This window comes from Balaenoptera physalus, assembly GCF_965194825.1.
Source record: "Balaenoptera physalus genome assembly, chromosome: 16".
NCBI classification, from domain to species: Eukaryota; Metazoa; Chordata; class Mammalia; order Artiodactyla; family Balaenopteridae; genus Balaenoptera; species Balaenoptera physalus.
Window position 1 is genome coordinate 34530267 of NC_138898.1, and position 144179 is coordinate 34674445.

Below are 144179 nucleotides of genomic sequence, written 5' to 3' on the forward strand. Positions count from 1 at the left end.
TGAATAACTATGGTATAAATAATAGCCAATTCAATTTTTAGGTCGATTTTTCCCCCTGATGTATCTTCCTGTTGACATTTAGCTCAATCTTATATTACCCTGAACACCTACCAGCTAACAGAGAGTACAAGGGCCTAGAAGCCAGACTGGTGTTTCTACATTTCATAACATAGAGAACCTATCACCATCAACTCATCGAGAACTTTCTAACCACTGCTCATCCTGCTCACAAGTTGTTCCTGCCTCGTTGCAAATATTTCCCTGCATACATAAAATTTTGTTACAAAAAATAAAATGTTGGGTAAGAGCCTTTTGAATTCAACCAGCCATGTCACCCCAGCTGAAGAAAGCCATTCCCTCTGCATTAGGCCAACTGGTGAATAAGCAGTTCTCCTGTCCAGACCCTTAGCACAGAGCTTTCTGCACAGTAATTAACCAAGAGCATACACAAGAGAAAGAAAGAGAGAGAGAGAAAGAGAGTGAGGGAGGGAGAGAGGGAGGGAAGGAGGGAGGGAGGGGGGGAGGGAGGAAGGGAGGGAGGGAAAGAAAAGCAAAAAAGAGGGACATTGCATCAGATGAATCTGTCTTCCCTTTTGTGGCTCCTTGGTTAGCTGAACCAAAACACAAACTTGATTTTCACCACTTAACCCTGGGTTGGTTCTGCATTCCTCTTTCCTCTGGAACCTCCCTCCCCTTCCCAAACAACCTGTACTATGGATGCCTCCCATCATGGACATAAATGGGAAGGCATTTTAAAAGTGCCTTCCAAGTCGAAGAGAGGATAAAGAACCACAGAGGTCAGACTGCAAGATTGTCATTTTGATTAATCGATTTGCTGATAAGGAGACTGAAGCTTAAAACTGGTGGTGACAGAATCAGAACTAGAACCCTTACCCCTTTTCTGCCTCCTTTTTAAGCTTCTTGTTGCAGAAAATTACAAACACATACAAAAGTAGACAGAATACTATAATGATTCCGTATATACCCATCATTCAGCTACAAAAATTATCACCATTATCAACATTTTGCCATTATTGTTTTATCCATTCCCCCTTCTATTTTCACTGAATTGTTTTAAATAAAATCCAAGATACTATGTCATTTCTCTTCTACTCTGGCATGCTTCTCTAACTGATAAAAATATTTATAAAAAGAAAAACACATGCCATTAAACATTCAATAAAGTTAATAACAACTCCTTTAGTATCATCTAATATCTGTCAATATTCATTTTCCTGATTATAAAAGGTGTCTTTGTAGTTGGGTTGTTGGAATCAGGATTAAAAAATTTATGCATTGCATTTGGTTGTATGTCTCTTAAGTCCCTTGTAGTCTATGGCAATCTTATCTCTCTTTTTGATTTAATACCATTGATTTCTTCAAGAGGGTGGATCAAATGGCTCCCAGAATGTTCCTTGCTCTGAGTTTGACTTTTTGCTTCCTGTGGTGTCATCTGTGTCCCATGGTTCTTTCTTGTTACCTGTATTTCCCGAACACCAGAAGTCAGGTCTAGAGCCTTACTCAGATTCAGATTCAACTTTTTAGGCAAGAAGACAGGAGGTATTGTGCATTTGTTATGGCTATCCATCAGGGGCATATCATAGCTCCTGGCTATTTCTGGTGATGCTAAAGCTGCTCACCAGGTCCAGGTGGTATTGGCCTGATCCTTCATTATAAAGCTTCCTATGAATTTTCACATTGTGGTTCTAGCATCTCTTGAAGATCACTGCCTACATTCACTGTTTCATTAATGCTTGCAAGATGACGATTTTTCTAATTCTGTAATTCCTTTTGCTTCTATTAGCTGGAATTCTTCTATAAAGGAAAAATTTTCCTTATTAACTACTTGGTTTTCCTGAAATACAGCTGATCTGGTCAAGGATAAATGCTTAATTCTGTCCCTTTATTTATCAATTGTCAGAGTACTGAGTTGAGCCCTGGAAACTTCTAGTGGTGACAAATGCAGGGTTTTTGTTTTTTCATTTTGTTCTTGTATCATTATGATACGTTTCAGTCTATTATCTATTTTGGTGCTAAAACTGTTCAAACTTAGGTGAGTGAAAGTCCCTTCAGATTGGCTCGTGTGTTCTTTGACTTCATTCCATTCTTTGATACCTTCCTTTCTTTGGGCATAATAAGGTATCCCATGACTTCTCCTTCAAGCCCTGCTCTACACCTGCTAAAATCTATTTTCTGCTGGTCCAGTGTGACTCATGTGACATTCCACAGCCTTTCCTGATACTGGCTGTTCCTTAGGGCGTATCTGGGCCTTTCCTTTAGCTAGCAGTTGTGGTCATTAGAATCTGGTCTTCATCACCTCTTCACTTGGCAATAAACCTTGGAAATTTTACTCTGTGAGTTTATATAGCCCCTTTCTTTTAAGGCCTCTGAAGCTCTTTGTATGTCCAGATCTCATGCTTTGCTTTTTGTTTTGTTTTTCCTCTTAACATGGCTGCGTCATAGTCACTTAGGCAGACACAGAGGTAAAGGGGGAGAAAGCAGAACATTCTGGAGGTTCAGGTTAGCCCTTGGAAGAATCCAGTTTTGATTCAGGCACTGTCTTCCCCCTTTCCTCTCCAAACACTGCTTCCCTTGACCAGAGTGGATGGCTTAGCTGAGGCAGGTTCTGGAATGAGCATTTTGACATCCAACATCCAAAGAACAAATTCCCACTTGCCATTACCCACTTCTGACTCTTCCTCTCTCTGAGAGTCAGAGATAAAGCGGGATTCGGGGAAAGGAAGCAGTGGGAGGAGCCGGAGGAGCAGGGACGGGCTGAAGCTCCAGGTGGGAGTGGAGGCCCAGGGCAGGAGTGGTCTCACTGTTGGGTGCGGCTCAGGGATGTGGGGCATCAGGAAGGCTGGGGAAGAGGAGGGGAGGCAGAGCGGAGCAGAGTGAGACTCAAGGGTGGAGTGAACTTACCTACTGTCCATATACCAGCTGAAAGTTCAATTGAACAAATGGGAAGTTCAATGCTTTGTTTATTTAGCATGATGAAGTGGTTGTGAAACCATTTTGGCCTGAGATTGCTCAGGACTCAGATTACATCCGTTGTCATTTGCATATCAAAATATCTACATCTCCAAATGGCACCAGACCATCACACTACCAGTTCAGTATAACTGAGGGAGCCACGACACGCCCACTGATGGAGGGATGGCAGGCTCAGCTTGAAAAGATGGGTAGTACTTGGAGTTAGGCAGAGGCTGTGGGGCTGTGGCCCATGAGAGGCCAGCAGCCAGGACTGGGACATCCCAGTGGTGACTCACCTCAGGGCTGGGTCATTAGTGAGGCCTGAAGTAGGGACATGGGTGATGCCACCAGACCATCTAGGAAGTCACTGACCCAGACTAAGTTCCTTCCTCACTCCCTCCTACTGCTCACTCAACTTTGGAGGGAAGCCCAGAACTTGTCGTGACACCATGGAAGAAGTTGCCTAGACTCTGAGGTCAGAACAAAGCCAATGGGTGTTTACAACAAACACTCATTAAATTTCAATGTTAGCTTTGAAGGTCATCTCATCTAAAAAGACAGTTGGTGAAGCATCCCACCTCATGAAAGGGAAAGGGCCCTCACTACCCCTAAGGCACCTCAACTTTACACTGTTCCAATGGTCAAGGACCCTCAAACTATAGATGAAATGTGTTTACTCTGTGGCACCTGGCACATATTAAGAACTCAGTAAAGGTTTGTGGAATAAATGGATGAATGGATAAACAATGTCTTCTAAGGGCTTCCCTGGTGGTGCAGTTGTTAAGAATCCGCCTGCCAATGCAGGCGACACAGGTTTGAGCCCTGGTCCGGGAAGAACCCACATGCCGTGGAGCAATTAAGCCCCTGAGCCACAACTACTAAGCCTGCGCTCTACAGCCCATGAGCCACAACTACTGAGCCTGCGTGCTGCAACTACTGAAGCCTGCGTGCCTAGAGCCCATGCTTCGCAACAAGAGAAGCCACCGTAATGACAAGCCCGCGCGCCACAACAAAGGGTAGTCCCCGCTCGCCGCAACTAGAGAAAGCCCACATGCAGCAATGAAGACCCAACGCAGCCAAAAATAAATAAATAAAATAAATAAATTTATTTTAAAAAATGTCTTCTTGGTAGAATCAGGAGCTGGAGACAGCCCTCCGGGTACAAGCAGCACGAAAGTGTCCCTGGACCTTTAAGTTTATCCTAAGGATCTCACCTCCCCATCACCTCCTCCGTGTTTTAGGAGAATCCAAACAGAACTGCTTCCCCCACCCACGTGGCCTCTAACTGCCTGCAGCCTAGACACAGGCTCTCAGGGGTTTCAGACAAAGTAGATGAAGAGAAGCAGTCTGTCAGTCCCTCCCCTGAGGCCACCTTCCCAGAGCTTGCTTGTTTCTCACGGAGAATCACAAGCCCAGTGCTGGGAGGGAGATGAAGAAAGAGCCGTGACCTTCATACACTGGGGCAACATCCCCGCTCTGAATGGAGATCTCTCACAGCTGCAGAGCACCATCCTCCCTGCTCCCAAGAAGGGAGGTCCTTCATTCTGGGTTACAGAGTCATGGAGTGACTTAGCGGGTCCCAGGCTGACTCTGCAGCTGTCTTGGAGCAGAAGGCAGCTGGGGCAGCACATCATCCCTTCCTGCTCTTCACATCTCCCAGTGTGGTCTCCCAGGGCCATGGCCACATGGTCAGCTCCCCAAGGGCAGCAAAGCCTTTGTCCCTGATTTTAGCCCAGGTCCTCAGCAGGCCTTCGTGAGAAGCAGCAACAAAGACCAAGTGCCAAGTGGCCTTTTTAAATGATGCTGAAAAGACTACTAAAGCAGTTCAGTTATTATTATTCCCAAGATGTACAATTCAATGGAAATAGGCAAATTACAAGCAATAATATACTGTGTGAGCATACACACTCTTCTGTTCAGAGAAAGGTCTGAAATAGCCTAACCAAATCAGTGTCATTTCTCAGGGATAATGTGTGGCCTTTACTTTTATTTTGTAGATTTTTGCTTATTTATATTCTAAATTTCCTTAAAGTTTCAAATCAAAAAGACATTTTTAAGAGGAAGAAGAAAATGAGATTGTATCTCACAATGTACCATTCATTCATTCATTCAATGAATTCATTCATTCATTCACCAGCGCTCAGAGGTGTTTTTCTGAGAAGCCTGGAAAAGAGCCGACCCCGTCACTCAGCCTTGCCAGGTTCTCTGGAGCCCACTCCAGGCATTCAGGAGCATGGGGACCCTGGCCTGAGCCCACCTACAGGGGACAGACCTGAGGTGTTATACTTTGGTCATTTTTATTTATTTGTCCATGTATCACCTGGGGCCTAGTGAGTGCCAGGCTCTGAACCAAGTGTTGGGGTTAAATTCTGTCCTGGTGAAGAGAAGGGTGCTAGGTATTGAATTGTGTCCCTCCAAATCACATTGAAGCCCTAGCCCTCAATGTGATGGTATTTAGAGATGGGACCTTTGGGAAGTACTTAAATTTAGATGAGGTCATGAGGGTGAGATGTCCGCTATGGGATCAGTGCCCTTATAAGAAGAGGAAGAGAAGCTCATTCTCTCTCCAAGAGCACACACCAAGGAAAGAAAGGCCATTTGAGGACCCAAAGAGAAGGTGGCCATCTGCAAGCCAGGAAGAGAGTCTTCACCAGGAACTAATCGTGCTGGCACCCTGATCTTGGAATTCCAGCCTCCAGAACTGTGAGAAATCAATTTCTGTTATTTATGCCACCTCTGTCTGTGGTGTTTTGTCATGTCAGCCCAAGCAGACTAAGAACAAAGGGCACATAAATCAGAAGTACAAAGCAATGTGCTAAGTGCTGTAGGTGGGGTGATGATGCCAGAAAGTTCTAGATAAACCCCTGCTCTTTTGCAAACTGCTCAGTGCCCTGGAGCAGGGACATAGCTGGCCATATGGTACAGGGAAGGCTGCCCAGAGACTGGATGCAGATGCAGGTGGAAAGGAAGGGAGCTTTATGTGCAGGGTCCCAGGCTAGCCCAGCATGCGTGCATGCTGCTGAACTGCGGAACACATACTCTTAGTCTGAGTTTCTTGTCAAGGGGACGAGAGAGCAGAGGAAGCCAAAAGACTTGTCCTTTACTGGTACGGGGCCAAGCTAGGAAAAGTGCTGTTTATTAGTTTCTCTTCTCTTTGGCATCCTCTCAACCCTCCTTTAAATCCTGTAACTGTTTCCCTGGGCTCTTGTCCCCCATATTGTCTTGCTGTATAGAGGGCAGGATAAGACCCACTTGTGCTCCAAAATTATCTGCCTGTCCTCCTAGCCAATCAGAACATCCACTCCCTCAGCACCTGCATCAGAAATTAATCCACACTGAGATGCAAATGACTGATTGGATCAAAATCTTACTAGAGTGTTTCCCAGAAAGAGTATGTAGACAAGCGATATTTTGAAGTTGGACAGTCTTCTTTATTACTAATTCCCCAGAGCTTCTGATATGCTGTCGGTCAGAATTTCCAAAGGTGTGGAGTGGGACTGTCTCCCTAACCTTTTACCTAGAGAACGCTTTTTTTGTATAACACCTCTTACATCTTACCTTTGTCTCCAGAATTCCATAGTAGGCACTATAAAACTTTCTCCCAAAGTTTTTGCATTTTTAAAATAAGTCTATGACTCTAATAAACTGCTGTTGGAATTTCTGACTGTGTAACAAAGAGTAAAGGAACTTTCCTGGCTTGTGTGTGTGTGTAGCAGTCAGATCTACGTGATGATGACTCTGAATTGTCTACCTGACATCCTGCTCAGTTCCAGACCAATATATCCAGACGCTCTTGGGATTTTCCTCTTGGGTGTGCCCAGACACTTTAGACCAGAGAGGCCCAAAGGGGAAATCACTACATACCCTCACGTCAGCACATGGCAGGATTATCCACCCAACTGCTCAAGACAGAAACCTAGGAGTCATGATCGACACCTCCCTTTCCCTCACACCATGCAGCCACACCAAGGTCTGCAGGTTCTGTTGCTCAGTATCTTCCAGATCTGAACCTCCCCTCCTCCCCCATAACTCCTGCCAGCGCTCATGCTGAGGACCTCATTACTTCTCTCCTGATTGACCAGCAGTCTCTTCTCTGGACAATTGGCGTAATAATGGTATCGGCCTCACTGGGTGGCTGTAAAGAATAAAACACTTAATAAACATAAAGCAACAATCTTTTCACTCCTCGGCTAAACACCCACCCATTCAGTAAATATTACATGTGTGCATTACTTCTGGATCAGTGCTTGGTGCTAATGTTACAGAGTAGATATTTTCTGTTCACTCAAAGATCTAAGAGAAGAAACACACGAAAAGTAACTGAGGTAAAGTGTCCCAGGTGATGAAGACACAAAGGAGGAAGCAAGTGGCCAATTCAATCCCAGGGAATTGGGAAAGAGTCCACGGAGGACAGATGGGGACCTAATGGGTCAGAGTCGTAAAGCAATCAATGTCATGGTCTTGCGCATAAAATTCACTTGACGTGGCACACAACTCCTTCAACGAAGCAAGCGAGTCAGACACTGACCTGTCAGCCCCAACTAGTTTCTGGCTTCTGCCATCTCTACCTCCTCATCTAGACCTTCTCCACTTCCAACCAGGAGAGTCTGGGGTCCTTGGGGGTCCAAATATGCTATTTGACATTTCTGCTGACTCACTCATGATGGCTTGCTTGCATGTTTGGCAACTTTTTCGTGTACCAATATTTGGCTTGCCTTAATTTGAAGGATGAGAGTGACTTCTTCCAAGTGAAATTTGCATTTACTTCTGCAAGGTATCCCAGGGTACGACCAACCAGGAAGTATTTGAAAATCATTTCTCAGTCTGGGTTTTCTTCTGATCATGTGGTAGTGTAAATTCAAACCTGGAAACAGTGTGAGGATAGACCTGTTCTAGGAAGGGGGACCCCTTCCAGGGCCCGAGAGTGGGCTCTTGTCTAACACTCTGAAATGAATTGTCCAGAGATACACACATTCTGACAAAGCAAGAGACTTTATTGGGAAGGGGTGCCCGGGAGGAGAGCAGCAGGGGAAGGGAACCCAGGAGGACTGCTCTGCCATGTGGTTCGCAGTCTCAGGTTTTATGGTGGTGGGGTTAGTTTCTGGGTTGTCTCTGGCCAATCACTCTGACTCAGGGTCCTTCTGGTGGTGTGCACATCGCTCAGCCAAGATGGATTCCAACGAGGAGGATTCTGGGGGGTTGTTAGGACATATGGACTGACGTCCCCTTTCTCCTTTTGCCCTTTCCCTAATTCTTCAGGTTGGTGGTAGTTTGTTAGTTCTGTGTTCCTTACCAGGACCTCCTGTTCTAAGATAACTCATGTAAGTGGCTACTATCTTGCCTGGCCAGGGCAGGCGGTTTCAGTCAGTGTTTCCCCTAACAGACCTATGATTTGAAATTTTAGGGAACACTTTTCTCCCACTTAACCCTGAGCAGAGTCCTGAGAAACACTGACAGTGATTTGCTGGGAGTCATTAATTTTCTAGATCACCCTTTCACCCAAACTGTAGCCTTTTGGCATCCCTGGCATTTGGAGAGTCTCAGTTCTGTCCTCCATCTTGCATGGGCCAAAAACATTATGACCTGTCCCTCCCCGGGGTCTTTGAAATCCACTCTCTAGCTTTCTGGAACAGCAGACTCTTCAGGGTAGCCATAGTTTCAATTTTGGTTTTGTCTTTTGTGGGGTTTTCTTGCTTTCTGGAGCATTTATTATTTTAAATAAGTTTATGTTTTGTGGTGAGAAGCTGTTCAATGTATCTAATCTGCCATATTGCTGGACATGGAAGTTTCCCTCTGATAATAGATAGATAGATAGATAGATAGATAGATAGATAGATAGATACATAAATAGATAGATAGATGAATGATAGATAGATAGGTGACTGATAGATAATAGATAGATAAACCAAACCACACCTTGATCTTGGACTTCTAGCCTCCAGAACTGTGAGAAAATAAATTTCCATTGTTTAGACTACCGAGTCTATGGTATTTCGTTATGACACCCCTAGCAAATGAATATAGTAGCCATCAGTCAACTTCAACAATTATTAACATTCTACCATTCTTGTTTCATATCACCACCTCCCCAACTTTCACTTAATTTTTGACCGGATTATTACTTTAAAGCAAATCTATGCCATAGTATTATTTTACCTTTAATTGCATCAGTGTTTCCAACAGGCAAGAATTTTTAAACATAGCCACAGTATCCACATGGCTTTTGACTAAGAATTCCAGTTCCAGGAATTTATCCTAGGTACAGTTGCATGCGTGCTCCACTTGGCCTTTGGGAGGGAATAGCGTTCGTGTTGTGGCTTGTTCACAAGATCCCCTCTGTCACTGACCACCTTCTAACAGGCCAGGCTTCTGCTGCTCCCAGGAGCTCGTTATGCCCTCAGCAGCCAGCAGCGTAGCTCAGGCTGTCTACTGAAGCCCCTTCTTTCACCAAGTCTCCTGCACTGGAGCTGTGCAACCTGCCCCAATCCCATGTGTGTGCAGCGATGGAGCCACTAGTATTCCACAATCCTCCCTACTTATCTGGCGGCTGGTTCGGCAGCCCTCCCTACTCTGCCTCAAGGGGAGGAAGTGAGATGCAAGGACCCTGGAATCTCACCTGCTCACTCTCCCTCTCTCTTTTTTCCCCACACATGGCTGGCTTGGAAATGCTTTCTCTTACTTTCCTTTCTTGTTGGGAAGGGATGTCCCCTGCTTCCTCTTTCCCAGTGTCCTTGACTCACACCTTGCGTAAGGCCACATGGCAGAACAGTTGCCAGGGAAGATCATTTGAGGCAAAGAAAAATATCTGGAAGTATAATTCCAAACTGTCATCCTATTACAAACTTTCGTATGTTTGAATTTTCTGTTGCATGTGAATATTGTTTAAAAAAAGAAAAAACCTCAGAAGAAAAAAGAAAATTCAGGTAAAACTCAAGCTTCTGTATTCATTGTGATGTTGTGATGTGTATAGTCTTCTATAGGAAAATTCTGTATCTTAAGCCTACTTATTTGATGCTAGCAAATTAATGCATGCTTACTTCTTTTTGATCCAGTTATTTATTGTTTTTATTATTATTTTGTGTATGTGAACCCAGTTTGCCTTAAATCAGTCAAACAAACAAGAACAATTATTTTTCATGGCATCGGGCATCTCTGATATCTACCAGACTGCTTCATTCCAAAGCAGTGCACTGGGCTAGTAGCAGTCCTTACCACAGGTGACCCGAAATGTGCTGAGCAGAGGCTGGCTCATGTCCACCATTAGTCCTCAGCATGACATGGGATCTGATGTGGAACAGAGCTGGGAAGATGTTTGTGGAATGCTGGTGAAATGCAGCCAGCTCTTTTCTGCTCTACAAAAGACAATGGTACCTGCTAAGCTGCACAGAATCCCCCTTTCCTGGAACTGGCTTCCAGGAAGAGAGACAGCGGCCTCCAGCTAGTTCACTTGGAGCCACTGGGGACAGAGACAGCCCTGATGAGCAGTGCTGAGAGGCCACTCTCTCTAGCAGCAAAAGCAGCAGAAACCACCTCGACTCAGAGATCTGGGTCCCTTCGAGAGAAGCAGGTTTGACTCAGTGACAGCTGGTCAGCTGCCATGACATCTGACATTAATTCAAAGAATAAGGAGGAGGTAAAGTACTAAGAGACAAGAGAGAGGCAAAGACAGGACTTCCCTGGCGGCGCAGTGGTTAAGAATCCGCCTGCCAATGCAGGGGCCCTGGGTTCAATCCCTGGTCCAGGAAGATCCCACATGCCGTGGAGCAACTAAGCCCATGCTCTAGAGCCCGCGAGCCACAACTACTGAGCCCACATTCTGCAACTACTGAAGCCCATGTGCCTAGAGCCAGTGCTCCACAACAAAAGAAGCCACCACAATGAGAAGCCCGTGCACTGCAACAAAGAGTAGCCCCCACTCACCACAACTAGAGAAAGCCTGCACACAGGAAAGAAGACCCAAGACAGCCCTAAATAAATAAATAAATAAATTTATTTTAAAAAGAGAGAGACAAAGATACGTTTTCCTCCATACTTCTAGAATTACTGGTGTTTTGGTAACTGACATCAACAAAGACTGAAAAAGAATGCATTACCAGGTAGAAGGAGGCAGTCCCAAAATTTTGTCCTTTCCCACTTATTCAACATTTTTGGAAAAGGGATCCCATGACCAGTGTGGCAGGAATAAAGCCTGGCCTGAGCCTTTCAGAGACCCCAAGTGCAGTACTGAGGAGACGGGGAGCCCCTCTCCTAGCTCTCAGAATTTAGGACTTGGGGGATAGACTTCTCCTTACAGGCTCCCTCATAGCCCCTTTTTCCAAGATGAATTGCTGGCTACTGCTACTGCCACTGCCAAGCCATTTAAAAGGTAGTAGCGGGGCTTCCCCAGTGGTGCAGTGGTTGAGAATCCTCCTGCCAATGCAGGGAACACGGGTTTGAGCCCTGGTCCGGGAAGATCCCACATGCTGTGGAGCAACTAAACCTGTGCGCAACAACTACTGAGGCTGCGCTCTAGAGCCCGTGAACCACAACTACTGAGCCCACGAGCCACAACTACTGAAGCCTGTGCACCTAGAGCCTGTGCTCCGCAACAAGAGAAGCCACCGCAATGAGAAGCCCACGCACAGCAACAAAGAGTAGCCCCCGCTCGCCGCAACTAGAGAAAACCTGCACACAGTAACAAAGACCCAACGTAGCCAAAAATAAATAAATAAATAAATAAATAAATTTAAATTTAAAATAAATAAATAAATAAAAGGTACTAGAACATTGAAAATGTTTTAAATAATGATCAGAAGTGGCAGGGTCCCCAGGAAACCATCAAAAATGAAGCTGTAAAATATAGAGTGGCATGGGAATTTTTCATTTTATACATGTACAGTTTTAAACTTTTAAATTTGAAATAATTATAGTTTCACAGGACTTTGCAAAGAAAATAAAGTCCCTCATACCTTTCACCTAGTTTCCCCCAATGATTATGTCTTATGTAATTATCATTACTGTATAAATATCAAAACCAGGAAATTGACATTGGTACAGTGTGTATGTATAGTTCAGTGCATCACATATTTAGATTCATGTAACCACCACTGCAGTAAAGATAAAGAACCACTCCATCACTATGAAGATCTCTCCCTATCCCTACTACTTGGCAACCACTAATCTGTTTTCTACCTTTCTAATTTTATCATCTCGAGAATGTTGTACAAATGGAATCATACAGTATATGACCTTTTGATACTGGCCTTTTTTCACTCAGCATAATGCCCCTATGATCCATCCAAACTATTGCTTATGCCGATAGTTGGTTCTTTTTTACTACTAAATAGTTTTCCATGATGTGATTGTATCACAGATTGTTTAACCATTCACCTATTGAGGAACATTTTGGTTGTTTCCAGTTTGGGGCTATTACAAATAAAGCTACTATAAACAATTGTGTATAGGTTTCTGTGTGAACAAAAGTTTTCAGTTCTCTAGGATAAAAACCTAGAAGTGTATTGCTGGGTCATATGTTAAGTATATGTTTAGTTTTAAAGACACTGTCAAACTATTTTCTAGAATGGATGTACCATTTTACATTCCCACCAGTATGAGAAATCCACTTTCTCCATGTCCTCACCAGCACTTGGTATTGCACTATTTTGTATTGTATCTATTCTAGTAGGTATGTAGTGATATCTCATTTTACTTTGCCTTTCCCTAATGGCTAGTGATGTTGAATATTTTTGCATGTGTTTATTTAATACCCGTATATCCTCTTCAATGTAATGTCTCTTCATGTCTTTTGTCTGTTTTCTAATTGAATTGTATTTAATATTGAGTTTTGCGAGTCCTTTGCCAGATACGTGGTTTGCATATACTTTCTCCCAGTCTATCATCTCTTTTTCGATCCTCTTAACAGGGTCTTTGCAGAGCAGTACTTTTTTTGTTTTTGTTTTTTTTTAAAACATCTTTATTGGAGTATAATTACTTTACAATGGTGTGTTAGTTTCTGCTTTATAACAAAGTGAATCAGTTATACATATACATATGTTCCCATATCTCTTCCCTCTTGCATCTCCCTCCCTCCCACCCTCCCTATCCCACCCCTCTAGGTGGACACAAAGCACCCAGCTGATCTCCCTGTGCTTTGCAGTTGCTTCCCACTAGCTATCTATTTTACATTTGGTAGTGTATATATGTCTATGCCACTCTCTCACCCTGTCACATCTTACTCCTCCCCCTCCCCATATCCTCAAGTCCATTCTCTAGTAGGTCTGTGTCTTTATTCCCGTCTTACCACTAGGTACTTCATGACTTTTATTTTCCCTTAGATTCCATATATATGTGTTAGCATACTGTATTTGTTTTTCTCTTTCTGACTTACTTCACTCTGTATGACAGACTCTAACTCCATCCACCTCACTACAAATAACTCCATTTCATTTCTTTTTATGGCTGACTAATATTCCATTGTATATATGTGCCACATATTCTTTATCCATTCATCCGATGATGGACACTTAGGTTGCTTCCATGTCCTGGCTATTGTAAATAGAGCTGCAATGAACATTTTGGTACATGACTCTTTAAATTATGGTTTTCTCAGGGTATATGCCCAGCAGTGGGATTGCTGGGTCGTATGGTAGTTCTATTTTTAGTTTTTTAAGGAACCTCCATACTGTTCTCCATAGTGGCTGTATCAATTTACATTCCCACCAACACTGCAAGAGGGTTCCCTTTTCTCCACACCCTCTCCAGCATTTATTGTTTCTAGATTTTTTGATGATGGCCATTCTGACCGGTGTGAGATGATATCTCATTGTACTTTTGATTTGCATTTCTTTAATGATTAATGATGTTGAGCATTCTTTCATGTGTCTGTTGGCAATCTGTATATCTTCTTTGGAGAAATGTCTATTTAGGTCTTCTGCCCATTTTTGGATTGGGTTGTTTGTTTTTTTGTTATTGAGCTGCAAGAGCTGCTTGTAAATCTTGGAGATTAATCCTTTGTCAGTTGCTTCATTTGCAAATATTTTCTCCCATTCTGAGGGTTGTCTTTTGGTCTTGTTTCTGCTTTCCTTTGTTGTCCAAAAGCTTTGAAGTTTCAATAGGTCCCATTAGTTTATTTGTGTTTTTATTTCCATTTCTCTAGGAGGTGGGTCAAAAAGGATCTTGCTGTATTTATGTCATAAAGTGTTCTGCCTACGTTTTCCTCTAAGAGTTTGATAGTGTCTGGCTTTACACTTAGGTCTTTAATCCATTTTCTGTTTATTTTTGTGTATGGTGTCAGGGAGTGTTCTAAATTCATACTTTTACATGTATCTGTCCAATTTTCCCAGCACCACTTACTGAAGAGGCTGTCTTTTCTCCACTGTATATGCTTGCCTCCTTTATCAAAGATAAGGTGACCATATGTGCGTGGGTTTATCTCTGGGCTTTCTATCCTGTTCCATTGACCTATATTTCTGTTTTTGTGCCAGTACCATATTGTCTTGATGACTGTAGCTTTGTAGTGTAGTCTGAAGTCAGGGAGCCTGATTCCTCCAGCTCCATTTTTCATTCTCAAGATTGCTTTGGCTATTCGGGGTCTTTTGTGTTTCCATACAAATTGTGAAATTTTTTGTTCTAGTTCTGTGAAAAATGCCATTAGTAATTTGATAGGGATTGCATTGAATCTGTAGATTGCTTTGGGTAGTAGAGTCATTTTCACAATGTTGATTCTTCCAATCCAAGAACATGATATATCTCTCCGTCTATTTGTATCATCTTTAATTTCTTTCATCAGTGTCTTATACTTTTCTGCATACAGGTCTTTTGTCTCCTTAGGTAGGTTTATTCCTAGATATTTTATTCTTTTTGTTGCAATGGTAAACGGGAGTGTTTTCTTAATTTCACTTTCAGATTTTTCATCATTAGTGTATAGAAAGGCAAGAGATTTCTGTGCATTAATTTTGTATCCTGCTACTTTACCAAATTCATTGATTACCTCTAGTAGTTTTCTGGTAGCATCTTTAGGATTCTCTATGTATAGTATCATGTCATCTGCAAACAGTGACAGCTTTACTTCTTCTTTTCCGATTTGGATTCCTTTTATTTCTTTTTCTTCTCTGATTGCTGTGGCTAACACTTCCAAAACTATGTGGAATAATAGTGGTGAGAGTGGGCAACCTTGTCTTGTTCCTCATCCTAGTGGAAATGGTTTCAGTTTTTCACCATTGAGGACAATGTTGGCTGTGGGTTTGTCATATATGGCCTTTATTATGTTGAAGAAAGTTCCCTCTATGCCTACTTTCTGCAGGGCTTTTATCATAAATGGGTGTTGAATTTTGTCGAAAGCTTTCTTCGCATCTATTGAGATGATCACATGGTTTTTCTCCTTCAATTTGTTAATATGATGTATCACGTTGATTGATTTGTGTATATTGAAGAATCCTTGCATTCCTGGAATAAACCCCACTTGATCATGGTGTATGATCCTTTTAATGTGCTGTTGGATTCCGTTTGCTAGTATTTTGTTGAGGATTTTTGCATCTATGTTCATCAGTAATATTGGCCTGTAGTTTTCTTTCTTTGTGACGTCTTTGTCTGGTTTTGGTATCAGGGTGATGGTGGCCTCATAGAATGAGTTTGGGAGTGTTCCTCCCCCTGCAATATTTTGGAAGAGTTTGAGAAGGATAGGTGTTAGCTCTTCTCTAAATGTTTGATAGAATTCGCCTGTGAAACCATCTGGTCCTGGGCTTTTGTTTGTTGGAAGGTTTTTAATGACAGTTTCAATTTCAGGGCTTGTGATTGGTCTGTTCATATTTTCTATTTCTTCCTGGTTCATTCTCAGCAGGTTGTGCATTTCTAAGAATCTGTCCATTTCTTCCAGGTTGTCCATTTTATTGGCATAGAGTTGCTTGTAGTAATCTCTCATGATCGTTTGTATTTCTGCAGTGTCAGTGGTTACTTCTCCTTTTTCATTTCTAATTCTATTGATTTGAGTCTTCTCCCTTTTTCTCTTGATGAGTCTGGCTAATGGTTTATCAATTTTATTTATCTTCTCAAAGAACCAGCTTTTAGTTTTATTGATCTTCGTTATTGTCTCCTTCATTTCTTTTTCATTTATTTCTGATCTGATCTTTATGATTTCTTTCCTTCTGCTAGCTTTGGGGTTTTTTTGTTCTTCTTTCTCTAATTGCTTCAGGTGCAAGGTTAGGTTGTTTATTCGAGATGTTTCCTGTTTCTTGATGTAGGCTTGTATTGCTATAAACTTCCCTCTTAGCACTGCTTTTGCTGCATCCCATAGGTTTTGGGTCATCGTGTCGCCATTGTCATTTGTTTCTAGGTACTTTTTGATTTCCCCTTTGATTTCTTCAGTGATCACTTCGTTATTAAGTAGTGTATTGTGTAGCCTCCATGTGTTTCTATCTTTTACAGATCTTTTCCTGTAATTGATATCTAGTCTCATAGCGTTGTGGTCGGAAAAGATACTTGATATGATTTCAATTTTCTTAAATTTACCAAGGCTTGATTTGTGACCCAAGATATGATCTATCCTGGAAAATGTTCCATGAGCACTTGAGAAAAATGTGTATTCTGTTGTTTTTGGGTGGAATGTCCTACAAATATCAATTAAGTCCATCTTGTTTAATGTATCATTTAAAGCTTGTGTTTCCTTATTTATTTTCATTTTGGATGATCTGTCCATTGGTGAAAGTGGGGTGTTAAAGTCCCCTACTATGATTGGGTTGCTGTCAATTTCCCCTTTTATGGCTGTTAGTATTTGCCTTACGTATTGAGGTGCTCCTATGTTGGGTGCATAAATATTTACAATTGTTTTACCTTCCTCTTGGATCGATCCCTTGATCATTATATAGTGTCCTTCTTTGTCTCTTGTAATAGTCTTTATTTTAAAGTCTATTTTGTCTGATACGAGAATTGCTACTCCAGCTTTCTTTTGATTTCCATTTTCATGGAATATCTTTTTCCATCCCCTCACTTTCAGTCTGTATGTGTCTCTAGGTCTGAAGTGGGTCTCTTGTAGACAGCATATATATGGGTCTTGTTTTTGTATCCATTCAGCCAGCCTGTGTCTTTTGGTGGGAGCATTTAATCCATTAACATTCAAGGTAATTATCGATATGTATGTTCCTATTCCCATTTTCTTAAATGTTTTGGGTTTGTTATTGTAGGTGTTTTCCTTCTCTTGTGTTTCTTGCCTAGAGAAGTTCCTTTAGCATTTGTTGTAAAGCTGGTTTGGTGGTGCTTAACCCTCTCAGCTTTTGCTTGTCTGTAAAGGTTTTAATTTCTCCATCAAATCTGAATGAGATCCTTGCTGGGTAGAGTAATCTTGGTTGTAGGTTTTTCTCCTTCATGACTTTAAGTATATCCTGCCACTCCCTTCTGGCTTGCAGAGTTTCTGCTGAAAGGTCAGCTGTTAACCTTATGGGGATTCCCTTGTGTGTTATTTGCTGTTTTTCCCTTGCTGCTTTTAATATGTTTTCTTTATATTTAATTTTTGACAGTTTGATTAATATGTGTCTTGGCATGTTTCTCCTTGGATTTATCCTGTATGGGACTCTCTGTGCTTCCAGGACTTGATTAACTATTTCCTTTCCCATATTAGGGAAGTTTTCAACTATAATCTCTTCAAATATTTTCTCAGTCCCTTTCTTTTTCTCTTCTTCTTCTGGGACCCCTATAATTCGAATGTTGGTGCGTTTAATGTTGTCCCAGTGGTCTCTGAGACTGTCCTCAGTTATTTTCATTCTTTTTTCTTTATTCTGCTCTGCAGTAGTTATTTCCACCATTTTATCTTCCAGATCACTTATCCTTTCTTCTGCCTCAGTTATTCTGCTATTGATCCTGTCTAGAGTATTTTTAATTTCATTTATTGTGTTTTTCATCATTGCTTGGTTCCTCTTTAGTTCTTCTACGTCCTTGTTAAATGTTTCTTGCATTTTGTCTATTCTATTTCCAAGATTTTGGATCATCCTTACTATCATTATTCTGAATTCTTTTTCAGGTAGACTACCTATTTCCTCTTCATTTGTTAGGTCTGTTGTGTTTTGACCCTGCTCCTTCATCTGCTGTGTGTTTTTCTGTCTTCTCATTTTGCTTATCTTACTGTGTTTGGGGTCTCCTTTTCGCAGGCTGCAGGTTCGTAGTTCCCGTTGTTTTTGGTATCTGTCCCCAGTGGCTAAGGTTGGTTCAGTGGGTTGTTTAGGCTTCCTGGTGGAGGGAATTAGTGCCTGTGTTCTGGTGGATGAGGCTGGATCTTGTCTTTCTGGTGGGCACGTCCACGTCTGGTGGTGTGTTTTGGGGTGTCTGTGGCCTTATTATGATTTTAGGCAGCCTCTCTGCTAATGGATGGGGCTGTGTTCCTGTCTTGCTAGTTGTTTGGCAAAGGGTGCCCAGCACTGTAGCTTGCTGGTCGTTGAGTGAAGCTGGGTCTTGATGTTGAGATGGAGATCTCTGAGAGATTTTCGCCATTTGGTATTATGTGGAGCTGGGAGGTCTCTTGTGGGCCAGTGTCCTGAAGTTGGCTCTCCCACCTCAGAGGCACAGACCTGATACCTGGCTGGAGCACCAAGAGCCTTTCATCCACACGGCTCAGAGTAAAAGGGAGAAAAAATAGAAAGAAAGAAGGAAAGAGGATAAAATATAATGAAATAAAATAAAGCTATTATAAAGCAAAGCTATACAGACAAAATCTCACCCAGAAGCATACACATATACACTCACAAAAAAAAGGAAAAGGGGAAAAATTAATATATCCTGCTCCCAAAGTCCACCTCCTGAATTTGGGATGATTCGTTGTCTATTCAGGTATTCAACAGATGCAGGCACATCAAGTTGTTTGTGGAGTTTTAATCCGTTGCTTCTGAGGCTGCTGGGAGAGATTTCCCTTTCTCATCTTTGTTCGCACAGCTCCCGGGGTTCAGCTTTGGATTTGGACCCACCTGTGCGTGTAGGTCGCCTGAGGGCGTCCGTTCCCTGCCCAGACAGAACAGGGTTAAAGGAGCAGCTGATTCGGGGGCTCTGGCTCACTCGGGCGGGGGGGAGGGAAGGATACGGATGTGGGGCGAGCCTGCGGTGGCAGAGGCCAGCGTGACATTGCACCAGCCCGAGGTGCACCGTGAGTTCTTCCAGGGAAGTTGTCCCTGGATCACGGGAGCCTGGCCGTGGCGGGCTGCACCGGCTCCCGGGAGGGGCGGTGTGGAGAGTGACCTGTGCTTGCACACAGGCTTTTTGGTGGCGGCAGCAGCAGTCTTAGCGTCTCATGCCCGTCTCTGGGGTCCGCACTGATAGCCGCGGCTCGAGCCCGTCTCTGGAGCTCGTTTAGGCGGCACTCTGAATCCCCTCTCCTTGTGTGCCATGAAACAAAGAGGCAAGAAAAAGTCTCTTGCCTCTTCGGCAGCTCCAGACATTTTCCCGGACTCCCTCCCGGCTAGCTGTGGTGCACTAACCCCTTCAGGCTGTGTTCACACTGCCAACCCCAGTCCTCTCCCTGCGATCCGACCGAAGCCCGAGCTTCAGCTCTTAGCCCCCGCCCACCCCGGCGGGTGAGCAGACAAGCCTCTCGGGCTGGTGAGTGCTGTTTGGCACCGATCCTCCGTGCGGGAATCTCTCCGCTTTGCCCTCTGCACCCCTGTGGCTGCGCTCTCCTCCGTGGCTCCGAAGCTTCCCCCCTCTGCCACCCACAGTCTCCGCCCGTGAAGGGGCTTCCTAGTGTGTGGAAACCTTTCCTCCTTCACGGCTCCCTCCCACTGGTGCAGGTCCCGTCCCTATTCTTTTGTCTCTGTTATTTCTTTTTTCTTTTGCCCTACCCAGGTACATGGGGAGTTTCTTGCCTTTTGGGACATCTGACGTCTTCTGCCAGCGTTCAGTGGGTGTTCTGTAGGAGCAGTTCCACGTGTAGATGTATTTCTAATGTATCTGTGGGAAGGAAGGTGATCTCCGCGTCTTACTCTTCTGCCATCTTGCCCTCATTGAGCAGTAGTTTTTAATTTTTGATAAAATCCCACTTAGCAATTTTTAAAAAAAATTATGGATTGTGTTTTGATGTTATGCTCTATGATCTCTTCACCACGTCCTAAGATCTGAAGATTTTCTCCAAAGTTATCTTTTAAAAGATAGAATTTGCATTTCAATCTATGATCCATTTTGAGTTACTTTTTGTATAAGATATGAAATTTAGATCAAGGTTTTCCTTTTTTTTTGCAAATGGATGTCCAATTGCTCCTGCATCATTTGTTGAAGACAATCCTTCATTGATTTGCTTTTGCACCCCTGTCAAAAATCAGTCAGCTGTACTTGTGTGGATTCTCTACTGTTTCATTGATGTGTGTTTCTATCCTTTCACAGTACCACACAGTCTTGATTCCTGAAACTACATTAAGTTTTGAACTCAGGTAGAGTGATTCCCCCCACTTCATTATTTTTCAAAATTGTTTTTAGCTACTCTAGGCCCTTTGCCTTTCCATATAAATTTTAGAATAATCTTGTGTATATCTACAAAATGTTTTGCTGGGAGTACCATAGGACTTGCATTAAAACTGTATATCAGTGTGGGGAAAATCAACACCTTTACTAGAATGAGTCTCCCAATCCATAAACCTGGAATACCCCTCCATTTATTTAGATCTTTTATTCTTGTGTCAGTGTTGAATAGCCTTCAGCATACATGCCCTACCTTTTGTTATATTTGTACCTAAGTATTTTTCTTTTTTTAGCAATTGTAAATGGTACTGTATTTAAAATTTTGGTGTCCACATGTACATTGCTCGTATACAGAAGTAGTGGTTTTCGTATGTTGATTTAAAAATTTTTTTTTGATTTTTGTATGTTGATCCTCTGACCTTGCTGAACTCATTTACTAGTTCTAGTAGTTTGTTTGTTTGTAGATTCCTTGGGATTTTTCTGTGTAGACTATCATGTCATCTGCAAATAGGGACACTTTGATTTCTTCCTTTCCAATCTGTATGCCTTTACTTTCTTTTTTCCTTTTTTAATCTATTGCACTGGTTAGAACTTCCAGTACTATGTTGAATAGCACTGGATGGTGGGCATTGTTGTCCTGTTCCCAATCTTGGGGGAAAGCATTCAATCTTTCACCGTGAGTATGATTTCAGTTGTATGTTTTTGTAGATATTCTTTATCAGTTTGAAGAAGTTCTCTATTCCTTTTCTTTTGAGAGTTTTTATCATAAATGGTGTTGAATTCTGTCAAATGCTTTTTTCTGCATCCATTAATATGCTCATGTCACTTTTCTTTCTTTTTCTTTTTTTTTTTTTTTTTTGCTGTGTTGGGTCTTTGTTGCTGTGTGCGGGCTTTCTCTAGTTGTGGCAAGCAGGGGTTACTCTTCATTGCAGTGCACGGGCTTAGTAGTTGTGGCTCGCAGGCTCTAGAGCACACGTTCAGTAGTTGTGGTGCACGGGCTTAGTTGCTCTGTGGAATGTGGGATCTTCCTGGACCAGGAATCAGACCCACGTCCCCTGCATTGGCAGGCAGATTCTTAACCACTGTGCCACCAGGGAAGTCCCGCTCATGTCATTTTTCTAATTTAGCCTGTTAATATGGTGAATTATGTTGTTTGATTTTCAAATATTATATCAGTTTTGCATCCTTAAAACAAGTTCCACTTGTTCATGGTATATAATTCTATTTATATATTGCTGAATTCTATTTGCTAACATTTCAAAAGGATTTTTGCATCTACATTCATAAGGAATGTTGGTCTGTAGTTTTTCTTCTTTTCTTGCTTTCTGTTGTAAAAAATTACTGTCTTTTTAGTACTCTCTTCATTTGGTTTTGGTTTTGGTATCAGGGTAATAACTAATAACTAGCTTCCAAGAATGAGATGGAAAAACTTCTGTTTTCTAGAAGAGATTTTGTAAAGTTTGTCCTAATTCTTATTTAAACATTTGGTAGAACTCTCTGTCTGAGCCTGGAGATTTCTTTTTCAGGTTTTTAAAATTCAATTTCCTTAATAGTTATAGGGCTATTTAATATACACCTCATTTTGGGTGAGTTGTGGTAGTTTGCGTCTTTCAAGAAATTGGCCCATTTCATCGAAGTTGTCAATTTTATGTGTAGAGTTTTTCATAGTATTACCTGATTATCCTTCTGATGTCTGTTAACAGGACCTGTTTTATTCCTGATATTAATAATTTGTCTTATCTCTTTTTTTTTTTTGCCAGTCTTGCTAGAGGTCTGTCAGTGTTATTGATCTTTTAAAATAATTAGTGTTCTATATCATTGATTTTTCTCTATTCTTTTTCTGTTTCCAAATTTACTCATTTATACTCTTATTATTTCCTTTTTTTGCTTGCTTCGGGCATATTTTGATCTTTTCTTTCTAGTTTCTTGAGATGCAAGCTTAGGTTATTGATTTGAGATGTTTCCTCTTTTCTAACATACACATTTAGGTGCTATAAATTTCCTTCTCAGCCCTGCTTTTGTTGTATCCCACAAATTTTGGAACATCAGCTAGATCCTGTTGGTTGACGTTGTTGAGTTCTTCATATGCTTGCTGTTTTCTGTTTAGTTGTTCTATCAGTTTTTGAGAGGATATTGCAGTCTCCAACTATGATTGTGTATCTGTTTCAGTTCTAGCAGTTTTTGCTTCACATAGTTTGCAACTCTGTTGTTTTTTTGTTTTTTGTGGGTTTTTTTTTTGCATATACACCATTAAGATTGCTCTTTTCTTGGTGTATTGACCCTTTTATCATTATGTGATGTCTCTTTTTGTCTCTGGTAACTTTTGCTCTGATGCCTACCTTATTTGATATTAATAGTTGTTGTACTTGTCTTCGATTTTTTGCATGGCATATCTTTTTCCGTCCTTTTACTTTCAACCTGCCTTTATCATTATACTTGAGTTTCTTGTCAACAGCATATTCACTCTACCAATCTGTCTTTTAACTGGTATGTTTAGTTACATTTAATGTAATTACTGATGTTAAGGCTTAAATGTGCTGTTTTATTTTTTGTTTCTTACTTGTTCTGATTTTTTTCTTTGCTTTCTTTTCCCCAACATCCTATGGGTTACTTGATCATTTTTTACAATTGCTTTTTTATTTGCTTATAGTATTTTGAATGTATTTCCTTGTATAGCTTTTTTAGTGGTTACTCAATTTATTACCTTTTATATATACAACTTATCAAAGTGTACTGGTGCCATGATTTTACCAATTTGAGTGTAGAAACATCTCCTTTACATGCTTTTCCCTCACCCAAATACTTCCCCTATATACACTGAGAACCACATTAGGCAGTGTTATAATTTTTGCCTCAAGCATCAAACATAATTTAGAAGACTCAATAGGATAAGGAAATTCTATTGCATTGGCCTGTGTTTTTGCATTTCATCTTACCATTTTCTTTTTAGAGACCTCCCCCTCAGCTCTTCTTTCAGGGTAGGTCTGATGGCAAGAAATACTCTTAGTTCTCCTTTATCTGATACCTTGATTTCCCCTTCATTTCCAGGGGATATTATTTCTGCTGGATATCGAATTCTGGGTTGGCAGTACTTTCAACACTTGAAAAATGTCATATACTTCTAGTCTCCATAATTTCTGAAGAGAAACGTGCTGTTTGAATTGTTTTTCCCCTATAGGTAATGGGCCATTTCTCTCTAGCTGCTTTCAAGATTTTGTCTTTAATTTTCGGAAGTTGACCTACCGTGTGTCTTGGTGTGGATTTCATTGGGTTTATTTTGTTTGTGGTTTGCTCAGCTTCTTAAATCTCTAGGTTTACAAGTTAGTTTCCCCCCTAAATTTGGGAAATTTACAGCCATTTTTTCTTCAATTTTTCAGCCCCACCTTATTTTTCCTCTTCTTCTGGGACTCTGATGACATGTCAAGATTTTTGTTTTAGTCCCACATGTTCCTGAGGTCATGCTCATTTTTTCCCCCAGTCTACTTTCTCTCTGTTTAGATTAGGTAATTTTTTTTCTATCTACAAGTTCTCTTATTTTCCTCTGTCCTCTTCATTCTGTTGAGCCCATTCACTGACTTTTAAAATTTGTTCATTTTCATTCTAAAATTTTTGTGTGGTTCTTCCTTATATCTTCTATTTCTTCACTGAGACCATTTTTCATTTGTTTCAAGTATGTTTCTAATTGCTTGTCAAAGCATTTTCTGACAGCTGCTTTAAAATCCTTGTCAGATAATTCTAACATCTATGTCATCTGTGCTGTCTTTTCTCACATGGTTTGACATCTTCCTGGTTCTTGGTATGACAAGTGATTATTAATTGAAACCTGGACATTTTTGGTATTATAAGACTCTGAATCTTATTTAAGTCTTGTATTTTTAACAGGCTCCCTCTACCACAGCACTGCCTCATTACTGCCAGGTAGGAGAAGGTTCCTGTTGACACCTGGGGACAGGAAGGGCTGGGAGTTCAGGCTTCACCCTGGACCTCCTCTGACGCCACCCAGTGGGCAGGGGGAGAGGCACCTTGTTACTGCAGGATGGGGATGAAGTCTAGCCTCCCTGTGCAGTCTCCACTGACACTGTGCAGTGCAGGCAGCTTTGTTACCTCTGTGCAGTGGTGAAAACCCTGATTCTCCATGGGGTCTCCTCTGCTTCCATCCCAGAAAGCAAGGAGGATGGAGTCCAGTCTCCTCACTAGACCTTCTCTGACATCATCCTCGTAGAGGGTTGAGGTGCTAAGTTTAAGCCTGCTGGAGTGGAATCTAGGCTCTCCCCTTAGCCTTAACTGGTGGGGGTGATGATACGGTTGCAGTCTTTCCTGAGGTATTTGATTGGAATAGAGCAGTTACTGTCTAATGGATTTCTGCCTTCTTAGGCTGCCTTTTTCCTGGTCCTTTAGCTGGAGAGAGCAGGCTTTTGCTGTTTTTTTGTTTTGTTTTGGTTTGGTTTTTGCCTACATCTACTGGTGTTTCCTGGTTGCCAACTTCACCAGTATTGTCTGGGATAGATGAGGCAGATAAGAAAACCCAGGGAACTCACATGTTGTTCCTTGAGTCCTGAGGTCCCTAGTTAGTCTGTCTTCTCTTCATCTTTGAGTCTTCTTATGCTTGTTTTGCATATAATTGTTCATATAATGTTCAGGGGTTTTAGCTGTATTGACAGGAGGAATACGGGAAGTATGTATATTCCATCTTTCCTGAAGAAGTTCAATTTTTCATCATATACATTTTAGTCAAAAAATGAAAAAAACAGTAAGATCCACAATTTTGTTAAAAATAAAACATATCTGCCTAGAAAAAATACCAAATTATAATAATGGTAATATGTGGGTAGTAGACTTCTGGATAATATTTATGTTCCTTTAGCTTATCTTTATTTTCCATGTTTAAAATAATGAACATGTGTCACTTTGGAAATAATAAAAAGTCATGTACCTACAAGTTGATTTCTACTACTGTCTTCCCTTCATATGACACACCCCAGGTTATGTTCACTTTTGCAACGGGAGTATGGGTTCCATTCAACTAACACCGAATAGCATTTGAATCCTTATTTTAGTGTGCTTTTTAAAACTCTCGATAAGCTGATACTTTACAGATTTGTGTCCTGGCCCCTACTTTCCAGGTATGGATCCCCTGGGCTCTTTCTGCCCAAGGGAATCAATGGAACCAGAGGGGAGAAAAGTTGGTATCTTGGACAAAGGTGTAGGCCCTCTGTGATTGCCACCACCGACAAATGACACTTGTAAGTGGGCTAGTCAGCCCGACAAACATGAGTAACCCCCATCTCCCTGTATGGACACGATGGATACTCTTAAGAGTCAGAGTGTTGAGAGAGAGAGAGAGAGAGATATATCCATATACATATATTTCCCACCCTACAGCAACATGTTCCAGTCTGGGGATCAGTTCTAACAACCTTTCTTGTGAGATCTGGCTTATCTTCCAAACACCACATCTGGTTTGTTTTATTCAGATGGAGCTGCAGTACGAAGAGTAAACAATTTTTCAAATAAGCATTTTCAATCAAGATACTAAACATATCCATCACTCCCCCAAATTTCCTCATGCCTTTATAATTCATTCCTCCCTCCCCACTTCACCCCCATTCCTCGGCAAGCACTGATCTGCTATTACTGTAGATTAGTTTTCATTTTCTACAATTTTTTATAAATGAACTCATATGGCATTAAATCCTTTTTTGTCTTGCCTTTTATACTAAGTAAAATTATTGTTGAGATTCTTCTGCACTGTTGTATTGATAGTTTGTTCCTTTTTTTGTAACCATTCAATTGTTAATGGACATATAGGTTGTTTCCAGTTTGGGGCTCTTACCAATGTGCTGCTATGAACATTCACATGCAAGTCTTTATACAGACATTGGCTTTCATTTCTTGTGCGTAAACAATTAGGAGCAGAATGGCTGGTTGTATGGTAGATGTATATTTAAATTAAAAACTGAAAGCGGCTCACACATAAGGTCAAAATAAAGCCATTGTTCATTCTCTTACAGGTCATAAGAGATTTTTTTCCATTTCAGCCCAGAGTAGCACACTAATTAAAAAAACAAAAAACAAAAAACTGCTACCTGTTCAGATCCAGTAACTTACAACAGGAAACCTTCCTAACTGCCGATATAAACCCTACCTCCAAATCTTTACATCTTTTCTTCTTAGTCTTTAGTAGAAGCAGCCATTTACCATTGTCACCTTCAGATTAGTAACTCTTCCCAGAGACTTCATACATTCAGCTCATTTCCTATGGATATTAACTAGGTGAGATTATTATGAAACTATTTCACCTGTTATAAAAAGTATTAAATATTTAAATATGGACATATTGGTGGGCCCCTGACCATTTGAGAAATCTATATTCTATTTTCAGGAGACTATTATGGGGGAGGAGGGAGGGATAAATGAAGAATTTTGGATTAAAATATACATACTACTATATCTAAAATAGATAACCAACAAGTACCTACTGTATAGCACAGGGAACTATACTCAGTATCTTTTAATAACTTATAATGGAAAAAAATCTTTAAAAGTACCATATATATAACTGAATCACTTTGCTGTACACCTGAAACTAACACAACATTGTAAATCAACTATATTTCAATGCAAATTTAAAAAATAATTTAGTTAATTTAAAAAAGAGAGACTGTTACCACCTCTAATTGATGTAGGCTGATTTTGGCTTTTATTAGTTCTCAGAAATTAGAGTATCTGAATTTCCTCACTACCAAAGCAAGAAATTGGATTTAAAAAGTTCTCTATATACATGTAAACAAAGCATTTCTAGGAGCCACCCATAGGGTGTCGCTATGATCAGAGGTCCAGGTTCCAGGAGTTGAGGACATGCAGGACCTCAGTCTCTCCAACTGCAACTCTCAAGAAAGTTTCTGACAGCTCAAGAACTAGAATCAGCCATAGAAAAAATCAGCCATTGGTTGTTACTCATTGGCTAACCCAAGTTAGATGATGCTGTCCCCTCTCTAATCATCAGCTGCTAGAGGGGCAACAAAGATTCTCAGTACCAGGGAGAGGTGGGAAGACAGGATAAATTAGCATAGAAAGGGAGGGGCCATAAGGGAGGAATGGGTTAGAGATGCTGGGAAGGAAGTTACATGCTACAAGTTTCAATAAGCAGGTTTCTGAGGTGAGAGTGGAGTCAAATCCTTTTGGCGGCAGCTGGTTTCTATCTTTGGCACTAGGTAATAAATTTCCTGTGTGCGTGTGGGATCTGCTTACTTAATGGATCGAGCAGCACAGATATAATTCCCTGATGGGCACTCAAAAGACAGAAGGCAAGTATATGTGTATAAAGCACTGGGACAAGCTTCTCTGACAAGCCATCAAAGCAACGTCTTGTTCTTTATATCCTGGACTCATAGACACATAAGTATACAAGGCAAGCAACTAGAAAAGAGAAAATTAAAAAAAAATATATATAAATCTCCTTGGACCAGAAATCAAAACGATGCTGCTGGGTGACTCTAGGGTGGGGTACAATGTCCCCAGTGTCCTTCCAGGCATTAATTGCCAAGTGCCATGATATACCTGGATCTAGACTGAGGTCTTGGAGGCCCTAAGGGAGGCAGCCACAAGACCAGCAGAGAGACTGGAAGAAGGAAGGAAAGACACAGAAACATGATCTTGCATACCAAAACTCCAAAACACGAGGCATGAGGAAACTCAAAGCCGAAAAAGAAAAAGAAAAGAAAAAGAGATAAAGAAAGAAAAAGAAAAAGACGATAAAATCAAAATCAGAACAAGAGTTCATTCCAGAACAGCCAGAAAAGGATAAAATAATCAAATAGATTGAAAACGTTCAAAGAGCTAAATGGAAGTTACACTTCCATTTAAAAAAGAACTATAAATTATTTAATAAAAATGGAAGGGAATGAAATAAAATCAGATGGACATAAAGAATCAATTAGAAATCTTGCAAATGAAAAATATGTTTTAATATTTAAAATGCAATTAACTGAGTAAGCTGGATATAGTGAAAGGATGAATGAGTGAATTGGAAGACAACACTGAGGAAATCACCCAAAATGCAACATACACACTTCTAAGATTACACGTATAATAGGCGTCTTAAATATTTTTAGCCAAATCACATCTTCAAATCACATCTCTACTAGAAGAAATAAAATTTGTCAAAGCAGAGCCATTCCAGTTAAAGTAGAGGTGGTAGGACTGATTTATGCCGCTAAATGAGCATTAGGATATAGCTTGGAGACTTTCCTTCTATTGCGCTCTTGGACAACTACTACAATTTTGCATTTTTAAAAATATATATTACCTCAACTAAATAATTAGCATACTGAAAACAGAAGTTAACTTTATTCTACTACCCAAGCCCGCAACAAATATTTGATTTTGGTTATGTTTTAATGAATATAAGGAAATTCAATGCAAGCAGACTAGTTAGAAACTAAAAAACAAGATTTGCACTTTATATAGTGTATACGATATAGAGTGCATAGTTTCATTATTATAGAAACATCAGGTCTTAGGAGTACATATTTTTCCTTCTTTTTTTAAAAATTGAAGTTCTTGGGACTTCCCTGGTGGTGCAGTGGTTAAGAATCCACCTGCCAATGCAGGGGACACGGGTTTGAGCCCTGGTCTGGGAAGATCCCACATGCCGTGGAGCAACTAAGCCCATGCACAACTACTGAACCTGTGCTCTAGAGCCCGTGAGCCACAACTACTGAAGCCTGCGTGCCTAGAACCCGTGCTCTGCAACAAGAGAAGCCACCACAATGAGAAGCCCACACACAGCAACAAAGACGCAACGCAGCCATAAGTAAATAAATAAATAAATAAAATTAAAAAATAAAGTTCTTGTTCCATTTCCATTAAAACAATATTTGTCTAAGATCAGTTCTATTATTCCATTGTATTTAATATTGAAGTAGATTCAACTCGAGAAGGTACAAATAAATCAAAATTAGGTAGAATTTTTAAAACTAAATTTAAGAGCAGTAATGAACAGGCAATAACTAAAGAAGAAACTGTAAGGGCAGTAAAAAAACACTTGAAAATATGCACATAGTTTTATAGGAGAGTTCATCTAAACTTTCAATGAATGACTCTCACAACATATAAACTGTTCGGCGAAATAGAAAAACCTGAAGAGCTTACTCATTTTATAAGGCTATCCCAAAGGTCTCTTAAACTAGACATAATAGCGTAAGAAAACTAAGTCAATCTCATTTATGAGTGTAGATAATAAATCCTAAACAAACTAGCAAATCAGAACTTCATAAATACATTTATACCAGTTGCTGAGGGTAATCCAAATTCAGAAAATATATTAGCATCATTCACTACATTAAAATTCACAAATAACTAGAATTATATTCTAAATCTTCAAAAACCTACTGGATAAATTCAAAACGTATCCCTTGGGGGGCAAGGTGGGGGGGAAGAGATCTTTTAGCAAACTAAGAAGAAAAGGAAAATTTCTTAACTTGATAAAGGTCACCTACTAGAAACTTCAGCAGCCATCATACTTACTTCCTATGATAGGCAGGAAAAAAACAAGGATGCCTACAACTGTTATTAGCTAATGAAACAAGGCAAGATAAAGAGCTGTTACTTAAAATCAGAAAAACACATTTGCAGAAAAAATTTATTTATCTATTTAAAAAATCCCAGAGACCCAATACCTATTTTGACTAATTGAATTCAGCAAAGTAGCTAGGTAAGAAAAACAAAAATTAACTGCTAATTATTGGTGAAGAACATATTTAAGGAAAGTAGTGTTTAAAATAAACTTTAAAAAGTATACAACACCTAAATGAAAAAACTCATTTTACAGGAGGACATAAAAATTCTGAATGGAAACACACCTGTGCTGTAAATATTTAGATGTCATATTTTTAAATGCTAATCCTTCCCACACATTAATCCAGAAAATCAATCCAACACTGATCAAGATCTCAAGGGGACTTTGTTGGCTTGAAAAGGTGATTCTTGTGTTATTAAACAAAATATGTGAATTTTTTAAAAATTGAAAAAGGATAAATGGACCACTGACCTATCACATATCATAGTTAAAAGTTATACTAATCACAAGAAAATAGGAAAATCATGGAAGACTCCTAGGTGCCACTTACTGAGATACAGAACACTAGAGGAGGTGGGATGGGAGCAGGTTTGGTGAAAGGAGGGAAAAAGAGCTTTGTTGAGGTACATTAAATGTGAGATGCCCATTAGACCTCCAAGTGGAGAAGCGGTGACAGCTGGATATACGAATCTGGAGCTTAGGAGAGCTCTGGGCTGCAGAGAGACACATTTGAAATCATGGGAGGCCATGGAACTTTTACTAGGTTTTAGTTTTCTTTCTGTGAAATTATATAATTTGGCTTTGCAAGTAAGTTTCAGAAGTTCACCCATCCCACCTGTGTTTCTGTTTTCTATCTGAGGAAACAGGTAGACGTATGTTTGGATCAATTTAGTAGAGGACTAGACAAATTAATCTCTGTACTTCTTTTATTATTATTCCTGTACTAATATTACTTTCTTCATTATTTGAAAACACATTTCATCTTAATGTCATTTTCCTTTAAAACCACCAATAAAATTTTATCTCCTGCAAGGATGCAAAGCCTCTGACATCCCAAAATCCTTTCCACTGTTGGGATGGCCCCTTGACCCTCTCTGAACACAATAATACTCTGGCCTCTGAATTTACAAAGGCTGTGCCCAAACTGGTTTCACAACTCCTGACCTCCACCCCATTCTGCAAGGGCTTGAGAGCCTAATGAAGTCTTTGTTCCAATCCATGAGCTCTCTTTCTTACCTCCAACACATACTCGTGTGATCTTAATCATATGCTCTTACTTTTTAAACATTTCACATTCATTTCTCAAACTATATAAACCCACTAAGAGATATTTCAACAAATTTTCACTCATGAACACCAAATACAGTATTTCTAATATTCATACTTTGCTTTCTACCCCAAAAGCACATGATCCAAACCTAAAACATAAAGGAGTAAATCACTTGTATCCAAATCTCAATTAACAGGACTCCACTGTCAACCTAGCGTACCAAACCAGGAATAATGTGAAAAACAAAATGCAGTCAAGATGTGAAGAGAGAGTCAAGGCACAAAGGACAATGATGGTCCCTCAGGACTCATGAAACAGCACCCCCCACAGGTCACGCAAGTTCTATCCGAGGCAGTACCTGCTTCACTTAAGGGCCACCAGCTGCAGGATTTAGGTGTATTGCCCTAGAAAGGGACAAGGCCTGGGGGAAAACTGTACCTTATCTGCCACCTATTCCTGTGACTGTCCCCATTCAGCATGGAGTAGAAAATTGGTTGTGGTAACCCCTTAACTATGTGACCCCAAGAAACGGGTGGAGTGAGAACTCCATGTGTAAACATGCCAACATACATGCACATGCAAGCACACACACTCCAGACAACACGGCCATGTACACCGTACGAAAACGTATGTATGTTGTGAAACAATCTGAGTTAGGAAACTAGGATTGTATTCACCACCATTTATTTATCTAGTTCATAACTAAGTATAGAACACTATGGTAGTGCTAGAAATGCAAAGAAGTCCTTGCCCTTAAGGGGCTTACAATCTTATTAGGGAAATATAACAGGCACATAAAAAGTGGGACTACAAGAAAGCATATGCTAAAGAATGCCACAAAAATTCAGAAGGCAGCGTCGTATAAGAACACGGGTTTAGGAGTCACAAAGCCCAGTTCTAGTCCCAACCCGGTAAGTCAGTTAATTTGTCTGGGTTTATAACCCAGGCTGAAAAAAAAAAGTGGTAAGATTTAGAAGCTGTCTGTACTTGTTTGCATCATGAGCTGAGGAATGTTTTTTGGAAGAGGTGGCACCTGAGCTGAATGCAGAAGGAAGACAAGGAAAGCGGTGCTGAGGTAGGCCTAAGCATGGGCTTCAGAGGGAAGAAAGACGAGTGTCACAAGGAGCAATGGGAGTGAGGTCACGGGTGGCTGTGGCTGCCCTCAGGCACCACTGACACAGCAATGAGCTGTATTCCTCACATTTACATCCAGTCGGTTACAGTACGTAATTCCAGACAGTGGAAAATATCAGAGAACAATGGCAGCATTTTATCAAACATTTCACTCAGTTTCCAGAAAATATAAAATAATTTAACATTATACCTCTACATTTAAAACTGACATCAATAAACTGTTCCAACTGCCAAATGTAAACCAATTCAAACTTTACATTCTTGGTAAACATAACTAAATCTCTTAATTCAAAAAGACATTTGATACAAATTATCCCCCAAATTCCAAAGTTTAGTTTCTACTATGTTCCATGCACTGTGGAAATAAAAATTTGTAAGACAAAGTCCCTGCCCCTGAAGAGCCTGCAGCCTGGTGAGACAAACCTCAACTATGTCTACCTAAAATGTACTATGGTACATGGCATGATCAAGGAATGAACATTGGGCCATGGAGTAGAAAAGGTGGATTCATCCCTTCTTAAGTTTTGGCAAGGGTGCAGCGGAGAGAGGTCAATGAATGGCTTAAGGAGAAATGAGTTTGGCAGGGAGAAAGTATCAAGGAAAAAGAAGGCTTCCAGGCAGAGGTCACATGGCTACAGACAGGAAGTAGTGTAGGAATATGGCGTGGCTAGGGCCTAGCACAGGTACAGTGTAGCTGGAGCAGAGTACACGGGGCAATAGCTAGTGATATGGAAGCCAGGACCTAGTCCTATAAAAACGAGAGCCACTGCTTGCTATGAGTTAATCATCCACTAACCCTGGTGTTTATAAGGTCAGGAAGAGACAGGAAAGAAACTGAGCAGTGAGGTTTTGTCCTTGTCATAAGCAATGGTTGTAAGCTCTTCTCAGCAAATTACACAGTTCAGGAAACTGACCCCCACATCACTTCCTTTCCTGTTCTTTCATGATCTGCAGGTCTTCAAAATGGAGCTGGAACTGGAAAGGCACAGGGGAGGAGCAAACAAATAGGACTTGAAATACACATATGGCTAATCAAGTTACGGTAAGGTAATGGTAATTGTACTGTACCAGGTCTGCAAATCAAGAAAAGTAATTCTTTTTCAGGAGTTTTCTAAAAGTGCCTAATTCACACCAAGTGTTGGAAAATCTCGTTCAACATGAGAAAAGTATATAAAACCCCTGCAGAAGACTCCATTTCCTAAACTATTTTCCATTAAATATCAGTGTTACAAACACAATACCATAGGCTTTTAAAGCCTATCTTCACACAATTAAGATCTGACCAAAGCTGCATTGCTTGGCTTAAAAAAATAAAAAGATACAAATATATAATCCAAGTTTCAGGTTCTCAGCTACTACCAAATCATGTCAATACATGAATAAACTGCCTAGTGAGGAACATGCAATAAAAGGTAAATGCAAATAAGCCATCCTTTCATGGTAGACACTAAATTCCAATTTCTCGTAATAATATAGAACCAATGCTACAAAAGTAACACCTTCTTGAAATTTCATTTTATAATGAAGAAAATAAATCTGTGTATTTTATTCAACATTCATTCATAAGTTACAGTTATGCCAAAACAATCTGCTTCTAATGAAAGAAACCTTGGTATAATCCTAACAACATGCATATACATTTAATAGAATGTTCTGCATTTCTAAATAAATTACATGCATGATATTCATAAACCAATAAAGAATACCAATATAAGAATTCAGGACATTTATTTCTCTGCACAGAGATTTAACTACTGTACAACACACACACAAAACAAACCCACAAAGCAACGGTGTGTAATAGGTAGTGAGAGACACTTAAGCATATTTAAAATGCCTACAAATAGGCTTTTTTTTTCTTTTTTTTTTTAGGCAACAAATTATTTTTCAGTCCTTGACACCTTCTCACACTCACCTAGCACCACAGATGCAAGGACTTACAGTAAACGTGTACTATCTCATGCTTAAAACAAAAAGCATGCATTCAACAGAATTTATACATTATCATCTACTGTACTAAGTCCTCAATCCATACTTCTAATATTTTATACATTAAGTTACCCTGCAGCTTTTTGAAATTTTAATATTTATGCAAAACAACTTTTGAAAGATTTATGAAACAAGTTTTCAAGGATCACCTCTAGGCTATTTACACAGGCATTGGTTTGGTTAAGTGGGGAAATGGCAGCGGCCTCAAGGTTCATACTGAATGAAAATGGTGTGAATGTCAATTCATGTGAAAAATACACAGATGGCACAAAGGTTTGTGCAGTTGGAATCACCAGTGCAAATGCATGCATTTGAGGTACTTATTTTTCCCATGGTCAGGTATAATTATGCATAGTCATATTCCTTGAGTGCTAAATATTTCAGACCTGATCAAATGAAAAGCTGTAATAAGTGTAAATATGAGATATTTGTATAGTTAATTTCAAAGTGTTATGTTTTTAATGAATATTTGTTTAACATTATAACTTACATATTTAGTTTAAAATATTTACCAACCAATAAATTTTTTCATTGTAAAGAGACTGACTGGTAATTATACCTGGCCAAGTGATTTAAATAGAATACTTGAAATTCTAGTAAGAACTGTAGTGAAATATTAAAATACTTCATTATTGCTTCACTGGACTGAAAACCTAAAAGGCATAGATAAACAATGCTCAGTGATGAAAAGTGAATACCCAGAACAGCGATGCATGCCCCGAATGGTCTCCGTCCAATAAACACTAAGCATTCTCCACATTATCTATGCCGTTGGCATCCACATGGATGTCAGGCTCCCCACAAAAAGACGAGGGGACAAAGCGGCTAACAGTGGGACACAAACAGCTCTTAAGCTCTGGCAATTCTTGCTTCAGACGTTCCAACTGCTCCACTTGGAATATATTTGGCTGTTCAGGCATCCAATCATATATCCTGTGATTGAAAAAAACACAAAACATAAAATAGGGTAATTTTATGGTTTACTTAGGACATGTCTGACTTAACCTTTTCAGGAGAATTTGCTTACCGAATGCCTAGAACACCTATACTACAGAGTCCTTTTATTTTTTTCTTTAAAAGATATAAGCATCAGTTCTATTCAAAAATATTTCTCTTCTCCCAGTCTTTCCAATAATCCTGAATAGCAGCACTGCCTTTTGTACCCCTGAAGCAAAAGAGCTGATTATAAATTGATAGAATATGAAATCTGTAGCTTATTAGTGATTCTTCAAGTATCTTCTCTCCAAGTTAACCAATCAGCAATGCCTCATTTGACAGATGGAAAGTTACTACACGGTAGAGCTGGAATTCATACCCAGTTCTGACTTCAAAGCACTAAAGATCAAGATGAAAAGGACTGCTCGGGACTTCCCCGGAAGTCCCAGTGGTTAACATTCCAAGCTTCCGGATTGGTTCAACATGGTGGAGTAGAAGGACATGCGCTCACTCTCTCTTGCGACAGCACCAGAAGCACAACTAACTGCTGAACAATTCTCAACAGGAAGACACTGGAACTCACCAAAAAAGACACCCCAAAGCAAAGGAGAAGCTGCAATGAGATGGTAGGAAGGGCTCAATCACAATGAAATCAAATCCCATAATCGCTGGGTGGGCGACTCACAAACTGAACAGTTACACCACAGAAGTCCACCCACTGGAGTGAAGGTTCTGAGCCCCACGTCAGGCTTCCCAACCTGGGGGTCTGGCAACAGGAGAAGGAATCCCCTGAGAATCAGAATTTGAAGGTCAGCGGGATTTGACTGTAGGACTTCAACATGACTGGGGGAAACAGAGACTCCACTCTTGGAGGGCACACACAAAGTAGTGTGCGCACAAGGACCCAGGGGAAACTAGCAGTGACCCCACAGGAGACTGAATCAGACCCACCTGCTAGAGTTGGAGGGTCTCCTGCAGAGGCGGGGGGGCAGCTGTGGCTCACCACGGGGACAGGATACTGGCAGCAGAAGTTCTGGGAAGTACTCATTGGTGTGAGCCCTCACGGAGCCCACGATTAGCCGCACCAAAGAGCCTGTAGGCTCCAGTGCTGGGTTGACTCAGGCCGAACAACCAACAGAGAGGGAACTCAGCCTCACCCATCAGCAAACAAGCGGATTAAAGTTTTACTGAGCTCTGCCCACCAGAGCAAAACCCAGCTCACCAGTCCCTCCCATCAGGAAGCTTGCACAAGCCTCTTAGACAGCCTCACCCACAAGAGGGCAGACAGCAGAAGCAAGAAGAACTACAATCCTGCAGCCTGCGGAAGGAAAACCACTGTCAAAGAAAGACAGACAAAATGAAAAGGCAGAGGACTATGTCCCAGTTGAAGGAACAAGATAAAACCCCCGAAAAACAATTAATCGAAGTGGAGATAGGCAACTGTCCAGAAAAAGAATTCAGAATAATGATAGTGAAGATGATCCAGGACCTCGGAAAAAGAATGGAGGCAAAGATTGAGAAGATGCAAGAAATGTTTAACAAAGACCTAGAAGAATTAAAGAACAAACAAACAGAGATGAATACAGTAACTGAAATGAAAAATACACTAGAAGGAATCAATAGCAGAATAACTGAGGCAGAAGAACGGATAAGTGACCTAGAAGACAGAAGGGTGGAATTCACTGCCGCGGAACAGAATAAAGAAAAAAAGAATGAGAAGAAATGAAGACAGCCTAAGAGATTTCTGGGACAACATTAAATGCACCAACATTCTTATTATAGGGGTCCCAGAAGGAGAAGAGAGAGAGAAAGGACCCAAGAAAATACTTGAAGAGATTAGAGTCGAAAACTTCCCTAACATGGGAAAGGAAATAGCCTCCCAAGTCCAGGAAGCAAAGAGAGTCCCAGGCAGGATAAACCTAAGGAGAAACATGCCAAGACACATAGTAATCAAATTGACAAAAATTAAAGACAAAGAAAAATTATTAAAAGCAACAAGGGAAAACTGACAAATAACATACAAGGGAACTCCCATAAGGTTAACAGCTGATTTCTCAGCAGAAACTCTGGAAGCCAGAAGGGAGTGCCACGATATGTTTCAAGTGATAAAAGGGAAGAACCTACAAGCAAGATTACCCAGCAAGGATCTAATTCAGATTCAACAGAGAAATCAAAAGCTTTACAGACAAGCAAAAGCTAAGAGAATTCAGCACCACCAAACCAGATCTACAAAAAAGGCTAAAGGAACTTCTCTAAGTGGGAAACACAAGAGAAGAAAAGGACCTACAAAAACAAACCCATAACAATTAAGAAAATGGTAATAGGAACATACATATCGATAATTACCTTAAATGTAAATGGATTAAATGCTCCAAGCAAAAGACACAGGCTTGCTGGATGGATACAAAAACAAGACCCATATATATGCTGCCTACAAGAGACGCACTTCAGACCTAGGGACACATACAGACTGAAAGTGAGGGGATGGAAAAAGATATTCCTTGCAAATGGAAATCAAAAGAAAGGTGGAGTAGCAATACTCATATCAGATAAAATAGACTTTAAAATAAAGAATGTTACAAGAGAAAAGGAAGGACACTACATAATGATCAAGGGATCAATCCAAGAAGAAGATATAACAATTATAAATATATATGCACCCAACATAGGAGCACCTCAATACATAAGGCAACTGCTAACAGCTATAAAAGAGGAAATCGACAGTAACACAGTAATAGTGGGGGACTTTAACACCTCACTTACACCAATGGATACATCATCCAGACAGAAAATTAATAAAGAAACACAACAGACCAGACAGATTTAACTGATATTTATAGGACATTCCATCTGAAAACAGCAGATTACACTTTCACTTCAAGTGCACATGGAACATTCTAAAGGATAGATCACATCTTCGGTCACAAATCACGCCTTGGTAAATTTAAGAAAATTGAAATCATATCAAGCATCTTTTCTGACCACAACGCTGAGATTAGAAATCAATTAGAGGGAAAAATATGTAAAAACCATAAACACACAGAGGCTAAATACTAGTAAATAACCAAGAGATCACTGAAGAAATCAAAGAGGAAATCAAAAAATACTTAGAGACAAATGAAAACGAAAACACGACGATCCAAAACCTACGGGACGCAGCAAAAGCAGTTCTAAGAGGGAAGTTTATAGCAATACATTCTACCTCAAGAAACAAGAAAAATCTCAAATAAACAATCTAACAGGACTCAAATCAATAAAATAAGAAATGAAAAAGGAGAAGTTACAACGGACACCACAGAAATACAAAGCACCATGAGACTACTTACTACAAACAACTATATGCCAATAAAACTGACAACCTGGAAGAAATGGACAAATTCTTAGAAAGGTATAACCTTCTAAGACTGAACCAGGAAGAAATAGAAAATATGAACAGACCAATCACAAGTAATGAAATTCAAACCGTGATTTAAAATCTTCCAAGAAACACAAGTCGAGGACCACACAGCTTCACCAGTGAATTCTATCAAACATTTAGAGAAGAGCTAACACCCATCCTTCTCAAACTCTTCCAAAAAACTGCAGAGGAAGGAACACTCCCAAACTCATTCTACGAGGCCACCATCACCCTGATACCAAAACCAGACAAAGGTACTACAAAAAAAGAAAATTACAGACCAATATCACTGATGAATATAGATGCAAAAATCCTCAACAAAATACTAGCAAACAGAATCCAACAACACATTAAAAGGATCATACACCATGACCAAATGGGATTTATCCCAGGGATGCAAGGATTCTTCAATATATGCAAATCAATCAATGTGATACACCATATTAACAAATTGAAGGAGAAAAACCATATGATCATCTCAATAGATGCAGAAAAAGCTTTTGACAAAATTCAACACCCATTTATGATAAAAACTCTCCAGAAAGTGGGCATAGAGGGAACCTACCTCAACATAATAAAGGCCATATATGACAAACCCACAGCAAACATCATTCTCAATGGTGAAAAACTGAAAGCATCTCCTCTAAGATCAGGAAGAAGACAAGGATGTCCACTCTTGTTACTTTTATTCAACATAGTTTGGGAATCCCTAGCCATGGAAATCAGAGAAGAAAACGAAATAAAAGGAATACAAATTGGAAAAGAAGTAAAACCGTCACTGTTTGCAGGTGACATGATACTATACAGAGAAAATCCTAAAGATGTCACCAGAAAACTATCGGGGCTAATCAATGAATTTGTTAAAGTAGCAGGATCCAAAATTAATGTACAGAAATCTGTTGCATTCCTATACACCAATGATGAAAAATCAGAAAGAGAAATTAAGGAAACAATCCTGTTCACCACTGCAACAAAAAGAATAAAATACCTAGGAATAAATCTACCTAAGGAGGCAAAAGACCTATACTCAGAGAATTATATGACACTGATGAAAGAAATCAAAGACAACACAAACAGATGGAGAGATATACAATGTTCTTGGATTGGAAGAATAAATATTGTGAGAATGAGTATACTACCCAAAGAAATCCACAGATTCAGTACAATCCCTACAAAATTACCAATGGCATTTTCTACAGAACTAGAACCAAAAATCTTAAAATCTGTATGGAGACACAAAAGACCCCGAATAGCCAAAGCAACCTTGAGGGAAAAAAATGGAGCTGGAGGAATCAGACACCCTGACTTCAGACTATACTACAAAGCTACAGTAATCAAGACAAAATGGTACTGGCACAAAAACAGAAATATAGATCAATGGAACAGGATAGAAAGCCCAGAGATAAACCCACACACCTATGGTCAACTAATCTATGACAAAGGAGGCAAGGATATACAATGGAGAAAAGACAGTCCTTTCAATAAGTGGTGCTGGTAAAACTGGACAGCTGCATGTAAAAGAATGAAATTAGAACAGTCCCTAACACCATACACAAAAATAAACTGAAAATGGAATAAAGACCTAAATGTAAGGCCAGACACTATCAAACTCTTAAAGGAAAACATAGGCAGAACACTCTATGACATAAATCACAGCAAGACCCTTTCTGACCCACCTCCTAGAGAAATGGAAATAAAAACAAAATAAACAAACGGGACTTAATGAAACTGCAAAGCTTTTGCACAGCAAAGGAAACCAGAAACAAGACAAAGAAACAACCCCCAGAATGGGAGAAAATATTTGCAAATGAAGCAACTGACAAAGGATTAATCTCCAAAATTTACAAGCAGCTCATGCAGCTCAATATCAAAAAAACAAACAACCCAATCCAAAAATGGGCAGAAGACCTAAATAGACACTTCTCCAAAGAAGATATACAGATTGCCAACAAACACACGAAAGGATGCGCAACGTGACTAATAATTAGAGAAATGCAAATCAAAACTACAATGAGGTATCACCTCACACAGTCAGAATGGTCATCATCAAAAAATCTACAAACAATAAATGCTGGAGAGGGTGTGGAGAAAAGGGAACCCTCTTGCACTGTTGGTGGGAATGTAAATTGATACAGCCACTATGGAGAACAGTATGGAGGTTCCTTAAAAAAACTAAAAATAGAATTACCATATGACCCAGCAATCCCACTACTGGGCATATACCCAGAGAAAACCATAATTCAAAAAGAAACATGTACCCCAATGTTCACTGCAGCTCTATGTACAATAGCCAGGACATGGAAGCAACCTAAGTGTCCATCAACAGATAAATGGGTAAAGAAGATGTGGCACAGATATACAATGGAATATTAATCAGACATAAAAAGGAACGAAATTGGGTCATTTGTAGAGACGTGGATGGACCTTGAGACTGTCATACAGAGTGAAGTTAAGTCAGAAAGAGAAAAACAAATATCGTATATTAATGCATATATGTGAAATCTAGAAAAATGGTACAGATGAACCTGTTTGCAGGGCAGAAATAGAGACACAGATGTAGAGGACAAACGTATGGACACCAAGGGGGGAAAGCGGGGTGGAGGGGGGTGAATTGGTAGATTGGGATTTACATATATTCACTAATATGTATAAAATAGATAACTAATAAGGAAATAAATAAATAAAATACCTACCCACCCCCCAAAAAAGACTCCAAGCTTCCACTGCAGTGGGCACGGGTTTCATCCTTGGTCAGGCAACTAAGACCCTGCATGCCATGCGGCGCCACCAAAAAAGTAATAATAAAATAAAGTAAAATAAAATAAAGGACTGCTCACCAGTGTGAAAATTATCCTAAAGCTATGCAGTACTGGCAGATGTACCTAGAGTTGAGAGTCCAGAAAAAGCCCCAAGTGACAATGGCAGCACTAGCACTGCCTATCAGCAGAGAAAGGAAGGTCTTTCATGCTTTAAATGTGAAAGCCAGACAATTTATGTGAGGCACTAACTCTTTATGACCTCACAGTAAGGAAGAATTTCTTAAACAAGAGTTTTAAAGTATTGATTCTATTAAGTATTTGACTATTCTAACATAAAGACTTTCTGTTAAAGACATACATAAGAGAATGAAAAGTGACCTCTGGGTCAAGGTATCAGACGGAACAAAAGCATCTACGTTCACCCCCTATATTCTGTTAAAAATAAAATGAAGGTATTAAAAGAAAATTCACTGAACATGAGAAGAACCAAAGAGACAGTACAACAGAATTTTGGAAGCTAGAAAACGGATTAAGTAATAACAAAGTGTTTCAGTTAGCAGAATGGATAGGCCAAACCACAAGCCAGTAGTTGACAAAATGAAAAGGGTGAGTTAAAAGCAGCCCCAAACTTCTGTAGAACCTGGGGGAGAAGGAAGGGGCTCAAAGAGGGAGGACAGGATGAAGGCTTGAGCAGCAGCAAGTGGTTCCCTTCCTCTTACTCCCTGCTGCGGAGGCTGCTCTTACCCCACTTGGTCGAGGTTTATTTCCAGAATTAAACAGGAAATCTGGAATGGAGGACAAGACCAGGTTAGAGAGTTTGGGGCATTTTATAAAATGGCCATCAGCATCAGGGATATTAGAGATGGTACAAATACAACACATGCTAAATACAGAGACATGCCCTCCTTCCCCCATCTCTCTTCTCACACTTGACTCCAAGAAACCAGACCTGTATCCTCTAAGCAGAATTTATTAAAGCATCTTCTACAAGGAATCTGACCAGTCAAAAAGCAAAGTTCTTTAATCTACTGACAGATGTATGACCAAACAGGTCACCCAGATCACCCCATAGTAAAATCCCATAAGCCCTATTCACACGCTCAGAGCTTCCAACAAGCTTTTTAGATCTTAATTCCTTATCGTAAGAAGCAGCCAAGAATTTCTAAATATCTGAGGAAAGCTTCTAACAGGTAAAATAGTAAGCAAAAGAAATTTTTTTTTAAAAAAGTTCCTTAATGCCTTCAGACAAATAGTACTTTCATCAAATGAGAACAGGATTTTTTAACTATATATAGAAAAAAAGAGAATCCAGAGGAAAAAAGACAGTTCTTGAAAATTAAAAACACAATAGCAGATATGAAAAACTCAATAGGAAGAGTGAAAGATAAGGTTGAGGAAATCTTTGAAAGTGGAAAAGACAAAGATAGAAAATATGAGAAAAGATAAGAATTTTAAGTCTTGTCCAAGAGTGTATAATATACAACAAAAGGATTCTATAAAGAAAAAAAAACAAACTCAGAAAAATGGAAGAAATAAAAATCAAAGAAATAATTCACTAACTATTTCACATCTTCAAGGACATGTATCAATAGACTAAAAGGGCTGCCAAGTGTCCAGCACGATGTGTAAAACCAGACCCACAAGGCCATCTCTATGAAAGTTTAGAACACTGGGGACAAAAGAGAAAACTCTCCAAACTTCCAGAGAAGAAACAAAGAAATCACATGTGAGGGAGTAAGAATCAACATAGTTTCACATTCCTTAACAGCACAATGGAATTGTGAAGACGATGGAGAAATGCTTTTAAAAGTCTAAAGGAAATGATTTCTAACATGGAATTTTATGCCTGGCCACAATACTTCCAGACATGCAAGACCTCAAAAACATTTACTCTCCATCCTTTCTCAAGAAGATACTGAAGGATGTGTTCCATAAAAATGACAGTAAAGCAAGAGAGAAAAAGATTTGGACTAAAGGAAACAGAAGGTCTGACACAAGAACTGTAGCTCAGCATGGCAGCTGTGCCCAAAGAAGTCAAACAATATGTACTGGAGGAGCCTGCATGGGTGGGCACGTATGCTCAGGGCTATCACTCCAGGAGGGCCCCTGCCCATCCTACCAGCTATGAAACCTACGGACAGAGTGCCCTGAGCCATTTAACATGTGTTGATTCAGTGTCCACTCTACCTGACAGGTTTACTATGGGTGGCCTACTGCTGAGAACTGGTAGGAGGCTCCAATGAGCACAGAACAGCCCACTCCATGTACCCATATTCCTGCTGTACTTCCAATGCCTGACCCACGGATGGATGCCTTGTCATGCTGAACTAGAGACCTAGTGGGTCACAAAATCAGTTCAGAAAGTTAAGAAAAGCATTGAAATAGGTGTGAGCCAGTGGCACAATCATTTAAAAAGCACACACATATAAATAAAATATTCAAGGGGCATTATCTTTTTAATTTAGTTTCAGGTACACACTTGTAGATATACATATCTATGTGTGCACTGGGCTACAATGTGAAATGCATTTCTAACTGGTTTTGGGGTCAAAAGGTTTAAGTCATTGTCCTAAAGAAACTTATACACATACCATAGGAGACCTGGTCAACGATGTTTACAGCAAACACTGTAATAGCAAAAACCTGGCAACCACCTCAGTGTTCTCCAATAGTAGAATAAATTGTGGTAGAATCATACAGCCATGAAGATGAATAAATTACAGCTAAACATAAATGGATTGATTTTAAGGATATAACAAGTAGGAAAAGAGTACAAATAAAGCTTAAAGCCATGAAAAACTAAATGTTACATTGTTTAGCAATAGATATAAGAATTTAAAAGCTTTTAAAAAAGAGTAATTGCTTGCTTATCAGTTATTATCTGAGGGAGGAGGTAGGGGCATAGAATTAGAGAGGAGAACACAGAGGAGTTCAAATCTAATAATAATGTTCTTTAAATGTGGGTGTCTGTTACGGAATTTTTAAAAATAATTTGAGCAGACACAGTATAAAAAGAGGAAACATTGCTCAATTTACTCTACGAGGCAAGTATTATCCTCATGCCAAAATTAGACAACAACCATTTGATAAAGGTAAATTAAAGGCCACCTTACTCATTACTACAAATGCAGAAATTCCAAATATCAGCAAATCAAGCATAGCAGCTTATAATATATCACAAAACCATGATTAAATGTAAAATCTGTGTTAATGCCTTTGTAAAAGAGAACAAATTGGTTTTTGATAAACTAAAACACATCACAATGCTCCTACATGTAAAATGAAGCAAAGGCTCTGAATCACTATCATTCAAACCTTCTATAGGTCTAAATTTGATAATGAAAAAATAACAGCATAAGCACCTTAAGTACCAAGAAATAGTTCCAAAAAAAATTAGGGCACAGGAATTCAGCTAGAGACAATGAAAGGGATAGGTGTAAGGACTGCTATTTTGTTTTAATTTTTATTTTGGCTGCACCTCGCGGCTTGTGGGGTCTTAGCTTCCCGACCAGGGACTGAACCTGGGCCCTCGGCAGTGAAAGCTCCCGAGTCCTAACCACAGACCGCCAGGGAATTCCCAGGACTGTTGGTTCTAATTGTTAGTCTTGTAGAACTATTTGAAGAATATACACACACACACAACACACATATATGTAGTTCATATATATATAAGTGTGGTTGATTATATATACATATGTAGTTCTTTGACTAAAATTGAAAAAAGAAGAAAAAACTTCCAAGGATAATAAAGACTGACTTGACTCTAACACGGTCCACCTCTCCTTTCATCAGGTCTGAACAGGAGGCCAGTGCTGGGCTGCCTCCTCAACATCCTCCACACCCTCAACACAGTCCTGCCCTGGTGGCTGCTTGCACCTCTGCCTAAAATGCAAATCCTGTCAAAGCTAATTTAACCACCACCTCCGCCCAAATCCATCTCAATCCTTCCTCTTTAAAATTATTCTTGTTGACCGTGAGCCAGGAAGAACTCACTTTCTTTAAGGCCTTTTGTATCACATAGTATCTTCCTGTTCTCCTTGCAAGGTCAGTGTTTGGCTACAACCAAGTAAGGCCCTTTAAGTGAATGATCTAACTAAAATTTGTATACCCTACAACCGCCGTACCTAGTATAATCTCACAATATACTTTTCTTGCCTGAAAATATTTGCAATCATCCCTTCCTCCTCCTCAAAGAAATATTCCCCCAAAATTTGCTAAATAAAGCACTTCCATCAAATTGTAATTTAAAAATTTTAATTTTCCTTTAATAAGTTGGAAATGTCTATTAAAAAGAGCTATGAATCATGCCACTTAAAGCAGTATTAACCAAACACTTTAAAAGGCAGGCATTATCCTGGTGGCAGTTTTAAAACCAGACTAATTCAGACAAAATAGTTGGGGTGGGGAAAAGCTTTATTAAGAAAGTGATATAACTTTATAGAACAAACAGTAATATAAACTAAATCCAACGACTGTATTTTTAAAGCAGGCCTGGTAACAATTTCATCACTTACTCTTTCTATGATGCTGCTCAAGTATTAGCAAGCCCACTAATCCCCTCAGCAGAACAAATGACATTCCCTCTAACCCAAAATTTCTTTACACTGAGCAACCTTTTCATCTCTCAGAGATCTCAGACTTACATCCTAAACACCCAGGGAGTTTATTTAAAAAGAAAAGATTAGTTCAACAAATATCTGAGCTTCTACATCTAACCTCTGGTGATACAGCAGTGAACAAAACAGGCAAAGTCTTGCCCTCACGGAGCTTCTGCTTGTGTGGGTGTGTTGAGGGTGGGGTGGGAAAGGAGGTTGGGGAGAAAATAAGTAAAATATAGTATGTATATGGATATATCAGGTGGTGGTAAATGTATGGAGAAAAGTCAGGAAGTGCACTGTGAGTAGAGGTTTTGATTTGAATTAGGATGTTCGGGGAAGGCCCTACTAAGAAGGTGACATTTTAGTCTTTCCTGAAATCTTTATCAGAAGAGAAACAGCAGGCGGCCAACTGGGGGCAGGGGCGGGGATCACCTCACATAGGGCCTTGTAAGGATGTGGGATTTTACACTAGGAGACACAGAATAGGGGGGGAAGGTTAAGCAGTAACATGATCTGACTTCAGTTTTCAGTCCTGCCCGCCCCCATAATGGACAGCAGGGTGCATGGGTGGACGCAGCCCCAGTGAGCAGGTTACTTCCATAATCTGCCTGAGAAATGATGTGGCTTAGTGGAGAGTGACAACAGTAAAGGATTCAGGATATATTTCGAAGATAGAATCAACATGATTTTGATTTTGTCTGACTGGATTTGGGTATGATAAAGAACAGAATCATGAAAGACTCCAGGGATTTGGCCTCAGAAACTGGAAAGAAAGTTGTCATTTATACCGAAATCAGGAAGTCTATAGGAAGAATAGGCGTTGATAGATGGATATAAAAGTTTAGAGGTCAGGGGAAAGGCTTGAGTTGGGGATATACAAAGGTATGAAAAGGCACAGAACTGGATGAGATCACCAAGAAAGCTGGTGTAGACAGAGAAGAGGTCTAAGGCAGCCACCTTCACCCGTAAGATGACTCAATACATCTGGGTTAGGGCCCAGTCATCTGAATTTTTAAATAAGCTTCCCAAGTGACTGTGGTATAACTTCAAAATTTGAAAAATTCCACTGACAAATGTTAAGATAATTCTACTACTTTTTTTCTAACAATCCACGAAAATTTTTCATTAAAAACAAATACCTATCATAAATTAGACCATTAACTCCAAATTCCTTTAATTTCTTTCTGTTTTCAGGATCATTGGTATCATCACCCCAGCAGAATATGACCAGTCCCTTAGCTTTTGCCTCATGAATATAGGACGGGTTTCTGAGAAGGTCTTCAGTATGTGCATTTATCCCCTAAAAGAAGAAAGATAAGTTACTCATGAAAAAGAAACTTATTATATGTATAAAATAGATAATAAGAACCTGCTGCAAAGCAGAATGGACAGGGAAAGAAAATGTTAGAATTTTTTCTTACAATTTATGCGATCAAACAAGTTTACAATCTAACCGTTTTAGATGATTCATAAAACCCACTCAGAAAACTAAACTACATAACTTACTTAACCTAGGCCTGCAAGAAAATTTTTGTTGGTGGTGGTCATTTAACTGTTTTTCAGAGTCTGAGATTTAATATCCTCATTTTAAGTAGAGCTACCTGCTCATTGTACATAGGTCAAAACTAACCAATTAGATGTTAAATTAATATATAACTTTATTTACTAGTGCTCTAAAACATTTTTAAAAAATAAATATTAAAATATTCAACCATAGCTTACCAGTAGATTTTCAAACTGTGCAAAGCTCATTGCAATGGGGGTTGTCCGAGATCTGAGGTCCATGAGTTCAGGGTAAATATCAGATTTCCCCTGAGTCAAAAATAATATGGGATATTTGTTCTGCTTTTGCCGAACCCTAAAAAAGACAGTTTAAAAAATACTTTTCATTGGGGAGATAACCATAACATATTGTTTTGAAATTTTAGAAAATACTAAAAATATAAAGAAACAAAATTTTAAAAGCATACTCATTACTGAGATATAACCCCATTAACGTGTATTGCCTTTTAGTCAAAAAAAGAAAAATTTAGATTATTCTATACAAGAGTTAAAATATTCTCAGAAATGGGCAAAAAGAAATCCCTTGAGGGCTTATAATTTGTTAAGGAGGATATTATACATCTGTAAAATGAAATACAAGGCATGAGGTGCTACAACCCAGCGGGTGTGGAGGGCATCCCAGTAGAGAATATATATAATGGGACTGAGAAAAATCAGGGGTGAAGTCTGGGAACTTCCCCACCTCCAACTACAATCTCTGTACCCTTAGTCCTAGCTACAGTCTAAGCGTATAGGAGAAAAAAACTGAATTACTCACATTGTGCAAATATCTGCATCAAATGAAGAAAATACTATTCTCCTCTTCCCAGAATTTTCTAAGACAGTTTTTAAAATTATATCCAAAAACAGATTCATGTCAAAATATGTTGATAAGTTACCATCCCATATTCCATCCTATATGGAAGAATAGGAAAACAAAAGTCATTAAATACCTTAGAATCACAGTGCTAGGAAAAATTCTCGAGAACACCTAGTCCAACTCTTATTTTACAGATGAGGAAAGCAAAGGCCTGTGTGAATTATTATCATAATTAGGTATAGAGACACTTATATACAAAGCAATTATAACATCAAAAGACTTTTGCTTTAATAAGGTTAACAAAATAAAAACTAAAACTCTGGAAATTTGAAACCTACCATGACTTTAAAATATTTTTATACAATCTTCATAAACTGTAAGTGGACAAAAAGACTCCACTTCGTTTGCTAACTCACTACCCAAAAAACCCTGGTAATTAAGAATTACCAGTTAAAAATCTCATTCTTTGAGTCTTAGGCATATCAAGTGCCCTCAATAAATAATAAAAATAATTTTCTAATTATAGTTAAGATACCAAGAGCCCTGTTGATATTCAAATATTAAAAATTTTAAGTATTAGTCATTACAATAATTCTAAAAGTTCTGAAAACTAAAAATCACCTACTAGAAAAACCATGGTTGTGCACTTACATGTTACATGTTAGCCAGGACCGGCTTATCATAAATAGCTACAGAGAAGACATGCTTTAAGGGCAGTTATAGATTATTCTGACCAGAACAAATACCAGGATTGCCCAATCATGATGCCTGGATTAATTACTTCCAATGTCCCCCCACCCCAATCAGCCCTCTTACCATGCAGCCTTATCCATTTACACATATCCCCATCTGATACATCCAAGAGTTAGTTGTTTTCCTCGACTAGAAGACTGTTAAGTTTCAGGAAGGCAAGGCTTTATTCTGTTTTCTTCACTACTTAAGCACAGAACTCAGAAAATGCCTGGCCCATAGCAGCTTTTCAATAATAATTGAACAAAAGAATGACTAAATTTCAGAGTGATTTAAAACATGTCTGCAGAAATTTCTTTTCCTGATTATTTCTAGCTACTGCCACTTAACAGAAAACTGCTTAGGCAATTATTTAAGGTATATATTGAGACAGGGAGTTAAAAAAACCAAAAACTAATCAGAGTTATAAGGTTCTGACTGGCCAGAGTTCTCATTGTTCACTTTATAAGTGTGCCCAGAAACCATCCATATTAATGTGCACGAGACACATGTAAATTAGAATTTCTGCTATAATACATTCATCACTACTTTTAAGAACTCAGATATTAGTGTAAGTGTAAGATATGCCTTACTTAAAAGTTGCAACAAGCACTGTGCTTGCTGGAAGAAGCCACGATTTCAGTTTCATTTATTCCATTAAAACAAAGAGATAGGAATGAATGCATTTCAAGAAACGGGGAGGGAGGAACGAAGAATGTGCCACATGGAAAATGACTTACCCTTTGTTGGCAGATCCATTTTATTTCTATGTTAAACCCTACATCTTCTGGCAAAGACTCTAAAACCTAGAGTTGTGTTTGTTGGTGGTAAATTTTGTTTCATTTTTGGTGAGATGAATGGTAGAATAAGAAGGAAAAAAGAAAAACGGATTAATTACAAAAAGCAAACTATAAGAAAACATATCACTAGTAAGGATAAAGTGTTTTGTGCCTTCAGCAAAAACCACTATCTTTTCTTATACTCAAACTGACAACCTGGTTGATGATTAAGTTGAATAAGAAAGTCAAAAGAAATTAAATAGCAAAGGCAGTAGTCTTTAGCAATATCTGTGATAATCGATCACTACTAACCGCAAAGATGATCCTAACCTAAAATCCTTTTCACCATCACTACTGAACAGCTAAAGTGAGCAGTAATAAGATAGGCAGCCTCATGAATTTAAAGACATTTGTCATGTTCTCTGAATTGCATTCAGGTATGTCAGTCTACTTTACTAAGATATGGTTATATGAAAAACCATGATTTCTAGCTTGTTGTGAAGGTGGTGAAGCTTAACTAACACCACAGTGATAACCTCCTGGAAAGATGTTAACTCCAAATTAAAGAGGCTCATAAATAAATAAGTCTATATCTATATAAATTAACAAATAATATAGTGTCAATATATCTAAATTATCTAGACACTTTGGACTTCCCTGGTGGCACAGTGGTTAAGAATCCGCCTGCCAATGCTGGGGACACGGGTTCAAATCCTGGTCCAGGAAGATCTCACATGCCACGGAGCAACTAAGCCTGTGCACCACAACTACTGAGCCTGCGCTCTAGAGCCCGTGAGCCACAACTACTGAGGCCCATGCGCCTAGAGCCCATGGTCTGCAACAAGAGAAGCCACCTCAATGAGAAGCCCGTGCATCGCAGTGAAGAGTAGACCCCGCTCGCCGCAACTAGAGAAAGCCCACGTGCAGCAACAAAGACCCAATGCAGCCAAAAATAAATAAAATAAATTTATTAAAAAATTAAAAACTAAATTATCTACACACTTTGCAATAACACCACTTGGGCAGCATAACTAGAAAATCCAATCTAAAATATGAAGCTTGGTTATTAACTTACAAGCAGCTGGTTTGTTTAGTCAGTATTTCAAAGTGTAGAAATCACTTAACATGTATAATATATATGGTACTTAATTTTATAATAGCAAATAAAAGAATGCTAACAGAGTAAGAACACAGCCTGGGACTCTGGTGACCTGGGATCTAGCCCCTGCTGCATGAAAAGTACAGTACCTAAAACAGGTTGTATTCAATCTCCTGTGGGGCTTTTTGACTTTGTTCTCTGATATGTTTAGCCTTATTTAGTTAACGTACCTGCCACAATTTTACTGGACTAATGCAAAATCAGAAAAATAGGACAATAGTGTATATTAGTTTTGAGATTGGTATACATCAAATTTGCAGAAGGATTCCCCTTTATACTAAGATTGCGTTTGGCCTTTCTTTGGATTTAAACTTTCTGATTAAATTATAGTGATGGCAAAGTGAATGAATAAATGTGTGCTTAACTTATTTGGCTAAACGAAAGTTGTCAAACCTTTGATAAACAATTTTTTAAAAACCTGTTTTTCTGTTCTATGAAATCACAAGTCTAGAAATCATGGAATTTCTAAGAACCAAACGATTTCAGAATTTTGGACTAGAAGGAATGACTTAGCTGGGCTTCATAAATATCTGAAAATTTATACAAATCATGCTCTAAATGCACTAAGACAATGTCTATTTTAGGGGCTCTCTTGTAGCATCCTTTTTTGGAGGGTGGATAATCATGATAAACTGAAATTACCTATTTTTGCCTAAGAAGTCTATTGTACCTGACACATCACCAGAAAAAGACAGTGGAGAAGAGAAAAAATTAGGAAATGGAGCCAGCAAGAAAAGGAGACTCAGCATGGCCAAAGAAGGTATCTGGTATCCACGCAGGCTTGCCTGACGCTGTCAAAGGAATTCCTCTATGAATTGGGTCTAGTTTTTAAATTTTCATGCCAGTTTTTGTTACACATTTTCAGAATGAATACTTGAAATCTGTATTTCATTTTAAGTAACCAGGGTACTTATTTTCTTTGGTTGGGGAATTTCTCTCTAAAAGCTAAGGACCAGCCTTACATATTGTAAAAATGCCTCTCCCATCGTCACACTCCCCAACCCCTTTTCTGTGCCCTTTCCTTCCTGTTTATATACAGAAATATGTGAATTTCCTATTCTTACCAAATTAACCCAATGAGGTAGGAATTTTATTCATTTGAGCATATAAGTTTCTCAGAAAAAAAAAAAAGGCACCATAGGCACACTTCACAAGAATGTATCTTCTCTAAAAAGCATCAAACATAAGTTTACATTAATGTTGTCTTTTACACAGCCTTTTTAGTGCCCATTTAAAAGATCAAAATAAATTATTCAGATATAACAGAATAATGATAGCCTGCCCTAGTTTTCCTAAGGAACTTACCATCTTAAGAGAAGGAAATGGTTGATTTTCAGAAAAGGAATTTTCCTCCTCAACCACAGATTCTGAAAATTTAAATTACAAAAACTCAGTAGATAAATGCCATTTTATCACTAAGACCTTTTCCTAAATTCTGAAGGCAAAAAAAAGGATGAAGTAGTTATGAGATCCTTTCATATACAGTATTTTTGAAGGCTCCTGTATTTATTAATTTTAACCATTAAAACCCCCATTTTCAAAATAAGCATCCTTTATGAAGACTGGTTTACAACATTTAGTAGGAACATCACAGTTTATGACCTCAACAGTGATTATTTTCTTATAAAAACTGTAATATACTTTTAAGAAAGAAGTCACAAGCAGTGATTTGTTATTTCTCAATGGAATTAATAAGGGCTGTGTAATCTTGCTAATACTTCTACTTGAGATACCAAGTTAGAAATTAAGAGAATCTATAGGTACCATTGTGTCTTTGGTACCATTACCATTTAATCCAAAATTGATTATGTCTCAAGGCACACAAGAATTTTTTTCCAAAAGAGAAAAATTTTTATATCGAGATTAAAAAAAAAAAATCACCCAGGAACAAACAAAAAGCAAAACAAAAAAGACAACAAAAATAACCAACCCTAGTGCATTACAAATTCAAAAACTAAATCATGTAAAATTTTCCAGTCAAATAAATTAAAGGTAAAATTGATTTTACTATTAATAGTTATGAACTATTTACAAGCTTGTAAAGTCATATTTATGCTCTGAAAATAATCTTTGGAGTCTTTGGCACCTCACTAATTTCTTCATAAAGGCATTCCAACTATCCTGTTATCCTAAATGCAGATTAACATCTAATTAGTACCTACTATAACCAGAGTACTGTAAATGTTTCAGGGAATATAAAAACATTTCCCCCACCCTTGAGAGGTTTACATCCTGGCGGAAGAGGCAGGACATATAGAAAAATAAAGTGTTAAAAAAAGGACACACCAGGCTAAAGTGAATGTCACAGACTACTAAATTCTGTGGAAGTAGAAAGTAAAGTGGAATTACAAAGGGATTTTGTGGGTAGGACAAGCTTTGAGGAAACTGAGGCACAGAGTGGTTAAATAAAGTAACCGAGGTCACAGTTGGTAAATGCTAGAGCTGGTTTCAAACTCCTGGCTCTGGAGCCAGATTCTATACTTGATACATTCTGTACTTTGTAATGCTTAAGAATGTCTGGAAAGAGGGATCTCCCTGGTGGCACAGTGGTTAACACTCCGTGCTCCCAATGCAGGGGGTCCAGGTTCAATCCCTGGTCAGGGAACTAGATCCCACATGCACACTGCAACTAAGAGTTTGCATGCCACACTAAGGAACCTGCGTGCCACAACTAAGGAGCCCACCTGCCACAACTTAGGAGCCCACATGCCACAACTAAGGAGCCCACCTGCCGCAACTAAGACCCAAATTAATTAATTTTTTAAAAAAAGAATGAATACGTACAAAATTATAAAGAATTTTTGATCATCAAGCTAAGAAAATTCATAAAAGTGAAAAATCATGCTTACTATACACATGATGTGTATGCATTTGACAATTAATACATATAAAGCCTTCATGTATATAAAATTACATTTATATAACCCAGTATTATATTCATTAAGGTCATCAAGAGTAAGTTAAAATGATAAGGAAATTCATAATGCTAATTATGAAATGAAAACAGTGTTTTCACATTGGTACATACCTTTCAGTTCTTTAGATTTTAGTGCAGTCACATGAGTGAGCTAGAAAACACACACACACACAAAATGTAATCAGAATAGAACTATAACTTGAAAAGCTAGCAAGTTAGGAGAAATTATAAAATGTAGAATCATCAGTTTAATAAGAATAAGCACTTACCACTGTACATATTCTATATTTACATACATATGCATAAGATCATGATCAAATACCCAAGTAGGGGAGAATATAAAAATTATTAGGTTAGGAAACTGTTTATACTCAATCAACCAATTATTTAGGTATCTAATGAGAATAAGAAGAGGGATCATGTAAAATTACATAGTAAAATACAGGAGGATCTTAGATAGTAGCATAGTTATAAAAATCAACAATAGCACAGAAGGCCAAGTATAAAATAAAACAGAGCTAAAGCAGACCAGAGACAACCTAAGATTATGGCTAGCCCCTATGGCCTATAAAGACTTATAGCCCATCTCCTTCAAAAAAGCAAAAAAAAGATGGGGTCCACAGAAACTGTTAAAGAAGACAGATAGATGAGCACAAACCCATTCTTCCTAACAGAACAGAAAACCAAAGCACAGACTCAATACATGCTGTATATATCTAGTCATCCCCATGCACAAAGAGAACATTACTATATACAAACAAGTACAAATAGTCCTAAAACTGAAAGATAATTTACATTTTACACTATTATTACTACCTTTAACAACTGGAGTTGGTCAAAGGTTAATTCTTTTACTGGAATTTCAAATAATTCAACTGGATCAGCATCAAATTTCTAAAAGAGAGAGAGAAAATTGGGCCCCACGTTATTACTGAATGTTTACTCTAAACTGACCTAATATCTCAATTCACTGATGAGAATAACAGTTTGGAGGCCACAGTGAGCCCACGCAGGGTAGCCCTTGCTACTGAACACCACCTCCCAGCTCTTAAATTCTGGCTTTTGTTTTTAATGTAGGTGGGAGTGCCTGGAAGAAAACAGCTGGGAAGAAGCTGTAGCACTAAAGACACACTGAGAACCAAGCCACAAGTCAGTCATTTCCCCTACTTCCTGTCATGCTGTATATATTTTATTTGACATATATCCATGCTACATGACTAGGAAATCAACAGGCATGCAGGATCTAAGTAAGGATTAGTTTCTATCAGTAAGTTTCTAAACTTTTCTAAACCTTTTAAACTGAAGTTTGGTTAAAAATAGCCACAGAAATCAACTGTCATGAAAAAATCATCTGGTTAGCTGTAAGTAGTAATATTTAATAGGAACCCTAATCTATTATAAATGCTTTCCCAAGGAGCAAATCTGTTTTATTAGATTTTAATATCATATCAATTGTCACACTGTTTAGGCACTTCTATCTTAAGAAAATGAGTTAATGTACCACCAATAAATCATTGATCTAACAAATATATTAAAATCGTTACATTTATATTCATTCATGTATATATAGTATGAGGCTATATACGTATAAATTTCCTCTGGAAGGACACGCAAGAAACTATTAAGAGAAGGGAGTACGGCCAAGGAGAAAAAGTAAAGGAAGATTTACTTTTCATTTCATAATCTTCTGAACTACTTATAATTTTATAAATGAACATAAATTGATTTTTTAAGGAAAATACCAACTTAAAAATTAATACTAAAAAATATATAATTCATTGCTTTCATTCCGCAATTAACTGTACCAGGTTCAACTTAAGAGCAGGACAAAGTCTGGCGAAAACTGGGGATCAGTTATACTACTCTTCAATTAGCCCTCATGGATTTTTAGAAATTACAGCTAGAGTCATTAATCTCAATCTTGGTTAGTGAGTTCCTTCACCACTCCATTCCTTCTCATTTCGCTTTGCATTAACATTTCCCCACAGCAAAAACCTGCCCCAATTCTATTAAGTAATTCTACTTCTGTCATCTAAATAGGTGCATCTCGGGAATTCCCGGGAGGTCCAGTGGTTAGGACTCAGTGCTCTCCACTGCCAAGGGCCCAGGTTGAATCCCTGGTCGGGGAACTAAGATCCCACAAGCCACACAGCGTGGCCCCCCAAAAATAAATAAATTTAAACAAATAAATAAATAAATTTAAACAAATAGGCACATCACCTTCCTTCCTTCTCCTAATACCATTTCACAGAAAGGGAAGGGTCCTTTTCTATAAATGATAATCCAAACTGATATGACTGTTTAGAATCCACTAGCAGGCAGAGTTAGGTGCCTTGTCATAGGTGCCTTGCATACTATACCATGCAGTGTCTGGTACATGTTAGCAAATCAAACTTTATTTATCTTGAAGTATACTTAATTTACAATATTGTGTTACTTTCAGGTGTACAGCAAAGTGATTCAGTTATACTTTTATATATGTGTGTATATATATATATATATAAGTAATTATATATCTATTCTTTTTCAGATTCTTTTCCATACAGGTTATAAGATATTGAATATTGTTCCCTATGCTGTACAATAGGACCTTGTTGTTTATCTATTTTATATATAGTAGTTTGTATCTGCTAATTCCAAACTCTTGATTTATACCTCAACCACCCCTTTTCCCCTTTGGTAACCATAACTTTGTTTTCTAAGTCTGTTTCTGTTTTGTAAATAAGTTCATTTGTGTCATATTTTAGATTCCACATGTGATATCATATGGTATTTGTCTTTCTTTTTCTAACTTACTTCAATTAGTATGATAATCTCTAGGTCCATTCATGTCACTATAAATGGCATTATTTTATTCTTTTTTATGGCTGAGTAGTATTCCATTGTACGTGTGCATATCTTTACACATTCATCTGTATCCATTCATCTGTCAATGGACATTTAGCCATGTCTTGGCTATTGTGAAGACTGCTGCAATGAACACTGGGGTGCATGTATTTTTTCAAATTATAGTTTTCTCCAGAAATCCCAGGAGTGGGATTTCAGGATCATACAGTAACTCAATTTTTTAGTTTTTTGAGGAACCTCCATACTGGCTGCACCAATTTACTTCCCACCAACAGTGTAGGAAGGTTCCCTTTTCTCCATACCCCCTCCAGCATTTATTATTTTTAGACTTTTTGATGATGGCCATTCTGATTGGTGTGAGGTGATACCTCATTGTAGTTCTGATTTGCGTTTCTCTAACAATTAGAGATACTAAGCATCTTTTCATGTGCCTGTTGGCCATCTGTATGTCTTCTTTGGAGAAATGTCTATTTAGTTCTTCTGCCCACTTTTTTTTTTTTTTTTAAGGGTCTCACCTTTTTTTTTAATTTATTTATCACTTATTTTTGGCTGTGTTGGGTCCTCATCTCTGTGCAAGGGCTTTCTCCAGCTGTGGCAAGCGGGGGCCACCCCCTATCGCGATGCACGGGCCCCTCACTATCGCGGCCTCTCTTGTTGTGGAGCACAGGCTCCAGACGCACAGGCTCAGCAGTTGCGGCCCACGGGCCCAGCCGCTCCGCGGTATGTGGGATCCCCCCAGACCAGGGCCCAAACCCGCATCCCCCGCACCGGCAGGCAGACCCCCAACCACTGCGCCACCAGGGAAGCCCCTGCCCACTTTTTGATCGGGATTTTTTTTTTTGATATTAAGTTGTATGAGCTCTTTGTATATTTTGGAAATTAATCCCTTGTCAGTAGCATCATTTGCAAATATTTTCTCCCAGTCAGTAGGTTGTCTTTTTGTTTTGTTTATGGTTTCCTTTACTGTGCAAGAGCTTTAAAGTTTAATTAGGTCCCATTTGTTTATTTTTGTTTTTATTTCCATTACTCTAGGATATAGATCCAAAAAAATATTGCTGCAATTTATGTCAAACATTCTGCCTATGTTTTCCTCTAAGAGTTTTATAGTATCTGGTCTTACATTTAGGTCTTTAATCCAATTTGAGTTTATTCTTATATATGGTGTTAGAGAATGTTCTAATTCATTCTTCTACATGTAGCTGTAGAGTTTTCCCAGCCTTAACTTTAGATCAACACAATGGAAAATGATACCCAACACAGTTTTAAAGAAAATGCCAAAGAAAAGGGTTTTAAAGAACCTTCCTAGTTTAAGTCCCTCAGAAATCACTTGGTTAACTTGTATACTGAAGTCCAGATACTATATAATTATTACAATTATTTCTGTACAACAGTAATTATAATTTTAAAGAAATTATGTGCTTTTCAAATCTCCTTCTGGATTTTCTCCTCTATCATGTCCTCTTTTCCATTCTCACCGTCTCTACTCCAGTTCAGGCTTGTCTTAAGTTTTGGCCCACATTTCCACTCCCCTTGTCTCTAGTCTCTGTCCTCTTAAGTTGTCCTTACATCAGGTACCAAAATATTCATCTGGAAGTTTACTTCTAAACATTTCCCTACTTGGTTCAGAAGTCTTTCAAAAAAAGTCCCTAGCTCCTAAGTCTAAACCCGTGAGGCTCTCCACTATCTGGCTCCGAAGCACTTCTCCAATTTTATTTTTCACTGTGGCTCTTCCCACTAGTCAAATCATATAAGCCTATTAACTTGAGAAAAAGCTTGAAGCAAAAAGAGAAAGGAGCCTGAAAACAAACACTCCGATAGCTTCCTTTCCTACCTCAACAGAGGGACAGTGGCAGAATGATACAGAAACCACGTGTAATATCCTTTTTTCTAAATAACATAAAAAAAGGAAAGTTCAGCAATACAGAGAAAATACTCTAGAAAATTAATTCCTGACTCTTCCCTCTCTCTCGATGTTGTAGGAAGGAGCTTGAGAGAGGAAAGAATTGGCAGTAATTCCCCAAGAAAGTGAACTAACCAACTCTATTAAATAAATAATTAAATATATAGTCATCCATCAGTATCTGCAGGGGATTTGTTCCAGGACTCCTCACAGATACCAAAATCTACAGATGCTCATGTCCCTTATGTAAAATGGCATAGTATGTGTATACAAAACTTCCTAGTTTTAAAACCTATTGTCTAACTGTAAGAGTTTAAAATAAAGGAATTTCTACATACCTTTTTCATAGTCAAACAACAGGTCAGATCATGATACACTACAGGCACAAAATCTTTTGAAAGATGTACATCAAATTCTACAAAGGCTGCACCCTGACAGAAATAAAAGAAACAAGTATTTGAAAAATATTATCTGGCCCACGATACATCTAAAACTATAAGAACATGAGAAATTTACTGTTCACCATAAAATTACAGACTTGTACACACAAAACTTCTTCATGAATTATTTAATGCTATACTTCAAGCTTTTCCTAAAAGGTAATTTCTTCTTTTAAAACAATTATAATTTCTTTTTTGCAATAGCACAGCAATTTTTTCCTGGCAAAATAATGGGTTCTGATCCTACTCGAACACACCCTGGGGCCCTTCTGTAGCAGTGGATAGCCTCCACCAGTGTCACCTCTGCTAATGCTATTAGCAGAAATGGCGCCTGGAGCATGGCCACCTCGCACCTCGTTGCCCCTACACACCTCAGATGGACAGGGGAACCTCAACGGTGAGGTGGGAACAAGAATAAGCTTCAGTCTCTTAGCTCTGCTCCTTGGTGCACTTGAGCAGTATACTTTACAACCTTTCTTAATAAAACCTCAATAATCATATTGAAGAGGAAACTATAACTTCTGCTGAAAAGAAAGAGAAAGCAGAAATGGGCAACAAGAATGATGCATATGCCAAATTTCCTAATAGAAGCCTAAACAGAAGAAAGGTGGACACAAATTAGACTTAAGTCAGATCCATCATGACATATGAATTAATCCAAATAAAGGCTGAGAACATAAACTGACATACAAATTTGTGCATTCACTAAAAGAAAGCCAGCTGGGATCAAAGAATACAAGGTTTGAGGATTCTGTAATGTGTCTATGGCCCAGAGAAGTGCTGTGTAAGAATGGATGGACACGTTTCCATCCCTTACCCTAGCTTTAGGTCAAGGAAGATGCTCAACTTTTCAGTACATATGGATCAGAGACTAGAACCAAAGGAGCCTACTTCCTCAATGACTTCTGAAGCAGGAAATAAGCTTAGCTCCTTCTGTTGTCAACAAGACGATGACACAAATCATTTTTACCAAAGAGAACAAACCCTATGTCCCCTAAATAGTTACAACGATTAAAAGAAATTATAGCTTCCCAGTTTAAAAGTTTTGTTTTTTTTTTTTAAAAAGATTATTTATTTTATTGATTGATTGATTGCTATGTTGGGTCTTCGTTTCTGTGCTAGGGCTTTCTCTAGTTGCGGCAAGCGGGGGCCACTCTTCATCGTGGTGCGCGGGCCTCTCACTATCGCGGCCTCTCTTGTTGCAGAGCACAGGCTCCAGATGCGCAGGCTCAGTAGTTGTGGCCCACGGGCCCAGTTGCTCCGCGACATGTGGGATCTTCCCAGACCAGGGCTCGAACCCATGTCCCCTGCATTAGCAGGCAGAATCTCAACCACTGCGCCACCAGGGAAGCCCTAAAAGTTTAATTTTACATGATCACCATCCTTTAGAAAGATAAATTTACTAAGACATAAAACTTGATCTCAAAATTCATGTGTAAAGGACTTCCCTGGCAGTCCAGTGGTTAAGACTCCGCGCGTCCATTGCAGGGGTGCGGGTTCAATCCCTGGTCAGGGAACTAATCCCGCATGCTGTGCAGTGCAGCCGAAAATTTTAAAAAAAGAAAAAATTTATGTGTGAGCAAGCTTTAAGAAATAAGCCAATAATAACCAAAATCTCTTCAAAGATGTCTTTAACATTAAATCAAACCAGCCTTTCATAACTAACATAAGATCCATAAGAGTACAAAGGGTTTCAACAGAAGAAAAGGGCTTAATGAAATCCTCTCTCAAAAAGCAGAGACCCTAAAAATTCTTTATTAGGGATCTTCATGTGTTGACAGCTAATAAAACCACGTTTAGATTACTTAGCTACAATGAACTAAAACTGGTTCCAAATAATGACCTACAGCACAACATACTCACAGATTTAATATCCTTTCAATACAAAGACAGAACTATTCACTATTAACATTTTTAAACATTAAAATAAATAATTATGATAATCAATCTAATATGTCATGAAATACAAAATGCATCATTATTTTATATACCACTAAGAGGGAGAAAAAACAACGCCAATCAAACCATGACAAGCTAAAACAGCTGTAAAACTATCTCAATTTTAGAGAGATTAAAATATGAAAAAAGTATGTCTTAGAATAGATGTTTGCTCATATAAGTGATAAAGTTAAACATCTGACAAATCAAATTTATTTGGTGAACTATTTTAAAAAAGGCTAAGTTTAAGGCATGTGGAGGACACTGGAAAAAAACCAAAATAAAATGAGATGTTCCTCCATTTTCCCCTTAGTTTAACTTGAGAACATGAGGCTTAACTTGAGGTATAGTGGAATGCAGGGGGAAATACGCAGGTTCTTGATTAAAAATGTCAAGTTTCAGGTGCTGAAAAAACTAAAAGCTAAAAAAAAAAAGGACTCACTCTGAATAATTATATAAAAGGAGTTAAGAAATTCAACATAATCAAGTTGGTATACAGGATGCAAACTGACAGACTTTAAAAAGTGTTACATAAAATCATATCAAATCCTTCTGTAAACATTATTTCCAAAGTGAGTATCTAAATGAGCATAGTAATTCAATTGATGAAATGCAGTGCTTAATGGGGAATGTTTTTCATGCCTCAAACACTTAAAATGATATCTCAAAAAAAAAAGGATGCTTAAAAAACAAATGGGACAAAATTAAACTTAAAAGCTTTTGTAAAGCAAAGCAAACCATCAACAAAATGAAAAGACAACCTACTGAATGGAAGAAAATATTTGCATGTGATTATGACTCATGAGGAGTTAATATCCAACATATATAAAAAGCTCATGCAACTCAACATCAAAAAAACAAACTACCCAAGTAAAAAACTGGCAGAAGAAATGAACTGACATTTTTCCAAAGAGGAAATGCAGATGGTCAACAGGCAGATGAAAAGATGCTCAGGGACTTCCCTGGTGATGCAGTGGATGAGACTCCGTGCTCCCAATGCAGGGGGCCCAGGTTCGATCCCTGGTCAGAGAACTAGATCCCACATGCATGCCACAACTAAGGAGCCTGCCTACTGCAACTAAGACCTGGTGCAACCAAATAAATAAATAAATAAATAAATAAATATTTTTTTTAAAAAAAAAGATGCTCAGCATCGCTAATCATTAGGGAAATGCAAATCAAAACTACAATGAGTTATTACCTCACAACTGTCAGAATGGCTATCATCAAAAAGAACACAAATACAAATGTTGGAAAGGATGTAAAGAAAAGGGAGCCCTCCTACACTGTTGATGGGAATGTAAACTGGTATAGCCACTGTGGCAAACAGTATGGAGGTTTTTCAAAAAATTAAAAAGAGAACTACTATATGATCCAGCAATTCCGCTCTGGAGTGTACAAAGAAAACAAAAACACTAATTCGAAAAGGCATATGCACTCCAATGTTCACAGCACATTAGTTACAACTACCAAGATATGGGAGCAACCTAAGTGAATGGATAAAGAAGGTATGTGTGTGCGTGTGTATACACACACACACACACACACACGATGGAATACTGCTCAACCATAAAAAAAGGATGACATTTTGCCATTTGTGATAACATGGATGGAGTTGGAGGGTATTATGCTAAGTGAAATAAGTCAGAGAAAGACAAATACTCTATGACATCACTTAGGTGGAATCTAAAGAACATAACAACTAGTGAATATAACAAAAAAGAAAGACTCACAGATACAGAGAACAAATTAGTGGTTACCAGTGGGGAGAGGGAAGGCGGGAGGAGGGGCAATAAAGGGGTAGGGGGTTAAGTGGTACAAACTATTACGCTTAAAATAAGCTAAAGGATATACTGTACAACACGGGGAATACAGCAAATATTTTATAATAACTATAAATGGAGAATAATCCTTAAAAATTGTGAATTACTATACTGTAGAGCTGTAATTTATATAATATACATCAACTATACTTCAAATTAATTAATTAATTAATTTTTAAGAGGATGCTTAGGATTCCATTGTTTTAACTCCAATCTTCACCATGAATCTAAATAAAAATGCCTAGAAATACTTTATCTTCTCTTAGGAATATATTCAGAAAAAGCATAAATATTCTCCCTTTTAACGTATTAATGCAGACTGAAGGAGGCTCTCCAGACCCACATTTCTCTACTTTTCTACCTTTGGACCACCAGTCCAAAGTTGTTTAAAGAAAGAGAGATTCACTTACATGACTAGCAGCATTTCTTAAAGAAGCGATAGTATTTTCTTGAACTTTAGCAAGCCTGAAAGAAAAGAAATATATAGAAATATAGTTATCATTACTATAGAAAAGATAAATTTAGTAAAGAAGTCAACTACATTTTCAACAATGGACATAGTACTTATTCTCTATTTTGAGGCTAACTTTGCCATCCCCAAAATAAGACTGTGACCATCACTTGGTTGGTGTGTGCATTCATTCCATAAATCAAGCTCTAACAATTTTAGGTATTTACAAGCTGAATACAGACATATCCTATACCACCCTATACCTCCCCAAGTGAGGTGACCGGTTAAGGAAAACAATCCTTTGCAATGGGCATGAAGTAGTGGAGAAACTTGCTCCCTGCATTGAAGCCTCAGGTGACTTGATACTGGCAGACCAGGGAAGGGTGGAAAAAGGCAGACACACCAACAGGGTGAAAGTATGGAAACTGTACTGAGAACAGGTGAGGAAACTAAGACCCTGAGAGAACAACATGCTGAAAGTCAGGACCACAACACAGACACACTGATGTCATCAGGCTGACTGCATCAAGCTCTCCCCTCCTGGCTTTCTAATTTTAATGTCTCTCATCAATTCAGCAGAATACTAAAAAGACTGACCAGAATCTTACAAGAGAGTTAGTCTCTAATTAATTTGAACTGGAAACCCCAATTACCAAATTACATTTAAATCCCAGGGTAAGAATTAAAAGGATCATTTGACCTTTTAGTTGGTCAAACCTATTTAACTTTATCAAGCATGAGCTACCAAATGCTAGTACTACTCAAATATTCAACCTACTGAGCCGTTGTTGTAGAATTCCCTGCACCTCGATGTCCAACATCCAATGGTATTCTTGGCTTCCAATACTTGGAAAATGAAGATTTCATGTCACAATTGTATCCTGGTAACGGCTTAATAATTATATAGTCAACTTTCATATGAAAAAAAGGGGGGAAGGGAAATAAAGACAATTAAAAAAAGGCTATGACGAGCTCAATTACACTTAAAACCCACTCAAAACAGCTTTATCAATCGATCAAATAGAAAGAAATCAAGTCAAAACGCATTCAAATTAAAGCTTCCAGAAAATTAGATATGACCTTATTGTTACTGTATTTGTCAATATTCTAAAACAACTTATTAATTTAATTCTTTACCATTCTCAAAAGCTCAATTTGAAACTAATTAAAATCCTAACTTAATCTGCTTATTTGTAAAGGGTCACCCTGCTTCTACAGGCTTACCTCTCACTTTGCCTATTGTTTTTCTGGAATTTCTGCTCATGATGGGAAGAGTAAGGATTCCAGCACTCTTCCCACTCTCTGCAATGGTGGATGATAAGAGGCATGCTGCACCCACATGTCCAGGAAGAGCATCGCCCTGAACTATGTGTTCACTGAGATCTTCCTGAAAAATGAGGTTAAGAATAACCCAAATTCTTTTACTTCAATATTTTCCATTTAAAGATCAAAAGACACCCTTTAAAATCAACTCAATCTATGGAGGAAGATCAGTAAGAAATACAACCAAATTTATATTCAGGTAATTTAGATAGCTTTGTTGTAATGAGTAACACATTTTCTTTTAGCATATAAAGATATTTAGTATATAGTATATTTAAGATTTTATGTGTTACTTTATTGATCAAAACTGTTGATTTGCACTTCTGATCCTCTAACATGTATTAGGTGAATATAAAGCTCAGACTGAAAGTTTTTAAGTACTTTTACATTCCAATACTAAGATACACCTGTAGTGACTTTTAATGTATACTTTATTCGTTAAAAATGCATCTACACAGATGACACAGAGGGGTAGGACACTGAATACTCAACTTCGAGATTATACAGCATATTTTATCCGCCTAGTCTATGAATAAATTTGTATTTCCAAAATTGCTAACCAAATGAAAGGGAAGTTAGGCTGCTCGAGAGATTATTAAGAGGTAGGTACTAAAAGAACAAGGAAATGTTCAACCAAAACCTCATATTTTTAGAATAAAAGTCTCACAGATCTTATTAATTAGGCAAGATCTAATTATAAGGTTATAACTTTATTATAAGTGTTACGTACTGGATTCTAATCCATCCTGAATTTTGCTATTTTAAGAAACAGTGGCTAGGTGCTACTGTTGGGCAAGGAATATTCCCTACTCTCAAAAAGCTAAACTCTAATCTAGTGGAAATGAGAGTGGAAACACCAAAGAGCCAGGACCTTAGGGGAGGACCCAGTGTTATTCGTGAGGAGCAGCTGAACAGCCCATAAGCAGAGAGCTCTAGTGTGAAGTGGCACAAGCAGCTCTGGAAAGTTGGCAGCACAGATTCTGAATAACCTGGCACAATTTTCATAGCAACTATTTTTTCCTACATATTTATAATATCAAGTAAAGTTGCAAAAATGGGTCCACTGTTAAAATGAATTCTTATAAAATGCTTCAATAAACCACAGACATCAGTCATAAAGGACTCAATCATGCTAGTTACATCAGTTTGCCACCAAGAGTTACACAGCCTGCCCTTACTTCTATCCTTGGAAGCTCCTCTGGATACAATTCATTTATATTTAGAATAGACACAGACATCAAGACATCTGGTCTTGATTTAAAACATCAATTCTGAATTCTGCAGCCTGTGGAATGAAAACCCCATTCACAGAAAGATAGACAAAATGAAAAGGCAGAGGACTACGTACCAGATGAAGGAACAAGATAAAAACCCCAGAAAAACAACTAAATGAAGTGGAGACAGGCAACCTTCCAGAAAAAGAATTCAGAAAAATGATAGTGAAGATGATCCAGGACCTCGGAAAAAGAATGGAGGCAAAGATCGAGAAGATGCAAGAAATGTTTAATAAAGACCTAGAGGAATTAAAGAGCAAACACCTAGAAGATTAAAGAACAAACAAACTGAGATGAACAATACAATAATTGAAATGAAAAATACACTAGAAGGAATCAATAGCAGAATAACTGAGGCAGAAGAATGGATAAGTGACCTGGAAGACAGAATGGTGGAATTCACTGCCACGGAACAAAATAAAGAAAAAAGAATGAAAAGAAATGAAGACAGCCTAAGAGTCCTCTGGGACAACATTAAATGCACCACCATTCGCATTATAGGGGTCCCAGAAAGGGAAGAGAGAAAGAAGGGACCCGAGAAAATATCTGAAGAGATTATAGTCGAAAATTATTGAAAACATCAATTCTGAAGTTCTCAATTATATTTTTAATAGTACCTGAATCTGTCAACTCTTGCGTTTTTAAAATCTGCTAACATGTATAGAGGAGTAAGCATCTAAAAAGTTGTATGAATGATGCATTTACACAAATTAAACTATGATAAAAATCAAAACATATGTAAAAATAAGCTCGTCTGCATTGTCTCTCACCCCCCTCAGTGAAATATACTCACCTCAAAAAAATCAAATATTAGTTCCAGGTTATCTGGTTCCATTGTCTGTATACTATACTCTGTCCAACGATCAGGCTGTAAACCATACCCACACTCTGGCTGTGAATGCCTGCACTTGAACTCATTGTCGCTTATTAAGGATATCTCCAGAGTATTGGACATTTTGTGAAGAACAGTGGGAGATACCCTATCATCGTCATCTTCCTCCAGACCCTCTAGTGTCAGCTTTACCCTACATAAAAGGAAAAAATAATGAAATGCAAAAAGTGAAAAAGAGGGAAAATCCATATAAATGTTACCAAAGCATTAAATTTAAAAATGCTCCTTGTATATGCTAAACCCTCAAATAAAAATATTACACAGACTACACATACTACAGGTTAAGGCATTAGTTATACTTTATAAAATAGTGATGTTTTATCTCCACACATTTCTGCAAAGTATTAAAATGAGATAAATGCTCATTATGCCTAAGGCTGTTTTCATTAATTCTTTAGGTTTTTTAAAATGAATCTAAAAGGACATCATTTACTATTATCCATTTATAATTGGCTATCTCAATTTCTTATGAGAAGTTTCACAAATATATATATAAAACAAGTACAAATTTGAACCATATTCTGTTAGTGTGCATTAAAAGACTGTTAGAGTTGGCAGTTGTAAATTTTTACATTTCCTCTTTCTTCTCCTCACCACAGTGAGTCCAGGTACTTTGTGAACAGTACATCATTAAAGAAAATTATTGTATTAAATATATATATTTGTATGTATTCATGGTTTTATGTGTACATATGTACCTTTTTAATGGAACAAATGAATAAAAAAATAAACCAAGAGTCTAAAACTCTTATAGACTCCACAGCAATGAAAACAAAAGACAAGTTACCCAGGCTATTGGGTCACAAAGACTAGTTTACTCCCAATGAGAAGCGATTAGTTGCACAGAGCACTTGTAATGCCAAACAGTCAACTCAATTCTAGAATATTTCTTGCACCAACTGGAATGTACATAGATTAAGCAACTCTAATACCAGTGATGTAGAAGCAACGTTATTGTACAGAATACAGCTGTGCTAGGAAAACTTTTCATTCTAGATTTAAATGAGATCCACTTAATAATACAAGTAACAGAACTGTATTAGTGAGGCCTGCTCTCTCCGAATGGCGTTGCTGCCTTCAACCACCGTGCAGACTTGCCTCACAGGCACACACTCTGAGACCTTCCAGAGGGGATATGAACACAGGTTATTCAATTAGTAATAATGTTCCATAATCATACTGTAAAACCAAAAGTAGCACCACTTTAATAATCCAAACAAAAATGATCATCTCTTCTCTCCAAACTCTTAGGAACAGTTCTGAACAACTGATTTACTGATTTTGTTGGTGGGCCTGAAGGAACAAACATTCTCTACCAGGACATATGAAAAGCGACCACAAGTGGATAGTAATGAACAAGCAAGGAAGGAATGGAAGATTAAAAATGGCTATTCTAGGGACTTCCCTGGTGGTCCAGTGGTTAAGATTCCACGCTCCCAATACAGGGGGCAGGGGTTCGATCCCTGGTCAGGGAACTAGAATCCCACATGCCGTAGCCAAAAAAAAAAAAAAAGGCTAATCTACAAATAGCAATGTGCATCTATCCCCCCCCCAAAAAAAATCAAGTTTAAAGGGATCTATGAAAGAATTTAGTTCTAAATGAACTAAATATTAAAGGTTTTACTCAAATAGCTATATAAATGTTATAGTCTATCATAAGTAACATTGCTTTCCAAGTTCTGGTGGAATCAAGCAAAAGAGAAACTTGTGTTGTTGAAAACGTGGTGGTAATGAGATAAAACATCATGTCTAGTGTTTTATTTAAAATGTAAATGCTGTTGCTAAGTTTTTAAAAGTCCTGATAAACTTGCAGATAAATTTTCTAGCCAAGGAAGGCTTAACCTATCAATAACATGAATTTGGGGGAAAAAAGATGGTCAAAACAAACATTGGTTTCTAGCTATGCACAATTATTTCAGTAGGAATCAGTCACTTAATTTGTAGAGCCCAACTAAGTATGGTTATAAAAATCTTCCAGTTTAAGCCTAAGCAATACAATAATACATACAAACACTCAATTACTATATAAACAAGAACAGTACAGGACTCAGTATGCATGTGCAATCCAATCAGAACCCCATTAATTATCTATTAATTTTTTTTTTTTGGCCATACCGTGGCATGCAGGATCTTAGTTCCCCAACCAAGGATCGAACCTGTTCTCCCTGCAGTGGAAGCAGAGTCCTAACCACTGGACTGCCAGGGAATTCCCTCTATTAATTTCTTAATTACAGTCAAAGAAAAAAAAAAATCCTAATAAGCCCAAACAACCAAGGCTTTATCTTCTACTGCTACCTTTATTTCAAGGTCTTATGCTAATAAAACACTTTACAGCGGTTAATACAATTTATTTGCTTCCTTTAACATGTAAATAAAATATTCAGTTATTTATGACTAACTGGTTAGAGAATCTTTGTGATCAAATGGATCTTGCAGATCAGCCACGTGGTCCAATTACCTAGGTTTTTCAGAAGCAAAGCAGAGGCCTAGAAAAGCTAATGAACAGAGGCAAGGTACACCCAAAACTCTTTACTCACAGAATAGCCAATGGAAAGGACTGTGAAGTGTTACCCACCCTTTCCCTTAGGTATTTTATGACTGGTATAGGTAAGTATTATAATATTTTCAGCAGTTATTGTAAAACATTTATGGATTTACAAACTGCAACATCATTATCAATTTTATTCTGAAGATAATAAGTATTACTATTAATTACTTCAGTTACTGAAAATGGCCCTTTCAACCCAGCCCTGACATTTTGTCAGAAAAAGCTGCATAACGTATCAAGACTTAGAACTCTCAGTCCCCAAGTTACAAAAATTCAAATGATAGGGCTGCCTCGGTCGTTGAGAAATCAGTTCACTCAAAGATATACATGGTGACATTACAGAAAAATTAAGTTACTTACTATTTTGTTATTTATACAAAGCTTGACATCTAAATCTTCGTAAGATTAAAATTAAACTAATCTGGAACTGCTATGGTAACTGTGACCTCTCCTTAACGAAAAAGTTTCTCGTTTTCAAGCCACCGGAAAATTTAGGACACTGAAGTATATTTCCAACAATCATTTTTCTCTGTTCATGCCATTCTCCCCTCATTTAGCACAAAATCACTTCGTTACGTCAATTTTAAAACAAAATATTTATTGCTACACTAAGAAATTTTAAATGGTAGAAACTACAAAGATACATAAGCCTAGAAATCATTTATCTAAGTAAAAACAAAATTTTCTGGTTTCCAATTTGGAGATTAAGACTAACATAAGTACATTTAACTGTAGCAATCTTCAGGCAGGGAAGCAGTTCACTCTCACAAGACACCGTATTTATTAGAAAATGTGACATTATCTGTAAGTGTGTTATTTTCTTAGTTTATACACATAAAGGTTATAACCAGATGGATCAGAAATCTACAGCATTAGTGAAAATAAATAGCCTAAGTAACAAATACACATGGTCATACCTAAATCTAGATTTTTTTAATTTTTTCTTGGTTATCGAGACAGGAGGTTTCTCAGAATAATGCAAACGTAATCTGATTTCAGTCTGACATGTCAGCCATCCAGAATCCAGAGTCTCAACACCATCTGGCAAAGTAAATATGAAGAACAGTAATTAATATACACATTTTTAAAGCCAATCCAATAAGTACAATATATATTGACAATTCTAGTTCACATTCATAGTTTAATATACTCAGGTTATCTATCACTGGTATTTCTCTCCAAAGCAAATATATAAGTAGTCTTGTCATTGAAAAAGAACTTTTATATCAAGTAGGGGGGAAAAGTTAAATGAACATTAACAACTAGCCAAACTTTAGCACTAAAGTAAATTAAAATACTTCTGTTGAATATATTATTGAAGTAATACAAATCTATCTCAGAAAGAATACATATTCCAAGACAGCTTCTAACCTAGCATTTGTTCCACTGGCAGTGGATCACTACTACACTTCCAAAGCTTCACATGAAATATTCAGCTGAAACTAGTTATTCCACTAGTGCTGGCAGTGGAGATACGAGGTGGTAATAACAAAACAAATGTATTCTCCATTTACATATTCTGCCATAGATAAACTGCATGATTGTGATAACACTGTTAGCACTGTTTAACTTGAAATTTCTTACTAACAAAGGTAACAACATTTTCATAAATACCAGGGAGCTGACAACTGTTTTGGGCCTAAGTTCTTCAGCAAGAGGACTTCCAAAAAAAAAAAAAAAAAATCAAGAAACTTTTCTCCTTAGGTATGATTTCATAACTATCAAATTTCATACATGAAGAGAAACCATTACCATCTCTTAATTTTAAACTGTTTTCAGAAATGGACAGAGTTGGAGAAATGGCTTTCTATCCTGAAGGCCAACTAAAGCTGAATTTAGGAAGATGACGACAACAGCAACAGATGACAAAAGAAATGCCATGCGTTTATAACCATGCATAGTAACTAACATATAATAGAAGGCTATAATGTCATCATCACAGTTGAAGAAATGAGAAAACAACTTCTCCATTACAAAAGCTCTCCAAAACATGTAGCATAAATTTTGTGTAGTCTCTAAAACACTAAATAAAACTATTTGAGTATGTTAGACTACCTTATGATGTGATATAAATAATCCCAACAAAATCAAGAAAAATAAGTTAAATTCCTGCCCAAATACTGCAAAAGCATGTACATTTCTAAAGTGGATAAACATATGTACTTAGTAAAACCACAACCAAAACATTCAGGCCCTATTCCTTCCTGTACTCAACAGGAATGCAAACTGGTTATGAGCAATTATCTCTGGTTCACAGTCAATGCAAGCACACATTCTGTCCACCCCCTTTACACCTTTTGACTCCTACAGTATAGTATCTAAAATGAAAATGCAGTTTAGCATGATAATGCTGATACACTGTGAGAATTCCAGTCATTGAAGAAACAACTTGAATCCTTTGGATAAAGTATTTACTGATGCAGAAAGTATATGAATGCATATTCCACTGTAAATTAATTGTTTAAATACTCAGCCATAATTACTAGAACATTCTGCTACTTAGTCTTGATTTTACTATAAATGCACATACAAACACAAAATGCACAAACATAGCTTATGAGTAACACTTCACACTTTAAATGTTGAGAACAATTAACATCATTTTCAAACATAGTAGTGTTAAGTGATGATATAGTAACAGTTAAGTATAATACTTTTAAATTAATTATATTAATTCATATACCTAAGGTCACCAGCCAAATAAAAACTAAAAAATAAATAAAATTTTAAAGCATAAGAATTATACTGGAGGGAATTCCCTGGCGGTCCAGCAGTTAGGACTCTGCACTTCCACTGCAGGGGGTGCGGGTTCAATCCCCCTGGTTCGGGAACTAAGATCCCACAAGCCATGTGGCATGGCCCAAAATAATAATAATAATAATAATTATACTGGAAACTATTATTTAACACAATGCATTTGTTTTTTGGATCTAGTCTTCTAGTCTCTATTTTCAATATCATACTGTCATATTTCCCTGTGCTGTTTCTAATGAAATGTAAGGTAACATCTCAACCATGTGAATAAAAATTTTCAAAACTCAGTCTCACTTACTGTGGATTCCAAATTGTCCATCGTCAATAATAATTTCACTTTCTAAAATTGAAGGAAAATAGAAAATCTAGTTAAAATTCATGATGTATATACAGAATGAACAATTGAGAAATTACCCACCTTAAGGATTTTTTTAAAAATTAATTTAGAATTTAAAAGCAGCCCAAAGTGAATAAGCATATTTATTGTAGCCCTCAATAAAGAAATCCCTTTTAAGGAGGCTATCAAACAGTAATGGTTCTTATATTCATGGTGATTATTCACAATGTTGTAAGGAAGAGAAAGAAAACTCCTCAGAGAGGTACTCTAGAGGCACTGGTACAAATGTTTATACCAACCAATGTATGAGACTGACAAGTTGCTGGACAACAATATCTCCTGGTTGATTTTTCAAACCAAAGGTCTTGGCACAATTAAAATGCTTATTCTTACGTAGTGCGTATTCTGAACTTACCTAAAATATAATGCTCCTCAAACCCCAACTATTCTCTATAGCCAGCTAAAAGCTTTTTAAACAGCATAAACTTACCTGTATATATAGAGCTATGAGGAATTATCAAAAAGTAAGTGTTTGCACATTGCCTCCTAACAGAAATTTCAACTAAATGAGAAAAGCTGTTAAGCCCCACCCTCTGAGTAAAATACTAATTATCTTCCCTGCTATTTCCTTTCCCAGTTTACTTTAAACATAAATCTGAATTTGTCAAAATAAGTGTGACAGTTCCCAATAAAGATTTTCTGGTATATTTCACGCAGCTGTTAAGTTCAGAAGTTATATTTTCCAAAAGTATAAAATACATTTATTAAAAAGACAAGAAACAAAATCATCCTTTCTCAAAATAAGAAAATATATTTAACTGCAAGATGCTTCAAAATGCAATTTTTAAAATATCCAATTCCTAATAATTTCCAACCTCAGTATGGCACTATTTTAATTCTAAAGTACACTACATAAAAATTCTAAATATACTATCAAAAATATATTACAAAAATGTATATACAAAAAGAAAATCCAATAAAGAGGACGGAATGAGATAGCTGTTTAAACGAGATGTGTCCTTGCTACATATAGGGTAAAGCAGAATCTCTCACTACTTTCTAATCTAAGCTAGTAACTAACAAGCCATTTATTCTTTAAATTCTAATTTTCTCTGGAAACTAAAATAGAGTTTTCAGCACACTAAGTCAATTTATAGATGAAACCAAGTAGGTAATTTAATGTATGTGAAAAGAACTTCAAATTTTAATCTCAGTATGGAAAAGGAAATTCAAAAATACTTGTATGAAGAGAAATGCCATTTTTAGGCACAAGAAAACTAAATAACGTTTAAACAAACAAACAAACAAAAATTATCTGAATAGCAACTTTAACACAGCCAGCAGGGTATTGGGGGAAAATGTCTGCTACAACCAAGAAATCTGAATTCATTCATACAAGTTTATTCAAGTATTTACTAGTTTAAAAAACACACACAAATAGAATAACTTATTCTATTACTATTCAAAGTTAAAAATGTAAGAATCATTGTTTTGGATTAATTCTTTCCTCAAATGTTCTAAGTTCTCTGAGCAAGTAATATCAAAGCCACGGATGGATGCTCAGTTAAATAAATGCTATTTTATAAACTTTTGTAAATACTCCAAATGTAAATATATATTCTACAATAAACCCATCTAATTCAAGAAATTAAAAATAACTAGGCAAGCATTTCTAATAAAGTTTATGAAGAAAGGCAATTAAGAACTGTTTAGTTTTGAAAGTAAGACCCATGATATGCTAAGTGAAACTTGTAGTACTGACAATGCATTGACCTTAAACTTTAAAATAAATATTTATTAAATCCCACTAAGCCATTGTGCAGCATATTAGTAACTTTATGCATATGCCTCAAACAGATGCAGTTAATGCCCATACCTAAAGGGGTTATTGATCGTGGTTGTAGATGAGTCTCCCACTTGTGAACTATGACTTGACATGGACCACCGATAGTCTGCAATTTAAAAGTTAAACGTCTGCAATAATTTCTTGTATCTTATTTTCTACCCATGACGCCATTAGATGTTTGTGGCCTAAGTCTTATACTAATTATGAAACCAAGAGATTCACCTTGTTAATATCAATATTATATGCGAAAAATCAGGAATGTACCAGGTCAAAAAACATGATAAATGCTGGAAGAAAATGAGGGTGAGGCAGTAAACAAAAATAAGATGAACTGGCACATAAAACCATTTTAAACCCATTCTTAAATCTTCCTACAATACTCAGTTTTAATCTTTAACTGATATTCTGTCGTAAGTTAAAGTTAACAGCAAATATACTTTATGTTTGGTATGTCGGAAGTCAATGAAGTATTACTGGAAGATTGAAGTAACTCCTCAAGTGTTTGGAAAAAGCCTAGACTCTCTGATAGTAGAAATACTGAGAACGAATACTTCAAGATCAATTATCACAAGTTACTCAAGGAACCAGAGGGCATAATAAAGTTCTTTATTACATATATTTAACTAGTAAGTAGGTAACAGGAAGAATATCAGATTCTCGTATCATAGTAACCAGTGTTTCTAAGGAACACAGGAAGCCCTTTCCTTTAGGAAAGGACACATGCATGGGTAAATCTGAAGAACAAGTTTGATTAAAGGGGAATGAACATCCAGTTTTACTCTTAATGCCTTAAAGTTTATAAATTCATACAGTGTGAAAATTTTTAATACTGTCTTGTTATCAAATTCTCTTACTAAAAAAGAAAATAAAGCTTTATGTATTGTTGATAATGTCTACAGCAATTTAAAAGCAAGAATGAACTACCACAAGGATTCCCTTGTGTTCCTAAAGTACTGAAGTATGAAGTGTTTCCTAATTTTCCTTGAAGTATTTAAAACAAAACAAAAAACCCTAAACTTGTCTAATTAAACTTATGTGCCAAAATACAATCCTTAAATACATATTTTAAAAGCAAAATTTCAAACTATATCCTTACAAGGTATTTTTCTTTCTTCTTCTGAAGAAATTTAGTAAAATACAGAGAAGCAAAAAGAAACAAAAATCACCCATTATCACACTACTTAGGGATAATCACTATCAATATTTTCACATATCTTTAAACCCTTGTCTAGGCATATATATACTCTTAAGTCTGGAACATATAAGCTTCTCTCTTTATTACATCTGTAGATGGCATTAAATACTCTTCTATAACATTTTATAGGATTTCAATATTGATTTTAATAATAAATGTGCCAAATGATAACAAATAAGTATGTAACAAATCAGGCAAGAGATAATTCTGTCACTTAAAATAACCAGAGGTTAAAATCATTTTTAAAACTTGCAAACATTTGAAGTTTGAAAACTAAAATTGCATTAGATATACATTCAATTCCTTAATCCTGGGATAATACAGGAACTCATTTTCTCTAGCTGAATACATCCTTGTTATAAGGGTTCACTTGTGAATTGATAATAAACTGTGTAGACGTTTTTAAAAATGTAAATGTGAAAGTGCTAATCTTAAAATATGGTGAATTACGCTAAAAAAACAAGAAACATCTGATCCTGCATCTGCTAGATGTTTTTTACAACTTTTTGCTATCACTTTTTTGAATTTGTTTTCACACATCAAACTTTCTAACTCTCAAAAGATGCAAATGTATACATTAAAATAGGAATGTTTCTTAGCAATAATGGGCAACCAGAAATAACTAATCTATTCCCTTCTTCCACCCCTCCCATGTCCCCTGCACTCCCCTCAAAAAAATAAAAAATCCTCTTCGCTACAAAAGTGGTGTAGATCCATATTCTTATAAAAGTTACTAATCAAATGTGACTTGAAAGGGTGCCATGAACATAATAGTAAATATCAGCAGGGATTAAAAGTGGGTAGAAGAAAGGAGAGACTTTGTTTTTGTTTTAACTTTTTGTTTTAATTCAATGAACATAATAGTAAATATCAGCAGGGATTAAAAGTGGGTAGAAGAAAGGAGAGACTTTTTGTTTTAACTTTTTGTTTTAATTCAGGTGTCAGGGGAATTCCACAAAAAGTGTTGATTACAGTATCTATACTTAATCATGTAAGAATAGCCCTGTGGATTAAACACTTGAGAGGGAACATATTTTAGTAGTAATTTTTAAAACTCCACCCCTAACTGTTTTAGTAACAAACCCACTAATCATAGCATAAAGCAAACTAGGCTTGAACAGAATGGAGTCTTGAGGAGCAGTCCAAAGGGCCAATTCAACAGATGGCTTATAATTGTGTCTACTGGCGTTCACACTACAAATTCATGGTTGGTACATAAAATGTTATAATATTGACAAATGAACCAAGTTTTAAAACACACTGAATTTCCAAAATTGTTATGACTACTTTATTAAACTTTAGTAGGTAATCTTAAATTTTAGCTTACCAATGTTCTTTAAAACAAAAAAAAACCTTAACACCTGAGCATTGGGAAATTAAAGATCTTAGTAACGATTCCAAAACATGCAATCCTTTTTAATATGCTAAATGCAGTAAGTCATTCTTCAAGATCTTAGGAAAAAAACAAGAGTTCCATTCTGTAAAAGACTGCCACAATTTTAAGCACTTTGGAGTCAAGCGGAAAATGGCTCTTTGGAGACAAAAGTAACAATATCAGTCCAAGACAGTACTCCACTAACAGGACTGGTAGAGTTATTTCACATTTTAGCATGTGTTAAATCAGATGATTGCTGGAATGTTTCTCAAACATGCATATTAACAAAAATACAAAAAACCTGTTTCCACAAAAAAGTCATAATGACTGCTTTCTTAAACAGTTATTGATTGACATCACTCAGCTATATCAAGCACTGAGAAAAAGAAACAAGATTATATAAGAGGTAGACTGGGGTTTTTGTTTTTAACAGACCACCAAGCAAAACTATCACTATCGTGGAATATCACTGCTTTCAAATATCATAAAAACTGTTAAGTGTAAACCTTAAAAATTTCACTGTTTCCTTTCTACGATTTTGAAAAAAATGGAAAAAAAATGCCCATGTGAAAGGGGCTCTGAATTTTTAATCTATGTCAGAGGCCAGAGCCAGTTAGTTAAAAATCACTATTTTTAACAAGACTAGGAAGAAAAACGGTCACTTAGGAGTGAGTAAAGCAAAGAAGGCTAGGCCGACATACATCTCTGAGATGGTTCAAATTCAAAGTTAACAGCTGAGGGTATTTAGCATCCAGAAGAATTTTATTAAGAAACCATTGTACAAAATGACAACCTGGGCTATTATGAAAATAAACAATTGTCTGCCTACCAGATGATTGATTCTTTTGTTAAAGGATTTAAATAAAAATCAAGGGACATTAAGAACAAGGTAAAAGAATTTGTAATGAATCTAATTATGAGTGAATGTTAACACCTGTAAAAATTAAAAGCAGATGTTACTGAAAAATAAAGAGCTATTTCACTGAAATGAATGAAAATTTCAAAGACAATATAATTAAAAAGTGGCTAACATCTCAGTATGAGACAACAATCCCTAATTCCAGCCACAAATAAAAAGGGGTGAACATGGATTAAAAAATGTTTAAATTACACATTAATTCAAAAATTATCTTTGGTGAAGATGTGAAATTAATGGGTTATCTGCAGACTCACAGCAATGTTTCCATTCCAGGAATATCTACTACCTTTGTTTGTTATGTTTAAATAAGATAATATTTGTCACCTGTAAAAAATTATTTTAGAATTTAATATATTAACACCTTATTCTAATTCTACAAAGTATAAGAACATACAGCTGTGAGAAATTAAGAGAAAAAGGACTTCAAGACTAACTTCTAAACTAAAAGGAATATGACAGAAAGAGCAAATTACGGAAGAGAAACTATGAATGGTAAAATTTTATTTATAGAAAAATTTTAGCAATGGAAGGGATGTAAGAAATCTATAGTTCAAACCCTTCATTTTATAGATGAGGAAGCTGAATTCTGAAGGTCAAGTGACAAGATCACAAGATTTTTAGCTTAGGTTCTACAACTGCTTGGATAACCTAAAACTTTTGACCCAGTAAAATTAACCTTATTACCCATTTCAGTTTTTCAATGCTTTCATAATTATTTTGCTTTCCAATCATTCTTTATATTCATAAGATATATACTCCAATAATTTACATCATTTCACGATTTAAGATTCCTTGCACATTAGTTCTATCATTTGACAATGCACAATTGAGACAAAGTTTCTAATTACTTCTATTAAAAATTATGATTCATTTAAAAAGCGCCACCAACTTTAAAAAGAAAAGTGTCACTTTAAGCTGGCGTGTGGGGAAAAAAAAAAAACCTCTAGCCATATGCATGGGATTTTATGTGGCTATTTACTCTATTCCATGAAAAACATACTTACCATGGCAGCCCCTGCATCACACGGTACATGTGTACACGATACAGAGCACCTACTTAAAGAAACACACTCACCAACACATACTGTAAACTTTTGCAAGTATTACAAGGGGAAAAACTTGTTTCTTACGGTAAGCAGACTTCGTGCCAATTTTTTGGAAAAGGCATTTTGGACGGATTTGCTGCTTTTGGTTACATTTTCAATGAAAAGAGAAAATACTGTAGGTTGGCTTAATTTGACCTGTGTTGACAACAGTCTTACTTTAGGAAACTACGCCCAAAAGACTCATTATGATTTTTCTTGTCCAAATGCCCCCTTAAGTAAAATTTAGTTAATTTCACATACCAGGATCCTCAAATAAGCTTTCAAAGTCATGAGTGCTATGATCTACATAACTATGCACAAATGTTCACTTTATACTAAAGAACTCTGCCACAATGCACAACCCCTACCAAATAAATGATCTTTTCCTTAGTCATTAAAGTGAGACTATTGTCAAGATAAGCCAACATAATGATCAACTATAATGTAATTTAATTTTAATTACTGAGTATATTCACAATATATTCTTGGAATAAGAAACGTAATAGGTGCAAAAGACAGCTGAAGTGGGTTTGTCAGTTTTTCTCTCTTTTATAAAGGTGGCTAAGAGACTGAGATAACAGTGGCTGCTTGCATTTTTTTTTTTTAACATGTAACAAGTATTCAAGGACCCCAAAGGGAAATAAATTTTTAAAAAGATCTAATCCATGTTTGCTTCCTAGACTCCTCCCTAAGCCCTTGTTCACATGCAGCCCAAAGTGTGCTCAAAGGTAAAAATCTGAAGGAAAAGAATCCTTTCAGCAAATAAGTATCTTTAAAATAAAGAATCAACTTTCTTTTTCTAAATATGAAAACGTTCCCAAAATAATAAATAAATCATTGTGAGCAAGCAGATTTAGATCTAACTGATATTCCAAAGGCCTTCAGAAAAGATCCTGGTCTATCAACACTATCACTGAAAAAAATCTAAAAGGAATGACTTCAGTTTTGATAGGAGTTAATGCAGCCACTAAGAGATGGCTGTGTTGAAATAATTTTTTCAAAGTTACTTAAAGCTGGCTATATACACCTCTAAATATATCTATACCACAGACGAATTAAAAAAATGAAACAAAAAGAAAAACCCTTACTACTGGTTACTAACTAGTTTACAAAAGTTACAGAAAATGCACACCTATCAAGAACACTTATCATTAAAACCAATTTCATGATAAGCATATTGCAGAACATACTTACTATTAGTCTTTTAAAAATTCCATTGCACACACTATTTGCCTCTGAAGAGGCTACTTCCTTTCTTTTTGGTACTAAAATATTATTAATCTAGAGTTCTTTTTTCCTTATTTGATCTAAACAAACTCATTTTATTTTTAATGTTTCCAAACTTAAGTTAGTTGCTTTTGAAAGAAGTCTTCTAAAGAAACTGGAAACTAGATAAAGAAAACATACCTTTGGTTCTAAAAAGCACCCTTTGAAGTAGCGGTACTGAACTGATACTCCTCTACTAAGTACAATGGTTGCTTTCCATAACATGCTGTGAGAAAAAAGAATTAAAGCAGCAGCATCAGTATCAAACTAAAATGCATAAGGTCTTCATTAATTCATAAAACCCCTCAAGTAAGGTCTGTGATCAATACCATTTATTTATTCCTACACAAAATTTTACTCCAGGCCTATCTGAACCAGATACTGGGAACACAGTGATGAATAAGGCAGAAAGAGCTCCATCTTCAAGGAGATTGCTTGCTTATGTGGATAGACAAATATATAAGCAAACAGCATACATAAGGGCTAGCTGACCTTTCTGAGGTAACAAGTTTTGGAGGGAGACCTCAACAAGAAAGAACTGTCTGAGTTGAGACCTAAATGATGAGCCATACAAAGAACCAGGAGAAGTAGTATTCCAAACAGAAAAGGCAAGCAGTGCAGACCTCTGAATCTTCTCTAACTTTCCACTTAGCTAGGGATGTTACATGGCTGCTAAGAGGCTTTCAGGCCAAGGCCACTAACTTAAATGCCTGTTCCCAACTGTCCCTTATTCTGTCCTGCCCAGCCTCTGGCTATTTCCCTAGCCAAGCAATCAGTGTCTGCATCTTACTCAACGTCTTCCTCTGAACTATGTCATTCTACATATTTTAATGCTAATTCTAAAGCTTGGACTCAACAGTGAAAGAATTCACTACAATTCATGATTATAACTGATTTTTAGCTTCAAATCATAGGCCAATGATATTCAAAGTGTGGTCCCAGGACCATCAGTATCAACTGGGAGCTTGTTAGAAATGCAAAATCTCAGGCCAGGGCTTCCCTGGTTGCGCAGGGGTTAAGAATCTGCCTACCAATGCAGGGGACACGGGTTCGAGCCCTGGTCCGGGAAGATCCCACATGCCGCGAAACAACTAAGTCCATGTGCCACAACTACTGAGCCTGCGCTCTAGAGCCCACATGCCACAACTACTGAGCCTGCATGCCACAACTACTGAAACCCACGCGCCTAGAGCCCGTGCTCCACAACAAGAGAAGCCACCGCAATAAGAAGCCTGCGCACCGCAACGAAGAGTAGCTCCCGCTCGACGCAACTAAAGAAAGCTTGCATGCAGCAACGAAAACCTAATACAGCCAAAAATAAATTAAAAAAAAAAAAAATCTCAGGCCACATCTAGACCTACTGAATTAGAAACTCTGGGGAAGGGCCCAAGCACTCTGTAATTTAACAAGCGTCCAGGTGACTCTGATGATGAACACAAGTTTAAGAGCCCATGTCATAGACCATTACCCAAACATTAATTCAGCATGAATAGTTCAGTGACTAAACGGCAGCTCCAAATATTCTTCCATGATACCAGATGACTAGCACTGCTCCCCACCTGGCTCTGCCAAGACAGACTTAGGGCGTTATCCTCACTCTGACTCAATTCTGATTTCTAACAAAATATCCACAACCAGCTGTCACCCCTGGTCCTAGCTTCAACAATCAGATTAACCTGGTAATAATAAAATACATATGCCCTGGCTCCACCCTGGGAAACTCTGGTTTCATAGATCTGGGGTGCAGCTTGGTCTCGTGGAGTTTGATAAACTGGACATATGTGATTGGTTGAGAAACACTGCTGCACAACAAGGACAGCCTAAATGCTCGGAACATGTGCCCTGACTACTTCTCCCTGATAAGCCTCAGAATCCTTTTCAACACAGGGCTCCAGGCAGATTCTACCAACTCTGAGATGAAACTTATTTCCCATCTCTGCTACCAAAAAAAAAAAGGCAAATTTCCAGTATTATTTCACCCATAAAACCAGCCAGAGTATGTGAAACTAGCCCCAGATGTGCACAGCAGAATTAGTGGGAAGCTTTAAAAATGTGCTGGGGCCCCTCTCTCGTGCACTATTTATCAATCTTACAGGAGCAGGGTCTAGGCATTTTTTTAAAAGCCCCCTTTTTTAAAGTGCTTTAAACCAGTTAAAGTGCTTTTTAAATCATTTTTTAAAGTGATTCCAATGTGCTCCCCTGGTTCAGAACCACCAAACGAAAAGATAAGATGGTGAGAGCAATAAAATGAGTCTTTTTACTTTACTTCCCTAAGCAAACATAGCAAAGTTATAAATGAACCAGAGGGACTTCCCTGGTGGAACAGTGGTTAAGAATCCGCCTGCCAATGCAGGGGACGCAGGTTCGATCCCTGGTCCGGGAAGATCCCACGTGCCGCGGAGCAACTAAGCCTGTGCGCCACAGTTACTGAGCCTGCGCTCTAGAGCCCACGAGCCACAAGTGCTGAGCCCACGGGCCTAGAGCCCACGCTCCACAACAAGAGAAGCCACCGCACCACAACAAAGAGTAGCCCCGGCTCAGCGCAACTAGAGAGAAAGCCCGAGTGCAGCAACAAATACCCAATGCAGCCATGAATGAATGAATGAATAAATAAATAAAATTACTTAAAAAAAAAAATTAACCAGAACTGTTCAGTGACGTCAAGAATGAACGTAACCTGATGAAACTCAAGAAAAACCAGGAAAGAGGGGCAGTGAGAAGGTTTAGTGCACCTGTCTGATTTTGAATTGCCCTCATATCCTCCCCACAAAAATACCATAAAATCTCCAAGGAGGGCAAATAAAATCATAAGTGACCCACATTTTCTGCATTATTAGGAAATAACACCACAACCTTCAAATTGTTTGTGAGAAAAAAATTCCAACAGAGCTCTTGTCACCACAAACCTGTAGGTACAGAGAGACTTAAGAGACTCTGAAAAGGAGGAACAGAGGACTTAAATGCAGAGTACACTGAAATCCCAAAGAAACACAGTTCTAAAACACAAGACTGGGGAATTCCTTGGTGGTCCAGTGGTTAGGACTCTGAGCTTCCACTGCAGGGGGAAGGGTTCAATCCCTGGTCTGGGAACTAAGATCCAGCACGCTGCCAAAAACAAACCAACCAACCAAAGACCCCCACAAGACTGTTGTTTACAGGCAAACAGATTTGTTTACCTTTTGTATCATCTTGTATCAACTACTTATATCACCTGTGTCATCTACTTCCTTTCTCTTTGTGAAGCACTGTTTATCTGCCATATATGAATCAATTATACTTCATTGTACAGCAATGTCAAAATGGCTGCTTCCTTAAAATTAAGAAGTTAACTGTTCTCATTCTGTTCACATCACTTTGACCAGGTTGGCTAGAATGGACTTAAGACAGGTAACAGGGCAGCTCAAGAGTTCAGAGCAGAGGTAAACAAGTTTAGAAAGACATGAGGTTTCACTTCAGACGGGAGTGACTAATCCACAAATCAAGGAAAAAATAGCCACTAGAAGAGAATAAACATCTCGTTTTCCTGTGATCCCAATATCATTTGTCAACAGAACTTAACTTATAAAAACAGAAGAGAATTGGCTGAGAAAATGTGTCACACTAATGACAAATAGAGAAACAGGTGTTCTATGTATGTTTTTTGTTTTCTTTTCCTGAGTTTACATTATGGTATTGTTTTACTTTCCTTATTTCCCTCTGCTTTGCCATCAGTGCTCCTCAAACTGTCTGCTGTGAAGGACCAGTTTCTGTTTACTTCTTTGTGTTACCCTACTTGTCCCGTGACCAATACTTCTGGTCTATGATGTACCCAGTTCAATGAGGTAAGTCCATGACATGCATGGGTATCCCAGCAATGTCAAACTGCCCATAAACATTTCTAAATGCTTGCTCTCAATTTTTGTATTTCTCACATCGTGCACTGATAAAAAAATGTTTTTTGTCTAGCACTGAGTCCACAGGCCACATTTTTAGTAGCACTGCTTAATAATCATCTAATCTGATGTTTCTCCCTGGGGGCACTGCATGTATTTGTATACTATTTAGAATCTCCTCATCTTTCCTTTACCCCCACACATACATCTTGACAATCCGTAACACTTCAAAATATCCACACAGAGAAGGACCACCTTTGTTGACAACACTGATTCTATCCTAATGCCTTTACCATGCAGATAAAGGAACCAAGGTTTAGAGATATAAGATCTGCCCAAGATCACAGCTAACTGCGGAACTGAAACTGGCACCCAGATCCTCCTTTCCCCACTCCAATGCACCAACACACCCATGCTAAGTTTAGTGCTGCATTTAATGTCAGTAGTAAACTCATTTCATTACATTAGCTAAAATTTCTAAGGATGTGTTCCACTCTCTGCTACTTTTAAAAGAATATATGTCTCAAGAAAATTATTTCATAGGCTAAAGCAAAAATTAGATCTTTTATCAAGAATAGTACTGAGAAGCCAAAAAATGCCTTAAAAAGTTTTTTAAAATAAGAAATAACAATATAAGCCTGTTTAGAAATATGGTATTAAGCATCAAAAGAACCAGCCAACAGCCAAGAGTTGAAAATGACTTTTTGCGAGGTGGAAATTGAGAAACAGAGGAACTTGTTTATTCACAGCAAACTTTGTAAAATGATTTCACTCTTTATACATATGTGATTAAGTTTGATACAAATTAAAAGAAAAATATACCAAGGTATCTTAGAAACCCCCAAGTTTATAATCTGAATGTCACAATTATTCAGTATTATAACATGTCCATGCTTACCTTTCACCTGTCTCGTTCTCTGGAAGAAGAGCCACAGCATTTTGAGGATTCCAGTTTCCCAAAGCATCAGAGCTTCCACATATTGCAAAAACCTCTCCTAAAGAAACGTAACGAGTTATAGTGGGTTAAGTAGGAACATCTCATTTTAGTTTTAGGAAACTGCACTAATTTAATGGGATGCAGAGTCCCTTTCAGTGGAGATGGAAGAGCTTCAGCGGAGAAACGGGTTTGGACCCAGGTGCCACTCACACTAGCACCTGCGTTATTAACCTGACCCACCTCTACAGAACCAAAGGCAGAGAAAAGGAAGGATGTATAGGGACAGACTTTTCTTCATTTTTCAACTACTTACTGAGCCAATAATGAGCACCAAGAAGACAAGGTGATCAAACGGCAGTCCTTGCCTTCAAGGCAGCTTCCAGTTCAAAGGAGCATATAAGTATCCTACAGAACCAGTACCTGATATATTCCAGGAACTCAAACAGTAGCTACCAAGAAGCTAAAGATCAAGAAAATTATCAATGGGACATGAGCAATGTAACAACAACAACCAAAGAAAAAAAAGTCCCCAGAACAAAGACTAGTGAAAAACTAGCCAAAAATCTCGTATTCCTTACTAAAATAAAGACTATCACACTTCATCTGAACACGTCATCAACACACAAACCAACGTATAGCCATCACCTATGTTTGCTAATTTCCATATATTTAGCAAAAGTCTACATCTTCTTGAATATAAGTATGCAGATATCTTTAACTTACATATCAACACATTCTGAATTACTATAACTAAAATCCATAAAGAAAAAACAAGGAACTGAGCCCAAATGAACAAACTTCAGGACAAACTCCTCCACACTCTGAGAGTAGCTTGGTTTCCAAGCTCTGGGCACTACTATAGTAAGACTAGAGTTCTAATTGGCTTTAGCCACCTGCATGGCATTTTATATGTTTGGACTGTCTAAAACTTAACTAAAATCCCAAGTGTGGTAGTCATTCAGGAGTTTTCAGGGTTCTAAACACATGTCTGTAAAAGCATACAGTGGTTACGTATAAAGATTTCATGTTAAAATATTCACCAATCCTTTAAAGTAACCAGATTTTTTTTTTGCAATTAACTTAGGTTATCACTACCTCTTCGGATTTAAAAAAAAAAAAAAAAAGATAAACACTATTGCTAAATACAAAGCACAAATATTTATTCTCAAGATCATATATATGTTGCTCTGCATATGCACAGCATATGCAGCTCAAAGTACAGATTACCATCTGTACTCACTGTAGCTCAAAGTACAGATTGCCATCAAATCACTGATTCAGGCCGGTTACACTTCCTTTGTAAAGGAGATTCTCATTAACCTTTCTCATGGAGTCAGTTATTTCTTATCCCCATTCAAAATAGCAGCTATTCTCTGCTCTGCAAAGAACATGTATCCCACATGGAAAAAGTGAAACTTGGACAATCTGTGGTTACTTTCCTTCTATATAAGTGCTCCTGCATTTTACCAATTCCCTCCTGCAATGTCTCTTTCTGCTGATTGCCTTTGAATATGGCTTCTATGAGAAAAAAAGGGAAACTTTTTACCAGAACAGACCTCTTTCTTTAATTGGATTTCATTTATAGAAGATTATAAAGACCTGAATGCTAACTAAAGGAATCTGCAAACAGCACCCCCACATATTCTTTTTACTTGTTCCCTCTTACTTCACTTCTCTCTGCAGTCTCTCCACTTTCAGCAGAGAACACTTCCTCCTTGCTTTGGGGAGGAAATCAAGGTGACATGAGATCTGGAGGGGAGGTGAGAATCCACCCCAACAACCCCTCCCTGTCCCTCTACCTCCTTTCCTTCCCACCTACAGATTCACCTACATTCACATCTGCCACCAGTCCTTGAGAAGGAGTTCCACCTTGTCAAGCTGACCCTTCTGTGGCTAATTCTGTGGTCACCACATTTGCCTGATGTGGCCAGCTCCTTCTAGCTTAAACTGCCTATGCACAAAAGTATGATATAGGTCTGCAGTCTTCTCTCCACAGAAGAGGTTACACACAGGACAAGAGGTGAGTACTAGACCCAAGGGAGCAACCCCATCAACTGACTAGCAATCTTCAATCTGCAGAATCTTGCCCAGAGGTGGAGCTGTACAAAATCATCTTGGCTAAGAATCTGAACTTGGACAAACACACACCGTCAGGTGCTGTGATGGATGCTGTATCAAAGATGCTTGACATACAGAATGAATCATTCATTCATTGTTCGAACACATACTTACCCCTGCTCTGAGCCAGGCACTGTGCTAGGTACAGGAATTCAGCACGAATAAGATAAAAGTCACATTTTTTTTCATAGAGCTTACAATCTGTCCACAAGAAAAATTACTCAGATAACTCCATAAAACTCATAAGAGGTACTACAAAAAAGAACCTTGAATTTCACAGGGACCTTAACCTAGTTGAATACGGGAAGTTGGGATAAGGAGAGTTAGGGGGGTGGCGGGTCGGGGCACAGATCTAAACAAAGGAAACAATTTGAGAAACCTCTAAAGGAGGAAAGGAATGCAAAAGATTTGAGAACTGGCCAGCATAGCCAGAGTGTATTAAACACGGAATTTTAACCCAGGTGTGATACTATTTGTTTTTTGTTTTTCTTTTGTTTTTTGGGCCGCACTGTGCGGCATGTGGGATCTTTGTTCCCCAACCAGGGATCGAACCCGTGTCCCCTGCAGCAGAAGGGAGGAGTCTTAACCACTGGACCACCAGGGAAGTAGCAAGGTGTGATACTGTTTTGACATGCTACCTTACACTAGAATTATTTCACACTGCTTCAGTAGACAGCAGAAAATACAATAAAGCTTAAAAAAAAAGATGTACAAGTAAGGAACAAATTTACCTTCGCCAAATATTTCACCAACTTCTCAACACTAGAAAAATTTCCTTCATTTTCATGACTTAAAAATCATAGCTCAGAGAATTCCCTGGCGGTCCAGTGGTTAGGACTGCACGCTCTTACTGACGAGGGCCCGGGTTCAGTCCCTAGTCGGGGAACTAAGATACCACAAGCTACACAGTACAGCCAAAAAAAAAAAAAAAAAAAAAAATCACAGTTCAATTATCTGTCCTGTGCAAAATTCACAGCTTTCCTGGAAAACATGAGACTAAGACATTTACTGTTTGGGAAGCTTTTTTTTCTTGAATTTGTTATGCTCCGAGCACATTCCTGTTATCAGGCATGTCCTAAAGATACTTTCATCTAATAATTAGGCTCACTCTAGTAACAACTCTATATTTAAGATAATCCAGATAAGAAAAACGCTCATTTATTTATTTTTTTTAAATGTTTAAAAGTAAAGTTTTACAATACCTGGTAAAAGAGCTCCTCTTATTTCAAAGGTAACTTGAGAAGGTGTCATTCTGATGGATTTATTTTAGGATGTCGTGCTAGAAAGAAAAAGATGTCATTTATAGTACATGAATATCAGCTCTAGATAGCTACCACCAAGAAACAAGTTAAAAACACAAAAACAAAAATGAATCTCAACTGTGAGCAAAAGATTTCAGAGACCTTACATAAAGAGACTGAATTATTTAGGAAGTACCTAGCAAGTTTTAGGACCTAGTGTTACAAACCTATTCTGTAAGAATGTATGGACCAGAAAAATCTGCAAAACAAGTGTGTCCAAACTTTTTTTAAGAATTCAAGATTATCTTGTCATATACCTTCTCCTCTAATAAGCGGCTGTTCTGAACTCAACCTATCTTTCCTGACCAGGCTCATGTTTACAGTGGAGGGAAACACACACACCAACAACTAGAGACAGAAAAAAACTTGGCTCTAGAGAGCATTTCTACTTTAATTAAGAAGGTTCCAATTTTAATAACAAGAATACAACCAAAGAACTTAAGTACCACCCACTGAAACAAACTAGTTACGCTCTGAAACAAGTTTGAGAACCTGCTTCTAAGTGACCTAACCAATGGCTTAAAAAAAACAATAACAAAAACCCCTTCCCCCTCACAAATCACTCTTTTCAAGTTTCTCTTTATTAACCACAGGCCCATCATTACTGTAGTTCTGCAGAATTGAATTTAGAGTCTCAACTCTGCAATTTATTGGGTTGGCCAAAAAGTTCGTTCGGTTTTAAGTAGCCATTTTTCTTTTAATATATTCATTTTTGGCTGCATTGGGTCTTCATTGCTGCGCGCGAGCTTTCTCTAGTTGCTGGGAGCGGGGGCTACTCTTCACTGCGGTGTGCAGGCTTCTCACTGCAGTGGCTTCTCTTGTTGCGGAGCACGGGCTCTAGGCGTGCGGGCTTCAGTAGTTGTGACACACAGGCTTAGTTGCTCTGCGGCATGTGGGATCTTCCTGGACCAGGGCTCGAACCCATGTCCCCCGCATTGGCAGGCGGATTCTTAACCACTGTGCCAGCAGGAAGTCTGCCATTTTTCATTTTCACCAAGAACTTTATTGAACAACATATTCCTTAACCGAACGAACTTTTTGGCCAAGCCAACATTATCAAACCCTGTAGATTTTAATTGCTCTTACACACATGCCTTTCTTTCTAAGTTTAAACTTCATTAAAAACCCTGTCTCCTACTTATATTTTGGCTTCTCAACAATACATTTTATGTCAATTAGAATATCCCTCACATTCCTGGCTTGGAATCACTTCCATTACTTATAGAAATCTAAATCCCTAAGTCTTTGATGTCCTTTATTCCTTATCCACACTTTCTCTCCAGCTTCCTTTTCATTTCTTCACTGTTTTTCCCAGCCTAACCAACCTATTCACCTTACTGTCCCTTAATTTACGTACTTAAGAAAAGACAGGAAATTAAAAATTTTTTTTTAATTTTATTTATTTATTTTTGGCCGTGGCACGCAGGAACTTAGTTCTCCAACCAGGGATGGAACCCCATGCCCCCTACAGTGGAAGCACAGAGTCCTAACCACTGGACCACCAGGGAAGTCCCAAGATAGGAAATTTTTAAAAAATTTTAATGTACATCAATTCTCATGCAGTTTGTAGAATTTAAATATAGAAAGAACACGTACTCCACACAAGGCCACATCATATTGTACATAACTTCTCCAACACCTCCAAAAAAACTTTTGTACCCCCAATCCATCAATGTTCCTAAAATAATTCCAATGATGTCTTTACATCATTTCCTTTCATTTACCAACTGAAATTGCTTATCTTCATTTACACATTATTTTATTCAAAAAAAAATCCTCAAGTACCTTTCCTTGCTATTCTTTCTTCCATTTTCACTATGTTCCCCTCCCTGTGAACACATGTACAACTCTGCAATGGTCATTTAATGAACACTAAAACCCACAGTTAACCACGCTTCCAAGTCAAGGCAGATAGATCGATAGCAGCAGTTGCCACTGGAGGCAATTTTGTCCTCTAAAGGTTATTTGGCAATGTCAGGAGACATTTTTGGTTGCCACAACTGTGGTTGATGCTCCTGGCATCTAGTGGGTAGAAGCCAGGAGTGCTGCTCAACACCGTACAATGCACAGAACAGCTCTCCACAAATAATTATCCAGCTCCAAATATCAAGAGGGCTGAGGATGAGGAATCTCTAATATCTAACCACAGGGGGGCTGCAATGAAGATCATAGTTTATAGCTAATGTTAGCTATAAACTATGCATCATCCCATCTACATCAATTACAAAATGTAAATACAGTATATATACTAAGCAAAACCACCAGTCAATGTGGTTTCATGTCACTTGGCTAAAGATTTCCGTATCTGGCGACTCTACCATTTCAGTTAGAAAACCCAAGATTCCACACTGGAGGAAAAAACACCTGTCCTTGATACCTTAATCTACTTTCTGTGTCTAAGAGTGAACATGATCTATTTAAAGCATATACATCCAGTTGTAGCATGGCCAAAGAATGTTCCAAATCTAAAATTAGTTCTAGATTGTTACCTCACCTTTTACCTATATAACCCAAATATCTTAATAGTTCTTTTAATATGACATCTGATATGAATCTGAGTATAACCCTAAGATAATAAGACTATTTCCTTTCCTAATAAATAAAATGATTCATTGAAGCACTGCAATCTTACATTTAATTTATCTATATCAATCATATCAAGAAGAAACCTTAAGGCTAGCAAAAAAGCTTGGCTTTTTAAGTTACTGAATTAATTTTGAGACATAGCAAAAAGCCCCATCATCCAGCAAATTGCTGAATAACCAACCACCATCTCAACATATAACCTGTACTTTCACCCAGTGTTTACTGCCACAGTTACTAAGAACAATCTCATCTACATAATTAAAAGTTGGTGTTCAGTTATTTGTTGATCAATTTTAAGTAACTATTATAACCAATTTTAGGGAAATCAGATGTAATTATTCCTATGTATTAAAATCAACACCTAGTACAAAATTATCTCTAAAGTTCTACTGCGTTAAATGTGAAACATGTAAATTTAATGAAAAGGAAATCAACTGTTTAAAATTGAGCTTCTCATTCTTAAGGCTGCTTGTAAAAGTGGCTATAGTAACTTGACTGGAACCAGCTGCAGTATCCAGTATTTACTACACCAAAGCTACATACACAAGCACAAAATTACCCCCCCCCCAACCTCCCCACGTGTCAACAAAGCATCATCTCCAACTTGGATTGCCTTAAGTCATATAATCTGGTTAATTTCCATTCCCCCCATTGCCCAAATTTAATACCGTACCAAATAAGAGCCTGCAGAGCTGCTCCTACAACAGTTTACTTGATCGTGGACAGGGGCCAAAATTCTGGTGCAGAATTGAAGCGTACAATTTTGGCACCCTGCTACCACCAAAGTAAAATACTGTTCTGTTGTGGAATGAAAAATTTATACAACCAACACTTCCTCTTCTTCCAAACAAGCAAAGAAAATCTCAACTTGGACGGGGGAGGTCTTCTAGATATACATACAACAAGAATAAGATGAAAAATGCTAGTCATTTTTACATACATGAGCTGACTGCATATGTAATTTAATCAATTTACCTATAACCTCACATACAGACTTTCTGAGACAGGTTTTTGGTTTGGTCTGGTTTTTAAACATAACCTCCACTTTGTGCTTTTTGAAGATAAGCATTGAACAGCATTCTCATCTGGGACTTTGAGTAGCATTTTACACTACTTTAACTTTTTTAAGGACTCACGTAATTTGCAAAATGACACTGTAATTTACATTTAAAAAATATTTCAGAGTTCACACTACCTGAAATAAGTTTTACTCTATTCTTTTTGTCAAATAAACTATCCCAACACATTCCTTTACTGGTTTGCCAGCTTGGGGAACAAAAGGGAGATTTAAGCAAACAAAGGTACAGGAACATTTACTTTAGAGCTAAACTGAAGTCACAGATATTTTCAGCTAAAATGTGTTTTTGTTCTAGCCAAAAAAATTTCACTGTTTTCCTTCAAATACTTTTTCAAATAAAAAAGCTGTTTCCAATTCTCCTTGCTCTTTCCTAGGCTCCAACAGCCTAACTGACTAACTGACTATATGAAATGCCTGTATTTTCCTGAGTTAATTCCTGCTCATCCTGTTGGAGGATCATTATGACCCCACTTTTCAGACCCCAGTATATTTTGAGCCAGTATTTTAATCAAATGTACACAGACATGAATGGATTTTTATTAAGAAAGTAGTTCTGGAGATTTCATTAAGCCGGTTAATTCTTTAATCACCTTCTAAACAATGACATAAAACTATTCCAAATTTTTTCCATTTCATCTTGATATTATTTTCATATGCATTTCATTTATTTTTCCTGGTTAAGTTATACACAAAGATTTGATTCATCAACTTACTTTTTGTACATATCAAATTTTACTCACTCTGCCACTGAGATTTCCTTTGTGGTCATTATTGGAGTCCAACTTTCCTAATCTTATTTTGTCTAGAATATTGGTTCTCCCTAGTGAAGTTGAGAACCACTGAACCACCGTGTAGTTTTACCTGTTTGTTTTATCTTGTGTTATATGTACCCAGAATGTTAGGAGTTGGAAAAAGGACTGATAGTTTGTATTTATTTCTTAGCTAAGTCACAACTGTCAGAAACGTAGCAAGATACATAAGGGGTGGGGGGGGGGGAGTAGTGGATAGGAACTGGGCAGAAATAGGAAGGGCTAAAGAAGACTATGAAGAAAACATCAAGTCCAAACATCCTGCTTCGTTCTATCAGTTCCTCTATGTGTTACAGACTAGGCAGCTGCCTCAATGGTGAAAGATTTCTCTACAATTCGTGGCTGAATTCACGCCTAATTTCCTTTATAACCGGGCAATGGGATAAGAGGGGGCCGATGAAGCACCTAACTGATGAAGGCTTTCTCCCAGAAGTCATCAAGGCAATTTGAAGAGCTTTGGAAAAAGTAGAGCTTTATAAGAAGGGGAAACTGTCTTAAAATTGTATCAAGGGCACTGATGACTGTTCCTGGAACCTTTTCCTAAGAGACTTAGGCGCTTCGGTTTCTTGGAATAACTGAATTATACAAGCACACCCTAGACTACTTGATTAGGCAATTTCAGAAAATAAGCAGTTGTCAAAACACTATGAATTACTTATGGATAAAGCCAGAGACTGGTGGTGAGTAAGACTCGTTTCTTTGAATACTCATGGTGGTCCTACGGTTTATGCATTCTCGTATATCGAAAACGCTGCAAAATTTTCGGAGGGGAACGAAGCACCAGCAGCCCAGCGGAATCGCGGCACCAAAGGATAAATACAATAAACATGTGTCACCCACCGACTTACCGGGGCGAACGTCCAGGCCGCTGTTTCCCCGACGGGCAGATCCCGCCCGGGCTGGGGGACCCTGCCCATGCCTCGCCTCCCGCCCCGCCCGCGTCCCCCAGCCGGGTCGCCCTGACAACTCGGCCGCCACGTGAGCGGCCGCCACAGCCCCCGCACCGCGCGCCCGGCCCCCCGGCCTCCCGCCTCACCTGCCGGGTCTGCGGTCCGCGCCGCCACCGACGCCGCACCCGAGAGCCAGTGCCGCGGGCCGAGGTGCCGGGCGCCCGCCGTCCGCGCCTCGCCAGCGCTCCCCCGGGCGGCCAGCCGCGGCGCCGAGCGGCAGGAAGCGGCTCCGCTCAAACCGGTTTCAGCTGCTCCAGACCAAACCGCCAGGCCACTCCGCGGGGCGGGGCCGGAGAAGTGGCGGGGCGGGGCCTGACGTCACGCCCGGCGCCGTCGGGCCAATGGGCGGCCGCGTGTGGGGGGCGGGCCCGCGCGTTCCTGGAAAGGGCCTGCGTCCGTGGCCGAGGGTGGCGGGGCCTCTTTGCGGTACCCGGCGCTGGGTTTTTCTGCTGGCCGGGAGCCGCCGCAGAGACCTGGCCTGGATTCATAGACGCCTACCTTGGTCCCCTAAGCCGTCTTAGGACAACCTAGGATGGAAGGTGGAGCTGCGATCCTGAACTGCGTTTTTTTCCCCCATTGGAAAACGAGGGAAATTAACAGGCCTGACGTTCTGTGGAAACTTTCTTTCGTTACAAAATAACAAGCACACTTGGATCAAATCTTTAGCGTTAAGGAGAATTAGGTGACCTAAGATGGTTGAGAGTTTATACCTCTGCTAAGCAAAGCATGGTGTTCGGACCGACAGTATCACCTGAAGGCTATCAGAATTGCTCTCTCGGGACCCTCTCAGACCTGTCTGGTGGAATTGCGTTTAACAACATCCCCAGGTTATTTGTACGTAAAGTTTGAAGGAAGCTTTCTGGAAGCTAGAAAGAACCTCTCTGCAAAAGTTGTAGTCATTTATTTTCTGGTAAAAAAAAGTTGGCCCTACCAAGAAAAAAAAAAAAGGCAAGAGTTGTTCTCTCCTTTGACGGTTCCAAAAAAATCAGCATTTGCTACTCACCCAAATTAAACTGTTACTTTCCAGCATCAAGGTTAACCACTGGTTCACCCGTAATAGAAAATTGTTATCAGATTTCATTTAAATCGAGTGAGATACTGAAAATTTAAAAAGAGATGTTGAAGGACTCTGATAGCTCGAGCAGCAAGTTGTGGTCCTATTGAAAAGGCGTTTGAGTTAGATAAGCTCTAGCTTTTAGACAGCTTCTAGTTTTATAAATCGGATCGTTCATGACGGAATTTGATATTTGAGCTTGGATTAGATCCCAGAGCATGTCTGTTATCCATTCAGTTAATAAATAATTACTAAGTGCCTGCTTTGTGCGAGGCACAGAATGCAATGGTTTCTTGATGGCACTCGTTTTAATCCCAAATTTCTTAAGGAATTAAAAATTCCTCCCAATTATGTACTATAAAGTCTGCTGTTGTACATTTCATAAGAGCTTGGAGTTGATTTCATTCCTCTGCTGTTAGTCACACTTCAGTGATGAATTTCTTTCACATGAGTTTGCTTCTTTTAAATGTTTATAGTAGATCTTTATTTTCCTATAATCACCATTTAATCAAGCTATTATTTGCCTAATGTTTATAGTCCAAGTTGATGATCTAATCCATGCTCCTTCCCAAAATCCTATTGAAATAGCAGAAGAATTACACATATTTGAAAGTTGCTATCAGTGGGCCAGAAACTGAGGAATATCTAGAAGATATAAAACAAGCCAGCAGCATTGGATAATTGAAAAAATGAGAACAGAGAAACCTGGACCCATGCAGGGGAAGAAGGGACTCCTGGAGCTGCCACTTTACACAGCCTTGCTTAAAAACTCTTTAATAATGCAATATATTTTAGATTATATCATGTATACCCTGTTCTGATTGAGATACTGGAGTAAAATATAAACAATAAATTCCTTCCTCCTACCTCTGCGGAATGTTATAACTATTCCAAGAAATGTTTAATGAGATTAAATTGGATCTTACCTCATTTAAAAATATTTAACATTATCTTATTTGATTAAATAATGAAACATGTTATCTCGTTTGTCTAAAATCAGCTGCATGATCTCACTTTATATCTTCATTTTTTTAAAGGTGGTAGTGGCATTGGTGGAAAAACCTCTAGACTTAGGTCCCAGACTTGAATGTAAATCTTACCCCTCACTATCTGTGATTAAATATAAGTCTTTGGAAAAATTTTTACCACTATTGACGAATTTTGAGGCTTTATTCTGGAGAAAACTCTCTTAAGCCCATTTACTTTCTTACTTAAATTTTCTAGAAGGTAGAGTTAAGTTGTTGCTAGTTTGTTCCATTTTTATTTTATTGAAATTATTTTTATTGGGTTCAGTTTTTTTCATATAAATTTTACTGCTAAAAAAATGCTTTATGTTGGTATCATTTTCTTTTTTTTTAAACCAGCTATAGCTTCTACCATTGTGAGTTTACTTTTGTGGCCCTTATTTTACCAAGTCTAGTTTTGCAAGCCTATATTTTTGTCGCAAAGTATTGGTTCCTCCAACAACATTTAAAGCACATTTTACTTTGGCGATTTTAAACATCTTTGTTTTGTGCTGAGTCTTCTCCCAGAAATACTCATTATGACTTGGATAAAAGACTGATCGTTTGTACTTATCTCTTGATCAACCCATGAAAATACTATGAGAATTCTCCTGAGATAGATACTTCACAATTGCTGTACTGTCAGAATCTTTTTACAGACTCAAAAGGCTATCAATTTTGTGTTCATTCACCTCACCGGTGGCCCTGTTCCTCGAAGGTAAGGTCCATGCCTTTCATTCCCTCTACATGAGTCCATGAGCAATTCCCAAGTTATAGGAGACGCCACTTATTCATCATATAAGTGACACAATTGTTATAGTTCGTTTTTGCTGTTAATTTTTCTTTCATATGAAATCAACCCTACATGGAGGAAACCAAGGAAATTGCAGATTTCCAAAGAAATTTAAGTGCTGCAAATGTGAACCTTTAAACCAATTTCAAATTGGCTGCAGCTTTTCTGGTGTATACTTTCCAAGCTCTCAACTGTACCATTAGATCAAAATGTCTGTAGCGGGAAAGATTCAAATGGGAAGCTCAAAATGCCTTCTTTGACCTGTTTTTTCATCAATGAAGTGGAAATTTAAGTACCATAGGTTATTTCAAATGAAGTTTGAGAAGGCACCCAGCACCCAGCACACAGTACCTGCTGCTACCTAATGCCTGTGTCCCTCCTAGACTTTCCCTGTGCCTCTATTCTATGAAAGAACTACCAATTTCATCAAACCTAAAAAGTTGATTGTAAGACAATACTAAGAATCAAAAAGTGCTGCCCTTTAAACTATGCCAAAATACTTATACTTTATAATGTTTCATTTTACTTACTGAAAGTGTTCTTTTACACCTTTTTTTTTTTTTTGCCTGTGGCTGCTTTCACATTGCAACAAGATAGTTGGGTACTGTCAACAAAGACCTTGGCCCACAACCACTACCTGGCTCTTTTATACCTATTTAGACATAAATTTTATTATATATTATTCTTGTGCATATATACGAGAAGGAAAATATAAGTGAAATAAATGGTTTAGGTATTTTTCAAACTTCTTCACATTTATAGTTCAACCATAAAAAACACTGTAATGCCCTTGTTTTCTAAACAATATTATCCAATAACATTAGTGACACAACATTTTTCTAAGTGCTCAGATATTATCTCTAGGACATAAACCACTGATAGCCATTGGGCAAGTTTTGATGCCATTGTTATTTTTGATCCTAAGAGAAGTTATCAACAAAGGACTACAGATAATAGCCTGGACACCTACTCCATCTGCAAATGGTCTTCAGGGAAAACAACCGCATTCAAGTGTGTCTAAGGCATGACAACTATGTCAGGGCTGCTGCCTGGCCATCAGTGATTTCAGAGGTTATATTTTAAAAAGGGGACGGCAGAATGGATGAAATAAGGTAATGTCCACCCTAACTCACAGAATTGTGGCAATTAAGGTTAATTGTTTAGATAGATACAGTTATTTACCCATTAGCTTTCCTTATCCATATTTTAAATGTATGTAATCAAAAAGGGAGAGCTTCAAAAAATTTTTTTTAATTTAATGGAAGAATAATCTAGAAAGATTTGTCAATTACTATATAGAGTCTCTTCCACAAAAAGGGGCAGTAGAATAACCATTTTTTCATGAATGACTGGGAAAGTCTTTCATTCAATTTTGACTAAATTAACTTTTCATCTATAAATAAGTCATCTGTGGACCAGCAGCCCCATTCAAGGATTAGTTCAAATTTTCATGTTTAGCTACTGTAGCATGCTACAGAAACATCCAGAGTAGTGAATACTGTTTGTAAATGACTAGCATATTGATAAAACTGGATATAATGAAGCAATCTCTAAAGAAAAATTGCCATGTGTAACATAATTGTAATTCTGGAAGTCCTCTGTCCTATGGACTCTTTAGGAGTTAATACCTTGTAAAACTAAGTAGCAAAAGTTATATCAGATTGAAACCACAAAACTCCTAGAAGAAAATAGGCAGTACCTCTGACATATGTCTTAGCAATATTTTTTTGATCTATCTCCTCAGGCAAGGGAAACAAAAGCAAGAATAAACAAACAGGACTACATCAAACTAAAGAGTTTTTGCACAGTGAAGGAAACTACCAACAAAACAAAAAGGCCACCTACTGACTGGGAGAAGATATTTGCAAATGATATATCTGATAAGGGGTTAATATCTGAAATACGTAAAGAAGTCATACTACTCAACATCAAAATAAAACAAACAAACAACCCGATTAAATATCGGGAAGAGGACATGACTAGACATTTTTCCAAAGAACACATACAGATGGCCAACAGACACATGAAAAGATGTTCAACATCACTAATCATCAGGGAAATGCAAAACCACAATGAGATAGTGCATCACACCTGTCAGAATGGCTATTATCAAAAAGACAAGAGATAAGTCTTGGCTAGGATATGGAAAAAGGGAAACCATTGTGCACTATTGGTGGGAATGTAAATTGATGGAAAACAGTATGGAGGTTCCTCAAAAATTAAAAATAGAGCTACCGTATGATCCAGCAATTCCACTTCTAGGTATTTACCTGAAGAAAACAAAAAATACTAATTCAAAAAGATACATGTGGGCTTCCCTGGTGGCGCAGTGGTTGGGAATCTGCCTGCTAGTGCAGGGGACACGGGTTCAAGCCCTGGTCTGGGAGGATCCCACATGCCTCGGAGCAACTAGGCCCGTGAGCCACAACTACTGAGCCTGCACATCTGGAGCCTGTGCTCCGCAACAAGAGAGGCCACGATAGTGAGAGGCCCGCGCACTGCGAAGAAGAGTGGCCCCCACTTGCCACAACTAGAGAAAGCCCTTGCACAGAAATGAAGACCCAACACAGCCAAAAATAAATTAAAAAAAAAAAAAAAAAAAAAACTCCATCCCACACCACAATCTTTATTAAAACAAACAAACAAAAAAAAAACACAAAAAGATACATGCACTCCTATGTCCATAGCAGCATTATTTACAATAGCCAAGATATGGAAGCAACCTAAGCATTCTTCAAGAGAGGAACAGATAGGGGCTTCCCTGGCGACACAGTGGTTAAGAATCCGCCTGCCAATGCAGGAGACACACGTTCAAGCCCTGGCCTGGGAAGATCCCACATGCCGTGGAGCAACTAAGCCCATGTGCCACAACTAGTGAGCCTGCGCTCTAGAGCCTGTGAGCCACAACTATGGAGCCCACATGCCACAACTACTGAAGCCCGCACACGTAGAGCCCATGCTTCACAAGAGAAGCCACTGCAATGAGAAGCTTGTGCACCGCAATGAAGAGTAGCCCCCACTCGCCACAACTAGAGGAAGCCCATGCACAGCAAAGAAGACCCAACACAGCCAAAAATAAAAGTAAATAAATAAAATTTTTAAAAAAGAGGAACAGATAAAGATGATGTGGTATATATACATACAACAGAATATTACTCAGCCATTTAAAAAAAGAAAAAAGAAATCTTGCCATTTGCAGCAACATGGATGGACCTGGAGGGTATTATGCTAAGTGAAATAAGTCAGACAGAGAAAGACAAATACCGTATGATTTCACTTATATGTGGAATCTAAAAAACTAAGGAAACAAAAACAAAAACAGACTCATAGATTCAGAAGGGGGGAGGGTGGGGATGAAATAGGTGAAGGGAATTAAGAAGTACAAACTTCAAGTTATAAAATAAATATGCCATGGGGATATTAATGTATAGTATAAGGAATATGGTCAATAATATTGTAATAACTTTGTATGGGGATGATGGTTACTAGATTTATCATGGTGATCATTTCATAATGTATGCAAATGTCAAGTCACTATGTATTACATCTGAACTAACACTGTATTTCAATTTTTTTTCAAATTATTTATTAATTTTCTGGCTGCGTTGGGTCTTTGTTGCGGTGTGCGGGCTTCTCATTGCAGTGGCCTCTCCCATTGCGGAGCACGGGCTCTAGGCGTGTGGGACTCAGTAGTTGTGGCACGAGGGCCTAATTCCTCCGCGGCATGTGGGATCTTTGTGGACCAGGGCTTGAACCCACGTCCCCTGCATTGGCAGGCAGACTCCTAACCACTGCGCCACCAGGGAAGTCCCTCAATTTTTTTAATACACACAAAAAAAGTTATATCAGAAAACGCTGAACATTTTGTCTTCAGCCTGTTCAACTTACTACTATTTTTTGTCTTTCCAAATGCCTCTCAGTCTTGTGCATTTGGCACTAAAATGAATCCCCCAAAGGAGTTCCCTTTACTGCTCAAATTGTTCCACATTTGACTGGCTATCATCATTTTACCATTTTAGTGAAAATATTGATGACTCTCCACAGAATGAGCTGCTGTGTTCAGGGCATATTCTTTTTTTTTTTTTAAATTAATACAACTGAGTTTATTTATTTATTTATTTATTTTTAAGAATTTCACTTTTTTATCTATCTATTTATTTATTTATTTTTGGCTGTGTTGGGTCTTCGTTTCTGTGCGAGGGCTTTCTCTAGTTGCGGCAAGCGGGGGCCACTCTTCATCGCGGTGCGTGGGCCTCTCACTATTGCGGCCTCTCTTGTTGTGGAGCACAGGCTCCAAATGCGCAGGCTCAGTAGTTGTGGCTCACAGGCCTAGTTGCTCCGCGGCATGTGGGATCTTCCCAGACCAGGGTTCGAACCCGTGTCCCCTGCATTGGCAGGCAGATTCTCAACCGCTGCGCCACCAGGGAAGCCCCACAGGGCATATTCTTACTCTGAACAAAATAACACTAACAGCACTGCTACCACACACCAGGCTCACAAGCCCAGCTGCTCACTTCAGGCTGGCAACAGGCCAAAGAATGCTGGAACTGGAGTCAGGAAGGCAGAGGTTCTTGGCATTGGTGGTGCCTTTATTATGTGAATGATTTAGAGGTGGTGATTCTACTCTCTGTTATGCTGTCTCGCACCATACCTTTGTTATTTTACCTATAAAATGAAAACAATCCCGAGAACTAACACTTCATTGCTTTCATCTGTTACATTTCTGTTTTGCCCTCCTGTAATCAGGCCTTCAAGAGCAGGAATTATTGATCCCAGCATAGTGCCTGGCACATAGCAGGTATAAACATGCTTGTAGGAATAACTGAAAAGTTCAGGAAAAAATATTAAGTAGTTTGTCAATGCAGATGTCAATGTTTAATAATAAACAATGTCACGTGTACCCATTGGAGAAGTAGGGACTCACTGCTACATGTTCCATAGCATGGCCTCCCCTTGCACCCATATCACCGTGTCCAGTTACCATTAATGACATTTAGTCATATGATATATTTGACCCACAACTGTAGATATATAGTGATTTTTAAAAATTTAATTTTGAATGCGCACCCTAACCCAACACAGAGCCAACTCCCTGTTACTAACCCACTGTACTAATCAGACATGTCATATGTCCTGCCTGGCCCAGATAGGCCTGGAGTCTGGGTTCCAGGACAACAAAACAAACTACTGATTATCCTAGTCCTGCTGGGTTAAAGAGATCCTTATTTTCCTTTTATGAAAATAGGCGGATGCCATAGCTATGCTCCTTACTGCATTTTCCTGCTAAAAGAACAAATGTAAATCCCAACCCACGGGGCATGGAGAGAGGGTGGAGATCATCCTCTTGGAATTCATCAACATGGCCATGCAATCAATTAATGTGATTATACATAAAAATGCTAAGACATCAAAAATAAAAAATAAATCAAAAAATAAGAAGAAAAATAAAAATAATCAAAATATTTTCCTTAAGGAAAAGAAGAAAACCCCAAGGACCTATGAAAATGATGGTAGAATTCTGAGGCCATCTTTTTTTCACCAGATTTAGTTAACTACCAGGCATTTTTTAAAAAATCTGAATAAATGACCTTTAACACAAATATTATATCTATGATTCATGGTTAGAGGACTCAGTTATGGTGCGTGGAGTCAACCAAAGTCCATCAGAAATGGAAATCATCACCCAAGTTATTTTATTACCCAGCCAACTACAGAAATGAGCATTAGTAAATACAACTAATTAGTTGGTTTTAGAGACGTTTATTTTACTGGATTTGGGGAGAGAAGTTCCCAGTTGGGAGATTATTACAGAAAGGTTCTTTAAGAAAATGGCATCATGGTCTCATAAAATTTATTAAAATCAGTGATTATTTTTTTTAGATCCCAGATCCCTGTCCAGAGAATCCACTGTCAAGTCACCAATTCATGTTTCAAATCATAGAATAATTGAAATTGAGTAGGACCCTGTGGGGCACTCCCAGGTACAAATCCTTTCCATGTCCCTTTCTTTTATTTATTTATTTATTTATTTATTTATTTATTTATTTATTTATGGCTGCATTGGGTCTTCATTGCTGTATGCGGGCTTTCTCTAGTTGCGGTGAGCGGGGACTACTCTTTGTTGTGGTGTGTGGGCTTGTCATTGGGTGGCTTCTCTTGTTGCAGAGCATGGGCTCTAGGCACATGGGCTTCAGTAGTTGTGGCACGTGGGCTCAGTAGTTGTGGTGCACGGGCTTAGTTGCTCAGTGGCATGTGGGATCTTCCTGGACCAGGGCTTGAACCTGTGTCCCCTGCATTGGTGGGTAGATTCTTAACCACTGCACCACCAGGGAAGTCTGGTGTCCATTTAAGGGAGGGAGTGCAGGAACAAAGGAAGGGCAATCAAGAAACAATAGTCCAGGGATGGGGCAGGGTCCTGGTTCCTCCTTAAAGAATATACATAACAATATATCTTTGAGTCCTTCTGTAGGAACTAAGGGCCCCACCCAGGTGGAGGATGGTAACTTCAGGCTGAGCACAAGATTCCTGGAACATGACCCTGTTACCTCACCACTAACCAATCAGAAGAAAGTCTGCACACAGTGGAAGATAACAAAGACTCTTGACACCTTCCCCAAATGATTAACTTCCCATTTCTCCCTTTAAGAAACTTTCATGGTCAACCAGAATCTTCAGAGTTGGTTCTTGGACATGAGTCTGCCTTCTCCCCAGGTTGCTAGCCCCCTAAATAAAGCAAAATTTCCTTTCCAACCAACACTTGTCTCTTGACAAGTTGTCTCTTGCATACTGGCTTTCAAGCAGTGAACAGCCAAATATGAGTTCAGTAACATTAATGCCAAAGCAGGCACCCACTGTATAAGGCAAACAGCCAAAATTCCTTTTGTAGGAGACCAAAACTCATCTTGGAAATGTTAAGGAATTCAGAGACCTAAGAATTCTGTAATAGCCAGAAATTTCTGTCTTCAAAACAGAGAAGCCTTCCTCTTTGCTTGCTTCATGTAATTCTCCACTTTTATGACTTAAATGCAAGATGAGGAGGAAGAGGGGGAGGAGAAGACAAAGAAAGGGAAAGGGTAGGAGATGTATTCTTATACTCTGCCTCTCTGGATTAGATTTCACCACCACCCCCAATTAAGCACTCCTTTTTTAGTATCCCAATGGCTCTCCACAATTAGCTGGATCCTACCTAACCCTAAAGCTTTATCTCTGATCCAAGCCACCCCCTTCTCTCCCACTTATACCAAAGGATTTAGGGTCACCTCAGCCTAGAAATTTGCCATTCTAAGTGTGGTCCTTGAACCAGCAACACTGATGTTTCCTGGGAGCATGTTAGAACTGCTGAGTCTCGAGGCCCCACCCTAGACCTGCTGAACCAGAATCTGCATTTTAACAAGATTACTAGGGGTTCACTGAACACAAAGTTTGAGAAGATCTGCTCCAGAGAAGCCTTCTTCTCTGCCCATCCCCCCCCCCACTTGAACCACTGTAAAATTAGCTCCAAGAAGCCATCAAGTTATCTGCATCTTATCTTGGAAGCCTTTCCTTACAAGCCTTTTCTTTCCTCCTGCTTTCATCTTAGTTATTTTTTTTTGGGTGTGACAAAAATTTATGTGGGTAAATTTGCATAGGCAAATGTCAACCACACCTTGATTGGTAGGGCTTTTGGTTTTCAGTCTCCCCCACCCTACCCAACTAATTTGTAAACTCCTTGAATTTACTGAATCTTACCTTATTCTATTTGGAAGCCCAGTGTCTAGAACGATGCCTATCAAATGGATTTGGTAACTTCTGTTGCCTGAGTAAATAAATAATTGACTTCTAAAGCCCACTCTTTCTTGTAATTAGACTCAGCCACCTGAAGGGCCATCTAATCCTTAGTAGAGTTTGAAGGGATTTCAGAATCACACATCTTTAATCTCACATGACTTTTTAAATTTGGCACTAAATTATTCTTAGAGATGCAACCCCTCCTCATCCTGTTTCTAGTAGAAAGGATGCTGCCCTGAGCCAAAATGAAGGGGTCTGCCATCTTACTATGCCACCACAGGCTTACACTCTGTGTAATCCTTTGGTCTAAGGGCAAGCATGAGTCTCTTCCTGCCCAGACCCCAGAATGGCCCTCTTTGACTCTAAAGCCAAAACTCTCCTAGCAGCCAACAGAGCAATCCATTCCATCACATCTAGTTCTGTGACCTTCAACCTCCTGGGTTTCCAAGAATCCTTAACAAGGAGAAACCACAGGAACTTATCAATAATAGAAGTAAGAATTTATAACACCCAGTTTTGGAAGGATGTGAGAAAATGAATAATCTGGCACATTAATGCTAAGGGTGTTCATTGATAACACTCTTGGCGAGTATTTGAATCATAGCTGTGAAAAATTTGTGTGCATAGCTACCAACCCAGAATTTATATTTCTAGAAATATATATTTACAGGCACATAAAGATATACCAAGAGTATTCATGTAACGTAGCTTGAAATTGCCACACACACACACACAAATCCACAAAAACAAACAAACAAACAAAAATTTAAAAAGTAGAAACAAAGTAAACATCTCTCAATGGGATGTTTGGCAATGGTTACATAAACAATGCTCATTTATTTACATGAGAAATAAACAGCCACGAAAAGAATTTGATTATTCCTTATGTACCCACTTAAAAAGATGTCCGCAGTCTATTGTGGTTTTTTGTTTATTTATTTATTTATTTATTTATTTGGCTGCATTTGGGTCTTTGTTGCTGCGTGAGGGCTTTCTCTAGTTGCGGCGAGCAGGGGCTACTCTTCGTTGTGGTGCTCGGGCTTCTCATTGCGGTGGCTTCTCTTGTTGTGGAGCACAGGCTCTAGGTGTGCGGGCTTCAGTAATTGTGGCTTGCAGGCTCTAGAGCACAGGCTCAGTAGTTGTGGCACACGGGCTTAGTTGCTCCACGGCATGTGGGATCTTCCTGGACCAGGGATCGAAACAGTGTCCCGTGCATTGGCAGGTGGATTCTTAACCACTGCACCACCAGGGGAGTCCCTCATAGTCTATTGTTAAGTTAAAAAAGCAAGTGGTAGGTTATATAGTATGAGCCCACTTTTTAATAAAAGTATTTGTTGATATATGTATATATGTGTTTATAGAAATATATTTTTGGTATACTACTTTTAAAAGGCTGAGTGAATGCGCAAAAAGGTAGTGGAAATATGTGAGGTTGTTGCTTTTTTGTGTGTTTCTCAGTTTTTCAAATATTCTATGTGAATATGTGTTAATTTTTTAACCATGCCTGAGAACAACAGAAAAGACATAAACAAGCAAATTAAACTACAAGCTCATCTTCTACTGAATTACAGAAACAAATTGTGGTAACACAGATAAAACAAGAAATTTGTTTTGTTTTGTTTTTTGGCCGCACTACATGGCTTGTGGGATCTTAGTTCCCCAAACAGGGATTGAACCCATGCCCTCAGCAGTGAGAGCACAGAGTCCTAACCACTGGACCGCCAGGCAAGTCCCAAGAAATTTGTTTTGAACACAAAAAAATTGTGAAATTTTCAGAACAAAAAAAAGTATCACTTTCTGGACTTCCCTGGCAGTCCAGTGGTTAAGACTCCACACTTCCACTGCAGTGGGCATGGGTTAGATCCCTGGTTGGGAAGTTCCTCATGATGCTGCGGTGCAGCCAAAAAAGAAATCACTTCTTTTTTCCCCTGAAATCCACTGAAAATCCTCAGTCAAATCAGGAAGAGAACTGTGATTTGAAAATAGCCCACAGCCCCCCTGCACCCCCTCCGCCCCCACCCCCAGAGGAGAGGCTCCACTATCCTTTCCAACACAGTGCTCCAGGGAGCTCTTACAAATGACTCGGTTTGGAAGAAACACATTAGCTCTCCTTAACTGTGAATCTGTTTGACTCAGTTCTCTCCCCATCTTTCTTGCAGCATTCACCAGGGATATAATTTACAGCCACCATGTGCACGCATGGATGTCCCATCCATGGTTATTACATGCCCTGGACCTTGGCTTCATGTTCTTTCTTAGGACTCCAACTCCAGAGAGAACATCATATCATACTCAGAGTGACAATGACATTATTGTTCTTGCTGTAATTTATTTTTAGAAGTAATTTGCACACATTCATATGCAACTTAAGCTTCCATCATGATCCAAACAGAATTGCACTTAATAATTGCTCAAATGTTTCATCATTGAAAAAGTATTTTGTATGCTTGGATTGCCCTTCATAAGCCAGAACCAAAATTCTGCACCAAGATTGTTAACAGTGAGAAGTATTTTAAATTTTCTTCTTTTTTGCATATTGGTACTTTTTAACGTTCCACACTGAATATTTATTGCATTTGAAATAGAGAATGACTGCACAGCAGGCAATGTGCTAAGAATTTTACATGCATCATCTTAGAAAATCCTCCCAACCGTGTCTGAGGTACTATTATTAACCCACATTGCAGAAAAGGAAACAAAAGCCACTGAGGTTAAATAACTTGCCTAGTTCAGCTCCACTACCTGACTTTATACAAACCACTCATTCTCTTAGGCTTTCAATTTTATAGCCTATAAAACTAAGATAGTATCTACCTCATCAAGTATAAGAATTTAAAAAGAATGACAACTGTGAAGGAGTTCTTATGTGAGACACCTGGTATAAAGAAAACAAATTCTAGGAGTTCCCTGGTGGTCCAGTGGGTAAGACTCCACGCTCCCAATGCAGGGGTCCTGGGTTCAATCCCTGGTCAGGGAACTAGATCCTGCATGCATGCCACAACTAAGAGTCCACACGCCACAACTAAAAGATCCCGTGTGCCGCAACTAAGACCTGGCGCAGCCAAAATAAATAAATAAATTTTTTTGAAAAAGAAAGAAAACAAATTATTTTAAGTTCTCTAAAGATATCAGGTACAACTATTAAACAAACCCCTAAGGAATCCTGTGCAGGAGCTAGCTGTGTGTAGGTGGTACATATCTCCCAACTTCAAGTTCACTGTCTTCAGGTTAGTGACTTGAAATCAGCCATGGTGGGAGTCTGAAACCAGCAAATGCTGCAAATCAGGGCCTTTCTCCCAGGAGAACTGGTTTTGGGGTATTTGCCAGCACACCACAGCTCCCAAATTGAAAGAAAATGGAGTTACTGGTCTGGCTCAAATTCAGGTTTTATTTATTTATGTAGGGGGAATGATTCATAACTTGGATCTGCAAGTCATGAGGCCTATTTTCCCAGCTTCAGTGTGAAGGAATTCCAAGAACGGCAAAAAATCCCCAGAAAGTGATTTTTCCCATTTCAGCTGTTTCAATCTGATTAGGAAAACACAATATGCCAGACACATCTTTGGGTGTTGATGTGGGGTTTTTGTTTTTTTTTAAATCTCTATCCTGTTTATTACTACCATAAAGGGCCCAGATTAATAATTTTATGAATAGCCCATTTTGTTTGGCATACTTGTGTCTTGGAGTAGTTAGTAGTTAGCTCATTAACCAGTGTTTCTTCCTCTGTAGAACCATATCTTGCAAGAATGGCTGGCATGGAGAAACTGAGATATTTTGTCAAAATAAGGCAGTATTGGTCAACATTATTTCAGTGGTTGGTGTTCGACCCCAGAAAGCTTCCCTTTCCTCCAGGATAAAATAATGAGACTACTTTATTATGGCTGAAGAAATGGGAAACTTTCTGTTGGAGTTCACTGTGCCCTCCTGAAACTCACGCTTCAACCCAAGGGGTTAATGAAGGTAAGTCCTGCTTCCCCCTCTATGTCATCCAGCAATGGCCACCTTCACTGGCCTTTCTCCCATGGGTCCTGCCAGCTTTCCTGTACTAGACATGTAGGTCAAAGTGTCCCACTCATAGTTACTTAGGCTGGGAGGCAAAGCTAGGCTGGCCTCTGACTGGACTAGTGTTAGGCACCCAATCAGAGGGAAGCTTCTCTCAGCAACTTCAGTTAGGATGCCACATGTTTCCTAGGTCTACTGTAACAAAGTACCACAAACTTAGTGACTTAAAACAACAGAAATGGGGCTTCCCTGGTGGCACAGTGGTTGAGAATCTGCCTGCCAATGCAGGGGACACGGGTTCGAGCCCTGGTCTGGGAAGATCCCACATGCCGCGGAGCAACTAGGCCCGTGAGCCGCAATTACTGAGCCTGCACATCTGGAGCCTGTGCTCCACAACAAGAGAGGCCACGATAGTGAGAGGCCTGCGCACCGCAATGAAGAGTGGCCCCCGCTTGCCGCAACTGGGGAAAGCCCTCACACAGAAACGAAGACCCAACACAGCCAAAAATAAATAAATAAATAAATAATTATTGGGAAAAAAAAAATTTATTCTGTCACAGTTCTGGAGGTCAGAAGCACAAAATCAAGGTGCCAGCAAAGCCATGCTCCCTCTAAAGGCACTAGGAGAGAATCTGTTCCATGACTTTCTCTTAGCTTCTGGTGTTGCCAGCAATCCTTGTCATTCTTTTCTTTTCTTTTTTTTTTTTTTTGGCTGTGTCGGGTCTTAGTTGTGGCACGTGAGATCTTCATTGCCACGTGCTGGATCTTCATTGAGGCATGCAGGATCTTTAGATGCGGCATGCGGGATCTTTTTTTTTTTTCAGTTGCGGCATATGGGATCTTTAGTTGTGGCATGTGGGATTTACTTCCCTGACCAGGGATCAAACCCAGGCCCCCTGCAGTGGGAGCATGGAGTCTTAGCCACTGGACCACCAGGGAAGTCCCAATCCTTGGCATTCTTTAACTTGTGGCTGCATTACTCCAATCTCTGCTGCCATCATCCTAACCCTGTGTGTCTGTCTTTACATTGTCTTCCCTCTGTGTGCATCTATCTCTGTGTTTCTTCTCCTCTTCTAAGGACATCAGTCATATTGGATTTCCCACCCTAATGACCTCATCTTAGCTTGGTTGTATCTGCAAAGCCCCTATTTCCAAATAAGGTCATGTTCAGAGATACAGGGATTGGACTGGAACATATCTTTCTGTGGGACACAGTTTATCCAATAACAGATACTAAGAAGGAAGTCCTGGGCTTCCCTGGTGGCACAGTGGTTGGGAATCTGCCTGCCAATGCAGGGGACATGGGTTCGAGCCCTGGTCTGGGAGGATCCCACATGCAGCGGAGCGACTGGGCCTGTGAGCCACAACTACTGAGCCTGCTCGTCTGGAGCCTGTGCTCCACAATGGGAGAGGCCGCGATAATGAGAGGCCCACGCACGGCGATGAAGAGTGGCCCCCGCTCGCCGCGGCTAGGGAGAGCCCCCACACAGAGACAAAGACCCAAAACAGCCAAAAATAAATAAATAAATAAATAAATTTATTTAAAAAAAAGAGGAATTCCTCAGTGAATGCTCTATAGGCCAGGAGTTTGTAAATAACCAGGCCAAGTCGAGATGAGTCAACAGGGGAAGGCAATGGGAAGAGGAAGACACAGGCAGAACAGATATAAAGAGGGAAACAAAGGGAACAATCTCTGAAAGATGGACAGTATGGCCTCCACTGCATCCCTTCCATTAACTCATTAATTCCCTCCTTTGGTTTTGGTTTTGTTTTTTTTAAATTTACTTATTTATTTTTGGCTGTGTTGGGTCTTCGTTGCTGCACGCTGGCTTTCTCTAGTTGCGGGGAGCGGGGGCTACTCTTCATTGCAGTGCACGTGCTTCCCATTGCAGTGGCTTCTCTTGTTGTAGAGCACAGGCTCTAGGCATGTGGGCTTCAGTAGTTGTGGAACGCGGGGTCAGTAGTTGTGGCTCACGGGCTTAGTTGCTCCGTGGCATGTAGGATCTTCCCGGACCAGGGCTTGAACGTGTGTCTCCTGCATTGGCAGGCGGATTCTTAACCACTGCGCCTCCAGGGAAGTCCCCCCTCCTTTGTTTTTGTTCACTTGAGAGACTTTCTTTTTCTATACTGTAAACCATCAGAACCTTGATGAGAAGAGAGATTGCTCCAGTCCATGTGGAATGGGTAATGATTCCTGAAGACATGTTTACCAGCCACAAGAAAAGTGAGAAATGCAAAGGAAATGTCATTAGTTCTTCATGAAGCCAAGTTTATCTCATAAAAACATATCCTATGATGAATGATATTTATTTCTACTTTTTAAAGGTTAAAACATCCTTTGAAAAAATAGGAGTTTGTTTCATTTTATAAAGTTCTCTTTGGGGCAAAGTGTAAAACTGGCAATCCTATGTCTAGATCCAGAATTTTTTAAAATTTACTTTGTTAGATCAAAATTTCTAGAAGTCTGATAAGCACTGACCTAAAGCACACTGAAGCCTGTGAGGTGCACACACACAACATCCACAAGCTTTGCTGAGTAGGAGATGCAATTCCTTTCTCTGATGAATTCCACATCAACTTCTTTCCCCCAAAATGTCTCATTTCATATAAATTTTCACCGGGCTGAGAGTTACTTCAGGTTCCCTTGCAGTAACTATGGGACTCACGACAATTCTTTGTTGCTTAGAAACTGCACTCATCTATAAGGGTGGATATTCAGTGGCCAGCTCTGTGCTAAGAGGCCAGCCTCTCTGACTATAGCTCATTGTTCCAACAGCAATGTCAGCTTGGAATCACCTGATTTTTCTTTCCTATTGTTTTAGTTTGCATTACTCTGAGACAAAGAATTGTGTGCGAATGGCTTATTTGCAAGGTGATCTCAGAAAGTATTGTGAGGGAGGGGGAAGGGGACAGGGGAGGGAGAAAAGCCAATAAAGAATATATAAGTCAGTGCTTTAACAGTTGGCTCTCCAAAAAAAATTCCGATTTGTAGCGTTTGCCAGTTTCCATGGTACAAATACTCTCACCATGGCCATTTTTCAGCTACCTGTGCAACATGACTGAATGTTGAGTTGGGATGAGATGCATAACTGAGGACATTATACAGTATTTCCATCATGCAAATATAATAGTATATGCACCCCAAAATATGCCGCTTTATTTTGAATTAAAGGTACTTGAGAAACGGTGGTACAAGGAGGACACTCTGACCCTTCTTTGTCCCCCTGAAAGCAAGAGATGAATCTCCCCTGTGAAAGGCACCTTCCCTCTATCAGGAGGGTAGATGGCACCCTTATCAGCAGAGATAGGGAATTTAGGGCTGAAAGCCTATATTAAAAAAATTGTTACTTCTTCACCGATTTACTACCCAAGCCCAAACCCCTTTGTCTTGTCAATTCTTCACAAATTTGTTGTTTCTTTGTCTAAAAGGTAGTCCTGCTCTGGTCACTTCTTTGAGTCTCATATCTTTGTGGGGCTCCCATATGTAATGTTGACAAAAAATTAATCAGTCCATGTAGGAAAGAAATGAAAAATTCTATTTAAGCCAAATTGAAGAGAGTCTCCTTGTTCTTAGGAAATATACACTGAAGTATAAAAGGGTAAGAGGGGCTTCCCTGGTGGCGCAGTGGTTGAGAATCTGCCTGCCAATGCAGGGGACATGGGTTCGAGCCCTGGTCTGGGAGGATCCCACATGCCGCGGGGCAACTAAGCCCTGAGCCACAACTGCTGAGCTTGCGCGTCTGGAGCCTGTGCTCGGCAACGGAGAGGCCGCGACAGTGAGAGGCCCGCGCGCCGCGATGAAGAGTGGCCCCCACTCGTCGCAACTGGAGAAAGCCCTCGCACAGAAACGAAGACCCAACACAGCCAAAAATAAATAAATAAATAAATAAATAAAAGGATAAGCGGCATGATGGATTCAGCCTGCTAACAAATGGTTCAGATAATAATAATTTGCATATATGTGTATGTGTGTGGAAAGAGAGAGAGCGTGCAAATATGGCAAAATGTTAAAAATAGTGAATCTGAATAAAGGATGTATAGGAGTCCTTTGCATCATTTTTGCAATTTTCCTTAAGTTTGAAATTATTTCAAAATAAAATGGTAACAAAAGAAAGCAAGGGGGGCAGAGTCACAATCTCTAGCCTCCTCTTCAAAAGCCTGAGTAAGTGATGAGACCTTAGTGACCGACCTCAGGCTGATTTTGGACTCACGCAGCAATAAGCGGCAGCTTGCAGAAAGCAGCAGTGAGCAGTAGATGAAAGCAAGATCTTAGTTCCTGGACAGGGAGTCCTAACTGCTAGACAACGGAGGCCACCGGCCAGGGCCTAAACCCCCAGTTCTTGCCTGGCTTGTCGGGAAAGAATTCAGGCGAGGAGGCAGAAGATAATGAGAAAAGTAAAAAGTTTATTGGAAAAGCAGTGTACATGCGGAAAGACGCACGGGCTAACCCTGAGAGAGAGAGAGAGTTGTGTCTTTAGGAAGTTTAAATCCTTTATAAAGAGGCACTTTTCTGGGTCTTTGTCTTCCTTCTGGCCAATCATTTTGTTGCCCCCCCACCCCCACCACCACCCCCCGCTAATTTGTCTCAGGACCCTCCCCTTAGGTGCACATGCACCTCTCAGCCAAGATGGATCTTGACATGAGGGCTTCTGGAGGAAGCAAGACTCACTACGACCTGGCATTGTCCCCTGACTTTTGACCCCCAAGGAGCCTTTCTGTGCATGTGTAGTGTCTCCCTTGCCTCAAGGAGGGGGGAAGTAGAGATCCCTTGATCCTTTATTCAAACAAGGTTTTGACCCTCTTTGTTCTTGCCATGACTGCTATCTTAAGGTGTCCATAGGAGACAAAGGCTGGCTATTTACCCAATTTCTGTTGTTACTTGCATTTCAGAGAGCAAACAGGAGGCTGACTGTAAATGCCTTACCTGGAGCCCACCTATCTCCTGTCTCAGGAAATGCAAACAGGAGGCTAGTTGTAAGAGTCCAGCCTGAAGCCCACTTTTTTTCTACCTCAGGGCTGGGAAAGAAGGGAGGCAAACCCCACACCTTCTGGCTTCCACCTGTCATTCTCCTTCCTCACTCTGTTGCACTGAAGAGAGAACATCTCAAACTCAGTGGTAAGAACTATAACCCCACATTCTTCACCACTGTTCCAAGACCCAGTCTCAGCTCCTTTACAGATTCATATTCCATGTAAGCTGAGTTATTTGGTTTTGTGAATATGCATATGTATGCGTGAGTTAAAAGTCTCTATTTTCCTAGCATATATTCTATAGATGAGAGAAAGAGGAGAAAGAGGATGGGGATGGCAAGGGAAAGAGAGAGAAAGAGAGGGAGGAGGAGAAGAGGGAGGAGGAAGAGAAGAAGGAAGAGGAGGAAAAGAAGATGGAGGAGAAAGAGGTATAAGAGGAAGAGATGGAGAGAACAAAAGAGAAGTGGGTAGAAGGGAGAGAGAGAGGGTTGTCATGGGTCACTTGGATAATTTGCAGAAATGAAATATAATTATGGAATGCCCTAGAATCTAGGACCTAGAGCAGTGCCTCTCAAACTTTAACTTACCCTTGAATCACTGGGGATCTTGTTAAAGTGCAGATTCTAATTCAGCAGGTCTGGGGTCTGAGATTCTGAATTTCTAACAAGCTCCCACGGGATGCTGATGTTACCAGTCTCTTTGAGTAGCAAGTACTCTTTGATCAGCAAGGCTCACCACAGTCTAGACACAGTGGATCAATGCTCAAAGAATACATCATTCTGTAGGCCTTTGGCATCTGTGATCCATCTCTCATCTGATGTTCTTGGGTTAGTTCATATATTTTCAGGAGTTCTATCAATAGATGGTAGAACACTAACCGAACTTGAAGGCGAAACCAAGACAAGTCATCAAAAATTACATGCACCTAAAATCATAGGGTCATTTCTTAAACAAAACAATTAGTCACTGCACATGACCTGGTGCTGCAATACTGGGTTTAAATTGCCTCCCTGCAGGCAGAGGCTAACTGATAATTCACACCCCACTGTTATGCAGTCACCTTAGCATAATGACTCATGAAAGCAAACAAAATGTGGGAAAATATTTGCACAGGAGGTAAATAACAAATATCAGGACTGTATTCAATATCTTTGCTTCCAATTTCATTTACTTTTTCCCACATTACATTTGTGGAGAACTTAGATAAATCACCTAACTTCTTATGTTATTTCTATAGCTAGTAAGCAGAGAAAATAATATTTACAACCCATCAAAGATGTTGGAAGCAAGTGGGTTGTGTGCTCTCCCTCCCCAACCAAAAAAAAAAAAAAAAGATTGTAAAAACTGGATGCAGAAGTCACAAATTCAGAGATAAATTCTATAAATTTCCCAAGTCAAGTAGAAATTAAGGTGAACTAAATTATACCATGTCATTTTTACCTACACAAATCTTTGATATGAGCTTGCAGATCCCATATATCTTGATTATTTGGGGAAAATGTCCTCCTATTTACAATCTCAGTTGCTAAAAAGGATAGCTATTTGCATTAAATATGTATAATCAAAACACTAATTTGGAAAGATATATGCTACCCAATGCAAGGATAGTTTAATAACTGCCAATCAATGTGATATGCCACATTAACAAATTGAAGAATAAAAACCATATGATCATCTCAATAGATGCACAAAAACTTTTGACAAAATTCAACATCCATTTATGATAAAAACCCTCAAGAAAGTGGGTATAGAGGAAACATGCCTCAACACAATAAAGGCCATATATGATAAGCCCAGAGCCAACATCATACTCAATGGTGAAAAGCTAAAAGCATTTCCTCTAAGATCAGGAAAAACACAAGGATGCCCATTCTCACCACTTTTGTTCAACATAGTATTGGAAGTTCTAGCCACTGCAGACAAGAAAAATAAACAAAAGGAATCAAAATTGGAAAGGAAGAAGTAAAACTGTGACTATTTGCAGATGACATTATACTACACATAAAAAAACCCTAAAAATGCCACCAAATAACTACTAGAACTCATCATTAAATTTGGTAAAGTTGCAAGACACAAAATTAATACACAGAAATCTGTTGCGTTTTTTCTTTTATTAGATCCTGACTGTTTCATTTCTGTACACTAACAATGAACTATCAGAAAGAGAAATAAAGAAAATAATTCCATTTACAATCACATCAAAAAGAATAAAATACCTAGGAATAAATCTAACTAAGGAGGTAAAAGATCTCTACTCAGAAAACTCTAAGACACTGATGAAAGAAATTGAAGATGACACAAACAGTTGGAAAGATATACTGTGCTCATGGAATGAAAGAATTAATATTGTCAAAATGAACACACTACCCAAGGCAATCTACAGATTCAATGCAATTCCTATCAAAATACAAATGGCATTTTTCACAGAACTAGAACAAATAATTTAAAATTTGTATGGAAACACAAAAGATCCAGAATAGCCAAACAATCTTGAGAAAAAAGAAGAAAGCTGGAGATATCATGCTCCCCAACTTGGAACCATACTACAAAGCTACAGCAACTAAAACAGTATGGTACTGGCACAAAAACAGATACATAGATGAATGGAACAGAATAGAGAGCCCAGAAATGGACTCACACTTATTTGGGCAATTAATCTATGACAAAGGAGGCAAGAATATACAATGGGGAAAAGACATCTTGTTCAATAAATGTTGTTGGGAAAACTGGACAGCTACATGAAAAAGAATCAAACTGGACTAATCTCTCACACCATGCACAAAAATAAATTTGAAATGGATTAAATACTTAAATATAAGACCTGAAACAATAAAACTTCTAGAAGAAGACACAGGAAGAACACTCTTTGACATTGGTCTTAGTAATAGTTTTTGGATATGTCTCCTCAGGCAAGAGAAACAAAGCAAAAATAAACAAATGGGACTATATCAAACTGGAAAGCCTTTGCACAGCTAAGGAAACTAAACAAGATGGAGAGGCTGCCTACTGAATGGGAGAAGATATTTGCAAACTTTATGTTTGATTAGTGGTTAATATTCAAAATATGTAAGAACTCATACAAATTAAAAAACAAAAAAATTAATTGAAAAAACAACCAACCTGATTAAAAAATGAGCAGAGGATCTGAATAGACATTTTTTCCAAAGAAAACGTACAGGCATATGGAAAGATGCTCAACATCACTTCTTTTCTTTGTATTCAAGGAAATGAAAATCAAAGTCACTATGGGATATCATCTCACACCTGTCAGAATGGCTATTATCAAAAAGACAAGAGATAACAAGTGTTTGCAAGGATATGGAGAAAAGGGTACCCTCATGCACTGTTGGTGGGAATATAAATTAGTGCAGCCACTATGGGAAACAGTATGGAGATTCTTCAAAAAATTAAAACTAGAACTACCATAATGATCCATCAATTCCACTCCTGGGTATTTATCTGAAGAAAATGAAAATTAGAAAAGATAGCTCATTGCAGCATTATTCATAATAGGCAAGATATGGAAGCAACCTAAGTGCCCATCAACAGATGAATGGATAAAGAAGATGTGATACACACACACACACACACACACACACACACACACACACACACACACACACACAGAGGAATATTACTCAGACATGAAAAAGAATGAAGTCTTGCCATTTGTGACAATATGGATGGACCTAGAAGGTATTATGCTAAGTGAAATAAGTCAGACAGGGAAAGACAAATAATGTATGAGTGTCACTTACATGTGGAATCTAAAAAATAAAACAAAATAGAAACATAGTTATAGATACAGAATTCAAACAGGAGGTTGCCAGACGAAAGGGGTGAGAGGAGAAGAAAGAAATAGGTGAGGGAGATTAAGGGTACAAAATTCAAGTTGCAAAATAAGTAAGTCACAAGTATGAAATGTACAGTATGGGGAATATCATCAATAATGTGTAAGATCTTTGTATAGTAACAGACATAACTAGACTTACAGTGGTCATCAGTTTGAAATGTATAGAAATACCAAATCACTATGTTGTGTAACATAATGTTTTAGGTCAATTATACTTCAAAAACAAACAAGCTCATAGAAAAAGAGATCAGCTTTGTGGTTACCAGAGGTGGGGTTGGGGGGAGAGGGAATTGGATGAAGGCAGTCAAAGATACAAACTTCCAGTTAGAAGATAAATAAGTACTAGGGATATAATGTACATCATGAAAATATAATTAACACTGCTTTATGTTATATATGAAAGTTAAGAGAGTGAATTCTAAGAGTTCTCATCACAGGAAAATTTTATTTCATTAATTTTTTATCTATATGAGATAATGGGTGTTCACTAAACTTATTGTGATAATCAATTCATGATGTATGTGTGGCAAATCATTATGCTGTCCACCTTAAACTTATACAGTGCTGTATGTCAAATATATCTCAATAAAACTGGAAGAAAAAATTTAAAAATAGACTTAAATGCATGGCATGGTGGTTTACCAAACATTTGCTCTTCCCATATTTCTGTGAATTGTTTTCTTCCCTTTTGAAGTCCCAGACCCCTACTTCCTTCTCCTTAGCTCAGGATGACATGTAAACCTCAATAGCCTGACTGTCGGAAGGTCTCTAATCTTTGGGCTCCCCCTATGTACAAAGTTAAATTAAATCTGTTTTTCTCCCCTTAATCTCTCTTTTATTACAGGGGATGTCTCAGCCAAGAATGTAGAAGGGTAAAGGGAAAATTATTTTTCCTTCCCCACACTATAAAAATCTACCTGTTTTAATTTCACAATGCCACTTTTTTCAATAACAAAAGGATTAAAAGCTACTAAAAACTACATATGGAAGAGACATATTGGTTCCTCTTTAAAGTGTTCTTTAAATGACAAAAAACAAAGTTTTCCGAGTTGAATGAGAGATTCACAAAATATCCTACACATTTATTTTATCTGAGATTATAGAATTATGGTTGATTTGGTTTTCAAGATAAATTATCTATAAAAACTTTTTTCAAGGTATGTAGAAAATAACTTTTGTCTTTTACCTTTTTAGTGAAATGAAAGCCAGTTTTCCCTACCCCTAAGCTCTTGGTGGATGTGGTAGGGTATTTACATTTGATTGTTTCTGCTCCAAATCTTTTCTGAGTTTCTGGGTATTTAGTGAGATTAAAAACCCAGCTCTGTAGGCATCTGTAGTACTTATTTTATGCCCAGTCAACACAGTCATGGGATGAAATCTTGGGCTTGGTCTGCATTTACTTTTCTCACTTTTGTTTTGTGAAATTGTAGCTACTTGCCAGATAGGATGGGTTTAGGCCTGTTTTAATCATTTGGGAGTTGGCTGTTGTGGAGTTTGTAACTTATTTGCCAACACTGAGACCGCTTCTACAGAAACGCCAGACAATAAGTCTCACACTTTGTTCTCCAAGTGGAACACCCTCAAAATAGTGGGTGGTACAAGTCAAGAAAATAAACTTCGGTCCTATGGACTCTCTCAATAGCATGTCCCTGCATGTTCTGATAATAAACCCCCTTATTCTTGACTATCCAGTAGAAACCATCCATTGATAAGCCTAGGGACACTTAGCTCCAAAACTCCTTCTCTAACCCTTCAGGTGCCATCCTGTTGCCAGCCAGAGGCTCTGCCAAAGGCTCATATTGATAAAAATCATCCTGCCTTTCCCTACCTCCCTGAAGAATAAGCATTTTCATTATTAAATGGTATACTTAACATCCGAGTCTGAAGTATTTTCCATTAAAAGCCTGCACCAAAGTCAAGAGCCACCTCAAGACTGAGGAGGTTAACCTGACCAAGAAAAGTCATCATAGTGACCAACGACAGTGATGGAAGGCATATCTTTAGTTGTTTTGAAAGCTTCCAGCACTCTGCTTCATGATCAAGATAAATATTAATAAGAGGATGTTGATGTTTCTTCTTAAAGACCAAATACCTAGCAGCACTACAAACTTTTGTTGAAGACCTGTTTAAAGCATAGGGCATGAAGCTACTATGATGTTCAAAAGAATAAGACGGCCCTTGTCCTATTGGATGTCACCATTTCATAGCTGGGATAACTCAAGTGCCCAAGTAACTATAATAGAAGAGACAGAAGTGTGGATGAAACAAGGTGACCAAGAGTTCAGAAGAGAAATGCTAATGGTCTGTGACTAGCGCTTTTTTTTTCCTGTAAATCTTGTAAGATTTTATTTTATTTATTAAATTTTTTTTTTTTTTACTTTCAGCACAGTTTTATTTATTTTTAAAATATAGCAGTTTGTACTTTTTTTTTTAATAACTTAATTCTTTGGGCAACACTGGCTCTAGACAACAAGTCTTTGGGCACCACAGCTCCATTTTCTGGATTCCTTTTTTCCTTTTAAAATCAACCGAGTCTTGTTATATGCCTATTTATCACTCCTTCAGTGTTTAATGTCTCTTCATGCCATTGGCAAAATAATAATCTTGCAAAGCCTTGCAGCTTCTGCCTGTGTCTCATAGAATGTTTGCTCTGAGGGATGCTAGCTGCTATGTAAGAAATCTGAGTACCCTGAAACACTATGCTGTGAGGAAGCCCAAGCTAGCCATGTGGAGAGACTGGGTAGAAAAAGAAGCCCTCTGACTGCCACCATCTGAGACACTCCAAGTAAGAACTGCCCTGCTAAGCACATCAGGCCCAAAATTCTAGAAGATAATAATAAATTGTTGTTTTAGCCACTAAATCATCATCATCTTTACCATCATTATCATCATCATCTTGCATAAGTGCTACTATCCATTCCCTCTTCCTGAAACTAAGAAGCTGAGCTAGAGAAAGTAACACAGCCAGACAAATGGCATCATTATAAGCTAATGATCACCAGCATAAACAGGCATTCCTAGTGTTCTCTGATCAATTTCCTCTTTCAGTGTTCTAATTATTTTTGCTGCAGAACAAACCATTCCAAAATTTGGTGGCTTAAAACAACCATTTTGTTATCTCTCTAGTTCTGTCAGCTGACTGGGCTCAGCTGGGAGGTTCTTGCTCAGACTTTCTCATGCAGTTGCAGTTAGTTGGCAGCTGGGGCTGGAGTTGGCTGAAAGACTGAGTGGACCAGATATCCAAGATGGCTTCTCTACTCACGTGTCTGGCACCTTAGCTGGGATGACTGAACAGCTCAGGCACCTCTCTCTTTTCAAATACTTCTCCAGATAGATAGCTTGAGCTTCCTCCCAGCATGGTGGTCTAAGGGTAGTCAGACACCTTACATGGTGGCTGGCTTCCCTAGAAAAGACTATGTTTAATCTACCATGATAATCTACTTCAATGAAATATTTTTTTAAAAGGAAGGAAGGAAAGAAGCTCTGACAAGAAGTACAGGTTTAGAAGAGGTTTGATCTAAAAGCAGGTTATCAGGACCTACTTAACTATATATTAGTATCTTCTGCCCTCTCCTACTTACCAAAACATACATATGCCCAGAAAATTATCTTCTCTCCTTCTTCCTTGCCTTGAATCTTTCATTGCACTTTTTCTGTTGTCTGAAAATTATCAATTATAGATTTGGGTTTTGAACTATCCTCTTTAGAATATGTAAACTTTTCTGGAAGGTTGTGGAACTCTTGTCAGTAATTCAGTTTCAGTGATGCGTTTGTTATCTATTCCTATGTAAACTCAAAACTTAGTGCTGTGAAACAATTTTATACCACAGTTTTGTGGGTGGGTAACTTAGAAGCAGCTTAGCTAAGTGGTTCTGACTCCAGGTCTCATAGGAGGCTGCAGCAAGATGTTGTATGGGGCTGTAGTCTTCTGAAGGCTTGGCTGGGGCTGAAAGATCCATTTCCAAGATGACACATTCGAATAGCTCTGCTTATAGGCAGGAACTTTTAGATCCTCCCAATGGGGACCTCTCCATGAATTGCTTTACTGTTCTCATTACGTGGTGGCTGCCTTCTCCCCGAGTAAGCAGTCCAAGAGAGAGGAAGGTGGAGGCCACGATGTTTTTGTGACCTAGCCTTGGAAGTCATCCTCTGTTGTTCCCATAATATTCTATTGGTCACAGAGGTCAGCCTTATTAGTGAGGGAGGAGACTACACACAAGTATGAATACTAGGAGGTGTGGTATCATTTGGGGTCATCTTAGAAACTGAGCTCAGTTAAGCAAAGGAAAAGATAAGGTTCAAAGGAGAAAAGAAGAGACAAAGGAGGTATGTAATATTGGAACCAAGAGCATTTTATGGAAAAGTCAAGTAATAATTGGGTCCTGGAGCTGGGAATGGGGTAGGGAGTCTTGAGAGCTTATAGTCCCTGACACATCTTGTTGAACAGAAGCTAGAAGAATGACCAATTTCTTCTCTTCCGAAGTTATTCCTGCACCAACAACAGGAGACAAACTGGTCCATGCCCTTAAAAGGTCATTTTCAATTTCTTGGCTGCACTGTAAGGGGAATATTTCTTCTGAATAATTAATTGGTTTTCTGAGACAGAAAGATATTTTAAGTTTCTAACAAGAAATCAGGGTTGCCTAAATGACATCTTTATTCAGCAAGGACACAGTCTTTCAGGAAGTTTACTTTTGCCAGTGTAATTAGTAGTTACTTTACAGGACAATAATGTCCAGGTTTCATGCTGTGGTGAAAGGAGGTGATTTTCCAGTTAGTGCTAATTGAAAATTGAAGCAAAGAGAACTGTGCAATCAAAACAGGAAGGGAAAAGCAGATTGTAATGTGGCAAGAACCTTAGAGCTTTGTTCTTTCATAATATGTAGGGAAGCAGAGTTTTTAAACTACTTTCAACAGAGCCAAATTTCTTGGAAAAATGCCCTCTACATGCTGTTTCTACTTCTTCACCTCCCCCATTCCCTCTGGCCTGGCTTTTGCCCCCACCATTTCATTGAACCTGCTTTCGTTGTGGTTAACAACGACCCACTTGTTGCCCAATTTGATGGACATTTTTCTGTTTTTGTACTTCCTGATCTCTAAGCAGCATAACCCAGTTGACCCCCTACTGTTTCTGGAAATACTCTCTTCCTGGTTTCTAGGATATTATTTTCTCCTTGTTTCCCATCTCATTGCCATCTATGTAAGTTCTTTTTCCAATATCCAACCTCTAAATTTTGGAATTCCTGATCATTTCTCTTGTTTTTCTGAGCTTTTTGTGCATAATCTTATCCAGTACCATGGCTCCAATACCATCTAGATGCCAACATTAATATCTCCAGCCATGATCTCTTCCTGGAACTCAAGATTCCTATATCCAACTGCCTTCTTGGTATTTCCACTAGAGAATTTCAGAGACATCACAATGTATCTCCTGGTGCTTTTGGTTTCTCACCTCCCAACTTGTTGCCCCAACCTAAACCTTACCTGTCTTGTAAATGGCATCATCTCTCATTTAGACACCCTGGTGAGAAACTTCAGTGTATCTTGATTCATCCTTCTCCTTGCTCTCTATATTCAGTTCACCGGAAGTGCTGTTGATTTTATCAACCTGTCCTTCATTACCACCCAATCTCCTTGCCCTATCCAACCCATTCTCTACATAGACAATAGGTGCATCTTGAAATAAAAATTTGTTCATGTCATGGTCTATTTAACCTCCCTCAATGGATTCCTACTACACCCAGAATTAAATATAAACTTGCAGTGCCCTCCAATCTGCTACAGGACCTGGCTCCCACCCACCCCCAAGCTTATTTCTAACCACTCTCTCTTTGGCTCATTACACCAGCCTGTCCAGCCTCAGGACCTTTGCATATGCTGTCTTTTCTTCCTAGAAGCTCTTCCCATACTTTTTTTATTCTGGCTTTCTCTTCGTTTAGGTGTTAACTGAATATTGTCCATTCAGAGAGGCTTCCCCTGACTATCCTACCTGAAGTATGCCTCTTTGTTCCCTTTATTCTCTTTTTAGCAGCTTTTTCCTTTCCACCATCACAGTTATTCCCATAGTTATAATGCCAGCCCAATTTTTCCAAAAGGAGGACATTGGAAGACTTTTATGCAACTTGCTAGATTTGAAACAAATCAGAGGCCACATAAACAATGAACTACTTCTCTCCTAACTGGGGATCCTGCTGGATGTGACCAAGCCCACACAATAGCACCCATATCTGGAAATGGATAAAGTGACTCCACATCTGAAACCAAAAGTAAGGACATTCTTGGGACCTCTTCAGTGGAAAGTGTTTAGCAAAACAGTTCCTGTTTTGCTGTGGTCGTGGCCCTCTGTGACACAGCTGCAGTCAACCTAACATGCAGGGACTGGAAGGATTTTCTCACGACATCTCATTTCCTGTGTTTCTCATTGGAGTTTATTATTGTTCTCTTTTTTCCTCCTCTACGACCAAAATCCCATGAGATGGACATTGTCTTGATGGAGTAGGAAAAGAAGGTTTGAACTCAAATTCTTCTGTATGAGCACATGAACAAAACTCCAGATTAGATCTTGGCACTTTAAAATCCTTACATTCATAGAAAATATCAACATTAAGAAACTATAGCCTTTAGAGTAAAACTTCTCACTTTTATGTCTATGGCAAAACTTTGTGTCATCATATACACTGAGCTGAAAATAGATCTCCTAATAATTGTGCAACTGAAGTTGTCATTTACTTGGCTAAAACTTACCCAGGAATTTGAATTCTGTTCTAATACCTTAAACAGCTTCTCTTTTATTTTGTTAATAAATCACAAATCACCAGCAAGTTTTCAATGGAATTTAATCCACTGAAGCTCCTACTTTCCAACATTCATAAAAGCCATAAATCACTTTTACTGAATTACAGATCCTGACATTTTAGCTCACAAAGGGGCCTGTATTCTGTTAAGTGAATTCAAATCATCCCCCAAGGAACCAAAACTGTTTCAAGTCCTTCAAAATAAACCATAAAACAGTGAGTGGATAGATAAAATTCTCTGGGAAGAAATCTACTTTGCAGGGAATAGACCTGTATTGGAAAATCTTCTTCAGACAACTAAAATGTTTTTTGAATATAAAGAGTGAGTCACCAGATACCACAGGGTCAAAGATCCCAGGTTCATCTGTTCCTGAGGAAACTATGAGGAGGAAATGTGCTCAGTTGTTCACATTTGTTTCTATGAGGGATAAAGCTTATTTTAGAGCTAAAATACTTTTATATTTTCTCCTGACAGTTTAATAGAGTCTCTATTCAAGACTCAATTAAAAAATTTATATGATATCAAAAGAAGCAGTTTTGTTTGGTTTTTTAACTATAAGGATCTAAGAGATTGTCCTAAACCATCCAAGCATGCTGTATCTGTTAAGACCATATTCTTGGCTGCTTCTAAAGGGAGTTGTTTGTACTGAGCCCTGCACTGAGTTGCCCAGCTTAACTTCAATGTAGAAAATTACATCAGTTCCATCTCTAATTCACAGTGTCTGCTGAACTTCTGGAAGAAATTATGAGATGCTACTAACTATAAGACATAGCTCTCCTTTTATTGCTCAAAAAATGCAGAGAGGGTGCATTTCTGCTCTCGATAAGTCAGCCAAATTGACCAGGCCTGAGCTTGGTGCCTTTTCCTTTAACTGGGTCCTGTGGGCATGGCCTCCTTCAAACACCTCTACTTTCAGGAAGTAAGGCACGACACACAACCAAAATATTCCAGAGCTGGAAGAGACCTAAGGGATTACATCCTCAATGCTCTTTTTTTTTTTTTTGGCTGCACTGAGTCTTCATTGCTGTGCATGGGCTTTTCTCTAGCTGCGGCGAGCAGGGGCTACTCTTTGTTGCAGTGTGCGGGCTTCTCATTGCGGTGGCTTCTCTTGTTGCAGAGCACGGTGTCTAGGGACACAGGCTTCAGTAGTTGCAGCATGCGGGCTCAGTAGTTGTGGCACGTGGGCTCTAAAGTGCACGGGCTTCAGCAGTTGTGGTGCACAGGCTCAGTAGTTGTGGCTCACAGGCTCTAGAATGCAGGCTCAGTAGCTGTGGCACAAGGGCCTAGTTGTTCCGTGGCATATGGGATCTTCCTGGACCAGGGATTGACCCCATGTCCCCTGCATTGGAGGGCGAATTCTTAACCACTGCACCACCAGGGAAGTCCTCTCATTTAAAAAAAAAAAATTATTGACCAATCTTTTACTTTGGAGTTGATAAAACACTGTAGAACTTTCTTACATTCTCAATAAATGACTTAATTAGAAAATGATCATCAGACATACAATTTTGAGGGGAAATCTGAAAGAAAGGAATTAATTTTCCTACTCTGAAGCATAACTGGCAATCACACCACAACCCAGGAAGAAACCCAAGGATGATAATTTTGTATTCTGGGGTTTTAACCAGCACAGCTAGCAATTGCTTTTCAGTGGGACAAATATTTAGTAAAACTCAGCTCTTACTGTGGTGACATGTATTCCCTCTTACCTTGACAAGGCAACACTGTCAAAACTCTTCATTTTTTTTCCCTCTTAGCTGATTAGTTCTTTTTTTTTTTTTTTAATAACAGTATTTTTTTTTTTTTAATTTTTACTTATTTATTTTTGGCTGCATTGGGTCTTCATTGCTGAGTGCAGGCTTTCTCTAGTTGCGGCAAGCGGGGACTACTCTTCGTTGCGGTGTGTGGGCTTCTCATTGAGGTGGCTTCTCTTGTTGCGGAACACGGGCTCTAGGCACGTGGGCTTCAGTAATTGTGGAACGCAGGCTCAGTAGTTGTGGCACACGGGCTTAGCTGCTCCGCGGCATGTGGGATCTTCCCGGACCAGGGTTCGAACTGCTCTCTCCTGCATTGGCAGGTGAATTCTTAACCACTGCGCCACCAGGGAAGCCCGCTGATTAGTTCTAATGAAAAATGTATGTTGGCTTGACCGTTCTCCCCTTTCTGGGCTCTTTCTCCACGTCAGTAACCCTTTCCAAAACCTGTTCTTGAATAAATTCACTTTACATAAATACCTGATTGTGGTTTCTGGCAACACTCATAGGAGTATGTGTATTTTAGCAGGAAGAAACACTTTAGGCCAAAATAATGAATCTTTAATGGTGGAATTTGCAAAACTCATTTTAAAGAGAAATCTGAGGCTCCAAGAGGCCAAGGAGATGTGCCTGAGAGTACCCTGCTGGCTGGTGGTGGGCTGAAGTTGTAGCTCTTGGCTTCCTATCCCACATCACTTCCCTTTCTTGCTACCTAAACGTCCAGCCACGCAGCAACATCTATCAAAAAATATACTTGGATTTCATGGAACTGGTACATAAAGAACACTTCCAGATAGTGATGTTGGGCCCATGTGTAGTAAATTTCTCTCTTTAAGAAATACACAGTTCCCACAACTTCTATGATCAACTGCTAAAATCATTTCGCATTTCCACCACAGGAAATATTGAACAAATATTTTCAGTTCTGTAGAGCAATGTTTAGAATGGACTCTTAATTACTCTCTGCTAAAAAAAAAGTTTAACCAAACCCCCTTATAACTCAAGGTCAGTGTTTTGGACCCTTAAGTGCAACCACTTTTGTTTTAGGATCCTCAAGAAGTTCCTGGCATCCAGATCATTGGAGCCCGGTAGCCCGCTAGGTCTGAGAGGCCTGCTCTTCTTTTCTCTGCCTTTGACCACCACAGGCTTTTTCCGTCTCTCCCCCACGTCTTGTGCCCCCATATCACTACAACTCTCAAGGTTTGTAGGTATATCAGATTTTATTACACTGTTGAGGAAAATTTAGACCACCTAAGAAGGAAGCCATTTATAATGAGGCTAAGAATTTTCCTCTAGCTCAAGGGAAAACTTTCCGAAAAGTTTAATTCTTCACTGGGATTTCTTGTTGGCACACCCAAGTTCCTAAATCCGCCCCACCAACTCATATTCTACTTTTTGTAAAAGATTCTCTTTTGCTGCCATGCATAGCTCTTCTGCTTGTTCAAAACCCCAGGCCCTGCCCCTAGGACTTATTTTTGGGTCATCATCAGTGTTCTTCCCTGAGTGGTACATGGTCCAGCGGATGATTTATTTGGCCTGGGTCAACATCTTTGGGGCATGAGTGTCAGCTCAGTTCTTGGAGGTTTTGGTACTCTAGGTCTCTTTGAAGAGTCCAGAATGGCCATGGATCCCTAAGTCCTAACCTTGAACTCCAATCTCCTTACCAGTGTAGTTGCAGATAAAGTCTCTTAATTTCCTAGCTGCCCATCAGGGACCTGAAAGCTCATACACACACAAACACAAATACACAGTCTCCCAATGACAGACATTAATTTTCCCTACAGTCTAAACCCAAAAGGAGGAAGTAAACCATTTTCCTAACACACCCTGTAATTCCCTCTCCGATGAACATAAAATTTCATGTTTTTGTATAAAGTAGTATACATTCCTTTCCTTAATCTTCCTTCCCCTTCCCCTTTCAAATTGCTTTCTCAGGACTATTTGGAATATGAAAGAACGGTTGCATTTCTCAACAACTGTTCTCAGCTACACAGCTAAAGCTTTGAATGAATATGTTTGTTTGTGTGTGTGTGTGTGTGTGTGTGTGTGTGTGGTTATTACTTTAGATTATTTGTGCTACATATATTCTATTTACTGCTTTTTAAAAAAAATCTTGTGACCCAAAGCTGCATTCAAAGTATCCATTATTCAGAGAAAATAGTCACAGTCATCAAATTCCACCATCGTTTGTACTATTGTGAATGCACTGGAGAGGTTTTGCAAGAAGTACAAGAGATGATAGTAGTGTATACATCACAGGGCTGTCGGGAAGTTTCAGTGAATTCATTATTGCACAAGCATGCACATATATCCTAAAAATAAAGTGCTAATCATGGTACCTGGCACGTAGGAAGTGCCCTATACTTTTTATTTATTATTATTATTATGTGTATACATATCTATGGTTTCCACATGAGATTTCAGTTTTTAAAAATAACACTGCTTACAAATCGAAAATCTCAGCTCTGGATCAAACTTCAAACTACAGGTTGAAGGACAGTCCCAGATATTGTCCAATTAAGACTTTGTACCTCTGAGGAACCCATGCTTAAGGGAAATGCAATGCCTTCCATTATGTAAATCAGCCAAGGATTTTGAAAGCCATGTGAATCGCTAATATCCATGGTGTACTTCTGATGTGCTGGATACACTGATAATGTATTCTCCAAAACATCTTTATGAGAAAGGTTCTAGTATCATCAGTGCTAGATGGGTGAACCTTCAGAGGGGTCTGGAGTTGGAGCAAGGTGAGTGGGAGTGAGGGGCCCGGGCTTTCATACCACCCTTTCTCCCCCTTGCCCTCCCGTGAACCAGATATTTTTTGTGAGGTACCCAGGAAGGAAGCATGGCCCTGAGGGGCTGGCTCTTTTTAGGAGATGGCAATTTCTGGAGAGGGCCCCGGCTGTTAGCTGACAACACTTCCAGCAGCTGGGAGTCCTTTTGGTCTGAAGAGGAATCTGGGCAGTGCCTCCCAGTAATCCTGAAGCAGTTGTGGCAAAGGAAGCAAGTCACCCAGCTTCTAAGCAGCAAAGCCCAGGTCTGCACGCAGCCTTTTAGAAAGCACTGCCCCAGTTCCCAGCTATTTGCTACTGTTTGGTCTGTGCTGATTTCCACACACTGACTGCTGTAGAGTGTTTCTGGAAAGAATCCCGGATACACAGTATCTGTCAGCTGCCTATCCATGTGTGTCATGTGAGTAACTAAGGGGGCTGAATATGAGGAGGAAAGCAATGTTGCTACACCTCATTAGGTGGTTGGGGAGACGAGATGTCTGGCCAGACTCTCACCAGAGAACTGGCCGGTTTAAACAAATGAGGGATGTGAAGATCTTGGAAAGGTAACTACAATGTCACTACAGTGATGTATGTTTTTCTGAACCAGCACAGTCCAGAAAGAGAAATACTGCAAATCAGTGATGGCCTTAGTGATCTTACAAAGTGAGATGATCCCTTTTACATTGTGATGCAAAATTCAGCGTGCACACACATAAAATTTACAATTACAGTCTCCTTCTGGCAAATACACTAAATTATTTTATTCCTGACAAAATAACCAAAATCCTACAAATATTAGGTTCGTGAATTTTAGTCATTTTATCTCAGACGTTTTGGGTGTACATTGATAGTGAAATAAACACACCTGTTGGAAGAAAATAGCTTGGTACCTTTGGAACACCTAAAGTGAGGGTGAAACCCTGACCCAGCAGTCCATGGAAGCTGCATCCAATAAACTACTTAATCATGTCTGGTTCCCATAGCAACAGCCACTGAAGCAGCTTCACTGAATAAGACTGAATGTGATCAACTGCCAACATGGAAATATAAATCCTCCCCTATTCTCTCTGTTTTTCAGCATTTCTCTCTCCAGCACGTTCTGTGTACCAAGCTGGACTTGGTACACTGCCTGTACCTCCCTCCTCCTACGCTCACCAAATTTCATTGGCAAAGCCCCCTCTCCACTGTGTTTTCAATGTAGAACACAGAAATGGGGGGAGGGGAGCATTCTGTACATTCTAAAACACAAGGACAATAAATAGTAAATAGTTTAGATAGTTCCTTACCCATCCATGTCCCTCAATAAGAGCTCTGTTTTTCTTTTGGTCAGTAATGCCTTTTTATGTTGGAATCAAATCAAAGCATATTTGTGTTCAGGAGCAAGACAGATTTCCTAAGTAATAGAGAAGCTATTTTTAGAGGATTTTGGGAGGGGAAAAATCTTGGAATCCACCTAAACTTAGATTCAGCTTTTGGCACAGTAAGTCTCACGGGGTGCATTGCACAAACATTTCCTCTGGCTTATTATAAACTTTCTGATATGTAAATGTCCTCAAAGCCTGTGCTGGTAGAACCTAGAGCTGCCAACTGGAGCATCACACATCCTTTCCTTTCTTTTCCTTTAGAGCATATTGTCAATTTTCTAGTTCTTGAAGAACCCTACAGTGAGGTCAGGTTGTGCTGAAAATGACATATTGGAGATATATCTGGACTGTCTCTTAATTTGGGTGAGTTAGCTTTGTGGGGACAATGTCAGTAGTAGTTTGTGGTTAGGGGTTAGCTCTGTAGATATGAATGTGAACTGGAATTTTGCATCCCAGGTAGGTGGCCTGGGGGTGTGTGTTCAGGGGCAGATAATAATTTGTGGTTCAACCAATGTGGTAAGGGATGGGCAATGGATAAATATTACATATGTAATAATTCAGTGGAATAACTTTATTATTTGCAAAGTGTGAACTTTGGATCTTGATTCATACAAATAAACTATTAAAATTATTTATGAGATGATTAGGGGAATTTGAACACTGGCAGAATATTTGATGGTATTCCATTACCAAATGCAGATGATGACAGGTGTTTGAGGTTCATGATGCCGTTCTCTCTGAGGTTTTCTGAGGAAGTGTCCTCTAAATTGAGACCTCAAGGATGAGGGGAGCTGGCAGGTTCAAACTGAGGTGAGAGGATGAGATGTGAGATGTTGGGTGGATGTCTTCCAGGTAGAGAGAACTGCATGGGCACAGTCCTAAAGGTGAAGGAGGGTTACTTGGGACTGAAAGCAGCTCAGTGGGATTGCATCAGAGGGCAGCAAGAGAAGAGGCTAGGAGGTAGAACTGGGGGGTTGGAAGGCAGTGATAAAAGAGTCTGGACATTTTCTTTAGAGCAACGGAAGCCATTGAGCAAGGGAATCCTGACTGAATTCAAGGTTTAGAAAATCTGCAAGCAGGCTTGAAGGTCCCAAGGGAGTCTCAGGTTTAGAAAGTCTTCTTTGAGTACTCCAACCCTCCTCTTTCTGAGCTTTGGATTCTACCTTCCTTACTCACTGTTATTGTTTCATGCATTACAGGTTCTCTGGTGGCTAAATTGAAAGTTCCATGCAGAGAAGAGGGAAAGGCTGCTTACTTTTTGCTTTGGACTGAACTGTGTCCTCTGCAAGTTCCTATGTTGAAGCCCCAACTCCTAATGTGACTGTGTTTGGAGATGGGGCTTTTAGGAGGTAACTAAGATTAAATGAGGTCATAAGGATGGAAGTCCTTGCCTAATAGAATTGGTTGCCTTATAAGAAGTAGAAGAGAGAGGGGGCAGACAGCAGAAGCAAGAAGAACTACAATCCTGCAGACTGTGGAACGAAAACCACATTCACAGAAAGATAGACAAGATGAAAAGGCAGAGGGCTAGGTGCCAGATGAAGGAACAAAATAAAACCCCCCAGAAAAAAAACTAAATGAAATGGAGATAGGCAATCTTCCAGAAAAGGAATTCAGAATAATGATAGTGAAGATGATCCAGGACCTCAGAAAAAGAATGGAGGCAAAGATCGAGAACATGCAAGAAATGTTTAACAAAGACCTGGAAGAATTAAAGAACAAACAAACAGCAATGAACAATACAATAACTGGAATGAAAAAATACACTAGAAGGAATCAGTAGCAGAATAACTGAGGCAGAAGAACAGTTAAGTGACCTGGAAGAAAGAATGGTGGAATTCACTGCTGCAGAACAGAATAAAGAAAAAAGAATGAAAGGAAATGAAGACAGCCTAAGAGACCTCTGGGACAACATTAAACCCAACAACATTCACATTATAGGGGTCCCAGAAGGAGAAGAGAGAGAGAAAGTATCCGAGAAAATATTTGAAGAGATTATAGTCGAAAACGTCCCTAACATGGGAAAGGAAATAGCCACCCAAGTCCAGGAAGCACAGAGAGTCCCATACAGGATAAAACCAAGGAGAAACATGCCGAGACACATAGTAATCAAACTGGCAAAAATTAAAGACAAAGAAAAATTATTGAAAGCAACAAGGGAAAAAAAACAAATAACATACAAGGGAACTCCCATAAGGTTAACAGCTGATTTCTCAGCAGAAATTCTACAAGCCAGAAGGGAGTGGCATGATATACTTAAAGTGATGAAAGGGCAGAACCTACAACCAAGATTATCCTTCCCAGCAAGGATCTCATTCAGATTCGATGGAGAAATCAAAAGCTTTACAGACAAGCAAAAGCTAAGAGAATTCAGCACCACCAAACCAGCTCTACAACAAATGCTAAATGAACTTCTTGAAGTGGGAAACACAAGAGAAGAAAAGGACCTACAAAAACAACCCCCCAAAATTAAGAAACTGATAATGGAACACACATATTGATAATTACCTTAAATATGAATGGATTAAATGCTCCAACCAAAAGACACAGGCTTGCTGAATGTATACAAAAACAAGACCCATATATATGCTGTCTACAAGAGATGCACTTCAGACCTAGGGACACATACAGACTGAAAGTGAGGGGATGGAAAGAGATATTCCATGCAAATGGAAATCAAAAGAAAGCTGGAGTAGCGATATTCATATCAGATAAAATAGACTTTAAAATGAAGAATGTTACAAGAGACAATGAAGGACACTATGTAATGATAATGGATCAGCCCAAGAAGAAGATATAACAATTATAAATATATATGCACCCAATATAGGAACACTTCAATACATAAGGCAACTGCTAACAGCTCTAAAAGAGGAAATCAACAGTAACACAAAAATAGTGGGGGACTTTAACACCTCACTTACGTCAATGGACAGATCATCCAAACAGAAAATAAATAAGGAAACAGAAGCTTTAAATGACACAATAGACCAGATAGATTTAATTGATATTTATAGGACATTCCATCCAAAAACAGCAGATTACACTTTCTTCTCAAGTGCGCATGGAATATTCTCCAGGATAGATCACATCTTGGTCCACAAATCAAGCCTCAGTAAATTTTTAAAAATTGAAATCATATCAAGCACTTTTCTGACAACAATGCTATGAGATTAGAAATGAATTACAGGGAAAAAACCGTAAAAGACACAAACACATGGAGGCTAAACAATATGTTACTAAATAACCAAGAGAACACTAAAGAAATCAAAGAGGAAATCAAAAAATACCTAGAGAAAAATGACAATGAAAACACGATAATCCCAAACCTATGGGATGCAGCAAAAGCAGTTCTAAGAGGGAAGTTTATAGCTATACAAGCCTACCTCAAGAAACAAGAAAAATCTCAAATAAACAATCTAACCTTACACATAAAGAAACTAGAGAAAGAAGAACAAATAAAACCCAAAGTTAGCAGAAGGAAAGAAATCATAAAGATCAGAGCAGAAATAAATGAAATAGCAACAAAGAAAACAATAGCAAAGATCAATAAAACTAAAAGCTGGTTCTTTGAGAAGATAAACAAAATTACTAAACCCTTAGCCAGACTCATCAAGAAAAAGAGGGAGAGGACTCAAATCAATAAAATTAGAAATGAAAAAGGAGAAGTTACAACAGACACCACAGAAATACAAAGCATCCTAAGAGATGACTACAAGCAACTCTATGCCAATAAAATGGACAACCTGGAAGAAATGGACAAATTCTTAGAAAGGTGTAAACTTCCAAGACTGAACAAGGAAGAAATAGAAAATATGAACAGACCAATCACAAGTAATGAAATTGAAACTGTGATTAAAAATCTTCCAACAAACAAAAGTCCAATACCACATATCTTCACAGGTGAATTCTATCAAACATTTAGAGAAGAGCTAACACCCATCCTTCTCAAACTCTTCCCAAAAATTGCAGAGGAACGAACACTCCCAAACTCATTGTATGAGACCACCATCACCCTGATACAAAAATCAGACAAAGATACTACAAAAAAAGAAAATTACAGACCAATATCACTGATGAATATAGAGGCAAAAAACCTCAACAAAATACTAGCAAACAGCATCCAACAACACATTAAAAGAATCATACTCCATGATCAAGTGGGATTTATCCCAGAGATGCAAGGATTCTTCAATACAGGCAAATCGATCAATGTAATACACCATATTAACAAATTGAAGAATAAAAACCATACAATCATCTCAATAGATGCAGAAAAGGCTTTTGACAAATTCAACAACTTTATGTTAAAAACTCTCCAGAAAGTGGGCATAGAGGGAACCTACCTCAACATAATAAAGGCCATATATGACAAACTGACAGCAAACATCATTCTCAATGGTGAAAAACTGAAAGTATTTCCTCTAAGATCAGGAACAAAACAAGGATGTCCACTCTCACCACTATTATTCAACATAGCTTTGGAAGTCGTTGCCACAGCAATCAGAGAAGAAAAAGAAATAAAAGGAATACAAATTGGAAAAGAAGAAGTAAAGCTGTCACTGTTTGCAGATGACATGATACTATATATAGAGAACCCTAAAGATGCCACCAGAAAACTACTAGAGCTAACCAATGAATTTGGTAAAGTTGCAGGATACAAAATTAATGCACAGAAATCTCTTGCATTCCTATACACTAACAACGAATGATCAGAAAGAGAAATTAAGGAAACAATCCCATTTATCATTGCAAAAAAAGAATAAAATACCTAGGAATAAACCTACCTAAGGATATAAAAGACCTATGCTCAGAAAACTATAAGACACTGATGAAAGAAATCAAAGATTACGCAAACAGATGGAGAGATAGTCCATGTTCTTGCATTGGAAGAATCAATATTGTGAAAATGACTATACTACCCAAAGCAATCTACAGATTCAATGCAATCCCTATCAAATTACCAGTGGCATTTTTTACAGAACTAGAACAAAAAATCTTAACATTTGTATGGAGACACAAAAGACCCCAAATAGCCAATGCAGTCTTGAGGGAAAAAAATGGAGCTGGAGGAATCAGACTCCCTGACTTCAGACTATACTACAAAGCTACAGTAACCAAGACAATATGGTACTGGCACAAAAACAGAAATATAGATCAATGGAACAGGATAGAAAGCCCAGAGATAAACCCACACACCTATGACCAACTAATCTATGACAAGGGAGGCAAGGATATACAATGGAGAAAAGACAGTCTCTTAAATAAGTGGTGCTGGGAAAACTGGACAGCTATATGTAAAAGAATGAAATCAGAACACTCCCTAACACCATACACAAAAATAAACTCAAAATGGATTAGAGGCCTAAATGTAAGACTGGGCACTATAAAACTCTTAGAGGAAAACATAGGAAGAACACTCTTTGACATAAATCACAGCAAGATATTTTTTGATCCACCTCCTAGAGTAATGGAAATAAAAACAAAACTAAACAAATGGGACCTAATGAAACTTAAAAGCTTTTGTACAGCACAGGAAACCATAAACAAGATGAAAAGACAACTCTCAGAATGGGAGAAAATATTTGCAAATGAATCATCGGACAAAGGATTAATCTCCAAAATATATAAACAGCTCATGCAGCTCAATATTAAAAAAACAAACAACTCAATCCAAAAATGGTCGGAAGACCTAAATAGACATTTCTCCATAGAAGACATACAGATGGCCAAGAAGCACATTAAAAGGTGCTCAACATCACTAATTACTAGAGAAATACAAATCAAAACTACAATGAGGTACCATCTCACACCAGTTAGAATGGGTATCATCAGAAAATCTACAAACAACAAATGCTGGAGAGGGTGTGGAGAAAAGGGAACCCTCTTGCACTGTTGGTGGGAATGTAAATTGATACAGCCACTATGGAGAACAGTATAGAGGTTCCTTAAATAACTAAAAATAGAATTACCATATGACCCAGCAATCTCACTGGCATATACCCAGAGAAAACCATAATTCAAAAAGACACATGCACCCCAATGTTCATTGCAGCACCATTTACAATAGCCAGGTCATGGAAGCAACCTAAATGTCCATTGACAGACGAATGGATACAGAAGATGTGGTACATATATTCAATGGACTATTACTCAGCCATAAAAAGGAATGAAATTTGGTCATTTGTAGAGGCGTGGATGGATCTAGAGACTGTCATACAGAGTGAAGTATGTCAGAAAGAGAAAAACAAATATCGTATATTAATGCATATATGTAGAACCTAGAAAATGGTACAGATGAACCAGTTTGCAGAGCAGAAATTGAGACACAGAAGTAGAGAACAAACGTATGAACACCAAGGGGGGGAAAGCGGCAGGGGTTTGGGGTTGTAGTGTGCTGAATTGGGCGATTGGGATTGACATGTATACACTGAGGTGTATAAAATGGATGACTAATAAGAAAATAAATAAATAAATAAACAAAAAATAAAAGAAAAAAAAAAAGGAAAGGAGATCCAAGCAGTGCCTCACAGTGTCCACATACTCCACACACCCACATGCATACCTAGTGCTGTCAGTGTTTTTCATTTTAGTCATTCTGGTGGGTGTGTAGTGGTATCCCATTGTGGATTTTACTTTGCATTTCTCTAAGGTCAGTAGCAATCATATGCTTATTGGCCGTTGGTTATCCTCTTTTGTGATGTACCTGTTCATGTCTTTTGCCCATTGTTTAAATGGGTTGTTTGTCTTTTTCTTGTATATAGATACTAGTGCTTTATATTTTCTGGATGTATATTTGTAAATATACTATCCCAGTACAAAAAAAAAAAAAAAAAGATGTAGAAGAGAGAGAGGTCACTCTTTCTCCACATGTAAGCACTGAGGAAAGGCCATGTGAGGACACAGCAAGAAGGCAGCCACATGTAAGCCAGAAGAAACCCCTCACTACAACTGGACCATTCTGGTACCCTGATCTCAAGCTTCCAGCCTCTACAACTATGACAAAATAAATTTCTGTGGTTTAAGCCACACAGTCTATGGTGTTTTGTTATGGCAGCCCAAGCAGATGAAGACATTCTTCCAGGCCCCGCTCCATCCAGTAATTCTGGGCTGGGACAAACCTTAGACATTTCAAAATCTCTTAAGTCACTGATCTTGATCAATCATTAAAGACTGTCAATATTATACTCCCCTCATAACCACAGTTTCATGTTTATATACACAAGTGCTTTTCTCAACCATTATGAAGCCAAGATAATGAGTGAGGAGATGGTTCTACTGCAGCAGTAAATATGTATAATAATCTGATGTTAACATAATCACCCATCTCTCCAGTTTACTCTGAAAAGACATGTTTTAGGTCTGTTGGGTTTTTCCTACTTGAAAACTCTCGATCATTACATCAACATGCAATTGCTAACTCCCAAGGCTGGGTGAACTGCATGTGGTATTTTGGGCACGTGTTTATAAGAAGATAGCCTTTGTTTATGTTGATAGTACAATGTTATCTTCTGCTGGCTGCCTTTCATAGACAAGGCAACTGTTCAAAACAAATTGCTTGGCAAATGCAAATTGTTTTGAACAAATTTTGCAAATTTGGACATGATGCTTAAGTTGACTTTCAATTTCCTACATAACAGACTATTAAAGTATGTTTCTTTGCAAGGTCTCTAAGTCCAAGTAAGTGAGTCTCTCAAGAAAGCAGGATGAGAAGTACCCTGCAAGCTTCTCTGCAAGATCCCAGGGGAACGAGGAGCCTTTTTGCTGCCAAAGGATTGTCTCACCACTTCTGTCAGTGCCAAAACCACCTTTAGTGTCCTTTTCTCTGGCTATTACATCTTCTCTAACATCCCTCTATTAATATGATTTTATGCTCACACACATGAATCTCTATGAATTTGTTCCATGAGAATCAAACACAAGAAGTGTCAACTTACTTTATATTCTTTTTAAAAATTTTTTTATTTATTTATTTTTGGCAGCATTGGGTCTCCATTGCTGTGTGCGGGCTTTCTCTAGTTGCGTCGAGCAGGGGCTACTCTTTGTTGTGGTGTGCAGGCTTCTCATTGCAGTGACTTCTTATGTTGCAGAGCACGGGCTCTAGGCGCATGGGCTTCAGTAGTTGTGGCACACAGGCTCAGTAGTTGTGGCATGTGGGCTCTAGAGCACAGGCTCAGTAGTTGTGGTGCACAGGCTTAGCTGCTCTGCAGAATGTGGGATCTTCCCGGACTGGGGCTCGAACCCGTGTCCCCTGCATTGGTAGGCGGATTCTTAACCACTGCACCACCAGGGAAGTCTCTTACTTTATTTCTTAAATGAAACTAAATCTGGCTCAACCTCTGTTGGCTTTTGTAGTGGAGAAATCCAATCCCAGACTTTTGGTGAAAAGTTTCCTCCCACTCCATTCGGATCATACCATCACCCAGGGTTTACTCAATCCAGGTATTTTGCAATTTGATTTGGAAGAAGTGGAGTTGCAATTTCCCCCTCCATCATATCCTCCCCTCATTTGGGTGAGGGCTCTTTGCCAAAGCCCCTGAGTAGCAACCAGGATCCCAAACTCTTTGCATACTTACAGTCAGCCCATTTCAGAGTCCCTGTCTCTGCAGATCTGTAAACAGTTCCTAACATCCTCCATTCCAAGTCCACCTCTCATCCTTGTGCAATATACCTCTACTTTTTAACAGAGTTCCCTTCCCTGACCCCACGCCTCAATCAACTACTGATTGATTTTCTGTCTAGGATATACTATGCTATCCATTCACCAGTTGGTCAACAATTAGATTGCTTCCAATTTTTAGCTCTTATGAATAATGTTTATAACATTTCCATATAGCTTTTGTATGAACACATCTTTATTCTCTTGACTAGATGTTTAGGAGTGAAAATAGAGATTATGGATAATTGTATAGGTATATGTTTCACTATAGTAAATTTTTGTTTAACTATAAAAAAGCTGCCCAACTATTCTCTAAAGTGGCTGTACCATTTTGCAATCCTACCAGCAATGTATGAAAGTTTCAGTTGGTTCACACCCTTGCCAACAATTGATATTGTCAGCCTTTGTATTCTTAGCCATTCTAGGGAGTGTGTATTATGTAAAATTTTAATACATTTCTATTCTAAATATACATAGAAATGACTCCATATAATAATACTAATGCCTCTGAGAGGGATATCAGTTAGTTATCACAGGTTATCACTCAATGTTCTGTGATAACCTATCAATTAGTTTAAGATGATATCAGCTAACGTCTTAGCTAGTACTCATTCACACAATCATTTCAGCTTGGGGTCTTTGAAACTCAGTGACTTCCTAGAGGCCAAAACAATGGTTCTTAAATTTTCATTCAAAAAATTTAATGTTATTTCATTGGAATGGGAAGGCGGGAAATGGGAAATGAATTATTGCCATTACTAGAGAAGACGGACTCTTTTCAAACATAGGAAACCAGTTAAAGGGATTCTTTGTCGGGAATGTTAGGAAAACCATTAGAGATCATTAAGGTGAGAACTAGTTGAGAGCAAAATCTGGAGGAAAATATTGTTTATTCTTATCGCTACTTTGGAATTACTGTAGTTAGGTCTGCTAGGTCTTGTTGAATGTGTTCATATAGAAGCAAAAAATATTTTATTTTATCACAAACTTGTTTTAATATTTTGATTTCTCTCTTCCACTATAAGTGAATTCCATTGTAAATGTAGGTTTTTTTCTTATTTTATGCCTTTTAAAAATGTTATTCTGAGGAGGAGTCTATAGGCTTCATCAGATGGCAACAATGTCCATGGCATATAAAAAATTCCAGTGCATGGGCCCATCCCTAGAGATTCTAATTGACCTTGAGTGACACCAGGAAATCTGTATATTTGTTTAAACCTACTGTCATGCCAGGGTGAAACCCTTTGGGGTTAACACATGTTATACATGGGGTAGGGACCAGTTCTACAATGTCATACAGAATGGGTTAATGTGATATTGTGATTTATAATAAATATATATTTGTGGTACAACCACTATGGAGAACAGTATGGAGGTTCCTTAAAAAACTAAAGATAGAACTACCATATGATCCAGCAATCTCACTCCTGGGCATATATCTGGAGAAAACCATAGGTTATCCCGTGTACCACAACTAAGACCTGGCACAGCCAAAATAAATAAAAATAAATAAATAAATATTTTTTAAAAAGAATGAATATATGTATATGTATAACTGAATCACTTTGCTGTACACCTGAAACTAACACAACATTGTAAATCAACTAAACTCCAATAAAAATTTTTAAATGTATATATTAATATATATATATGTGTATATATATATATATATATATATATATATATATATATATATATATATATATATATTTAGTCTTCATCTCCACTTCTGGCACAGAGCTCCTAAAACTCCTGGATTTTCTGAAATAATAAGAGTGACAAATGTATCTTTTGCTATGTTGATAAGGTAACTTTTAGACTACACCTAAGGCTGGGGGCTTGTTGCCAGTGAAACCAACCATGTGACTGGCAGGTTGGAATTTTGAGTTCCTCCTCCCTCACCTGCAGAGAAGGGGGAGGGGCTAGAGGTTGAATCAATCACCAGTTATCTGTGTAATGAAGCCTCCATAAAAACCCAAAAGAACAGGGTTTGGAGAGCTTCCATGTTGGTGAACACGTGGTGATTGGGGAATGTGGCTCTCTTGGAGAGGGCATGGAACTTTAGGCCCTTTTCCCATACTTTGCCCTATACATCTCTTCTGCCTGGCTGTTCCTGAGTTCTATCCTTTTATAATAAACCGGTGATCTAGTAAGTAAAATGTTTCTCTGACTTCTGTCAGCTACTCTAGCAAATCAAACCTGAAGAGGGGGTCCTGGGGACCTCTGATTTATATCCAGTCAGCCAGAAGTACAGGTGATAACCTGGGCTTGCGATTGGTGTCTGAAGTTGAGGAGGGAAGGTAGTCTTGTAGGACTTCACTGTTAACCTGTCAGAATTGAGATGAATTGTAGGATACCCAGCTGGTGTCTGGAGCATTGCTTGTTCATGGTATGCCCCCCACCACGACCACCTCCCTTACCATGAATCAGAATTGGTGGCAGAACCCAATTAGTTAAGGAAGCATCTTGATTAGGGAAAGGAAAAACTAGTAAACAGAGAAGTAGGCAGCCCCATCTTCTTTCATACCTCAAAGAAGGTATGCCAAGACCAGGGCTTTGGTGGACATGCTGTGAGTTCTATTCTAGTGATAAAACTTCCCACCCTCTCATGGCACAGACTAGTGTCGAAAGGTCTGGATTTGAGATGTCAGCTGTCGAATGAAGTTGTCTGGGAATGCCAAATACTTTGGAGCTAGGGCAGTTAGGAACCTTGTAGTATGAGAGCTATTGCTTTCTCCTCATGGCCAAATATCCTGGTCCAAATAGCACTAGAGCTTGGGTGCTTTCCTTTTGCTGAAGTGGGCCCACGATGTGTCCAGCTGCTGTCCTGGCTCTGGCAGATTGCTCCTTGATTTAATGAGAAACTGAAGACCATGCATCTGTCTTCCTCACCCTTGTCTTGTGGATTTTGCCTTTTCACAATAAAGATTTTTTTCTCAACTGATGCTGTGTGATGTAGTAAAATGTGCCCAACCCTTTGCAGGACAAGTGGCAACCCTAAAAGGACCCATCTGGCACCACAGCTGATTTTCAACAAGCAGCCAGGAGTGAGATAACCAGGAAAGCATGGAACACAGGCAGACATTTAATGATCACTTGAGTCCAACTTTACATTTTACTGATAATATACTTTGAGAATCCATTGGATTCCCAAGACTTATCACTCATTTCCCATTTGGGGTGGCTGTTTAGCAGCAAGAAGATTAGGTCAAGGCTCTGAGCCCAGAGAACTTTGTCTCTGAGAGTTTTCAAGGTTTGAGGGACCACTTTGGAATTTTGAGAACATATTCCAAAGGCATTTTCTTTTGGCTGTTTGTGATCTGATATTCTTGTGTACAGGATGTATCAGTTCATTATTGTCCCATTAGCAAACTACCCATTTTACTTGCTGATGATTCTGTGGGTCAGCCTTTGAGTTGGGCTTAGGTGTGTGGTTCTTCTGATGCTCTCATCTGGGGTCACTGTGGTAAGTAGAATAATGTCCCTCCTCCAAAGATGTCTATGCCCTAATCCCTGGTGTTAGGCCTGTGTATTTTACATGGTCAAAGGGACTTTGTAAATGGAATTAAGTTTATGGACCTTTGGATAAGAAGATTATCTTGGATTGTCTGGGTGGGTCCAATGTATTCACATGGGCTTTTAAAAGTGTAAGAAGAAGGCAGAAGAGTTAGTCAGAGAGATGTTATGGAAGAAGAGTCAGGAGAGATTTGAAGTATGAAAGGGACCTGGCCCATCATTGCTGGCTTTGAATATTGAGGAAGGGGTCCCTGAGCCAAGGAATATAGGAACAGCCCTCACTAATGGGCAGCAAACAGGGGACCTCAGTCCCGCAGCTTCAAGGGACTGAATTCTGCCAACAATCTGAATGAGCAAAAAAAAAAAAAAAAAGTTTCTCCCCCTAAAACCTCCAAAAAGGAACGCAGCCCTACTGACAGCTTGATTTTAGCCTGGTGAGACCTGTGTTGGACTTCCAGAACTGTGAGGTGATAAATGTGTGTTGTTTTAAGCTGGCAAGGTTGTGTTAACTTGTCCTACAGCAATAGAAAACCAACACAGTCTCTCACATTGCTACAACAGGCATGATGGGCTGGGTGACCTGACCGTCCCATTTGCATGTCTCGTGGTTGGTGCCAACTGTTGACTGGACCACTCTCTCCATGGTCTCTCATGCTCAAGGAGATGAGGCTGGCCTACTTCACCTGGCAAGAAGGTGAGAGCAGCAGCTGCAAGTGTTCTTGAGGCTTTGCTCAGAACTCCCCACAATGTCACTCCTGCCACATTTTATTGATCACAGCAAGTCATTAAGGTCTGTCCAGATTCAACGGGGTAGAGAAATCGTTTCCACTCTTTGATAGGAGGAAATGCAAAGGCACATTGGGAAGGGGCAGGCAATGCATGAATAGGAGGAATTTGTGGCCTTTTTTCACAATCTGCCAGACAGGAAACTCTTGTGTGACAACATCTTATAAGAGGGATTTCTTATGTTGCCACTCTGTTGGCATTAGGGGGCACAGCTGAAAACAACAAACGCAAGCACCTCAAGTTCTAAGGAGAGCTGTCAACCTCTGGGACTGATGCTTCCCTTTGGTGAGTGGTGTTGGTAGGAACTGGCTTAGTGGGGAGTGGAGAGGAGAAGGGATGCTTTCCCCCGTCCCTAAATCAAATGATTGGGGAGGCTCCAAAGAAATCACTTAAACAAAATGATGGATTTGCAGGAAGTAGAAACCAACATCTTAATCCTGGCCACCTAGATTAGGAATCTGTAGAGGAGACTGATGATGGGAGCTCATCCACTTGTTAAGCAAATGTTTCTTGGGCACTGTAATGATTAATTTTATGTCAACTTCGGGGGGTCATGGGGTGCCCAGATATATAGTTAAACATTATTCTGTGTGTGTCTGTGAGGCTGTTTCTGGATGAAATTAACCTTGAATTTGTAAACTGAGTGAAGCAGACCGCCCAACTTAATCTGGATGGGCCTCATCTAATCCATTGAAGGTCTGAATAGAACAAAGAGCCTGAGTAGGAAGAATTTGCTCTCTCTCTGCCTGACTGTCTTTGAGCTGGGACATTGGTCTTCTCCTGCTCCTGAACTCAGATTTTGACTGGAACTTACACCATCAGCTCTCCTTTTTCTCCAGGTCTTGGGTCTCAGACTGGAACCACTGGCTCTCCTTGGTCTCTAACTTGCTGACTGCAGATCTTGAGGCTTCTCAGCCTCCATAATCATGTTGAAACAGGAGGGAAGGGGGCAGGGCACTCCCTTTAAAAGTATGACATAGCCGAGGACACGACATAAACTGATTAGAACTAAATAGGTCCAAGATGGCGGGCGAGTCAACTTCCACTAGACCTTAAATCTCAGGATACTCTCATTGTAACACATCAGCAAGCTAAATGACACACCCACAAGCATCATGACAGTTCCAAAGCCAACCATAAAGGTGAAAAAGTAGGCGGTGGCTCAATTTCTGGAAATCCCCATCCCTTCCCCAAAATAGCTGGAATGCTCCTCCCACTCTTTAGCCTATGAAATT

The 144179-nt window shown here is 38.7% G+C and overlaps 1 protein-coding gene across 6 annotated transcripts; it reads right to left on the reverse strand.

Moving 5' to 3' along the window:
* Positions 1-22109: 22109 nt before the first annotated feature.
* On the reverse strand, positions 22110-94114 carry GPCPD1 (glycerophosphocholine phosphodiesterase 1). Of its 6 annotated transcripts, none has more exons than XR_014255073.1 (21): positions 93939-94114; positions 88331-88407; positions 84972-85068; positions 80343-80427; positions 74392-74467; positions 72477-72518; positions 70342-70465; positions 66778-67009; positions 64612-64774; positions 64166-64298; positions 63347-63401; positions 59074-59166; positions 54805-54882; positions 54100-54139; positions 52377-52438; positions 49874-49939; positions 48363-48499; positions 47765-47900; positions 47182-47342; positions 26578-35285; positions 22110-25859 (listed from the first exon to the last, which is right to left on the reverse strand). XR_014255073.1 is itself a non-coding variant. In XM_082431424.1 (20 exons), exons 2-20 carry the CDS (start codon positions 88377-88379, stop codon positions 35096-35098), a joined length of 2019 nt encoding a protein of 672 aa, XP_082287550.1. In that variant the 5' UTR covers positions 88380-88407; positions 93939-94114; the 3' UTR covers positions 22110-35095. The 6 variants fall into 6 exon arrangements, 4 of the variants coding, with proteins under 4 accessions (XP_082287550.1, XP_082287551.1, XP_082287552.1 ...); XR_014255074.1 differs by having other exon boundaries at positions 26525-35285; XM_082431424.1 differs by having other exon boundaries at positions 22110-35285.
* Between the last annotated feature and the right edge of the window lie 50065 nt (positions 94115-144179).

What these genes read in the sequence shown, in the direction of transcription:
- GPCPD1 (XM_082431424.1), bottom strand. Translation starts at nt 88,379, where the DNA reads ATGACACCTTCTCAAGTTACCTTTGAAATAAGAGGAGCTCTTTTACCA. An exon ending in AAGAGGAGCTCTTTTACCAG is followed by an intron (nt 85,069 to 88,330) that starts GTATTGTAAAAC and finishes ACGTTTCTTTAG; the next exon opens with GAGAGGTTTTTGCAATATGT. An exon ending in ACCAACTCCAGTTGTTAAAG is followed by an intron (nt 54,140 to 54,804) that starts GTAGTAATAATA and finishes TGTGTTTTCTAG; the next exon opens with CTCACTCATGTGACTGCACT.